Raw genomic sequence first — 144,179 nt, forward strand, 5'->3', positions numbered from 1 at the left:
TTCCTGAAACTAACTGAAACTAGTCATGTGTTGTCACTTTAATGCTAGAATCCCATGTCTTTATCATCTCCCTAACAAATGCAGAATGCAAGCCATAAACTACGACAGCTAGCTTAATTTCTTTTCGATCATTTATTTCTATTGGCATCCATCTACCTTCTTTGATCCTTTTCGACCTTTAGAATTTGATGCTTTGTAAGAGTAGATTACAGGGTAGGAAGCTAAAACTCTAGGTAAGTAATTTATGACAGTAACTGGCAATGTTGAATGTACATTCTTTGTACATTTGTACATTGAATGTCCTGTCCTTGTACCTTCTTTCCCTGCTCATTAGCTCCAATAATTTCCTCAATTGTTTTGAATATTTTTACCATTGTCTTTTGTATAGTCTGAATATTTTGGCTTGTATATATATTTCTAGTGATTTCATTGAGGCACATAACTTCTGGTCCTCAATTCTGCACATGTGATGCCAAGGTCTGAAGTTTTTCCTTTAAAGATAACATCTCATCCTTGGTCGTTATTTGGATAGCATGCAATTGCCTTCCTTCTATCTCCTAACCTATCATAACTTTTTAACAGATTTTGATCATCAAATTCAACAGTATGAATTCTTTCAGTTAATTTCTCAGCACCCTTACAGATGGATTCAATTTTGTCTGTCAAATTAATGTTACCATTTTCAATAGTATTATTTTTGGAAACTTTTGATTTTTCAATGGTATTAAACCTGTCAGCTAACTGTTCATTATTAGTCTGAAAAGACTGTATCATTTTTAAAAGTGCCTCATTCTTGGCTCTGTTATTGAACCATTTTCTTAAGGATATAATATGAAGAAAAACTGAGTCCCAATATCCAATAAATGGATGTATCACAATAATCATATAAGCCTTGCAGAATACAATCCATAGTATTAGCAAAAAAGTTACTAAACACTTCTATAGTAATGTTGTCTGCCATTATATAACTTTCAAGTTTATTGATTTATTAATTACCAGTTATAAAATTGTCCAGCAGGTGTCGTGACTGCAGAGTCACAACTAGCAGCAATGCAACCAGTGGCGACATGAACAGTTCTGAGCCGCTTTGGTTTCCTGCTTTGGTACTGGTTAAATACTGAGAAATATGCTTTGCTTGATAAATTAAAAGCAATTAAATCAATTCCATACATGGAGCAAGAATCCTAGAACTCTCCGGCAGGGAGCACAAACTGAAGCTGCACAAGTCGCCATGTGGCAAGGATGGCAGCAGTGGGGGAGGGGATGTTCACGAGCTTGGGAAATTTCCAAGTCACCGAATGCAGTTATCTCTGATGTGGAGGGAGTTTTACAAAAAGTGCTTAGGTAAAAGCAAGCCAAGTAGGCAGGGTTGGGATACTTTCTGGACTGTGCACCTTTAAGCTGGTCTACCTGGTAGAGGTGGAGTCTGCATCCACATGGGTGCCAGATGAAGAAGGACACTTAAATCTCACACTAGCTCATAACTGAGTATAATAAAGGGTTATTTATTTAGGTGTACACTCACAGATCATAGTCTTCTGCTGAGATGAGGAATAGCAACCAAATCATGCAGCTGGAAAAGAGGCCAGAGGTGTGCTTTACCTTGGTATATATAGTATAAGAGGCCACGCCCAAGTGGGCAGGTAACTTACAGGCTACTGGTGGTAGGAATTCCAAAGCACTTTAGAGTCTGTACTGAAACTAGCTCTTATACACCTGGCTCCAAAATCACAGAGATCCACCTGCCTCTGCCTCCTGAGTGCTGGGATTAAAAGCATGTGATTCCACTGTCCTGCTAAATGACTTTCTCAATTTAGTGTGATTTAAAATTTTCTGGGTATGGTAGTCTCTACTGACATTTATTATCTACTAAAGTTTGCATAATATCTATCTAGATATTTAAATCTTCTGACTTTAAGAGTATGTTGAAAAATCATCTGCCATTATTGTATCTGCCTTTATATGTTACTTGGTCTTTTTCCCTTGCAGCCTTTCATATTCTTTCTTCGTTCTGTTTGCTTAATGTTTTGATTACTATGTGGTGTGAGGAATTTCTTTTCTGGCACAGTCTATTTGATTTCTGTATGATTCTTGTACGTTTATAAGGATCTCCTTTTTTGATTAGAGAATTCTTCTATGATTCTTTTGAATATGTTTTTTGTGGCTTTGGCCTGGATTTCTTTTCCTTACTCTATTCCTATGCTTAGACTTGGTCTCTTCATGTATTATCATAATGAGTTGCAAAATATAAGTATTAAGAAAAACAAGAAAATAGATGATAAAATTCAACATTTCTTCATGGAAGTTATTAAAGCAACATGTCTCAAACTAATTAAGTCAAGAAAAAGAAACAAATATCTGATATTATACTGGATTGTGAAAAATAGAAGCAGCATATTTCAAGATGTGTACCTGAAGTGGAATACAACTTCTCTAAGCTTTCTTTATATCATACATTATAAATGTATGCCAGACACATGCCATAATCTTCAAAAATAGTTATATCTGTCAATAAAAGTTCTAGTTGCCACAAACTGGACAAAATCCAGTTTTCCTCAAACTGATGAGTAGATAATGGAATATTGCTTACTGATCTATTATTATGAAATTCACAGATAAATGAATAGAGTTAGAAACAATCATTCTGTTGGCCACATTCAGAGAGACGGGTTTGGTCGCATGATCCATCAGTCCCATTCCAACTGGAGTTGGTGATCTCCCATTAGTTCTGTCCCACCGTCTCCATGAGTGAACGCACCCCTCTCGTTCCTGACTTTCTCCCTCATGTTCTCGCTCCTTCTGCTCCTCATCAGGACCTTGGGAGCTCAGTCCAGTGCTCCAATGTGGGGCTCAGTCACCTTCCCCATCTGTCGCCAGCTGGAGGTTCCCTCACGGTCCTGACTTTCTTTCTCAGCGGGGGCTGACTGAGAAGCAAAGGACAATGGCTCTGGGCTCTGATTGTTCTTCATGGATGGGCTCTGTGGGAGCCTTCTCAGCTTGGTCGATCACCTTCCTGGACCTGGGGGGAGTTGGGAGGACCTTGGTCTTAGCATAGAGTGGGGAACCCTGATGGCTCCTTGGCCTTGAGAGGGAGGGAGGGGAGGTATGGGTGGAGGGGAGGGGAGGGAAGGGGGAGAAGGTGGGGAGGGAAGGGGGAGGAGGAGGGAAGGGAGGGGGGAGGAGGAGGGAAGGAGATGGAAATTTTTAAATATAAAAAAAATAAAGAAAAAAAAAAGAAACAATCATTCTCAGTAAAATAACTCAGACCTAGAAACATAAAATATTGTGGATATTACTTTTATATTTCTAGGTGTCTTGCTTCATTCAGAATACCAGCCAATAAATGAACATGGGAAGAAGCATTGAAAGTATCTGAGATAGACTGCACTGAAAAGGGTTTAAGGGGAATTAAGGAATGGAAAATACGAAATTGGGATGAACATGGCAGAATGTTAGAAGAGGGAAGCTGAAAGGAATAAATAACAGTAATTTCCAAAACAAAAAGAAATATGGATACCTACTACTATGTAAACTTTCTAAAATATGTGTTTTTAGCATCCATGCGCATGTCAGAAAATCAAATTAAATTCAGTGAGTCAAGCCAGGCAGTGATGCACGCCTTTAATCCAAATACTTGGGAGACAGAGGCAGGCAGATCTCTGTGGGTTTGAGGCCAGCCTGGTCTGTAAGAACTAATTCCAGGACTGGCAACAAAGCAACACAGAGAAACCATGTCTCTAAGAAAAACTTCAGTGAGTCTCTCTCTCTCTCTCTCTCTCTCTCTCTCTCTCTCTCTCTCTCTCTCTCTCTCTCTCTCACACACACACACACACACACACACACACACACACACACAATAGTAAAGAATAATAAAAAGTAAAGAAAAAAGACATGAAAGTAGGAAAAGTATTAATAAGGGTGAGATTTTTCAGGAGAAGGAAAGAGATAAGAGAGATTAATACAATGAATATGATAAAAAATAAGCTTTATTTGTATAAATCTACAGTCATATTTTTCAGTTTTGAACCTTCAGTGAAAGTAGCCAAGTTAAACTTCTGTACTTATGCAATCATGTCATCTACGCTATAAGGATAATCAACTATTTTCTCATCTGTGGCCTAAGGAAGCTCATACTCAGTACTGTGGACTGGTCAAAGCCCAAGATATATTGTGGTCACAGGTGCTAAGAGTGTGTGTGTGTGTGTGTGTGTGTGTGTGTGTGTATCTTTTGTTTTGTAAAATATATATTCTATAATAATGCCTCTTAAATATTGTACCATTAGACTATCATTACTTTCAGAATTGTTCAAGGAACTTTCCACTTATACAATTTGAGAACTAATGTTAAGATGCATAGTTGATCAAAATGATAAGAATAATTGTGTACATCTTTAAGTATTAAACAAGTATTACCCATCTAGGGCTCAGGAATCATTACAGAAAAGGAGGCAGAAGGACATAATAGCCTGATAACTATTCAGATAGCAGTGAAATGCTGTTTTATGGACATAACATGGACATTATACACATAATAATTGTCTGTATAGGGCTTCCACAAGACCAGTCTAGAAACCTAACATATCATGAAGGGCTCATAGAACTTGTCCCATACATCAAAGCTAATATCAGTCTAATGTAGGGAAAGTCATTGTCTGCAGTAATAAAAGCACTGTGAGACACTTGCAGTTCAGTAGATGACTTCATCTCATGTATATGCATGTAGACTAAGTTAACCCATTTGATCACAGAAAAAATCCAGAAAGATAAGAAAGTGGAATGTGAACTTGGTAGAAGGAGGAAGAGTTTGTTGGGTTAGGAGAAGTATAAGAGATAATGGAGAGATGATTATTTTGGACCAGAATATATCATATATACTTATGAAATTTTCAAAGAATAAATGAAAAGAAATGAATTAAATTGTGATGAATTCAATTATCATGAGAATGCTTACTGAAGACTATAAATATCGAGCAGTAATTAGCTCTAGAATTAAGTAAAATGTGCATTAGATCAATTTTAAATCCTCTAATATGACTTTTGAATTACATATTAATAATATTGTTGAATAGAAATTTTAAACCCAGTTGTACATAACACACACATACATTACACACACATGCATGTGTTCATGCACACACACACACATAAACACATGGGAACAGTCAAAATACCAGTCATATTTAGAAATTATTCACATTCTTAAACTAAAATTTTTGCGACAATTTGTTGAAATTCTTGACATTCAACATTCATCCCAACCACAATGACCATATATTTTTTTTGTTTTCAGCACAGGGTTTGTATGTGTAACAGCCCTGACTGTTCTGGAACTAGCTCTTGTAGACTATGCAGGCCTCAAACTCACAGAGATCCACCTGTCCCTGCCTCCATTTGCTAGGATTAAAGGTGCACATGAACACCACCCAGCAATGTGATACTATTTTTAAAAGAAAAATTAAAAACAACCAAACAACAACAATAAAACATGATGCAGAGTTTAACTCATGGACTTCAAAAACATTGTGATCAACAAATTTTATTCTATATTTCTAGTCATTGTTCTAAATGGAAGCCATGGGTTATGAGATTAGAAAACTCTACTGTGTAATCTCTTCAAGGCATTACTGAAATCTCTATTCCTGAGGCTATAGATGAAGGGGTTGAGCATAGGGCTTACTGCAGTATATATCAGTGAGGCCACTGCATTCTTTCGAGGAGAATGTGACACAGCTGAGCCAAGGTACACACCAATCCCAGTTCCATAAAATAAACAAACTACAGACAGGTGAGAACCACAAGTGGAGAAGGCTTTATATTTCCCACTTGAGGAGGGGATTTTCAGAATAGAGAAAAAAATTTTGCAGTATGACAAAATGATCCCTAGAACAGGAAAAATACCAAGTATGACACCAATAAAATATATTACTATGTTACTGATGTGTGTGTCAGTACAGGCAAGATTAAGGAGTTGAGAAGGGTGACAAAAGAAATTTTCAATTTCCACATCCTTGAAGCAAGTAACTTGTAAGGCAATCAAATTGTGCAGCTGTGAATCAAAAATACTCACTGAAAATGACAACAAAATTAAGATAACACAGACATGAGGATTCATATTTACTGTATAATAAAGGGGATGACAAATGGCAACAAAACGATCATAAGCCATCACAGTTAGAATCATGTCATCCATACATACAAAAAACAGGAAAAAAGACATTTGTGTCAAACAGCCTGCATAGGAAATTACTCTGCTGTGCATGTGGATGCCCACAATCATTTTTGGGATCGTAGTAGATATGAAAAAGATATCAACCAAAGACAAGTTGGACAGAAAGAAGTACATAGGTGTGTGGAGATGTGGGTCAAGCGTAATGACCAGGATGATGAGCAGGTTCCCAAGCATCGTGACCAGGTACATGGCTAAGAATAATCCAAAAAGGAGAAGCTGCAGTTCTGGATCCTCTGAGAGTCCCATGAGATGGAATTCCAAGACACCTGTTCGATTCTCTATCTCTTCATTAAACACAACCCTTTAGAAAAAGAAAATTTATTTAAATAATGAGACAAGTTAAAGATCACCCAAAATTCACATATTTCTCATGCAGATCCTCAGGAATAAAAGTCTAACACTTGAGGTTCATAAGCCCATTAACACTTTCCAGTTTTAACAAATACAATATGTCTAGAATTCTTTCCTAAATGTTTTCTTTTGGGTCTGGGTTACCTCACTCAGAATAGTGTTTTCTATTTCCATCCATTTGTATGCAAAATTCAAGATGTCATTGTTTTTTACCGCTAAGTAGTTCTCTAATATGTATATATTCCACAGTTTCTTCATCCATTCTTCCACTGAAGGGCATCTAGGTTGTTTCCAGGTTCTGGCTATTACAAATAATGCTGCTATGAACATAGTTGAACAAATGCTTTTGTAGTATGATTGGGCATCTCTTGGGTAAATTCCCAATAGTGGAATTGCTGGGTCCTGGGGTAGGTTGATCCCGAATTTCTTGAGAAACCGCCACACTGCTTTCCAAAGTGGTTGCACAAGTGTGCATTCCCACCAGCAATGGATGAGTGTATCCCTTACCCCACAACCTCTCCAGCAAAGGCTATCATTGGTGTTTTGGATTTTAGCCAATCTGACAGGTGTAAGATGTAACTCAAAGTTGTTTTGATTTGCATTTCCCTGATCACTAAGGAGGTTGAGCATGACCTTAAGTGTCTTTTGGTCATTTGAACTTCTTCTGTTGAGAATTCTCTGTTCAGTTCAGAGCCCTATTTTTAATGGGTTAATTTTCTTTGACAATTACATCCTCATAAGCATGTCCATATTCAAGGAATTTAATTAGATCTTCTTAGGAGAATAGAAGAACTATAAATATTAAACTTGTTTTGATAGTCAAGTAATATCCACTTTTAAGAGAAAAAAATAACAGCTGTTTCTTTAAGCAAATATTAAAACTAAAGTAAATTAAAAGTAAAAAATACACAGGCATTATTTTAAGAATATTATACAATTGGTTTTGATTTGAGAATTTATACACATGCTATACAAATATAAACTTCTTTATAACATTAAATTAAAGTTTATATCTGTTTTTTTACATCTACGGTGTTTTCTTTTATCAATTATTTTATTTTCTTATATTCTACTTTCATAGGTATACTTCTTCACACAAATAGTATTTCAATTTCAAAATAATAGAAATAATAATTGAATAATAATATCCTCCTTAGTTTTGACTAAACCCAAAATTTTTGATGTTTGGTAAAGGCCTGTCATCATCTGATATCACTGGGTCTGTGGATTGGGAAAGAGGGAAATTCCTTCATTGCACAAGCTTTCTCCTCTTTACCTGTTTAATGCAGGACTAAACATATAAAGCTTGTCTTCATCCTTTAGTTAACACAAGAGAAACAGAAACTGTCTCACAGACATACGCAAGTAAGTGTTTTATTAATAATTTTATTTTATTACCATTGAAATGAGCTTGGAACTAACTCCAATATTAATATCTTCATCATTGTATACTTCATAGCAGTAAAAAATAGCTTAGCCATTTTTCTGATCTCTCTCTTGCGTATATCTGTGTAGCTTTTTCCTTTTTATTTTGTTCAATTAATATTTTCATTTATTTTACATACAGGCCACAGTTTTTCCTCCCTCCTCTCCTGCAGTCCCCTATCCATCCACTCCCCTTCCCATTCATTCCTCCTTCCTCTCTATTCAGAAAGGGGCAGGCCTCCCTTGGTCTTAAGCAAAGTTTATCACATCAAGTTGAGGTAGGACTGATCTCCTACCCACACATCAAGGCTGGCCAATGTAATCCAGCATGGGAAATAGGTTCTCAAAAGTCATTTAAGTGCCTGGGACTGATCCTGATCAAACTGCTAGGAGCCTTACAAACAGAACAAACTATACAACTGTCACACACATGCAAGGGGTCTGGGTTCCCTAACTGTTGGCCCAGAGTTCAGGTCAGCTGTCTCTGTGGGTTCCCTTTTTCCACAAACATGCAGGCAGCAATCTGGATTCATCCTCAGATCATGTCAGTCCCTGTCCCTGCAAGTCCCTGCCCCTATTGATTTCACACATCTTTTTTGGGACCTTAACCTGGAGAAGGTCTCTGGCATTTCATAATTTTTTTAATCATTGTACTTTTTAATTTTTTTATTTTAATAGAATACACCATCCCCTCTTCCTTTTACTCCCTCCAGTCTTAAGCATCTACACCCCTTGCTCCCTCACAAATGAATCACAGTTAGACTTAAAACATACAAAATATTATCCATATAAAAATAATTAGCTTATGAATAGTTTCATATGACGTTGGAATTGGGTAATAGAAACCTCCATAATGTGTTTCAGTCTGAAGTACATCTGCCTGTGCCTGCCAATGTATCCTTCCTTCTCAATGAAGAAGTTCTCTATCAACATTTTGATATCTGTGTGAAAAAAAATAATTATAAAGACACAAATGAAAACTATTTTGTCTCTAGTAAACTAATGTGCAGACAGGATAGAATCTGTTACTTTGAAGTTACATCAATTCTGAACAATTGAAAGCCATGGAAATGTTCATTCAGTAGTTATAAAGGTTTCCATGTTCATGCTTCCTGTATCTTAAAAAGTATGGGCCTCAGAGAATTAGAAATCAAAGAATTTATGTTAATCTGAATACTTACAGTTAAGTTATATATTACTTGAATGGCATGTATATTTGCCTAACTATTGCAAGTAACACTGTCTTAATTTTTCTGTCAATTTTATGCAATATACAATATTAATGTATATATATTACATGTAACACACACACACACACACACACATATATATATATATATAAACATATAAACATATATGGAGAACCTATTGTGTTTAGGTCCTAGAAATCAACTTTAATAATAACTTCCCACACATAGAAGCAATTGGAGCCAAAATACTAAAAATAAGATATCAGAGTGTATATAGTGGCACAGATCTATAACTTCAGTAATCAGGAAGCTGGTATAGGAGAATTGTGAGTACCAGGGTAGCCTTGATTTAACAAGACTATCTCAAAACACAGCACGACAATTGACCTGTCATAGTATGCATGGGATTCACTAATTTCTTTCAATCAGAGGAATTTTGAAGCAGGTGCTCAGAGACATTTATCACAATTATGCTGCAGGTACTTTTTTCCTGACTCCTGTTTTCCTCAGTAGGAATTAAAAAATATGTGTAATGCTCATTACATTAGTAAAGTGTAATGTGTTGTTTGAGTTCACTGAGAAATTAGATCTGATATTGGAGTTGTCTCCAGCATATTTCATACCCAAACAGGTGTGTGTCAAAGTGTCTTCAAACCTCTGGTGGTCTTTCTGATAAAAAGGGAAGAGAAGAATAAAACAGACTAAGATTGAATTATTTTGCCCTTGAAAATAGCTAGAAAGTAAACTATATCCAACAAATGTAACTATTGTTTACGACATGGTGTAAGGGCATGTATTGGAAAGAGAATCTGGAAGTTCAGTCACAGGAAGTTCACACGTGGGGAGCTCATGCATGGAGAAACAGTTCAAGTAGAACTAGCTGACCACCTCAATTTCACCAGTTGATTTCTTTTGGATGTCGTGAGATCCCAATTTGATGCTGCCAGCCCTATCTGTTATTTATTTGTTCTTTTACCTGGAATCCTTATACAAACAATCACTTATTCTGTTATGTCACAGACTTATGCTATGGGGAGCTCCAGTTGACAACTTTAAAGAGTTCCAAGTAGATTTGTGTTGCTTGTTCTGAGTGTCTGATTTGGTAATGTTTTGTTATGTAACTACTAATAATTTTCTATTCTTTTGTTTTTGCTTGGTACATTGTAGATCATTCTCTGGACAGTACAGAATGCAAGGTCTGACACTATCTCTTCTTTTGAAAATGTGTGGCCCAATGTGAGAATGAAGAAAACAATAGAAGCCTACAAGTATATCATATAGTGACTCCAGAGACATATCTGTTCTGATGTATGTATGATATGTGCACTTTGTTTTCCCTCTATATCTCTTTCCTCCAGATAATACAGCCTGGGTATCTGATAATTTCACTTGGAATCACATGGATAATTTCACATGCATCTCCAAAAGAAGACAGGGAGATGAGGTATCTTCCTGCAGTAACAGGAAGTAATATGATTGGTTATTAATAGAAAAACAGTACTCAGTTTTATGTTTAATAGCCTAGTCCAACTTTCCTTCACCATGTACATCATAGACATGTGGGAATTTGCAGGAAATAGTTTAAAGGTATCCATTTTATGTGAGGTAAATATATGGAAAATCAGAGTCAATGAAAAGCAAATTGTGAGTGAGGTATCTAGTATACACAATACAAAAGAACATATATTTTATATTCCAAGAAACTGAAATAGTTTGTCACTATTCTCCCATATTTATACAAGGGTTGTCAAGTTCATCTACACCAATGTGCAAAGAATCTTTCCAATATTCCTTCACATATCTGCATTCTCGGCACCTACCAGTTTAAGCTACTGTTCTGCTCTGTCATGATCAAGAAGTACAGATACATTCACTTATCAGACCAGATCCTGAGGGGTGTTCAGTCTCTGTACCACAGAAGATATAAGCAGTGACATTTAACAGTTTTCTGCTGTAGTTCTCCATGCAAAGAGAAAGATACACGTGCCAAGTTCACTGTAACGTGAAAGTGAAGAACTGGAAGCACAGTATAATTATTGACTCTACTAGGTCTGGGAGACTGAATGCACAGAGGTCATCATTATCCAGATTGATCCAGTTTGTCTCAGTCTCTAAGGACTTCATAAATTAATTTGGAAGAATAAGAAAAGAAAATGGATGTCAACAAAAACATTTTTAGATTTTTTTCTTTACTCCAGAAAAGGTCTTAAGTACTATTTTTTCTTTTATTACTGCATGTAAAAGTCACAATTATGTGGCCTGAGGACAAAATAGAACATGCCATTTTGTGCACTTTTAAGATTCATTTGTCTCTTTAGTTATATTTTTAATAAACATATGCATTCATATTTACCAATTTAAATATAATTAAAATAAGTTTGTCACTCTAATTGCATTCCCTATATCTTACAACAATCAAAATTCTATATTATTAGAAACTTTTAATCTTTCAGATTGAAAATCAATCATCACTTTACAACTTTATCATACAAAACACAATAATTGAAACAATGATCCCACTTTGCAAATTCATGAGAAATTAAAATGATGACATTGCAAAATTAATATTGCAACACTTATAAATCTACATGTTAAAATCTATTGTTTTTCAAATTGCATTACAGTGTATGACATAGGTCTTCAGGTCATGCTCTTCTGTTTCAGAATACAAATGACATATTTTAGATTTTCCATTTTTAAATTGGTAAATTTCTTAATTACACCTTTACTCAATTTACATAATCCATTTAGATTTATTGCTCATTTTGCTCTTCTTTTCCTTTCTCACTGTTCTCTTTTCTATTCCAAAACAGCCTGTTCTCTATAAATGTGAGGTATATGTGTGTACATGCGTGTGTGTGTGTGTGTGTGTGTGTGTGTGTGTATGTGTGTGTAAAATATAGCTTCCATATGCAGGAAACATTCACTAATTTGTCTTTCTGATTCTGGCTTATATCGGATATGAAGAATAAAAACATGGTAATAGCAGTAAAATGTAAAAATGTATAGAATTCTTGATAATTTGGTTATATGAATTATGAGAGAATCATAGGTATGCAATATATTTGCTTATCTATTTATATATTAATCAACAGGTAAGTTAATTCCATATCTCAGTTGTTTATTGGCTTTTAAGATGAATTCATCTAATGATTGTTAAGATTACCACCTTAATAATCAGGTGGATGTGCAGGGGTCTCTATACTGTAGAGACATACCTTCCATTGTATTTATTAGCAGAGTTGTTGTGGGTGCATCAATTGCCAGTTATTTTCAGTTTTAGAAGCCTCCATATTAAATTCCATAGTGGTTCCACTAAATAAAATTGTATCCAACATTGTATGTAAGTTCCTTTGTCCCACATCCTCACCAGCTTTTGATTTCTTTGTATGTCCATTTATTTAAAGATCCATTCATCTAGGGATGACTTAGAATCTTAATGTATCTTGAATTATATTTTCCTTGTGGCAAATCATGGTGAGACCTAGTCCATTTACTTATTAGTTACATATACCTCTACCTTTGAAAGGTGCCATTTCGATTCATTGGTACGTTAAGTCATCAGATCATTCAGTTATAAAGTGTTTACATTTTTAGAATTCAGAGATTCTAAATTATTAGTACATTACCAGGTATATAGCTATGAATGATTTTGGAATGTTTTGCTGACAGCATTTTCACTCTGCCAAGTGTTCATTTCTCAAAAGTGCTTAAATTTCATTCAGTTCTATGCACTGATTACTGCTCTTATTTTCTAACCTATTGGAGTCTTTTTCAATGTCTTTGTCTATGTGTGCATCTTGAAGTGTTTTGAAAATATTTTTTCTTTTGACATTTCAGTCTTAAGTTTTTGAAATTGATTATTAACAACGTTTTTGTTTGAAAATAATTGAATACATTTTGGCACTATTTTGAAGCATGGATGTAGTTTATTAAAGACATTGAATGCAGGCCTTACCCACCGAGGTTAATAAAGAGAGGGAAAAAATAACACATATCAAACCAAATGTGTGTGCTGCTCCTAGGAAAAAACCTCCTCATCATATTTACAGTGGCCATCCACATAATCAATGACTTTCACAATCATATTTTCTGTTGTGATATTTTGTTTGTGCTCTGAAAAATAAATCTTGCCTGAAGATAGAAAGTGGAGCTAGCCACCAGTTAACCGTAGAGTCTGGTAGTCTGGAAATACAGAGACAGGAAGAGAAAACATGGGGTAGAGACAGGAAGTAATAATGCAGGGTATAGACAAGATGTTTGTCCTTTGGGCAGCTGATTCACAGGGGTAAAAGGTGACTGTGGCTGTTCCTTCACTTCTCTAATCTTTAAGCTTTTACCCTGATATCTCACTCTGGGTTTTTACTGATAAGATCACTTAGGATTGTGCCTCATCTGGTGTACAATTTGGGGGGCACAAATTCATAAAATAGCTGTTTGCCTGTGACTTTGCAACCACTGGCTCAAGTGGAGTTGAACATAGCCAAGTCAGCACGCAGTTGCCTAAGTTTTCCATTTTTTTCACAAGCCCTCTGAGCAAGTCTGGAATTTTTCTGTTGCAGCCTCTCTGCAGCAAACTCCACAGACTCTTGGGCTCCAAATATTGCTGGAGTCTAGTCCCTCACCACTGGCCAGCTCTGCCTTTAGGCAGATACAGTTGGTGTGGTTTTTCCCAGGATACCCTGTGGGTAGTTTTCAGACAACAGGCTCCCTCTCCCAATGAGTTGAGGGCTTTCCCTGGACACCCTCCCTGGGTTATTGCCAAATTAGGTAGCTGCCTAGGAAACCAGCTTGGGATTCAGCTGTTCTACACAGCTACAGTCAGCCCCATCTTCACCATTATCTTTACTTTCATTGTCAACAGATTTGGTGAGATGATTGGGAATTTTCATTTTTATTTTTTTTTACATGTGATAATTGTTTTTTTTCTTTTTTCTTTTTTATTTTTTTTCATGGTTTATTTTTTATATTTAAAAATTTCCATCTCCTCCCCTCCTCCTCCCCCTTCCCTCCCGTCCTTCTTCCCCTTCCCTCCCCTCCCCTCCATCCATACCTCCCCTCCCTCCCTCTCAAGGCCAAGGAGACATCAGGGTTCCCTACTCTATGCTAAGACCAAGGTCCTCCCAACTCCCCCCAGGTCCAGGAAGGTGATCGACCAAGCTGAGAAGGCTCCCACAGAGCCCGTCCATGCAGAAGAATCAGAGCCCAGCGCCATTGTCCTTTGCTTCTCAGTCAGCTCCCACTTTTGGCCATATTCCAAGAGACGGGTTTGGTCGCATGATCCATCGGTTCCATTCCAACTGGAGTTGGTGATCTCCCATTAGTTCTGTCCCACCGTCTCCATGAGTGAACGCACCCCTCACGTTCCTGACTTTCTTTCTCATGTTCTCTCTCCTTCTGCTCCTCATCAGGACCTTGGGAGCTCAGTCCAGTGATAAGTTTTTAAAAAAACAGAGTTTTGTCCCACATTAAAAATGAGAAACATGACTACAATGGAGGGAGTTAGGTCTCTGTATGATTATGCAATGGATGGTTTAAAATAAAACAGTTAAGTGAAGTGTATAACCAATTTAACTGGGATTGACATAATGATAATTATCATTTTCATAATTCTTTTTTTCATTTTCATAATTCTTATTTTAACACTATAAAAGTTGGTTAATAGGAGTGCCAAGATAAGCCTTAGAAAAACACTGTGAGCAGCTTCTTTGTTCCACACGACCCTGATCCTGTACTGAGGAGATCCATACAGAGGGGAAAATGTGTGTCTGCCCAACCAGACCGTCCGGGAATGGAATATAGGGCTCCTCCAGCTCCTGCTGCGGAGGCTTCTTTGTTCCACACGACCCTGCCTCCCTGAAACCTACCCTATTGTCTGTGAGGTCCTTGGCCCAGGAAGAGTTCCTGACCTGCACTGAGTAGATCCATCCAGAGGAGTAAGTGTGTGCCCACCCAGCCGAACCGTCTGGGAATGAAGTAAAAGACCCCTCCAGGTCCTGCTGCAGTGGCTTATCTGTCCCACACGACCCTGCTCCTGTACTGAGGAGATCCATCCGATCCATCCCGGCTGGATGGTTCGGGAACCAAGTACAGGGCCTCTCCAGCTCCTCCTGCAGGGGCTTCTTTATTCCACATGGCACTGCCTCCTCCAAGCCTGCCCTATTGTCTGCAAGGTCCTTGGCACAGGAATGTAGTGATGGGAGCAGCGGGCTGCATTCCTGCCCTGCTCCCGAGGCACCCAAATAGCTTTGCCTGAAATAACAACACATAAATTGTATTCTTTTAAACACTGCCTGGCCCATTATTTCTAGCCTCTTATTGTCTAATTCTCATATCTCTTGCTTTAACCCATATCTAATAATCTGTGTAACACCACGAGTGGTGTCTTACCAGGAAAGATTCAGCATGTCTGTCCTGGTGGCTGGCTTCATGGCATCTCTCTTCCTGAGGAGAGGTACAGCAGTCTGCCTAATTTAGGAGAGGTGTGGCATCTAACTGAGCCATCTACCTCACTTCCTTCTTCCTGTTCTGTCTACTCCACCCACCTAAGGGCTGGCCAAGGCAGTTTCTTTATTGAAACAGAAGGCCCTCCCACATCACAGGAAGAGTTCTGGCTCCTGCACTGAGGAGATATATCCAGAGAGCACTCCTTTCCATCTTCTGGGTCCTTAGATCCACCAGCACAGCCAGCTCCAGTTTTGAGGGGTCCTAAGAGAGGGTAGACCATGAAAAACACCCAAGTACACAGTCAGTCACAGCAAAGATTGGACCAAGATACCAAGATTCTCCTGGCTGAATTTGAAGGAAGAGATGGGCAGGCGCCAATGCAAGAATTCCTCCAACAACCTGAGAAGCAACATGACAACCTCCAGAATACAGTGAACATGCAACAGGAAGATTAGAATACCCTATTCCAGAGGAAGTAGAAGAAATCAACTTTAAACATAACATTATGAAAATAATAGAGGCCCTTACACAGGATGTAAAAAACTCCCTTAAAGAAATGAATGAGAAGACAAACAAAAAGTTAGAAGAAATGAAAAAAATCTCTCAAAGATACCCAAAAAAAACCAAGATAAAGCAATCAAACAGGTAATGGAAACAATTCAAGACTTGAAGACCGAAATGGAGGTAATAAAGAAAACACAAACCAAGGGAAGGCTGGATATGGAAAACCTGGTTAAATGAACAGGAACTACAGAGACAAGTATAACCAACATACAAGAGATAGAAGAAAGAATCTCAGACACTGAAGATACTGTAGAGGAAATAAACTCATTGATCAAAGAAAACAGCAAATCCAACAAATTCTTAACACAAAACATCCAGGAAATCTGGGACACCATGAAAAGACCAAACCTAAGAATAATAGGCATAGAAGAAGGAGAAAAATCACAGCTCAAAGGCCCAGAAAATATATTCAACAAAATTATAGAAGAAAACTTTCCCAACCTAAAGAAGGATATTCCTATGAAGGTACAAGAAGCATACAGAACACCAGATAGACTGGGTCAAAAAAAATCCCCTCACCATATAATAACCAAAACACAAAACAAGCAGAATAAAGAAAATATTAAGAGCTGCAAAGGAAAAAGGTCAAGTAACATATGAAGGTAAACCTATCAGAATTACACCTGATTTTTCAATGGAAACCATGAAAGCCAGAAGGTCTTAGATAGAAGTAACTAAGAGACCATAAATGCAAGCCCAGACTACAATATCCAGAAAAGCTTGCATTCACCATCAATGAAGAAAAAAGATATTCCAGGACAAAAACAGATTTAAATAATATGTAGCCACAAACCCAGCCTTACAGAAAATGCCAGAAGGAAAACCTCAACCCTAGGAATCCAAAAACACCCACAATAGCACAGACATCTGACAACCCTCCACCAACACAACTCAAAGCAGGGAAACACACAAACACTACCACCAAAAATATAACTGGAGTCAACAACTACTAGTCATTAATATCACTTAATATCAATGGACTCAATTCACCTATAAAAAGGCACAGGTTAAGAGAATGGATTCGAAAACAGGATCCAACATTATGCTGTTTACAAGAAACACACCTCAACCTCAAAGACAGACACTACCTCAGAGTAAAGGGTTGGGAAAAGGGTTTCCAAGCAAAGGGACCAAAGAAACAAGCAGGTGTGGCTATCAGAAGAGAAGGAGAAGGACACTTTATACTCATAAGAGGAACAATTCATCAAGATAAAGTCTCAATCCTGAATATCTATGCCCCTAATATAAAAGGATCCACATATGTAAAAGAAACATTACTAGAACTCAAATCACACATCAAACCTCACACACTAATAGTAGGAGATTTCAACACTCCTCTCTCAGTGATGAACAGGTCAAACAGACAGAAACTTAACAGAGAAATAAGAGAACTAACAGAGATAATAAATCAAATGGACTTAACGGACATCTATAAAACATTCCACCCAAACAGGAAAAAAATATACCTTCTTGTCAGCACCTCATGGAACCTTCTTGAAAATTAATTACATACTTTGTAACAAACATCCACAAATACAAATAAATTTAGTAACCACCTGTAACTTATCGGATCACCATGGAGTAAAGTTAGAACTTACCAACAATTCCACTTCCAGAAAGCCTATAAAGTCATGGAAACTGAACAGTCAACTAGTGAACCACCCCTGGGTCAAGGAAGAAATAAAGAAAGAAATAGATGTCTTCCTTGAATCAATGAAAATGAAGACACAACATACCCAAACCTATGGGGCACTCTGAAAGCAGTGCTAAGAGGAAAATTCATAGCACTAAGTGCCCACATAAAGAAAATGGAGATATCTCACATTAGAGACTTAACAGCACACCTGAAAGCTCTAGAAAAAAAGAAGCAGACTCTGCCAGGAGGAGTAGAAGACTGAAAATAATCAAACTGAGGGCTGAAACCAACAAAATAGAAACACAGAAAACAATCCAAAGAATTAATGAAACAAAGATTTGGTTTTTGAGAAAATCAACAAGATTAACAAACCCCTATCCAAATTAATCAAAAGGCAGGGAGAGAACACTCAAATTAACAAAAACAGAAATGAAAAGAGGGACATAACAACAGACACTGAGGAAATTCAGAGAATCATTAGGTCTTACTACGAAAGCTTATACACCACAAAGTTGGAAAATGTAAAAGAAATGGTCATTTTTAAGATAAGTACCATATAGCAAAATTAAATCAAGACCAGGTGAAAAATTTGAATAGACCTATAAGTCACAAGAGAATAGAAGCTGTCATCAAAAACCTCCCAACCAAAAAAATCCCAGCACCAGTTGGTTTTAAGCAGAATTCTAACAGAACTTCCAAGAGGAGCTAATACCTATACTCCTTAATGTTTTCCACATAAAAAAAACAGAAGTGTCATTGCCAAACTCTTTTTATGTAGCTACAGTTACCCTGATACCAAAACCACACAAAGACTCAACCAAGATAGAATTACAGACAAATCTCACTCGTGAACATTGATGCAAAAATTATCAATAAAATACTGGCAAAACACATCCAAGAACACATCAAAAAAGTCACCCATTATGATCAAGTAGGCTTCATCCCAAAGATGCAGGGCTGCTTCAACATATGAAAATCTATTAATGTAATCCATCATATAAATAAGCTAACCATAAGATCATTTTATTAGATGCTGAAAAAGCATTTGACAAAATTCAAATTCCCTTTATGATAATCATCTTGGAGAGATTAGGGATACAAGGATCATATCTAAATATAATAAAAGCAATATACAGCAAGCCCACAGCCAACATCAAATTAAATGAAGAGAAACTCAAAGCGATCCCACTAAAATCAGGACCAAGACAAGGCTGTCCACTCTCTCCATATCTCTTCAATATAGTGCTTGAAGTTCTAGCAATAGCAATAAGACAACATAAGGGGATAGAGTGGATTTGAATCGGAAAGGAAGAAGTCAAACTTTCATCATTTGCAGATGATATGATAGTGAACATAAGCGACCCCAAAAACTCTACCAGAAAACTCCTACAGCTGATAAATACTTTCAGTGATGTGGCAGGATACAAGATCAACTAAAAAAAAAAATCAGTAACCCTCCTATACACAAAGGATTAAGAGGCTGAGAGGGAAATCAGAGAAACATCACCTTTCACAATAACCACAAATAGCATAAAGTATCTTGGGGTAACTAACCAAGAAAGTGAAAGATCCATTTGACAAGAACTTTAAGTCTTTAAAGAAAGAAATTGAAGAGGATACCAGATAATGGAAGGATCTCCCAAGCTTTTGGATTTGTAAGATCAACATAGTAAAAATTGCAACCTGCCAAAGGTAATCTATAGATTCAATGCAATCCCCATCAAAATCCCAACAAAATTCTTCACAGACCTTGAGAGAACATTAATCAACTTTATATGGAAAAACAAAAAACCCCAGATAGCCAAAACAATCCTATACAATAAAGGAACTTTTGGAGGCATTACCATCCCTGTCATCAAATTCTATTACAGAGCCACAGTAATGAAAACAGCTTGTTATTGGCATTAAAACAGAGATGTTGACCAATGGAATCGAATCAAAGACATGGATATTAATCCACAAACCTATGAATACCTGATTTTTGACAAAGGAGCTAAAATTATACAATGGAAGAAAGAAAGCATCTTTAACAAATGGTGCAGGCATAACTAGATGTCAACCTATATAAGAATGAAAGTAGATCCATATCTATCACCATGCACAAAACTCAAGTCCAAATGGATTAAAGACCTCAATATAAATTTGTCCACACTGAACCTGATAGAAGAAAAAGTAGGAAGTAGCCGCAATATATGGGCACAGGAGACCACTTCCTATGTATAACCCCAGTAGCACTGACAATAAGAGCAACAATTAATATTTGGGACCTCCTAAAACTGAGAAGCTTTTGTAAAACAAAGGACACAGTCATTAAGACAAAAAGGCAACCTACTGAATGGAAGAAGATCTTCAGCAACTCCAAATCAAACAAAGGTCTGATATCCAAAATATATAAAGAGCTCAAGAAACTAGACATTAAAATTCTAAATAATCCAATTAAAAAATGGGGTACTGAACTGAACAGAGAATTCTCAACAGAAGAAGTTCAAATGGCTAAAAGATACTTAAGGACATGTTCAACTTCATTAGCAATTAGGGGAATGCAAATCAAAACAACTTTGAGATACCATCTTACACCTGTCAGAATGGCTAAAATCAAAAATACCAATGATAGCCTTTGCTGGAGAGGATGTGGAGTAAGAGGAATACTTATCAATTGCTGGTGGGAATGCAAACATGTACAACCACTTTGGAAATAAGTGTGGAAGTTTCTCAGAAAATTGAAAGTCAACCTACCTCAGGATCCAGCAATATCGATCTTGGGAATATACCCAAGAGATGCCCAATCATACTACAAAAGCATTTGTTTAACTATGTTCATAGCAGCATTATTTGTAATAGCCAGAACCAAGAAACCAAGATGCCTCTCAATGAAAGAATGGATAAAGAAAGTGTGGTACATATACATATTAGGGTACTACTTAGCAGCAAAAAACAATGACATCTTGAATTTTGCATGCAAATGGATGGAAATAAAAAACACAATCCTGAGTAAGATAACACAGAATAGACCCAAAAATATGAATATGGTATATACTCACTCATTAGTGGATTCTAGCCATAAACAAAAAAATTGAGCCTATAGTTCACGATCGTAGAGAAGCTAAATAATAAGGTGAACCCAAAGGAAAACACATATAGATCCTTCTGAAAATTAGAAGCAGACAAGATTGCCAGGCAAAAGTTTGGAGCATGGGGGTGGGGTGGGGTGCGGAAAAGGGAGATGGGAGAGAGAAGGGACAAGGGGAGGATTGGGGAGAGTTTGGGGAGTGGGATGGTTGAGATGGAGGAAGGACGGATATGGGAGCAGGGAAGAAAATATCTTAATTAAGGGAGCCATTTTTAGGGTTGGCAAGAGGCTGGTCCCTGAAAGGGTTCCCAGGTGTCTAAGGGGATGTCCCCAGCTAGGTCCTTGGGCATTAGAGGAGAGGTTGCCTGAACTGGCCTTGTCCCATAATCAGACTGATGACTATCTTGAATATCACCATAGAACCTTTGTCCAGCGACAGATGGAGATAGAGACCCACATTGGAGCACTGGACTGAGCACCCAAGGTCCATTTGAAGGGCAGAAGGAGGGAGAATATGAGCAAGGAAGTCAGGACCGTGAAGGATTGGTCCACCCACTGAGACAGTATGCCGATATAATGGGAACTCACCAAAGCCAGCTGGACTGGGACTGAAGGAGCATGGGATCAAACTGGACTCTCTGATTGTGACTGACAATTGGGGCTGACTGAGTAGCCAGTGATAACGGCACTTGGATTTGTCTCTACTGCATGTACTGGCTTTTGGGGATCCTAGTCTATTTGGATGCAGGCCTGGATGAAGGGGGAGGGCCTTGGACTTCCCACAGGGCAGGGTACCCTGCCCTCTCTTAAGACTGGAGGGGCAGGGGGGGAAGAGGTATAGGGCAGCAGGAGGAAAATGGGAGGAGGGGAGGAAGTGGAAGTTTTGAATGGTATTATTTATAAAGCAATAAAAAAATTATCAATAAGCCAAGATCCATACCAATGCAAAGCATTCATCTCTATATCATATCACCTTTAAATATAAACAAACATTTATAAATAATATTTAGGGAATTTGAGCCTTGTTATCTTCAAACTCCTCCCCACTTTTTATTGAGCAAAGTAATTTTAGGGGTTTAAAGAGACCTTCTAGGGAATCTTATTCCATCAAACCACATTAGTCTAGAAGGAATCCACAGGTTCTCATCCTCTGTAGAAACAAAAGCAGAACTTCTTTTCCAAAGCAAGATATTCTTAGACTCAAATTTTGAAGTCAAGATAATGTGTGTGTGTGTGTGTGTGTGTGTGTGTGTGTGTGTGTGTTTTGCTTCACAGTCACCAAAATCAAATTTCTCTCTGCAGTCAAAAAATTCAAAGAAAACACAATAATATGCATAATCCAGACTCTCTGTGTATATTCCATCTTTATTTGGCTTATTTTTCTTTATTTCTTTAGTCTATGACTGTCTGCACTCTCTCTTTAAAGACATTGTTCTATATTTTTTAAAGTGATTTACTTCTTTTTATAACTCTCTATACTCTTTTACTTCTCTCTCCCAAGCCTATGTACATTTTTAAAGCACACTGTGTCTCATTTAGAATCTGTCCTATTGTGTATCTGAAATCCTTTTCTGTCCAGCAGTGCTTCTTAAAATGTTAAGTGGCGCAGTGGCTAGGACTAAGGCTTCTTTGCCTTTTGGTCCACCCAGTTCAACATAGCGGAGGTCTGTTCAATACCAGCTCTGTGAGCCATGCTCACAGCCCCATTTCTAGGCACACAGCAGGTGTATGTTGCCATTAAGTAAGTTGTAGCACTCTGCTCACAAACCCCATTCAAGTGCTTGGCCTCCTGAAAAAGCCAGAGAACATGCTGGCAGCACGAACCAGGAAGCTGCCATTTCTTATGCTGAATTAGTAAGACTTCTTTTAAAGGAGCCATGATGCTCCTGCTTACCATCAGCAAACAGAGCCCATTCAATAAATGCCACTACGAAGAAGCTGTGCTAAACTCTATTTTTTGTGTGTCTAGAATTACTTCCCAAGCTCTCTCAGGTTTTTTGTGGATTCAGTTGCCCACATTGGTGCAAATTTGTAAGTAGAAACGGTTTGCTCATTTCTTGGCCACCCAGATCCAAAATAATCACACAGAAACTGCATTAATTAGAACATTGCTTGGCCAATTAGCTCATGCATATTTCTACCTAACTCTTACATCTTGAATTAACTCATTTCTATTAATCTATGTATTACCATGAGGCTCGTGGTTTACCATCATCTGTCTTCATTGGCACCTACATAGCATCTATTGACTCCACCTACTTTCTCCTCCTCTATCTGCTTGGAATTCCCACCTTTCACTATACTGTGATATAATAGGTCTAAAGCAGATTCTTTATTAACCAATGGTATTCACAGCATACAGAGGGGAATCCCACATCAAAATTCTACCACAAAACTTCTAGGAATGATAAAACTTCAGTAAAGTAGCAGGATACAAAATCAACTTGCCAAATAAACAGCTTCCCTATACACTACCAACAAACATAGAGAGAGATAGTGGACACAGTCCCGTTCACAATAGACTAAGAGAAAATAAAATGTCTAGTAATAAGTCTAACCAAGGAAATGATGGACCTCTACAATGAAAATTTTAAGCCTCTGTAGAAAGAGATAAAGACACTATAAGATGCAAATACAGAGTCCAGAGTGCTAATCATTACACCAGGACACCAGAAGAGCATGGGCCACAAAATCAACTCAGCAAGACTCATAGGGGCTCACGGAGACTGTAAAGGAGCAGAACAGACTCCATTTTGAAAAAGAACTCCATTTTAGACAGGACCTAACTATGGGGGTGAATGCAAGAAATTGTGCCTGCCTTGGTCAAAGTGACCCAACAGGATACCCAAACAACATCTGTTTACATCTGCTTGCTTCAAGCATCCGTGTAGGTATCTGATTAACTGCTGTTTTGACTGTTTTTAAATTCCCCTATACCCCAACCAACAAATTCAAAAGTTGTATACTTTTACCCAATCCCAAAATGCAAAAGCTTGTGCCACTCTGCCTTGTAGTTTTTCCTTTAAAATCCCCTTATCCTGAAGCCTCAGGGCTGTTTTCCTCCACCTGCTGTGGCAATGTGTTGGATTACAGTCTGAGTTAGCTAACTTGTAATCAATAAAACCCAGTCTGTTTGGATCAGACTCTGTGGTGGTATTGTTTGGGAGTCCCATGATAAGGGTATAACAACTGAAGCAGCAGTCATGGAGTCAGCATGCATCTGTGGTCATATTTTCTTTGTTATATAACAAATAAAGCTTGCCCGAGGATCAGAGTGTGGAGTGAGCCACTAGTTAGCCATAGAAGCCAGGCAGTGGTGACACACACCTTTAATCCCAGTGCTTTGGAGCCACATGCCTTTAATCATAGCACTAGCAAGATGGAGACAGGAAGGGATTTGGCTGGATAAATCAAGGAATATACACAGGAGGAGACAGGAGTGCATTGCATTTAGTCTGAGGATTTATAGAGACAAGATCTTAGCCTCTTTGATCTGAGGATTTCTTAAAGGTAAGAACAAGTGGCTGGCTGCTCTGCTTCTCTGATCTTTCACCTTTCATGCCTCTAATGTGTGACTGTTTTTTTTTAATTATTAAGGCCAATTAGAATAATGCTAGATCCTCAGCAAGTATGTTGTGGTTCTCTAGCTTGGGGTTTTGGTGGGACTCCTAACAGTGGGAATCTGGTGACACTAACCTTTTTGCCTGCTCTTGGGATCCTTTCTGACCTATTGGGTTAGCTCATCTAGTCTTAATATAAGTGGTTGTGCCTACTCTTATAACAGCTTGTTATGCTGTGTTCAGTTGATATCCCTAAGAGGTCTGCTCTTTTCTGAAAGGAAACAGAGAAGCAGTGAATCTAAGGGAGAGGGGAGGTGGTGAGAGGGGAGCATGTGATCAGGATGTATTGTATGAGAAAAGAATAAATAAAAAGAAAATGGAAATATATTTGATGCTCATGCATTGGTAGAATTAACATTTTAAGCTAGGTAACAAGGAGGACCCTAAGAGAGACATACATGGATACCACTAGGAATGAGAAATAGGCAAGATCTCCTGAGTAAATTGGGAGCATGAATGGAGAGAATGGAGGGGATAAGGGAAGGTAGGAAAGGATAAAGGGAAGGGAGAGGAGAACATGAGAGAATGGGATAGTCGAGTTGTGGGAAGGACAGAGGGAAAACAAGGAAAGAGATACCTTTATATAGGGAGCCATTATGGGGTTGGCAAGAAACCTGGCACTAGGGAAATTCCCAGAAAACCACAAGGATGACTCCAGCTAAGACTGTAAAGGTTAGTGGAGAGTGTACCTGAACTGGCCTTCCCCTGTAATCAGATTGATGACTATCTTAATTACCATCACAGAGCTTTCAGCCAGTAACTGATGGAAACAGATGCACAGATCCACAGCTAAGCACTGGGCTGAGCTTCTGGAGACCAGTCCAAGAGAAGGAGGAGAGATAATATGAGCAAAGGGGTAAAGATCATGATGGGGATAATACAAAAGAAACAGCTGACCTGAGCTAGTGGGAGCTCACTGACTCCATACTGACAGACGGGAAACCTCCATAGACCCAAATTAGGCCCTCTGAATGTGGATGACAGTTGTGTCGTTCAAGCAGTTTGTGGGGCCTCCAACAGTGAGATCAAGATCTAGGGTATGAAATGGTATTTTGGAGCTCATTCCCTATGGAGGGATACCTTGCTCAGCCTAGACATGGGGGGTGGGGTTCTTGGTCCTGTCTCAAGTTGACATGATAGACTTTGTTGACTCCTCATGGGAGGTCTTACCCTCTCTGAGAAGTGGATGGGGGTGAGGAGAAGGTGGTGGTAGCAGGAGGAGGGAAAGTAGTGGGAACTGGGATTGGTATGTGAAATTTAAAACATGTTTAAAAATAAAAAATTAAAATAAAAAAAAGAGATACATAAACACCAAACAAGCCATAACCCCTTTGATAAACAGTGGTGTCCTACCTGCAACATGTGTTAGGGAATTGTAGCAAAAACTTGTAGGAATAACCAACCAAAATCTGATTTTACTTACAGCCCACTCCACAAAATGAAACCCATGCCACACACTGCTTGAGTGATCAAGAACCTGAGAGTAAATAGCACAGGGACCTAGGTAAAACCAAAGACTGCTGGCCACAGAAACATAGTGATAAAATGCTCCTTAATTATATTCTGCTATACTTATAGATCATTGCTTTATTCCGCCATTATCAGAGAAGGTTCCTTTTGCAGCAGATAGGAAAAAACACAGAGACCAACACAAGACATAACACAAAGAAAGAGAAAGATTTTGGTATCACCCAGCTTTAAATGAGATGACTCTATCAAATCCCTCCCTTCACAGTCTATAGAATCCACCCAGGAAAATAAGAATGAGTGTAAGAACCAGAGAGAATGAAGGACTCCAAGAATACAAGGCCCTCTAAACATAAGGAAAGCTGATATTAACTCAGACTGAATCAGCATGTACAGGGCTTACAAAGGTCTACACCATGCCCTCTGCCTATATATGACTTCTAGTTTAGTGTTTTTATAGGATTTCTGAATTGGCGAATAAGTGGGCCTCTGATACTTTTGCCTTCTCTAGGGCTCTTTTTCTTCTTTTGGTTTGCCTTTTCCAACTTCAATGTGATAGTTTTTGTTTTATATTACTATATTTTATTTTCTTATAATACATTATCTCTTAGAAACCAGATGACAGGGGAGTGGGGAGCAATTGTGAGGAGTAGAGGGAGGATAAGCCATAATTGGGATATATTATATGAGAAAAATTTATTTTCAATAAAAGTAAGATATATGATAGAGATGTAGATAGATAGATGATAGATAGATAGATAGATAGATAGATAGATAGATAGATAGATAGATGATAGATAGTTTGATAGATAGATAGATAGATAGATAGATAGTTTGATAGATAGATGATAGATAGATAGATTAGCTAGATGCTACGTCGCTCGATGCTGCTACTCGATGCTCGCTCGCTCGACTCGCTCGCTGCTCCTCGCTACGTTGCTCGCTCGATCGCTAGCTGCTCCGCTCGCTCGATCGATCCTGCTCGCTCGCTCGCTGACTCGCTTCGCTCGATCCCGATCGCTCGCTCCCGCTCGTCTCTCTCGCGCTCGCTCGCTCGCTCGCTCGCTCCTCGCTTGCTCGCTGCTGCTCGCTCGCTGCTCGCTCGCTCCCCTCGCTCGCTCGCTCGCCTCGCTCGCTCGCTAGCTCGCTCGCTCGCTCGCTGCTCGCTCGCTCTCGCTGCTCGCTCGCTGCTGCTCGCTCGCTCGCTCGCTCGCTCGCTCGCTCGCTCGCTCGCTCGCTCGCTCGCTCGCTCGGCTCCCCCATCTTTCCGCTTTTCTTACCCCTGGTTTCTTTTCTCCTACCCTCTCATCTGCACCCCGTTTTCCTTCCCTCTACTCCTTCCAGTACCTCCCCAACTTCCTTTACCATCTGGATTCACTCCCGTTCTGTCTCTCATTAGAAAAGAAAAGGCTTCTAGGAGGTAACAATAAAACATTAAAAAACCTAAAATATAGGGAAAAATGAAAATGATCCTATTGAAATAGGACAAGATGAGCAAACAGAAAAATAAAAGAGCTCCGGAGAGAATGTACAAGAATCAGTGACCCTCTCCTTTATACATTCAGGATTCCCATAAAAGTAGTAAACTTAAAGCTATAGTAAATATGCAGGAAAAAATATGCAGGGGACCTTGTGAAAATACATGGTGGCCCTATACATGTTGCTTCAGTCTCTGTGAGTTCATATGAGTTTTGGTCATTGGTTTTAGAGGGCCTTGTTCTCCTGGTATCTTCCATCCCCTCTGTCTCTGCTTCCTCTTCTGAGGGGTTACCTGGCCTCTTTGGAGGAGGATTTAATAAAGACATATTTAGAGTTGTAGGCCCAAGGTCTCTCTCTCTCTCTCTCTCTCTCTCTCTCTCTCTCTCTCTCTCTCTCTCTCTCTCCTCTCTCTCTCTCTGTCTCTCTCTCTCTGTCTCTCTCTCTGTCTCTCTCTCTCTCTCCTTCTCTCTATCTATCTATCGTATAATGTCTGACTGTGGGTCTCTGTATTTGTTCCCATCTGCTGCAGGAGTAAGCTTCTTAGATAATGACTGAATAAGGTACCAACTATGAAAGTAATGGAATAACATTAGGAGTTATTTTATTGTTACTCTTTTTAGACCAGTAGTATTTGGTTTTACCCTAGCTTTCTTGGTTATCTACTCTGGTTCTTGGTCACCCAAGTGATGTCTGTTATGTGTTTCATCTCTGGGAATGGGCCTGATGTCATTTGGTTTTTTACTCCAACAAGGTTTGTGCTGTAGCATATTTTGCAGGCAGGACAGATTGTAGATCAAAGGATTTGACGTTACATTAGGTGTTTACATTTCTCTTTTGGTAGCCTGTAGAGTACCAACATGTCACAGACACTAGAACATGTGTCAAAGGTTCTATGTTGACATCTGCTGGGCCATCTCCATGTTCAATGAGTTGTGTAGGTATTGTCTTCAGCAATGGGGCCTTGTCAATTTGTGGTGAGCAACCTATTGTCTTGGCAACATCCTGGGTTATTTGGGAATTTCCATGGAATCCCACTAGCCAACAACTCAATTTGATAAAATTCAGTTCCAGCATGGGAAGCTTCATTTGGTGACTAGAGATGGCCAGTAGGTTTCCATCTCCCTCGTTATTTGGAGACTTCATCATGATTGCCTTCATATATTACAGGAAGTTTCCACTGCACTAGTTTTCCATACCACTACTAAAACATTCTTCAGTTCTAGTTGTCTCTCCCCTCATTATCCCCCTCAATCCCAACTCTCCTCTCCTTTCCCACCTGATCCTCCTATTCTGTTCCCTCCCACCCATCTTCCTTGCTCCAGTCTACCCATAAAATCTATTCTACTTCCCATTCCCAGGAAGATCTATGTGTCCTTCTAACGACTTCCACTATACCTAATATCTCTAGGTCGATGGATAATATCTTGGTTATCATCTATTTAATGGCTAATGTAGATATATAAGCAAATATATAACATATTTAAATTTCTAGGTCTGGATTACCTTACCCACCGTGATTTTTTTCTAGTTCCATCCATTTGCCTGTAAATTTAATAGTGTCATATTTTTAGGAGCTGAGTAATATTCTAGTGTATAAATGCACCAAATTTTCTTTAACTATGTTCTGTTGAGGGACATTTAGTTTACTTCCAATTTTGGGCTCTTATGAATAGAGCAGAAGTGAACATGTTTGAATAATTGTCTCTGTGGTAGAATGAAATGTCCTTTGGGTAAATGCCCAAGATTGGTATAGCCAGATCTTAAGGTAGATCAATTCCCATCTGATTTCCATACTGATTTCTATAGTGGTTATACAAGTTTGAATTCCCACCAATAAAAGATGACTGTTCCCCCTTGCTCCACATCCTTGCTAGCATGAGTGTCACTTGTATTATTGACCTAAGCCATTCCAGAAGTTATAAAGTGGGATCATAAAGTAGTTTTGATTTGCATTTTCCTGATGTCTAATGATGTTAAACATTTATTTATGTGTTTCTCAGTCATTTGATTTTCCACTATTTGTAATTCTCATTAGAACTGTACCCAATTTTTAAATTGAGTTATTTAGTCTTTTTATATCAAATTTCTTGCATTCTTTATATCTACTGGGTGTGGACTTGGTTAAAGTCTGTTAACTCTCTGTAGGCTGACACTGTGTCCAAAACACATTCTTTGCTGTGCAGAAGTTTTTTAGTTTCATGAGGTTCAATTTATTAATTGTTGATATTGGTGCCAGCATTCATGGTGTTGTGTTCAGAAAGCATTCCCTTGCTGGGCAGTGGTGGTGCACGCCTTTAATCCCAGCACTCGGGAGGCAGAGGCAGGCGGATCTCTGAGTTCGAGGCCAGCCTGGTCTACAAGAGCTAGTTCCAGGACAGGCTCTAGAAACTACAGGGAAACCTTGTCTCGAAAAAACAAAAAAGAAAAAACAAAAAACAAAAAAAAAAGAAAGCATTCCCTTGTGCCAATGGGACTGAGGCTATTCTCCAATTTCTCTTCTATTAGATTCATTGTACCTTGTTTTATGCTGAACTTTTTGATCAACTTGTACTTGAGTTTTGTGCAGGATGATAAGTATGGATCTATTTACACTCTTCTATACGTATCCATCCACTTAGACCAGCACCATTTGTTTAAGATGCTTTCTTTTTCCTGTGTGTATTTCTGGATTCTTTATCAAAAATCAAGTGTGTCTATAGATGTGCTGGTTTATGTATGGGTCTTCAGTTTGGTCTATTGATCAACTTGTCTGTTTTTATGACAATACAATCCTGTTTTTATTACTACTGTAGCTCTGTAATATAGTTTGGAATCAGGGATGATTACTTTCATAAGTTCTTTTATTATTCAGGATTATTTTAGATATCCTGAATTATAAAACACTTTTTCTTTTGGGCTACTACCTCCTAAATTTTGACACAGAGACTTATTATTAATTATGAATGTTCAGCCTTAGCTTAGGCTTGTTTCTTACTAGCCCTTAAAACTTAATCTGTTTCTCTTCCTCTACATTTTGTCTCAAGACTTTTTTCCTTCCTACCTACCTTTCTTTCTTTCTCTCTTTTTTTCTCTCTTTCTTTATTTCTGTGTGGCTTACTTTCTTGCTGTCCCCAAGGCTGGTGACTGCCTGGCTTCTGCCCCCAGGTATGTCTCTCTCTTTCTCCCTTGTTCTCTCTTCCTTCTTGTCTTTCAAACCTAGATTTCTTCTCCTACATATTCTCTCTGCCCTCCAACCCTGCCTAACCATCTCTTGCCTAGTTAGTGATCTTTCAGCTTTTTATTAAACCAATTAAGTGCCTTAGGTAGGCAAGGCAAAACAAATGCAACACATATTTTCATAATTAAGCAAATACAGTACAAACAAATGTAACACATCTTTGAATTTTTAAGAAATACAGCAAAAACAAATAAAACAAAACTTCACATAATAAAAGTAACTTCACAGTATAAAGAAATGTAACACATCTTTGCCTAGTTGAAATAATATCCCATAGCACTGAGTTTTTATGTTTCCATAACAGGTTGATAATTGTCCTTTTGTCTGTGAAGAGTTAGATTGGAATTTTGATAGAGATTGTATTGTATCTGTAGATTGCTTTCCATAGGATGACCATTTTTACAATATTAATTCTACTAATCCATGAGCATGGAATATCTTGTCATCTTCTGATATTTTTTCTCTTTCTTTTTTCAAAGACTTGAATTTTTATCATATAAATCTTTCATTTGTTTGTATACATATACCCCAAAGATATATTGTATTTTTTGAAGATTTTGCAAAATATGTTGTTTATCTGACTTCTTTCTCGGGATGTTTGTAATTTGTTTATAGAAGAGCTACTGATTTTTGAGAGTTAATTTTGTAGCCAACAACTCTGCTGAAGGTGTTTATCAGTGATAAGAGTTCCCCAGTTGAACTTTTGGGTCACTTATGTATACTATCATATCATCCATAAATAATGATACATTGACATATTCTTTCTAATTTGATATCAAAGTTTTACTTTCTCTATATTTTATCATTTTCTCTGTATATTTTATACTAATCACAAACAGGCTATTCATCACTTAACCATTGCTCAATGTATTTGTACCAGCTGGAAATCACCTTAGATAACAATACTAAGTTTTAGCCATTATAACAAACTGTTGTGCATTATAGGTAAAATGTGGAGAACAGACAGATTACAAAATTATCACTATTTCATCCAATACATTAAATTTTTCTATATTTCCAACTTCCAGAATATTTTTGAAGCTATGTAGATGGCTTAGTGAATAAAATATTTACAATGAAAATATGACAATTTGAGTTCATATTAAAAGCTGAGCAGATGTTGAGACCACCTACACCCCCACCACTCAGTGATATAGAGGAAGCTGCCTACCTCAATGATGGGTAAGCTCTGTTTTCAACCGAGAGACTCTGCCTCAGAAAATCAAGTATAAAGCAATGAAGAAAGAATCACAATGTCAACTTGTGCCTTCCATAAGCATGCATATACATGTAAAAGACTTGCTAACACACATGGATATGCATACACATATACAACACACTCATACACATAAAAATAAAACACATTTTTGCTGGGCTGTGGATCACACTTAGGGTCTAATATATGCTAACTAAGCACTCCTCTACTAAACCACACACCAAACCTCTATCAAAATGTTTTAGAAACCCCAAGGCCTTAAAAACTAAAACAGAGACAGAACATTTTAAACTCTCTGTGTCTTAAAAGGAATAAAATTAAATTTTTATTTCAAGCCTTCTCTTGAGACTAACTGAAGATTAGAAGGGAAAATGTAGACAGATGTATTTACTTATGCTGAGTTATCATGTGTCATCTGTGAACTTAGCCTATGGCCTATACCTATCTATCCTATAGCTGATACAGCAGGCACCACCCACTGATGTCTGAAGTGTAGATTCCCACTTAAGAAGAGCATGGTTAGCAAGCTAAATCTTCCTGGAACGTCAAGTAACTGAAATGGCTGGTTTGTCAGGAAAACTGTCTGTGGGGTGGGGGGACTAGTAAAGATTGCAACCAAGTGTGACAACGTAAGTTCAAGTCATGGAATGCACATGACTAAAGGAGAATACTGACTCCCTCAAGTTGTCCTCTGAATTCCACATACACACTGTGGGATGTATGTCACTCACACACACACAGTAAATAAAGAAACAAACTGCCAGAACCCTCTTTGCAAGGTATTCTGTATTCTGACATCCCTGTGCTGTTGTTATTCCTGTTGTTGTGGTTGAGTGGTTTAGTTTGGGATTGGTTTGGTTTTGCTTTTTTTTTTTTTTTGAGATACAGTAGACTGCTCTTGACTGACCTAGCACTCACAAAGATTTGCTGGCTTCTGCCTCTAAGTGTTGAGGTTAAAAGTCTGCACAACCACACTAGGCTTGTAGTTTGATATGGTTTCATTCGTTCCTACTGAAACACCTAGAGTAGGGTACAATTAAAAATTAAGTGTAAAATAACAAAAAATTGAGTACTATAACTTAGACTGTACATGTAAATAATTCATATCATACAGAACATATGACTGGAGTATAGAGAGCCTTTTATCTACAATTCTTTCAGGTTTGGAGTTTAACTCAGTGTCAGAGTGCTTACCCAGATTCAGTCTCCAGAGCTAAAACCAAAATAATAAATCTTTCATGATGTTGTGATTACAAGCATTCCCTTTATCATTACTGCAATAATCCTTTGAAGTTCTGAGGAGAACTTTAAAGGGACACATCTTTCTGCTGGGAGGTGGAGAGGACCTGTGGTAAGTAGAACTAGTGTGAGAGGGTTGGATAAAAATTCCAGAATTCCCATCTCAGCAAAGAACATAATTATGCTCTTCCTAAACTGAAGTTTTGCAAGTCAACTTTTTTCCATCTAGCTATACAAATGATCATATTTGTTTTGTTGATAATAAAACATGTTTTCCTGGAAGTCCCTCTTCTACCATGAGTTGAAGGGCCTCTGTGCTGAATCATGACCAAGGATGTTCAATGTTATTTACTTACCAGGATCTCATGCTCCATCATTAGGAGTGGTACAGCCTCAGAAATGTTCAGACAACAGTGGGAGGAAGAGAAATGCGCTGCCCATGGGTTGGAACTAGTATGCTTAGGAGCTGGAAGGAAAGGCTTATGTTGGCATCTGTATGACCTTGGAAGATCAACCTTGCAATTACTCAGTTCAATCCATGTTTTCTCAATGTCTAGTGATTTTCTAGTCATAATGGAAGAAGAAAAATAGAAAATCAATATTTATGAAAATTTAGGTCTCCTCTCACCTTATGAGCAACTTGTGTAGTATTCATTTCTTTCACAGTTTTTCTGATGCCCAGGTGGTTTTTGACATTGTTTGTAATGGCAAACAGAAAAATAAGCATTTTAAGTACTTTTGTGTTTACTTCATTGGTAATAGTTTCTTTCACATTGTTATGTAGCCATCACTATCATGTGTCTACAGTACACTTTTGTCTTCACTAATCCAAAAATTATATGCACTTTAAACTTTCCTTCCTCTCGCTCCACAACTTTGCCAACTACTATTCTATTATTAAAATCATCAAAATCTAAAATTAGTGAAGCTGCAGAATCAGGATGCATGGTCTAGAAGTTTTGCTCTGCTGCTCTTACCAACCCACACTCCAGATGGGTGCCACAGGCCCTGAAATCACAGTGTTCTGCTGCGGAGTCTCCTCACTGCTCTTTTCATGTCCTTGTTCCTCAGGCTGTAGATGAAGGGATTCAGCATAGGTGTGACCACAGTGTACATCAGTGAGGCCACCGCAGTATTGCCAGAAGAATGTGATACAGCTGATCCAAGGTATACTCCAATGGCTGTTCCATAAAATAAACAAACAGCTACCAGGTGAGAGCCACAGGTGGAGAAGGCTTTCCACCTCCCACCTGGTGATGGGATTCTCAGAATGGAGAAGATGATTTTGTAGTAAGAGAAGCAAATTCCAGAGAAAGGAAGTGAACCAGAGATGGCACCAACAAAATACATGACTATGTTATTAATAAATGTGTCAGAGCAGGCAAGATTAAGGAGTTGTGCAGGGTCACAGAAGAAATTGGAAATTGCTACATCTTTGAAGTGGATGATTTGTAAGACAATGAAGTTGTGTGCCTGAGAATCCATAAGACTAACCAAAAAAGACAGGAAAACTAAAAGGCCACAGAGGCGAGGATTCATGATGAGTGAGTAATGCAGAGGGTGACAGACAGCCACAAACCTATCATAGGCCATCACAGTCAGAAGCATGCCATCCATACATCCAAAAAGGATCAAAAATGACATCTGTGTAAGGCAACCCACAAAGACGATTTCTTTGCTGTGAGTTTGGATGTCCACAATCATCTTTGGAACTGTGGTAGAGATAAAACAGATGTCAGCCAAGGACAGGTTGCAGAGGAAGAAGTACATGGGGGTGTGGAGGTGGGAGTCAGAGCTGACAGCCAGGATGATGAGCAGGTTCCCAAGCACCGTGACCAAGTACATGGAGAGGAACAGTCCAAAGAGGATGGGCTGCAGTCCTGGATCATCAGAGAATCTCATAAGATGGAATTCTGAGACACGTGTTAGGTTTTGTCGTTCTATATTGTTTGGACAGCTTTTAAAAATGAAAAGATACTTAGAAAAAGTGATAGGAGCTTATCATCAGTCAACACTGTGTCTGTATCTTGGACTAAAGTACCTGATTCTGTCTTGCAAAATTATCAGGTGACTGTACGTTTTTGGCAATATTTCTGATTTGCTACAATCTCACTATTCTTTTTAAACTTATTTTTGTTGACAATTTCATACATCTATGAAGTATATTATGATTATATTATCCCGTTATCTCATCAATCCATTTCTCACCCATGATGACATCTTTTGATCAACTAGTCCCCTCCTACTTTTATTCCTTTTTAGGTAGGCCTTGTGCGGGTGGTGCAGTTGCTATGTGTTCATGCCTGCAATGACCACACCATATCCAGAAGACAGCATTTCACAGCACCCCTCCCCACCCTCCAGTTTTTATATTCTTTCTGCCTACTCTTATATGATGCTCTCTGGGTCACGGAGAATATGATATAGATGTCGTGCTTGGAACTCAGCACTCAACACTCGTCTCAGCACTTAACACAGTTGTGAGTCTGAATTAACTGTCACTCAGAAAAAAATAAGCTCCTCTGACCAAGGCTGCAAGTGGCACTAGCACAAAGGCACAAATACAACTTATTTCCCACTGGCTTGTGTTACTTACTCATCCTTTCTACACTCATTTACATTAGAGATATTCTTAGGAAGAGATTACAAGACCAAAATCATTAAATATACCATCTCTAATCACAATATATTACAAACTATAAAAAATACAAAATAATAAAAATATAATTTAAAAAATCCTTCCCATGCTGAGAAAATACAATCCTAACTAAAGGAAATCAAGATACTACCAAAAAATATCTATGTTATACTAAGATGATGTATGAATTGTCTTGATATGCTGGTCTGTAAGACTAAAGATTTTGATATGGACTATTTACAAAATTTCTGTAAGGCTAAAGGTCACATTTTTGAGATTCAAAATATCATTGAAAATTCATAATCCCAGAGAATTTTTTATGTTCCATTTAACTCATGGAGTTGCTTAATTCTTTGATTTTTCTCTTTCATTAATCCATGAAAATAAGGGCCTATTTAAATTCATAGGTTGTTTTCAAACAGCTTTCCTCCCTGACTTTGACTGTGCCAAACTTCCACTTTGACAAAGGTGCATATAACTCTAACGTGCCCTGACCACACATAATGCATTAGTGACCAACACACCTGAAATAATTAAATAATGATGAACTTTTAAGAAGTATTTCTGAAATATTTTATTTTCTAGAATTTTGTATTAACCCCATACAGTCCTATGAAAATATCCTTTCTATAAGATTACCTTTGCTATTTTTTCTATATAGTATTCACTCCTCTATAAATTCTACATACACAAATGAGAAATATACAGTCTTAAGCCTCCCAGGAAGAGTTTTTTCATCTAGTTGAAAGAACTCTATGCTAATTCTCCTGCCCAAATAAGACCCCTTGCCTAGTAATGTGTGGGAGATGCTAACAGGACTGAGATCAATGTGGGAGAAGAGCAGACTCCAAGAGTTCCTGGAACCCAACCAGTCCTAAAAGTCAGCTCAGTCCTCAGAGCAAAATATTTGCATGCTGTTTTCCACCCCTCAATCCCAAAAGCCACATATCTTCATAACAAAGACATTGTTCCTGACAGTGCCTCTACCCTTCTAGCATCTCAGTGCACACTTACTGCACTGGGATGGGTCTCTGCAAGGGCATCACCAACTGCTTCATTCCTGCATAGTATTCACCAAATCCACAGGCTGTATGCTCAGGACTTGGAAACAAGACAGGCTCAAGTTGAAGAAGGTGTCCAAAAGATGTAAGAGACATTGACTGAAGCTGGCAAATTACAAGCCTAAAGGTACTATCTAATTACTTCAGTTGTGTGACCTTGGGGGTTCAGTGCACACAGCTCCTAATTAACCTGTTAGTACACATTATTCCCTGCTCTGGGGATTTATTACTATTAACAATAAAGAGAAAAGAGAAATGTGCTAGGAAATTTCAGGAAAGGCTTTTCCATAGACCTTCCAACTTTTGCTAATAGAACATGTGTGTAAAACAAGGACTATTATTTTTTCAGTTTACTTTTCAAGATAGTATTTCACCATGTAGCCTTGTTGACCTGGAACTCTGTATGTAGACCAAGCTGACCTCAAACTCACAGAGATCTGCCCCCCAAGCAGTGGTATTAGATGTGGACACCACTATGCCCCACAAGACTATTATTTTTCAATTCAGCTTGGGGTTTTGGCATCTGACAATGCAATGCATTGCTCAGGAAATCAGAGTAGAAGCAAATCATCAATAATAATCACAACATACTATTTCCATTTCTCGGTTTTTGTCTCTAAGGAAAAAGTCTTATTTTCATTTCCTTTCCCCTTATTCATGTTAGTAATTTTTCCAACATAAAATTTTCATAGGTTATTTGGGGACTTCACAACATGCACCCCAATCACAATCACTTCCCAGTCCTCCTAATTCCACCCTTCCACCCTTTTGACCTTCCCCCTCCAAAAAGAAGAAGAAGAAGAAGAAGAAGAAGAAGAAGAAGAAGAAGAGGAGGAGGAGGAGGAGGAGGAGGAGGAGGAGGAGGAGGAGGAGGAGGAGGAAGAGGAGGAAGAGGAGGAGGAGGAGGAGGAGTATGATAAAGAGGAAGAAGAATAACGTCCAATTTGTGTTGCCCATATACTCACTGGAGCATGGGGAGCTGATTAAAGAAAACTGAGACCTTCCCAACTGCACCATGGTCAGAAACCATCAACTGTGGAGAGCTACACCTCAGCATCCTTATCGTAATGTTTAAGAGTTCTCTTTGACAGCTTTCTGTCCACACTGTTACATTTTGGGGGTGAGCAGTTGCCACAGAAGCTTTCTATGTTCCTTTTTCTCAACTGTAAGTCTGCAGTCATAGACACCACTGCAAGTCATTTTTCTTTTTTCAGATGAATCAAAATAGTTAAACACATGGCATACTATGTGTTTTTATATCATTATACACATATATTCAAATCGAGATGCGTATGTTTATCTGTTCAATTTGATCATTCAAAATCCATTTTTCTAGCTTCAAATAAACACACATCCTTATATACACACACATTTGAATGAACATTTCTAACATCTTCCTCTTGTCTACTTTTCAAGGCCTCTTTAATCATAACTTCTATGAATCACCTTCTTACTCCATGCATGAATTATATCATAGTATAAATGTCAGTTGGTTTGGTTTCTCGTACTTCCAGTTCCATACGTTCTCTCTTAAGTAGCAGAATGGTGATAAACAACCCATCCTGAGTTTGTCCTAGATTTCCCATTTCCCATTGCATGTTCTTTCCCATTCATCAACAGGCACATAGGCTGTTTCCATTTCCTAGCTCCTCTAAACAGTTTTACAATAAAAGTGAGGAAGTCACCAAAGGGCTGGTGAGAAACGTGGCACTAGGGAAATTCCCAAGAATCCAGAAGGATGACCTCAGCTAAGAGTCTAAAGCAACAGTGGAGAGGATGCCTAAACTGGCCTTCCCCTGTGATCAGATTGATGACTACCTTAATTGTCATCATAGAACCTTCATTCAGCAACTGATGGAAGCAGATACAGAAATATAGAGAAAAGCACTAGGCCAAGCTACTGGAAACCAGAGTCCAAGAGAAGGAGGAGTGATAATATGAGCAAAGAGGTCAAGACCATGATAGTGATACCCACAGAAGCAGCTGACCTGAGCTAATGAGAGCTCATTGACTCTGGAATGATAGTGGGGGAGCCTGCATAGGACCAAACTAGGCCCATTGAATGTGGGGGACAGTTGTGAAGCTTGAGCAGTCTATTGGGACACTGGCAGTGGGACCAGGATTTATCCCTAGTGCTTGAACGGGTATCTTGGAGCACATTCTCATTGGAGGGATACCTTGCTCAGCCTAGATATAAGGGAGAGGGCTTTGGTCTGGCTTCAAAGTGAAGTGTCAGACCTTGCTGACTCCCCATCCCATGGGAAGCCTTACCCTTTCTGAGAAGTAGATGAGGGGTGGAGGGAAAGGGTGGGATGGGAGGAGGAGAGGGACTAAGAATGGGGATAGCTATGTATAATGAGAAAAAATTGTAGTAAAACACCTTTTTAATTTATATTTTTAAAAACTATCTTTTCTCACTTTACATGCCAAATCCATTTCCCACTTTCTCCCCTCCTACTGCTCCCTCCACCTTCCCCCCACAACCCATCCCACTCCCCATCCACTCTTCAAAGAGGGTAAGGCTTCCCATGGGGAGTCAACAAAGTCTAGCACATTGCTTTGAGGCAGGATCAAGGCCCTCCCCACTATATCTAGGCTGAGCAACATATCCCTCCAAAGAGAAGGGTTCCAAAAAGTCAGAACAAACAGTCAGGATAAATCCTGGTCTCTCTGCCAGTGGCCCTACAGTCTGCTCCATCTATACAACTGTCACCCACATTCAGAGGGCTTAGTTTGGTCCTATGCTGGTTCCCTCATTGTCAGGCTGGAGTTGGAAGGCTTTCATTAGTTCAGGAAAGTAGTTTCTGTGGGTATCCCCATCATGGTCTTGACCTCTTTGCTCATATTCTCACTTCTCCCTCTCTTCAACTGGACTTTGGGAGCTCAGTCCAGTGCTTCACTGTGGTTCTCTCTATCTGCTTCCATCGGCTGTTGGATATAGGTTCTATGATAACATTTAAGGTAGCCAACAATCTGACTACAGAGCAAGGCCACTTCAGGCACCCTCTCCACCATTGCTTAGGGTCTTAGTTGGGGGTCATCCTTGTGAATTCCTGGGAATTTCTCTAGAGCTAAAACATTATTTTCCAGTCTTCTAGTTAGTTTTATTCTATTTCCAGGAATGGTTTCCCCTTACTTCTTTAACCAATCATGATTGGAAATGACTCACTAGGTTCTATTCACAGTAAATGAGAGGCGTGAACATAAGGTAGGTGTCTTCAGAGGATCTCCACTGCTGTCCACTTAATCTTCTATGAGAAGTGTGGGGTCCAAACACATTACTATCCAGCTCTCAAAACACGTTTTTCCATTACAATTCTCAGTTCAGTACCGCGTCAACCAAAGTTCCTGAAAACAAACTGGAAACTGGATATGATTTTCACGATGCTGGTTCTTTCTACAGACACCCAAACAGCTTCTCAGAGCATTGCTCCTGGATTACAGCTGTGTAAGTGCCCTGGTTTCTCTTCTACTAGAAGAGCTTGCACTGACACTTTGATAAACCACAGCCAACCCATAATCAAATTTCCTCAGTGTCTCCTGTGATTCTGGTCTCTCTTCAGGAGTAGGAATCACCTTCTTCTAGAATATATTTGATTTAAGTTCTTCTCATTCTGAACTCTTGGGCACTTTCAAAAATTATGTTTGCTACTTATTAGGTTATTTCTCATGGATAAGTTACAGTATATGTAAATAGTAACATGTTACTATTATTACAGATACATACAGTCTGTCACACAGTCTGTCTTGAGTATCATAAAATTGTGATTGCTTTTCTTGATACAAAGTTAGTTGGTACACACAAATGGATATGGTAGAAGATGTTCTTGGTCACTATACATGGAAAAAGAAGGTGTTTGAGGGGTAGAGAGATGGCTCAACAGTTAAATGCACTTACTTACTGTTCTTCCTGATGATCTGTCGTCACTTCCCAGCACCCATACTGTGGCTCACCACTTTCTATAACTCCAGTTCCAGGGAAACTAATGCTCTCTGGCCTCCATGGTCACCGTACACATGTGGTATACAAACGTTCGTGCAAACACACATACAAATACATGAATGCATACAATAACAATTAATGAAAAAAGAGGCCATGAAATTGAAGATGATCAAGGAGGGATATGTGGGAAGGTTTGAAGAGAGGAAAGGGAAGGGATAAATGTTACGATTATATTATAATCTCCTAAATAAAATTTTTAAGAATTGTGCCAGACATAGTGACACACGCCTTTAATCCCAAAACTCAAGAGGCAGAGCCAAGTGGATCTCTCTTATCTACAAAACAGGTTTCTGGACAGCCAGAGTTTTTAAACAGAGAAACTGTCTAGAAAAAAAAGTAAAAATTAAAACTAAAAAAAAAGATTTCTTGCTGACAATCATTTGAGACCCCCCCCCCATAACCAATTTAATAACTTCATTGATTCCTTTGGTGAAACTTTACATTTTGGAACAATTTAGTATGCCTAGTCCAATAAACATGTTGGTTGTGAAACAGTGCTTCTCATGGTACATGCAGCACATGATGAGCTCCATGACATTCCTGTAGTCATTTTCTTTGGTAATGGGGGCTAACGAAGGAAAGAGGCTCCCTTGCACCTTCATGTTCAGAGAGCAGTGAAACCTGAGGTCCTAGGGTCAGGAACAAAGTTAGGTACGCAGCTCCTGGTTAGACACCTCTAGGGGGAGGAGATAAACATTTGGAAAGACTTAAGACATGGGACGAAGTTTACTTTTGTATCACCTAAAGAACTTTGAGTGATCATGAGTACCCATGAACCGTAAGTGCCTCAGGAGTATCATTATAAGCCTTTCTTGCCTACCACATTATACAACCCATAAAACCACCATGTTCTCAAGCAAGGTTTACCTAAAGACTTTCATGTGTGCAGCACATATATTTCAACAGATCTCTCCATGCAGGTCTTGTCCCTTTACTCATAAATTTTAAAAATACCTTGGTTTTTCTCCCAGCAGCAAAATGTCACAATGTGCAAAAAAAAAAAAAATCCATGTCAACGCTCAACCGATGTTCCCAATATGTTCTTAATTTTCTTACCGAATTTTCCCTCCACAATGTGTTTTCTTTAGAATTTGTATGAGTGTTTTAAGCTAATTAACTCTGTTTAATGAATCAAACTTTTGCCCATAGTAATAGTGCCAAAATGACAGAAAGCTCTAAACTTCAGTCCTCCTCAGAGACACAAATTTCCATGTGGAAACTCCATGAAGTGGTTTAAAAACATCAACATTTCAGGAAAGTGCAAACCCAATAGCAGTGTCACAGTAAATAAGAAAGTTTGTTACATTTGCCCACCAGTAAAGCTTCCATTCCCAAAACCAGATGACAAAATTGGGAGAAAGTTTCTAACTCCTAGGTTCTGTCTTTGGAATAAATAATTAAGGCAAAATACTTGTCTAAATTGTCTTTATCCTTTCATTGTGTCCCTAAAGAGCTAGTTGATATGTTGCATGACTTGAAGAACTAAAAGTAATGACAGTATACTTAAAATAACAGTACCAGGCCCACAGACAAAACTTCTAAGGCATTTTATAAAGCATCAGAGAGAATGCAGTACCTGGGACAGAAAATGGGTAAAACAAAAGACAATGGGCTCTTGAGAAGAGAGGGAAGCCTCCTTGATTAGAAAAGGACATATACACATCCTTAGGAAAGATAAATTTTAAAATCTTCCCCTATATAAAGCCAACATGTAAAACTTGTGAGAATTAGCATTTTTAACCTCAACAACAACATGCAAGATATACAAAGGAACAAGGAAATATGGTCCAAACAAAGAAATAAATTAAATAATAGGAAAGTAACTCTTCAAATCTCCTTTTAAAAAGTGATATATGATTTATTCAACAACAGATTTAAACAGACAAAGGCAGTTAATAAATGAGGCTGCTACACAGACAAAAGTTATAAAAGTGATATATGAATAAAATGGTACAATCCCATATAAATTATTAAAATACAACAATCTTAAAGTTGAGGAACACAATAATCCAGTTGAAATTGTCAATATGGTGCTCATGATAGATTTTACTAAGCAAAAAGGATAATAAATGACCTTAAGCACAGATTCTTGAAAACCATTTAATCAATGAAGCAAATGAAAAAGAATGAAGAAAAACAAAGATAAATTAATGGGCTTATGTGGTACAAGAAAGCCAAAACGTTTACATTAGGGGAATTCCAGAAGAAGCATAAAGACAAACATGTTTTAAAACCAGAATGCATTACTTCCTAATTAAAAAAAGTAATGCATTCTGGTTTTAAAACATGTACAATTAGTGTCAGTGTCACGGAGAATCCTAAAACCAGCAAGAAAATTTTCATTTCATGCAAGGAAGTTCCTATAAATGCTTCAGAATATCTTTCAGGAAAAACCTTAGGTGTCTTTTAAAGTCTGTGTTCAGCCTCACACCTCCCATTCATGTTCTGCCACACACCTTCAGAAATCAAAAGCTCTGAATAGAAAACACAGGCACTGGTACTTTTAAAGGTCTTTGTTTATTTATCTTTATTTTATGCATATATGTTGCCTCCATGTACATATGTGCTCCAAAGGCATGTAGTACTTACAAAGGCCAGAAGACTACACAGGATCTGCTAGAATTGGAGTTACAGTAAGCCACAGTATAGGTGCTATGAATCAGGTCTTCACATGATCCCCATAGGCATTAGTAATTTTTATAAATGCCTGGGGCAATTTCATAAATACAGGCTTGACTGCCAAAGACCTACATCTTCACAGACAATATGTATAAATCTATTGAATAAAGTCAAGCCGGTTGTGGTGGCGCACGCCGGTAGGATTTGCTGAAGGAGGCAGAGGCAGGAGGATCACGAGTTCGAGGCCAGCCTGGGCTACACATTTTAAAGCCGGGCGGTGGTGGCGCACGCCTTTAATCCCAGCACTCGGGAGGCAGAGGCAGGCAGATCTCTGTGAGTTCGAGACCAGCCTGGTCTACAAGAGCTAGTTCCAGGACAGGCTCCAAAGCCACAGAGAAACCCTGTCTCGAAAAACCAAAAAAAAAAAAAGTCAAATCCTTAATATATAATGTTTTTATTTTGTTCTTTAAGAATTTTATAACTGCATATAGTATATTTTAATCACATAAACCCCATATGCCTCATTCAACTCCTCCTAGATCAACCCCCACTCTCTCCCAATGTTTTGTTCTCTGTTTTAATACCCTGAAACCAATAGCACTGTCTATATATGTCTGGAAGTGAAGTCATCCACTGCAACACAGTCAACTTTACAGGGACCACACACAAAAGAAAGAAAAGCAAACACATGTAGAGAATTTCTGAAGAGACACATAGAGAAGGGTAGAAAGTAACGTTCTTGTTTCTATAAGAAAAATGTATATTACACATATTTCACCCAGCTTTTAATAAGCATGTGTTTCCTAGTGCTCAATACCTCTAACCACTAAGCATGACAGGAGCTTCTTAGAACATTTTTGTATAATATGGAAGGGTGAAAAAATTTACTGACTTCCTCATTTCTGAATATATATAAAAGAGAGTTGATTTCAATTGTGTGGTTATTAAAGCAATATGAAACAGATGAAGATTCCATGGGTATTGTAAGAATTAGAAATTTTGTGAATCAGATTGATAAAATATCCAGAATGAATGCTACAGGTCCTGAGATTAGACTGTTTTTCTGAGGAGCAGCCACATGGCCCTCTTGATGTCCCTGTTTCTTAAGCTGTAGATAAAAGGATTGAGCATGGGGGTCACCACAGTGTATAGTACTGATGCCACTGCACCCTTCCTGGGAGATGATGAGACAGCTGAACTGAGGTACACCCCAAGGCCAGTCCCATAAAATAAGCAAACAACTGACAGATGAGAACCACAGGTAGAGAAGGCTTTATACTTCCCACTAGAAGATGGCATTTTAAGAACAGAGGAAAAAATTCTATAGTAAGAGAAGAAAATCCCAGAAATAGGAAGAAAACCAGAGATGGCACCAACAAAATACATGACTATGTTATTGGTAAAAGTATCAGAACATGCAAGGCTGAGAATCTGAGAAGGATCACAGAAGAAATGAGAAATGTCCACACTCTTGAAGTAGGTAAGTTGTAATACTATTGAATTATGTAGCTGAGAGACCAAAAGGCTAATGAGAACAGACACAAAAACCAACAAGCCACAACGACAAGGGTCCATGATGAGCTGGTAATGCAAAGGGTGACAGATAGCCACAAACCTATCGTAAGCCATCACTGTTAGAAGAAGACTATCCAAACATCCAAAAAGCATAAAAAAGGACATCTGAGTCAGGCATCCTGAATAGGAGATGGCTCTGCTGTGAGTCTGGATATCCACTATCATCTTTGGTAGTGTGGTAGAGGTGAAACTGATGTCAGCCAAGGATAAGTTGGAGAGAAAGAAATACATCGGACTGTGGAGGTGTGAATCAGAGCTGACTGTCAGGATGATGAGTAGGTTTCCAAGCATTGTGACCAAATACATGAACAGGAACAGTCCAAAGAGTATAGGCTGCAGCTGCAGATCATCTGAGAGTCCCATGAGATGGAATTCTGAGATATATGTTAAATTTTTCTCTTCAATATTATTTGGACACCTTTTGAAAACAAATGAGAGAATTGGAGAAAATGAATAATAAAACCAGCATTCCACAATGCCTCTAAATTTTCAATGGAAACAGTATACTGATAAATTCCACACAATTTCAGGGTCATAAATAGCTCTCAGTATTTCTCAGTTTCTACATATTTAATATTAGAATAATTTCATCACTGATCGTTTTGTTATTTGCATATATATATATATATATATATATATGAGAAACCCAAATGAACTATGTTTGAATACCAAAATCATTACCTACAAAATGATAACCACAGGAAATATTCTTTTAAGATAAGATATGCAATAAGAAATATCCTTTCCTGATAAAAGTAATATTATCTATATTGAAAGTAATTAAAGTTGAGTTTAGGCTTACAGGACTTTAATTCCAGCAACTGGGAGGCAGAAGCATGTAGATCTGTATGTAACACATAAGTAAGTTTTAGGACATCCAAGGCAATAGTAACATCCTGTCTCAAAACAAAAAAAAAAGGAAGAGGCAGCCCTGTTTTATGCACATGTGTGCAAGAATTTCCCAGATAGGAGAGAATAAGAAGATGAGAGGGGAGTAAAATAAAACTCATTGAGCAAATGGATGGCACTACCAAACAGTTTTAAATTTTTAAAGAAATGATTTTAAGGCAAAATTAAAGTTTTAGTTAGACATTATCAAAATAATGTCAAATTCATCAAGGTATGAAAGATGAAAGTTTCATGAAGTTGCGTTGAAGTTAAGCAGGACCAATAAGATAGCAAAAGCTACATTGCCCATAAGACTTCATTCTCTAACTGTGAATAAAAGTAATATTTGCAAAGCATATGATATTCTTTAACAAGAATTTATTTAAGAACTAAAATGGGTGCTGACTCAGTCCATGTTCTTTATGATATATGGTATGTTTATAGTTTTAATATTAAAATAATATATACACATGCACATTTTAGGATATGGGAACTTTAAATACAAACCTTGACACATTATTCATTTTGAGTCCAAGAGTGGAATATAATAGGAAAGAGCCTGGATGTCACAAAGAAAGTTAGATGCCAGAGTTTTTTCCATATAACAAATTCTATTCATCTACCTTTGTCCAAATTTGCAGCAATTCAAGCTTTATGAAATAAGTTCATTCTCTCAACTCATATAATGTGTCTGATATCAATATAAATGTGAAAATAAAATTGATAACTATCAGCACTGAGATAATGTTTATATTTTATTTTTTCTGTAGGTGTTTCCACATACATTATCTACTTCAGCACCACATCTATAAGCAAACAAGAATTAGTTTTGAAAAGAATTGCCTCCAACATAGACTGCCAAATGGTATAATTGTTTAACTATATGATGTAGATTCTAAATTAAAGTCAAAAGTTCATAATCAGAAAACATTTTATATATTATCAGTTATCTCCATAGAGTTTTATCATTTTTGTGTCTTGTCTCTGATCCTTAATGGAAAAACATTCTCTAAATGTGTAGCCATCTTGTTGCTGAAGATACCATGCAATTTGGTCTCAAGGCATGGGGAAATCAGGGTGGCACTACTCAAGATTGCTCCCTACCGGCTATCTTGTATAATCCAGGATGGAGTTATGCAGGCTGCTGTGGGAGGGGAATGTCATCAACAGTCTTACTCAGCTGTGAATCCTATAAGCTACAGTAATGCTGTGGGGCAAATGTTAAGGAAGTAAATCAATGAGTTTCTGCTTAGATTTAAGGTCTGCTCCAAAAGAAAAAAAATATGTCTGACACTAGAAACCTGGCCACGACCCCATTGTTGCAGAGCTCACAGACCCCAGAAGTGAACCTATTAGCAGTATTTTGTAAAATGGACATGGTATCAAATTATCCTCTAAATTTGTATCTCAATGACCATAGATTAGTGAAGCTCTCAGACCTTCATCAAAGAACTTTTTGTGCAGAGGATGGTAGTTAAGACAAAAATTTACAAGTGATCAAAGTGCAGAGAATAAGTTTCTGCAGCATTCTCAGCTACAAATGAGACATCTGCATCACATCACTTCCCCAAAGGTCAAGGACCATAACAGAAGAGGAAGCACAGACTCTGAAAGCAACAATCAATAAATGGGACCTCCAAAAACTGAGAAAGTTCTACAGGGCAAAGGATAAATTCAACAGGATGAAATGGCAGCCTATGGAATGGAAAAAGATCCTCACCAACCCCACCACTGACAGAAGGCTGATCTCCAACATATATAAAAAATAAAGAAATAGACACCAAAATACCAAATAATCCAATTAAAAATGGGGTACAGATTTAAACAGAATTCTTGACAGAAGAAAAACTTAAATGACCAAAAGATATTTATGGAATTTCTCAAAATCCTTAGCCATCAGGGAAATGCAAATCAAAATGATTCTAAGATACCATCTTATACCTATCAGAATGACTAAGATGAAAAAACACTGATGACAGCTTACGCTGGAGAGGATGTAGAGTAAGGGGAACACTCCCCCATTGCTGGTGGGAGTGCAAATTTGTACAGCCCCTTTGGAAATCAGTATGGAGGTTTCTCAAAAAATTAGGTATCAGTACACCTCAAGACCCAGCAATACTATTCTTGGGTGTATATACAAAAGATGCTCATATATCACAGGAATATGTGCTCATCTATGTTCATAGTGGCATTATCTGTAATAACCATAACCTGGAAACAACCTAGAAGACCATCAACCAAAAAATGGATAAAGAAAATGTGATACATTTACACAATGGAGTATTACTCAGCTGAAAAAACAATGACATCTTGAAATTTGCAGGCAAATGGACAGAATTAGAAAAAACCATCTTGACTGAGGTAACCCAGACACAGAAAGACAAATATAATATGTATTCACTCATAAGTGGTTATTAGATGTAAAGAAAAGGATAAACAAGCTACAATACACAATCCCAGAAAAGCTAGATAAAAAGGAGAATTCTAAGAGGGACTTCTTGGAAGTCCCCAAGAAGGAAAATAGTTAAGATCTCCTGGATAAATTAGAGTGGGATAAAAGGGAGGGGTTGGGGAATGGGAACATGAGGAATTGAGAAGATCGAGTTGGGGAAGGAATGGAGGAGGAGAGCAACAAGAGAGATATCTTGATGGAGCCATTATGGGTTTAGGGAGGAACATGATGTTAGAGAAATTCTCAGGAATCCACAGGATGACAGCAGCTAAGACTCCTAGCAACAGTGGAGAGGGTGTCTAAAAGGACCTTCCCCTTTAATCAGATTAATGGTTATTCTAATTGTCATCATAAAACCTTCATCTAGTAAATGATGGAAGCCAGGGCAGTGACCCATTGCCAAACACAAGGCTGAGCTCCTGGAGTTCAGTTGAAGACAGGGAGGACCAGATGAACAAAGGGGGGGTCAAGAACATGATGGGGAAAACCACAGAGACAACTGACCCTAGCTAGTGGGAGTCATGAACAATAAACTGATGGCTAGGGAACCTGTATGGGACCGAACTAGGCCCTCTGAATGTGGGTGACAGTTATGTGGCTTGATTTATTGTGTAGGCAGTGGTAGGGAGGAAGGCAAAAATAGTAGTTGAAATAATTAGCATCAATATACAGTTAGATATGAGCAATAAGTTGAAACGGTCTACATATAGTTAAGGCAGCCAGTCATCTGCAAATAGTTATTATAGACTTTATAATGAACTAGAAGAAAGGAGCTTGAAATTTCCCAACACACACAAAAATGGTGTTTAGGGAGACTGATAGGCTAATAAATCTTGATTTGTTCTTTACACATGAATATATGTATGAAATTATTAAATTGAACATGTGAATATGAAGAAATGTATTTAATGTAATTAAATGTATTTAATTAAAATCATTGTTCTCTGAGTTAAAAGTTTGCGTTTGGTACATCCTTTCATCTAGTTATTCTAGCTACCTGTAATTATTTTAGTTTAGATTTGGTTTGGTTTGCCTTGGTTTGCTTTTGTTATTTATTTATTTATTTATTACTAATTACTGGAAGTCAAGCACAGAAGACAACGCTGTTAAGTCGATTCTCCACTTCTGAATATATGTGGGTTCTTGAAATTGAATTCAGATTATCAGACTTGATAACAAGTTCTGACAAATGGAGCCATCTCACAGTCCCTGGTTTAGTTTTTTGAAATAAATTCTTACTACATAGCCCAAGCTTTCCTCAAATTTTCAATTCTCCAGCTTCCCAAGTGTTGAGACTACAAGTAGGTACCATCAAGTTGCAAACTTTTTGCTTTGATGATGAAGCAACAATGTCCCCTAATCTCTGATCCATCCAGTTTCTCCCAAGGTTCTTACCAGACTGTGTCATCTCTATGCTCAGGCATGATGAAGGCATGACGATCCATCATTTCTTCCATGGTTAGCAAGTGGTGGAGAGTAAGATTCTGTCATCAGAACTGTGAAGAAGATAGACATGGACATGAAGTCATGAAGGAAATATTGTCAGAGAGAGAGAGAGAGAGAGAGAGAGAGAGAGAGAGAGAGAGAGAGAGAGGAGACAGCTCCAAGTGGACTAGGACTAAAAACTGAAAAGCTGGAGGGACACTGGCTTTTTATTTACAATTACATAGGCTCGAGAGTTCAATGCACAGAGCTTATAATTAGCCAAATGGTTTTATGTTGATTCAATCTCTGAAGACTTGTTAATACTAATTGAAAAGGGACATAGAAAACATTAGTTCCCTTTGTGGGGTCTCAAACTTTCACTTCTCAGAAGGAAACTTATCTGCACTCCTTTTTTCTGACTTTCAATGTGTGAGGGCATATGTCACAAACAATCCCACACCAGTTTGGAATTATGATTAATAGAATGGTTATTTATTTGAAGGGGAAAAACTTACAGATCACCGTCCCAAACAACAGCCCTCTGCACAATCAGGAAGGGAGCCTAGTTGCCGAAAGCGGAGCCGGAAGTCAGAGAGCAAATGGAGGGAAGTGGTCGCTTTTTTAAAGAGAGAGACCACGCCCCATTGGGCTGGTATCTCAGCAGCTATTGGCTGAAGGAGTGGAAGGAGCTCCCGCAACAAATGTGCAAAAAGTTTAATGTAAAATTCAGACTTACAATGGGCACGTGTTCATAACATCAATTTGTCTTATCACATCTCATTCATAAGTAACTGATGAGAAACAGTTCTGTATGAATGCTATAACGATTGTGAAACATTGGCAGTATGTAGACTGTGATGTCAGCATATGTGTAAAATAAATTCACATAGAATACGAGTCTCTTTCAATGAATGTAAATCTCAGTCACCTTCATGATAGGAGTAGAATAATGTAATCAGTGTGCCTCCAGCTGACTCTTTAGTCACTCTTGAAATTGGTACAATTTAGATATTGTATTAGTCGATTTTTATTGATAATAACTCAACACAATACACTGAGCTATAAAAAAAGTAGTTTGGCATGGCACTACTGCCTATAATCTCAGCACATAGGAGGAGGGTGCAGAAGGATCAAGAGGTCAAAGCCAGTTTGGGCTACATAATGAACCTCTTTCTCAAAAGAATAAAATAAATAAGGGCAGAAGATGGATCAGTGAATACAAGTATCTGTTACTGAGTCTAATAACCTGAGTTCAATCCCTAAGTCTCACATGGTAAATGGAAAGAACCAACTCCTGAAGGTTATGACCAGCACATGCTTACCATGGTATGTTCATACACACACACACACACACACACACACACACACATACACACACAAAAAATAAATAAATGTAAATTTTAGTATATGCATATGTACATTTTACCTATATGTATGTCTATCTACCACTTACATACCTAATGCAATCAGAAATCAGAGAAACCCTAGAACTAGAGTAATAAACAGTTGTGAGCCCCCATATGCTGGGAATTAAATCTATAGTGGCATTTCAATTGTATTTTATTAAAGAAAGATTGCCTGAAGATCTGAGAGTAAAACAATCCCATTGTTCAGCCTTATAGACCAGGTTATGGTAACACACTTCTTTAATCCCAATAACCACTGTAGTGAGGAGCTGTGGGCTGTGTTCCTGCCACCCAGCTCCCGACCACCTGGCTAGCTCAGTTGGTAGAGCATGAGACTCTTAATCTCAGGGTCGTGGGTTCGAGCCCCACATTGGGCGCCATTCTGTAGTGAGGAGCTGTGGGCTGTGTTCCTGCCTCCCAGATCCCGGCTGCCTGGCTAGCTTATGACCCAAAATAACAACACACAAACTGTATTCATTTAAACACTACCTGGCCCATTAGTTTCAGCCTCTTATTATCTAATTCTCACATCTTGCTTAACCCATTTCTAATAATCTGTGTAGCACCATAAGTGGTGTCCTACCGGGAAAGATTCAGCATGTCTGACCTGATGGCTGACTCCATCACATCTGACCCAGAGAGGAGAGGCATGGCGATTGCCCGAGGCATCTGCCTCACTCCCAGCATCCTGTTCTGTCTACTCCACCCACCTAAATCCTGCCCTATCAAAAAGCCAAGGCAGTTTCTTTATTAACCAATGAGAGTCCTCCATCAAACCACAATGACATGCACCTTTAATCTCAGTAGCCACACTAGTTGCCATAGAAATTGAGTGGTGCATGCCTTTAATTCCAGTGGTGCATGCCTTTAATTCCAGTGGTGCATGCCTTTAATCCCAGTCCCAGGGAGAATTATAAAACGGGCAGAAACAGCTCTCAACACACAGTCTCATTCTGGGATTCCAGGAAGCAGGATTGCCATTTCAAACTAAGGTCGGGGTAAGAGCCAGTGACTGGCTGCTTTGCTTTTCAGACCTTCAGGTTGAACCTCAATTTCTCTCTCTGAGTTTTTATTAATTGTGCTTCTGCTATCTGAAAAAAACAGTCGGTATTCTTAACCACTAAACCATCTCTCCAATACCTAAATGTAATTTTCTTGCTGCTGTTTATATCTGAGATTATATAAAGTAATTTATTTTTAATGAGATTATATTTTTAATTAATTTATTTTTAAATTTCATTTTACATTCCAACCAAAGTTCCTCCTCACCCTACCTCCTACTCCCTTTGCCTTCCTCCAGCCCATCCCCCCATCTATTCCTCTCAACGGGTAAGGGCTCCCATGGGGAGTTGATACAATCTGCCACCTTAAGTTGGGGCAGGACCAAGTCCCTCCACTCTGCATTAAGTCTGAGCATGGCATCCTAACATAGAGAATAGAGGCTAACCAGCTAGCTGATGCACAGATCCTGGTTCTACTGCCATGGGCCCCTCAGATAGTCCAAAGTTCACAACTGTCTCCCACATATGGAGGACCTAGTTTGGTCCCATGGAGGCTCTATAGCTGTCTATTCAGAGTTCGTGAGTTTTCACAGGCTTGGTTCAGCTGTTCATGTAGATTTCTTCATCATCTTGATCTCCATTGTTCATGTATTCCCTCCTCCCTTTCTTTGACTGGATTCCCAGAGTTCAGCCTGGTGCTTGGTTGTGGATCTCTGCATTATGTTCCATCAATTACTGGAAGAAGGCTCTCACTTCTCTGAAGCTGTGGATTATAGTATGGCTATTCTTTGCTTTATATCTAACATCTACTTACAAATGAGTACATATCATGTTTGTGTTTCTGAGTCTGAGTTACCACACTCAGAATTCTTTTTTCTAGTTCAATCCAGTTGCATGCAAATTTCATCATGTCATTATTTTTCACAACTGAGTAAGACTCCATAGTGTTTTCCATATCCATTCTTCAGCTGAGGGGCAGCTAGGTTCTTTCCAGGTTCTGGTATTACAAATAATACTACTATAAATATTGTTGAGCAAGTGTCCTTGTGATATGATTGGGTATCCATTGGTATGTGCCCAAGAGTGATAACACTGAATCTTGAGGTAGATTGATTTCCAAATTTCTGAAAAACCGCCATACTGATTGCCAGAATGACTGTAAATGTTGGCACTCCCACCAGCAGTGGAGGAATGTTCCCCTTACTCCACATCCTTTCCAAATTAGGCTGTCATCAGTGGTTTTGATCTTAGCTATTGTGATAGGTATAAGATGATATCTTAAAGTTGTTTGGATTTGCATTTCCCTTTTGGCTAAGTATGTTGAGCAATTCTTTAAATGTCTTTTGGCCATTTATGTTTTTTGTGTTGAGAATTCTCTGCCTAGCTCTCCACCCCATTTTTTAATTGGATTATTTGGTATTTTGCTGTCTAGGTTCTTGTGTTCTTTACGTATTTTGGAGATCAGCCCTTTGTCAGATGTATGGTTGGTGAAGAACTTTTCTCATTCTGTATGCTGTTATTTTGTATTCTTCACCATGTCCTTTGCCTTACAGAGATTATTAGTTTCAGGAGGTCCCATTTATTGTCAATCTCAGTGTCTGTGCTACTGGTGTTTTATTTAGGAAGTGGCCTCCTGTGCATTCAATTCCAACTTTCTTTTCTATCAGGTTCAATGTAACTGGCTTTATGTTGAGTTTTTTTTTGATGGTGCATGCCTTTACTTTTTATTTAACTTTTTTATTTTTATTGAGCTCTACATTTTTCTCTGCTCCCCTCCCTTTGTCTCCCCTCCCCTTCAACCCTCTCTTAAGGTCCCCATGCTCTCGATTTACTCAGGAGATCTTGTCTTTTTCAAAATATATGTAAAGATTCTTGATCAACTTGGACTTGAATTTTGTACAAGGTGATGAATCTGTAATCTTATACATGTTGACATTCAATTATGCCAGCACCATTTGTTAAAGATGTTTTCCTTTCTCCATTGTATCTTTTTGACTTCATTGTAAAAAATTACATATGCATGGATTAATGTCAGGGGCTTCAATTTAATTCCATTGATACATGTGTCTGTTTTTATGAAAATAGGAAGCTGTCTTTATTACTATAGCTCTATAGTAGAGCTCGAGGTGGAGAAAGGAGATGACTCCAGAAGTTCCTTTATTATACAGAATTATTTCAGCTAACCTGGATTTTTTTATTTTTCCATATGAAGTTGAGTAATGTTTTTTCAAAGATTGTGAAAAACCATGTTGAGATTTTGATGTGGATTGCATTGAATCTGTAGGTTGCTTTTGGTAAGATTGTTATTTTTATTATGTTAATCCTATATATCCAAGACCATGGGAATCTTTCCATTTTCTGATGTCTTCATCAATTTCTTTTTTCAGAAACTTAAAATTCTTGTCATACAGGTCTTTCACTTGTTTGGTTAGAGTTATCCCAAGATATCTTATATTTGTGGCTATTGTAAAGGGTTATTGTTCTCTGATTTCTTTCTCTGCTCATTTTTCATTTGTGTATAGGAGGGCCACTGATTTTTTGAGTAAAACTTGTATTCCACCATATTATTGAAGATGTTTATCAGCTGTAGGAGTTCCTAGGTAGAGATTTTGGGGTCATTTATGTATGCTATCATGTCATCTACAAAAAGTGATAGTTTGACATCTTCCTTTCTAATTTGTATCCCTTTAATTTCTTTTCATTGTCTTATTCCTCTTGCTAGAACTTTGAGTACGATACAGAATAGATATGGAGAGAGTCAACAACATTGTCTTTTTTTTCTCAAAGCTTCCCTCCATTTAATTTGATGCTGGATGTTGGCTTGCTGCAAATTGCTTTTGTTATGTTTACATATGTTTCTTGTATCCTCGATCTCTTCAAAATCTTTATCATGAAGGAGTGTTGGATTTTGTCAAATGTTTTTTCAATATCTAATGAAATGATCATGTGGTTTTTTTTTTTCCTTTTTGGCTTGTTTATATGGTAGATTACATTGATAAATTTCCATATGTTGAACCAATCCTGCATCTCTGATGCTCTTGGATTTGGTTTGCCAGTAATATATTGAGTATTTTTGCTTCTATATTCATAAAGAAGATTGGTCTGTAGTTCTCTATCTTTGCTGCATTTTTGTGTGGTTTGAGAATCAGGGTAACTATAGCCTCATAAAAGGAGTTTTGTTAATGTTTCTTCTGTTTCTATTGTGTGGAACAATTTGAGGAGTATTGGAAACAGCTCTTTTTGACGTCATAGTATAATTCTATGCTGAAGCCATCTGGTCCTGAGCTAATTTTTGGTTGGGAGGCTTTTAATGACTACCTCTATTTCCTTAGGAGTTATAGGTCTATTTAACTTGTTTATCTGTTCTTGATTTGATTTTGGTATGTGGTACCTACCTATTCAAAAAATTGTCCATTTACTTTAAATTTTTTAATTTTGTGAAATATAGGTTTTCAAAGTATGACCTGATGATTCTCTGGATTTCCTCAGTGTTTGTCATTATATCTCCTTTTTCATTTCTGATTTTGTTCATTCATATATTGTCTTTCTGCCTTTTGGTGAGTTTGGATAAGGGTTTGACTATCTTGTTGATTTTCTAAAAGAACTAATTCTTTGGTCATTGACTCTTTGTATTGTTCTCTTTGTTTCTATTTTATTGATTTCAGCACTCAATTTGACTATTTCCTGGCATCTACTCCTGCTGGGTGAGTTTGCTTCTTTTCTTCTAGATCTTTTAGGTGCTCTGTTAATTGAAGATGGAAGTTTCTGTCCCACACAGTCTTATAGCCATTCATCCCAAAGAAAAACAAAGAGGCTTATACTAATTATAAAATGTTTGACATGTTAGCTCAGGCTTATTATTAATTAGCTCTTAGAACTAAAATTAAACCATATTTCTTATCTAGGGTTAGCTACATGCCTTATAATCTTTTACTCAATAAGGCATTCTCATCTTGCTTCCTCTGCCTTTGTCTGGTGACTGCATCTCTACCTTTTCTCTTCCCAGAATTCTTCTAATCTAGTTTCCCCACCTATACTTCCTCCCTGGGCACTGGAAAATTGGTGTTTTATTAATACAATACAAGGGACAAATCTTTTTTTCTCTCATTTTTTATTAAAAATTTCCATCTCCTCCGCTCCTCCTCCCCCTTCCCTCCCCTCCCTTCCACCCATACCCCCACTCCCTCCCTCTCCAGGCCAAAGAGCCATCAGGGTTCCCTTCACTATGTTAAGTCCAAGGTCCTCCCAACTCCCCCTAAGTCCAGGAAGGTGAGCAACCAAACTGACAAGGCTCACAGTGAGCCTGTCCATGCTGTAGAGTTCAAGCTCATCGCTGTTGTCCTTGGTTTCTCAGTCCTCCTCCACCATCAGCCACATTTAGAGAGTCTGGTTTGGTCGCCTGTTCCATCAGTCCCATTCCAACTGGACTTGGTGGTCTTCCGTTAGATCTGTTCCACCGTCTCAATGGGTGAATGCACCCCTCACGGTCCTGACTTCCTTGCTCATGATCTCCCTCCTTTTGCTCCTCATCAGGACCTTGGGAGCTCAGTCCGGTGCTCCCATGTGGGGCTCTGTCATTTTCTCCATCCAATGCCAGGTGAAGGTTCTATGGTGATATGCAAGATATTCATGAGTATGGCAATAGGATCTGGACATTTCTGGCACCCACTCCTCAGCTGCCCAAGGAACTAGTTGGGGGTGTCTTCCTGGACACCTGGGAACCCCTCTAGAGTCAAGTCTCTGCCAACCCTCGAATGGCTCCAAGGGACAAATCTTTACAGTGTACAAGAGCATGATACCACAGCATTTCTCCTTTTTTTCTTTTCAATACAAAAACCCTGAATCTAATTTACTTTGTTTAGCTTTTCTCTGATCATTATCCATAACAACTTGTAACCAACATGCTAAACAAAGAAAAACATCCATAATCCAATTTTGGCGAATGTGGGAATAGTTTTCTAGGCTACTTTCTGCTGATTGGGGCACTGATACTCTTACGGGGACCCAAAGAAAATTTAGGATTATGGTCAAGTCCTGACTGGAGTGTTTGTGAAGCTTGATCACCTCAGCCAACAACCTTGACACTGTGCTGGATGCAGAGAACTCAGAAGAAGCTGCAACAGGGGTGTTCTGAAACATTGGATCATCTGGGCCTTCCATTCCTATTGAAGATTTTTCAGGGAGTCTTCCTTATCAAACTTTATCTTTCTTAGCAAAGAATGAATCCACAGGTGCTCATTTCCTATGGAAACAAAAGCAAAACCTCTTCTCTAAAGTAACTATGCTAGGGCATTTCCCAGCGGTACGTGGTTACCTTGCTTGTCCCTTGTTGATCTGCATTCAATAGTCCAATGCCAGCCTTTGCCACACCCTCTGCATACTCTGAAAGACTGAGACCTTCTGTTTGAATTCTCTCTAGGAAAAAAAAACATTGTTTCTAGGAATGCCTTTTCTATAATCCCTTTTCAAATAACCTTGATTATCACAATTAAAACATCTAACATTCTGATCTTTTTAAACTTTTAGAAATTACATTTATCAGAGTAACATCATAAATACAAGAGCCAATATTATTTATATTTCTAATCCATTCATCTATTGGTACTAATCTTGTCTTTAAATGCCTAATCATCCTTCTGTATTTTGAATTGGTATTTTTAAAAGCCAAAAATTTGTTTAATATTTGTCTGACTTCTGGATCAGATGCTATTCTATTTACAGCTGAATTCAAGTCTTGCAAAAAATCAGTGAAGTCTTCTTTGGGGCCTTGTATAATTTTAGTGAATGACTCAGACCTCTTTCTTGATTCTTCAACCTTTTCAAAGCATGCTTTAAAGCTGCTAAACAACATAGTAGCAAAGTGTGAAAATCAAATTCAATCTGCCTTTGTAATTCAGTATATTGACCTTTATCTATGAACTGATTTGTGGAAACATTAATACCTCTAGCACTATTTCATTGTTCTATAGCCCTAGCTTCCTCTTTCCACTATGTTCACCATTGTAACTGAGGACCAGCCTCCAATATTGCTGTTGCCAGACCATTCCAGTCTTGGAGGATAGTTCTGTTCTGAGATGTCCATAAATTTAATACCTACTTCACAAAGAGTAAATGCATACCACAGGAAATGATTGCTTCTTTAAATCTTCTCAAATCTTGTATTTCAATAGGATTCCATTTAATGTCTTGGGAACATTATGGTTGTCTATCATCACCTGGTAGTTCTTGTATAGTTACTGGACAAACTAAGGTTGGTTTTTAACAACCTTGGGCCATTCTCTTCAGTTTTATCATGCAGTGGCAAGGTAGGCTCTTGTCTAAATTCCTATGTTTGTGTCTGGTATTCTTATTTTCATTTATAAGTCTTTCTAAGGCTTGTTTCTTTTTTATTATTTTATTACTTTAAAAAATACCAATCCAAATTCCTACTCCCTTCCCTCCTCCCACTCCCTCCACACATCCTCCCACGCATCCCCCCTCCAATGCTAAGAGAGGACAAGGCACCCTGCCCTATGGAAAGTCCAAGGCCCTCTCTACTACATCTAAGTTGAACAAGGTATACATCTACATGTAGTAGAGACAAATCTCAGTGCCACTGTAGGTGGACCCTTTGTGTGCCCCAACTGACAACCACATTCAGAGAAATTAGTTTGATACCATGCTCATTCAATCCCAATACAGTTGGAGTTGATGAGCTCCCATTAGCTCAGGCAAACTGTCTCAGTGGGTGAAGCCCTCATGGTCTTGACCTCCTTGCTCATATTCTCACTCCTTCCACTCTTCAACTGGACCTTGAGAGCTCAGTCCAGCACTCCAATGTGGGTCTCTGCCTCTGTTTCCATCTATTGTTTGAAGAAGGTTCTATGGTGATATTTAAGATAATCATCAGTCAGACTACAGGGCAAGGCCAGTCCGGGCACTCTCTCCTCTATTGCTTAGGGTCTTAGTTGGGGTCATCCTTGTGGATTCCTTGAAATTTTTCTAGAGCCAGGTTTCTTGGTAACCCCAAAATGGCTCCCTCAATCAAGATACCTCTTTCCTTGCTCTCATATCTGTCTTTCCTCCATCTCGACTATTCTATTCCCTCAAGTTCTCCTCAACCTTTCCCTTCTCCCCTTCTACCTACACCTGCCCCATGCTCCAAATTTTGTCAGGCAATATTGTCAGTTTCCAATTTCCAGGTGTGTCTATATATGTTTTTCTTTGGGTTTACCTTATTTCTTAGCTTCTCTAGGATCATAAACAATAAGCTCAATGTCCTTTGTTTATGGCTAGTATCCATTTATGAGTGAGTACATACTATATTCATATTTTGGGGTCTGGGTTACCTCACCAGGATAGTGTTTTCTAATTCCATTCATTTGCATGTAAAATTCAAGATGGCATTGTTTTTTACCACTGAGTAGTAATCTAATGTGTAAATGTGCCACACTTTCTTTATCCATTCTTCTGTTGAGGAGCATCTAGGTTGTTTCCAGGTTCTGGCTATTACAAATAATGCTGCTATGAACATATTAAACAGATGCTTTTGTAGTATAATTGAGCATCTTTTGCATATATTCCCAAGTGGTATTGCTGGATCCTGAGGTAGGTTGACTTCCAATTTTCTGAGAAACTGCAACACTGATTTCCAAAGTGGTTGCACAATTTTGCATTCCCACCAGCAATGGATGAGTGTTTCCCTTACTCCACATCCTCTCCAGCATAAGCTATCATTGGTGTTTTTGATCTTAGCTATTCTGATAGGTGTAATATGATATCTCAGATTTGTTTTGATTTGCATTTTCTTGATAGCTAAGAAGTTGAACATGTCCTTAAGTATCTTTTGGCCATTTGAAATTCTTCTGTTGAGAATTCTCTGATTAGTTCAGTACACCATTTTGAATTGGGTTATTTAGAATTTTAATGTCTAATTTCTTGAGTTCTTTATATATTTTGGAGAACAGTCTTTTGTCTGATGTGGGGTTTGTGAAGATCTTCTCCCATTTAGTAGGTTGCCTTTTTGTCTTATTAACTGTGTCCTTTGCTTTACAGAAGGTTCTCATTTTTAGGAGGTCTTATTTATTTATTGTTGCTCTTATTTTCTGTGCTACTGGGGTCATATCTAGGAAGTGGTCTCCTGTGCCCATGCATTGGAGGCTACATAGCACTTTCTATCAGGTTCAGTGTGGTCAGATTTATATTGAGGTCTTTAATCCATTTGGACTTGTTTTGTGCATGGCAATAGATATGGATCTATTTTCATTCTTCTACAGGTTGACATCCAGTTATGCAAGCACCATTTGTTGAAGATGCTTTCTTTTTTCCATTGTATAACTCTAGCTTTTTTGTCAAAAATCGGGTGTTTCTAGGTGTGTGGATTAATATCTGCATCTTTAATTCAATTCCATTGCTCAACATCTCTGTTTTATGCAATTCATAAGCTGTTTTCATTACTGTGGCTCTGTAATAGAGCTTGATGTCAGGGATGGTAATGCCTATGGAAGTTCCTTTATTGTATAGGATTGTTTTGTCTATATTGGGGTTTTTTTTGTCTTTCCATATAAAGTTGATTATTTTTCTTTCAAGGTCTATGAAGAATTATGTTGGTATTTTGATAGGGATTGCATTGAATCTATAGATTGCTTTTGGTGGGATTGCCATTTTTACCATGTTGATCCTTCTTATCCAAGAGCTTAGGAGATCCTTCCATTTTCTGGTGTCTTCATTAATATTTTTCCTCAAAGACCCAAAGTTTTTGTCAAATAGGTCTTTCACTTCCTTGGTTAGTGTTACCCTAACATATTGTATGTTATTTGTGGCTATTATGAAAGGTGATGTTTCTCTGATTTCCCTCTCAGCTTCTTTATCTTTCATGTATAGGAGGGCTACTGATTTTTTTTAGTTGATCTTGTATCCTGCCACATCACTGAAGGTATTTATCAGCCTAAGAGTTCTCTGGCAGAGTTTTTGGGGTCACTTATGTACATGATTATATCATCTATGAAAAATGAAAGTTTGACTTCTTCCTTTCTGATTTGAATTCCCTTGATCTCCTTATGTTGTCTTATTGCTATTGCTAGAACTTCAAACACTATGTTAAAGAGATATGGAGGGAGTGGACAGCCTGTCTTGTTCCTAATTTTAGTGAAATTGCTTTCAGTTTCTCTCCATTTAATTTGATGTTAGCTGTTGGCTTGCTGCATATTGCTTTTATTATATTTAGATATGATCCTTGTATCCCCAATCTCTGTAAGACTTTTATCATGAAGGGGTGTTGGGTTTTGTCAATTACTTTTTTAGCATCTAATAAAATGATCATATGGTTTTTTCTTTCAGTTTATTTATATGATGAATTACATTGATAGATTTTCATATGTATCCTGCCCTGTATCTCTGAGCTAAAGCCTACTTGATCATGATGGATGATTTTTGATGTGTTCTTGGTTTCAGTTGGACAGTATTTTATTGAGAATGTTTGCATCGATGTTCATGAGTGAGATTGGTGTGTAATTCTCTTTCTTGTTTGAGTCTTTGTGCTGTTTTGGTAATAGTAACTGTAGCCTTATAAAAAGAGTTTGGCAATGACCCTTCTGTTCCTATTATGTGGAGCACTTTAAGAAGTATAGGTATTAACTCTTCTTGGAAGTTCTGCTATAATTCTGCACTAAAACGATCCAGCCCCGGAGTTTATTTTGGTTGGGAGGTTTTTGATGACAGCTTCAATTTCCTTACAGCTTATATGTCTATTTAAATTGCTCACCTAGTCTTCATTTAACTTTGGTATGTGGTATCTACCTAAAAAATTGTCCACTTCTTTTACATTTTCCAGTTTTGTGGAGTATAGATTCTCGTAGTAAGACCTAATGATTCTCTGAATTTTCTTACTGTCTGTTGTTGCCCTTTTCATTTCAGATTTTGTTAATTTGGATGTTCTCACTCTGCCTTTTGATAAGTTTGGATAAGGGTTTGTCAGCCTTTTTGACTTTCTCAAAGAACCAGCTCTTTGTTTCATTGATTCTTTGGATTGTTTTCTGTGTTTTGATTTTGTTGATTTCAGTCCTCAGTTTGGTTATTTTCAGTCTTCTACTCCTCCTCGGTGAGTCTACTTCTTTTTTTTTTCTAGAGCTTTCAGGTGTGCTGTTAAATCTCTAATGTGAGCTTTCTCCGTTTTTTTTTTTAATGTGGGCACTTAATGCTATGAACTTTCCTCTTGTCACTGTTTTCATAGAGGCCCATAGGTTTGGATATGTTGTGCCTTCATTTTCATTCTATTCAAGAAAGACTTTAATTTCCTTATTTATTTCCTCCTTTGCCCATGGGTGGTTCAGTAGTTGACTATTAAGTTTCCATGAGTTTGTAGGCTTTCTGGGGGTACTATTGTTGTTAAATTCTAACTTTACTCCATGGTGATCCTATAGGACACAGGGGGCTACTCCAATTTTTTTGTATCTGTGGATGTTTGCTTTGTTACTGAGTATATGATCAATTTTAGAGAAGGTTCCATAAGGTGCTGAGAAGACTGTATTTTCTTTTCTGTTTGGGTGAAGGTTCCATGAAGGGCTGAGAAGAACTAAATTCTTTTCTGTTTGGATGGAATGTTCTATAGGTGTCTGAGTCCATTTGATTCATTATGTCTGTTAGTTCTCTTATTTCTCTGTTAAGTTTCTGTCTGGTTGAACTGTCCATCAGTGAGAGAGGAGTGTTAAAATCTCCTACTATTAGTGTGTGGGGTTTGATGTGCAATTTAAGTTTTAGTAATTTTTTTTTTACATATGTGTGTGCTCTTATATTAGGGGCATAGATATTCAGGATTGAGGCTTCATCTTGATGAATTGATCCTGTTATGAGTATAAAGTGTCCTTCTCCATCTCTTCTGACTGATTTTAGATTGAAATCAATTTTGTTAGATATTAGTATAGCCACACCTGCTTGTTTCTTAGGTCCATTTGATTGGAAAACCTTTTCCCAACCCTTTACATTGAGGTAGTGTTTGTCTTTGAGGTTGAAGTGTGGTTTTTTGAGTTTTGAGGGGGGTTTTTGATTTTTCAAGACAGGCTATCTCTGTGGCTTTGGAGCCTGTCCTGAAACTAGCTCTTGTAGACCAGGCTGGCCTCAACCTCACAGAAATCCACCTGCCTCTGCCTCCTGAGTGCTGGGATTAAAGGCATGAGCCACCACTGCCCGGCTCACGTGTGTTTCCTGTAAACAGCAGAATGCTGGATCCTGTTTTCATATCCATTCTCTTAACCTGTGTCTTTTTATATGTGGATTGAGTCCATTGATATTAAGCAATATTAATGGCCTGTGGTTGTTATCTTTCATTCAAAATGGCAAAGATGTCTAACAAGTAAGTTATTTTCTGAAATTCACTTTTATTTCTGAACCGTGTTTCAAACTGTGGTCTTGCTTTTTGATTTAAAAATGTCTTCAGTTCGTTACAAAGCCAAAAAGATGTTTTTAAACTTTTCCTCTTGACAACTATCTCACTTCACTGTGAAATAGCAGAGCTTTGTAACTCTTGTGGCATGTCTTCATTGCTAATATTTACCTATGAATTATACAGTGACTTCTCATGACTTGGTGATCGTTCAGTACCAAATGTGGAAATCCAGATCCACATTTAGTATAGCTGGAGCACCATCTTGCAAACATCACAAACCTTGTCCCAAGAGAGTGTAAACCATGTCAAAGTCATCAGTTGTTCTTTCAAGAAAGAATAACTTTCTTGCAAAAAAGAAACTCATCTTTAAAGTCACTATACCTAATATACTTCACATAAACCAGCAACTGTGGACAATGTGCAACATCTGTAGACTCATCAGACTTGATACTAAATATTGAAAGTGGAGCAAATTTAATTTCCTGGATTACCTAACCAAGAATATAAGCAGATATGTCATTTATTCTTCTGTGGACAGTGTTATTAGTTAAGGAAATTGCACTCAGTTGCATAACAAATTCATCTCTGATCATAACTCAATGTTTTTGGTCACTGGCAAAGTAAATCTTCAGCATTGATGTGAAGGTTCATAGATCTGGGGACATTGAGTGCCACCAAATATGAAGTTTCAACAGCTGCTACTATTTTGCTTGTGGTACTTGCCACTGGTATCAAGTTTGGCTTTCTTGACCCTATCAGCTTTCCTTCTAAAATAGTTGGTATCCTTACTGGCAAAGCTCAGATACTTGCTATCAAAGTGGTATTTTAGTGTATTTGGTTTCATAGATTCAGCTGATAGAACTTCACAACAAATAACACGTTGTAGTTTCTGCTATAACTACTGATGTAAAACCATACTGAAAAAAATCACCACAATTTTTTCTTTTCTAAATTTTCTTCTCTATATGATCCATTGTCATGGATAGTTTTTCTAATGAAAATAATGTAGAGCAATAGCTTTAATAATAAAAAAGATGATGCATGGCAGAGTTTGGTCAATACAGATCATTAAAGTTTCTATGATTTATGACTGTCTCTCTTTTACATACCTGCTACCATCACAAGGGAGCAGGATTCACACCAGTCATGGCTGAGTGTAAGAAGAATGATCAGCATCCAGATTAGGTGCCCATGGTTCAGATTTTCTTTTCTCACTAGTTGATGGCTTTACAGTACATGATTTTGCATTTATTTGGTAATTATAACTCATGAAGTAGAGCAAGATTAATAAAAACCCAGAGGCAGAAATTGGGGTTCAGCCTGAAGGTCAGAAAAGCAAAACAGCCAGCCAGTGACTCTTACCTCTACCTCAATCTGAAATGGCAATCCTGCTCCCAAGTAATCTCAGAATGAGACTGTGTATGAGAGATGTCTCCTCCAGCTATTCTTCTCCAGTGCTGGAATTAAAGGAATTCATCACTACTGCCTGGTGTGGAAGAATTGTCTGTATTCTGTCAGTCATGTTTTAAATAAACGCTGATTGGCCAGGCAGGAGGTATAGGCAGGAAAACCAGACAGGAAGGAGAAAATGATGTAATGAGAACAGGAGAACTCTGGGAAGGAGGAAGTTGATTCCTCCCACTCCTGCCCAGATCACCGAAGCAGCAGGATGTGATCTGCACCACTGAAAAAAGGTACTGAGCCACATGGCTAACATAGATCAGAAAAATGGGTTGATCAAGATGTGAGAGTTAGCCAGTGAGAGGCTAGAGCTAATGGGCCAATCAGCTTTGTAACTTATAGAGATCTCTGTGTTGTTTCTTTGGGGAATGCCAGCTGTGGGGTACAGGGCAGGACAGAAACCCCAACAAGCAGGCCTGGCTTCCATTCATTGTTACAACTGCCCAGTTTCTATGACAAAATAGTTTGACTACTGGGATTGAACTGTGTCATCACTGCCTGGTCTGTAAGACTGATCAGTACAGCTGCTTTACTCTCTGAACTTCAGGTAAGCTTTATTTACTAAAATACAAATGAACTATCTCTACAATGAAGTGACAGTTTGCCTCTAGTATTGCTGCTTTCAACACAGTAGCTGTTCTCTACACATGTGTGACTGGTCCTCATAAACACATTATGGCACCAGTCATGTCACATAAGCCTGTATTTGTTCTGGACATATGTGATGGGGTTGGCTCAGTGTGGCATCATGCCCAATACTCAATTATGGGCATATTTGCATGTGGGTGCACCACCTGGAGACTAATAGAGGAGCAGCATCTCATTTCCTAAGACCATCAGAAATATATGTTTTCCAGTATTCTTAGAGGACTCCTATGAAAAAGGGTCATTTGAACCCCAAAGGGATCAAGACCCATGGGCTCTAGATTATGACAAGTTGATATAAAATGACTAGTACTAGGTAACTTTCACCTTCTTCTGTGTTCACATGTACCCAAACTCATGTGCATATTCATACACATGCACACATAATTTTTTATCTTTTTTAAAATAAGTCATCAGATGTCTCAATATGCCTAACATCTGCACAAGATAACATAGGCTTGATGTTCAAGAAAGCTAAAGTGTCTAAACAGCTGATACATAGATTATTATATCGTTGCAATAATGTACTTATCTATCCTTTTAATCTAATGCCATTTGTGCTCACAATAAATTTGTAGAAAACTATAACAAGTCTTCTTCTGTCCCACCAGCCAGCTCCCAAATAATGATATGGAGCCTTATTAATTTCAAAAGCTCAGCTTATAGCTTAGCCTTGTCTCATCAAGCTCTTATAACTTAAATTAACCCATTTATATTAACCCACATTCTGCCATATGGCATTCCCTTTCTTCCATCTTGAACCTTCTGTTTTCTCTCTGTGTCTCCTGATGTCTCCTTTTCACCTAGATTCCTCCTCTTCCTCTCTCTTCCAGAAATCCTGTCTATACCCCTGCCCAGATATTGGCCATTTAGCTTTTTATTACACCAATAACAGAAATACACTTTCACACAGGGTACAAACACCTGCACTTCCCCCTTTTGTCTAAATTATAAAAAAGGTTTTAACTCTTTTTTTTCTTTTTTTTTTTCTTGAGACAGGGTTTCTCTGTAGTTTCTAGAGCCTGTCCTGGAACTAGCTCTTGTAGACCAGGTTGGCCTCGAACTCAGAGATCTACCTGTCTCTGCCTCCCGAGTGCTGGGATTAAAGGCGTGCGCCACCACCGCCCGGCTAAAAAGGTTTTAACTCTAACATAGTAAAACTATATACAAGAAGGACAATATCAAGTAAGAATTACATTCACAATGTTCAGTCCACATATTTGTACATCTTATGACATATAACATCTTATGACATATATATATATATATATATTTCATAGTTTCATTTTGTGCCACCAGGGAAGAAGAGGAATATGTGTACATTTAGTTCATTTCTGCACTGCTGCAGTTCCTAATGCCACTCATCTTGTGGACAAGTAGATACCTCCAGTGCATACACCTGAATAACCACTTCTGGTTCCAACCACTGTCCAGTACAGAACATGATTCTTCTAATGGTGTTCTGGCTGGTTTTATGACAAATTGATACAAACCAGAGTCATTTTAGAAGAGATAACCTTAGTTGAGAAAATTTCATCAAATTGGCCTGTAGGCAAGCTCCTGATGCATTTCTTGATTGGTGATTGGTGTGGGAGGGCCCAGCTCTCTGTGACTAGTGTCAACCGGAGCTAGTAGTTCTTGATACTGAAAGACCTAATTTCTAGGATTCAGGGAAGGATCCCCCAGACTCAATAAGCCACACTAATGGATGCAAACAGCAAGAGGATTCTTTAATGTCGAAGGCACCAACAGGGGACTCACTCCTCCAGTGAGACTGAGCCCCTTGGTATTTCTCCAGCAAGTATTTATAGGGTCTCAGGGTTACATAACAGGGAAACACAGCAACAGCATATCATTAGTCAACTCAAATTAACATATAGGGGTCAACATTAGGACGAAAATAAGTCTAACAGGATAAAAACAAATCAGGGCAAAAAGCAAGTCTAACAGGATAAACACAAGTCTAACAAAACAAATCAGGACAAAAACAAGTCTAAATTAAACCAGTTTTCAGCCAGCCAGTTTTTGCCTCCCTGAGCTTTGATACACAAAGGACTGGGTGTTTTTCTCAAGGCTGCTCCTGCTGCCCACAGATATCCTGTTTTTGGCCCCTTGGCAGGTGTAGCCAGTCTCAAGACTACTTTTGCTGCCCATAGGTATCCTGTTTTTACCTGACCTAGTTGATCACAAAAACATCTTAAGATGGAGACTAGGGTTGGGGTCTTTCAATACTAAAAGAAATCAGGTAAACATATCAGTGCTCTCCCACAATGAAATGCTCACCTACTCAAATCAGTACTCAAACAGTTTCTAGATCTATTAAACATTTGTGTTTTTAAAAAAAACAGAAGAGCATTGCAGAAAAGCTAAAATTTGCTATGAAACAGGGATTAAGGGATTGCAGGGAGATCAGTCCCAAAGGATAGATCTATAACACAATTCCAGGACATAAGTCCCAAAGGAAAAAGAACAGAATGTAAAAAGACAGTGAGAGCCAGGGGATACATCTATAACACAATTCCAGGACATAAGTCCCAAAGGAACAAGAACAGAAGGTAAAAAGACAGTGAGACCCTGGAGACCAGGAAATCTGCTATGAGATGGTGACTCCTAGGAATGACAGAAAAGCTACATGGTTGATACCCTAGTCATTTGACTGCTTACACAATACATGACCAGTAACAACACATATGCTAACACACATGAGAGAAATATCACAAAGCTCTAGCTCTAGACAAAAAAACTAAAAGCAAAAGGCCCATAGTTTTAGCTATCCCTCCCTGTATTTGCTCCCTTACTCACCTCTTGGCTTCCTCTTCCCATTTGATCCTCTTTTTTCAGTACCTTCTATCCATTCATAGCTATCTTTTTCCCCATTCTAAGGAGATCAATCCCTCCTCTATACTTTCTTACTCTAAACCTGCCCTCTGTGGCTGTATGCATTGTAGATTATTAATGTTTTAACTAATGACAAGAAGAAAGAGACCATTGTCAAGTTATTATATTGGAATTGCCATAAACTCAAATTGAGAAGACATGAGTTAGCTAGCCAGGATCTTATTCTCAGTGAGAACGTTGTACAAAGTATGACATCCCCATGGATATTTTTTCTAATGTAAAAATAAAGGAGTAGTAAAATTGAGAAAAGATACCATTGGAAAATGTTTCTTTCCAATAATAATGTTTATAAAAATGAAGAACATGGTGAACAATCCAATAGAAGTCTTCTGTAGGTAATAGAAGATTTAAGTCAAATCTGCAAATCAAACCAAATCGCGATTCCCATTTTGACACAACATGAGTAGAAAGACAATAAGACTTACTTTTAAAAACTGAGCAGACGACAGTGTTCCGTAAGTTCTTCAAGCAGTCACATAGCAAAGATTCCATGTTGATTATCATGTCTTGGTGAGTTTCACCAAGTTATCATGTCTTGGTGAGCTCTTACGTTATCATCAGATAATACATGACTAATTGTATAGGAGTATACAGTGAACATATCTTGGTTTTATGACAGTTCATCTCTCATGTGATTAATAACCTTTTGTTAGTCTCATCTCACACTATGAACTCCTATGTTGTTTATTGATGGGATACACTTCAAACTTCTCCCAATATCCTGCAATTTTGTCTTCTTAAAGTATTCCTGTAGCTACTGTATAAATTTGGTGCGGTGATTGTCATAGATAACACATTGGCTTAACTGGACATTTGACACAGGAAACAATGCTATAAAAATGCTTTCTGAGAAATGCTGAAGACTGCATTAACATTTATGTGAAATTTGTATAGGTACTTTGTCTATAATATTTTAATATGCAATCTTCATGCTTTTCAGGAATTCAGAAACTGAAAGAAATGGAATTATATAGAAAGACTAAGAAATTCTTCCTAGTGACTCTAAAATGACTTTACAGAATCATGGGTTCATTTATCTTTATCAAATTATCCTTGTTAGTTATACAATACTGAGTGCCTAATAAACTAAAATTAACCACCAAAAATCAAATCTAAAGGCAACTAATAAGTACTGAGAGGGGGACTGGGACTCTCCTAGGAATTATCCCCCTCTAATTAGTTATCCAATACAAAGTGATCAAAACTGAAATCATATGCAGACAAACCACACCAAACTAACTGAGAGCAGGCTGAACTCTGTGTGTGTGTGTGTGTGTGTGTGTGTGTGTGTGTGTGTGTGTGTGTGTAGCAATAACAATCAAAGAAAAAGAAGACAAGAATTTGAAAGGGATTCGGGGAGTGCATGGAACAGCTTGGTGATAAAGGATATGGGAGGGATTGGAGGGAGGAGAGTGATGTAATTAGTTTTAAAATTTGTAATACAAATCAATAAATACATAACAAAAAGGAAATCAGGCTGAGCCAGCTATAAGGAGAAAGCAAGTAAGCAGCACCCGTTCATGACTCTTAGAGTTAGTTCCTTCCTCCAGCTTTCTACTCTGATTTATCGGGCTGAAGGACTGTGAACTATAACCCTAAGAAAGATGGGCTTAAATTTTCATGGTAATTTCCCAGAGTCATTCTTCAAAACATAATCTTAATAGGGCAGTTTTATATTTCTTTTTAACCTAACCATATGGCCATAATATGGGCAACTCCCTTGCATTGGTAAAAATTCAAACAAATTGGGAAATAGAATGCACTTTATCTCACTGAAGTGATTGTTTTTATCTTCTTCAATAAGAACAGAACCCTTCTATCCATTCATGGTAGTATTGTCATCCAAAAGCAAAGCAGTTCTTTACAGGTGAGCTGAGAATCATCCACAAAATATTATACAAGCAGTAGCAATGGAATTAAACCGATGCTTGGGTACTTCTAAGTAGTCACATGCACATCTGCAGTAATATCTTGTGTAAATCATTTCCATTTTATTATAGAGATTTTCTAAGTGCTACCCTCCCTGATAAGGTATATCTCTGACACTGCCTTGAAAAATTGTAGACATTTCCAATTTTAAGATTATTTTATACCCTTTAGTTATAGGGGATAATATATTCATAAAGTTATAGCAAATCTCTTAGATTAAATACTTCATATGCAATAAAAATTCATTCCTCACAATTCTGAAGATTGGAAAATTTAAAATTAAGAAATGATAGATTTGGTGTCAATTGAGGGCCAATTTTCTGGCTCATAAATGGTACCTTCTTATTATGTTCTTTTGTAGAGAAGAGGCAAGATAGCTCCCTAGGACCTTTTGTTTCTATAAGAAGCTTTATTTCTGTGGGTACCATCAGGAATAAATCTAATTGCTTTCAAATTCCTCCCTTTTAATAAAATCACTTTGGTTATATTGTTTTAACGTACAAGTCAGGGGTACAAAAATGCTCAGATCATAGATCATTTCACTATGTAATAGCAAGGTTGGAAATTTTCAGGTCTAAAATCTCAGCAGTGATTTCTGAGTGGTGCCTACAATCTTTCATGGTAATTTTCAGCCTGTACAGAGAGATACTGTCTACTATTAACATACATTCTAGCATGTGCCTAATTAATGAAGCATTTATAGACACAAATATTGAATACTATACATGGACTTAAGTTCTATAAATGAGCTATTTCATAACTTTTGTCAAACAATTCACGAGTAGGTATTTTAAAGGTTGTTTTGACTTCCAAAAATGTAAACATTATACTGAAATGAAGAAATGTGTCACAAAAAAGAAGGGAGAAGGATAAAACTGAAGGTAACAAAGGAGGCATCACATAAGTTTCAGATAGAGTACTCACAGTATAATTTTATCAAAATAGAGGAACAAACTGAATAGAAATTCTACATGATTAATAAGCAGAATTTCTTTAGCCTACTGCTTTACTTCTATCAGCTCAGAAACCTAAAACCAGTGACCTTATCACATAACAAAAAGGATTCTCCCAAGTGTTTGTAAGGCCTTCTTAATGTCTTTGTTTCTCAAGCTGTAGATGAAAGGGTTCAGCATGGGTGTGACCACTGTATACATTACTGAGGCCACCATGCCCTTCCAAGAAAAGGAAGTTTCATCAGAACTAAGGTACACACCAAGACCTGTCCCGTAGAATAATGAAACCACTGAGAGATGAGAACCACAAGTGGAAAATGCCTTATATTTTCCTTCTGATGATGGAATTTGAAAAATGGAGGAAACAATTTGAGAGTAGGAATAAAGGATCCCTGAAAAAGGAACAAAGCCAAGAATACATGTCACAATATAAAGAAGGATATGGTTGAGAAGTGTGTCTGAACAGGCTACAGTGAGGGCCTGAGCAAGTTCACAGTAAAAGTGTTTAATTATCTGATTCGTGCAGAAGGATAATCGCAGCATCAACAGACTCTGGATCAGAGAGTATAGGCAGCTGATGAACCAGGACACAAGAACCAGCAGGCCACACAGTTGGGGGTTCATGATTACTGGGTAGTGAAGAGGGTGGCAGATGGCCACAAATCTGTCATAAGCCATCAGAGTGAGAAGAAATGTGTCCATGCCTCCAAAGACCATGAAAAAATACATTTGGGTGATGCATCCTGCATAGGTGATGGACTTGCTCTGTGTTTGAATGTTCACCAACATCTTTGGGATGGTTGTAGAGATGAAACAAATGTCAGAAAAGGACAGGTTGGAGAGGAAGAAGTACATGGGGGTATGCAGGTGGGAGTCAGAGCTGACCGCCAGAATGATGAGCAGGTTCCCAAGCACAGCAACCACAAACATGAGTAGAAACAGTCCAAATAGCAAGGGTTGATACTCTGCATCTTCGGAAAACCCCAACAGTAAAAATTCTAAAATACGTGTTTGGTTTTCTGTATTCATGTTGTTGACGTATGGGAGAAAAAGAATGGGAAACATATACCACACAGTCTCTAAATTCTGTCTTTTTATTTACTGGGATGTAAGACAGAATAAATCTACAAAGTTAAACCAGATGAAGACCAGAGAACCTTCAGATTTTTCAAGCCACAATAGTGGATCCACTCTGACCTCCAATCTCATTTTCAACACTTTTCAGTGATTACATTAAATTCTGATCATTCAGAAAGGCTTCCATTTGTGAGCATGATCATACTCGCTCCTGGACGCATTCCTTTTGAAATTTCACTGTTCTCTTTAAAAATTTTATCTTCTTAATGCCTACCTGTTTTCATATATGTGATATAGTTTATGGCTGTTCAGATGACTCCCAATTCCATCCGGTCTCAATACCAGCTGATTCTTTGACAGAGGAAGATTTCATACAGTTTTGGCACATGAATTAATAAATCAGTGAACATATGAAAAAATAACTTTCCACTTTGATAGCATTTCACTGTAATCTAGGTATCTGTTCCTCAAAAATCATCAACACTAGCTCTAAAGAAGACTACTATAGAGAGACAAGGTAAGTAAGAGCAGAGAAAAGGTATAGAAAAAACTTTTTCTACTTTTTGCCCAGGTAATTCAATCAAATCTAAGCAGTATATTCATTCCCCAGCACTAACACCTACATGTCTCAACAAGATATCTTATTTTCCTTTGCATCAATACCTTTAAGTAATCTCACCAGGTATCTTCCCCCTAAAGTAGCATCAACAATAGATGTTTCCTGAGTCATTAACACATGGCCCTGAGGTCCTTCCATAAATCTCTTGCAATTAAAACAAAGGTAATTGGAAGGATAAATATGGAAATTGAATGTTAGAAGATATTTACAAAGAATCAACAGTGATGTTATTATTAGAAGGATTTGGTGGTGCTTAGGAGCTACATGGACTGGGGTTATAACTCAGTGGTAGAATGCTTGCATGGTATCTGCAGGACCCTACATTTCATCCAAGTACCACAAAAAATTGTTGTCCATTTCAATGTTTGCCTATGTTGTGAAATCCTACCTATAGTAAAAGCAACAACCAAATTATTACTTAAAAGAACTGTAACATTATAAATAACATCTTCTTAAGTTGCTCATGTAGAAGAAATCATCTACCTGTTCATTTCCTAGTATGTGGTATTGTTGGGAATTTTTTTAGTTGTATCAGTAAGTACCAAAGACTTAAGTTAGACTATCTAGGATATTGAGCAATCTGGGATGATAGAGTCAGGCAAGAAGTTCAGGAGGAGGGATAGTTAACAAAGGAATTATCTAGCTGGAGGTATGAGAATAGAAATTTTTAACAGAGAAAAGGAAAAGTCCAAAAGCAAAAATCAACCAAGGAAGCAAGTGTTCTTAACAAAATCCTGTTGTTTAAGTGCACAGCGATAAATGGAATGGTGAAGAATGATGTCGCAGAAATGGTCCAGGACTGCAACTCCCAGAACACAAAGAGATACACGCATAGAAGTAGAATGCATAGATGATATATAAAGCTGTGGAATGACTGCCACTGAAGAAATAACATGTTGTGAATTATGATTTTCCTTGTAATTTAGAGCCAAAGATGGGTTTAAGACAGCAGCACTGCAATATAGAGTTAAAACAAAATCACAGCAACATGGAATCATTAGAAATGAAGGTACAAGCTCAAGTTATCCTTAACAGAAAAACAAATAAGAAATAAAGGCTTGGACAAGTAGAAATTGTCAATGTCTTGTTAACTGACTATGTTTGAGAATGAGACACACTCAAGTCAATAAAGGAAATTAATGAGGAGCAATGATTCTCTAATATTTCCAAATCTAAATAGTAAGAGATAAGAAGACTGAATATTGGACTTGCCTCCATTTTCCTTCTTTTACCCACATAATTTCAGTGCTTATGTACTAAAACACTTTGTACTCTCTCTCTTCAAACATCTATACATCCATTTTTCTGAAAAGAGTAATAAAATGCAAGTGGGCATAGGCCTCTGCACCTGCATAAAGGATTCTCAGCAAACAGAGAAGAAAAAGTTGGTGTAAGAACAAAATGCCGCCGCATTCTCAGCTCCCCAGTCCAGTTCTGGGCATCACCTTATACCTAACAATCATCTGTTTGGGCATATGTGCAAAGATGCTGATGCAAATTCTATCTTCTACAAATATTTACTGCACATCATGAGAGATAGTACTTGAAAGTATTTTGTGAATTCTGCTTATTTGAGAAATGTTTAATAAAAAATAATAAGCCCCATCCCCTTACCTGGCAGGGGGTATACCATGATAAAAAGAAAGTGATTTCTCAGGAAAAAGGATAACCATTGGATAATCATTGTATTACAGATTGCTGATGCCTGAGATTTCTCCAAATGTAAAATACTCAGCTGCACTCTTTGTGATAGTGGGGTACTGCATGCATTCAGCTGTACCAAAATAAAAAATTATATAAAGCATTTTGGTCTCTGAATCCATTCTTAGCCTCACAGTGTATACTTTTGATAGAGATATGTTGTGTACAGATATATTCAGGTTTTAGAAACTAATTCCTTTGGTAAAAGTAAGTAGACTCTTTTTTCTTGAAGAGAGAGTCTAGTAAACACCATGTACAAAAGTAAACTAGAGGGTAGAAGGGAGGCTAGTCTATCATAAGACTGAGATAGTCCCAAGCATATGAGAGTAAAATGTAGGTCAAAATGCTTAATCTAGGCTATTGAGGTGATAAGATGAAAGAAATAAAGGAGAGCAACTTCCCTGTAAATTATGTACAGTTCTGTCGGTGGCCAGGAGCTACCACAGACAATTCATAGTGGTAACTAAGTCACCAAACTGTTTTGTCCAGGGGAGAATTCTGGTATCTAACTGGCATGGGATACCTACAAAAAAAACCCTACATTTTCTCCTCGCCTATCTACCAACAATAATGGATATTCAAGTAAATGGTCACTGTGAAATGCAACTTAATGAGTCTTCTTTCCAAAAAATTACTCATAAGAGTGACCTCTGTGAGAAATAACAGGGTTTCCCCTTACCTATGCTTAAGAATTAATACTCTTCCTACCAAACACTTCATTTTCCTTTTCCTTAAGATCTGCTGTAATATATAGGCAGTGCATGCTCACCATGGATCAACTCCTTTGAATCTTACTTATTCAAAAAACATTGCTTATGAAAGGTAGAAGATTTTCCCAAAAGAAAAGAGAAAAGAACCGGATGTGTAGGAAAGAACCTGAATAATATTCTGTAGAAAGACATGTGTGATCAATCTTGCTAACTATAAGAGTTACAGGTGTGCCCTGGGAGTTGTATCCCTCTGAAGCTTATTATACAAATTGAATAATAGTATGTTCATTCCCTGATTGGTTTGGCTCCTTGAGGGCAGAGACTAACACTGGAAAGAGGCTCCAACATCCCAATTTCTTATCCCTGGAAGTATATTAGTGGGTATACCTATGATTACTCCCTCCTTTGTTCATTCTGTGAAGAGTCAACATAATTTCCTAAGATCACCTACTGGCAATAATTGTCAGCATTTTCTGATCTATAGTTTCCTACTTTCACTAGCTTTGGAATTTTTGGGAATTAACTTAATGTTGAGGTCATTAGGCATATGTGAAGGAGTACTGTAGATGGGTCATTCAGTAGATTTTTTTGAACATTCTTCATGCTAGAGCATTTCTAGAGTGACTGTATCAAACTTGCATTCTCTCTAACAATGAATAAAGATTCCTCTTTTCCCACTCCTCTCCAGCATTTGCTGTCAGTTTCTTTGTTGATCTTAGCCATTCTGAGTGGAATGAGATGGAATCTAAAAAACTTTTTTATTTCCATTTTCCTAATTACTAAGGATGATCAAAGTGGTTTGAGATATTCCTTGGTCATTCTGATTTCTTATGTTGAGAACACTCTGCTTAGAGCACTAGCCCGTTTTTAGTTGGGTTCTTTGTTTCCTTGGCTTTGTTTTATTAATTCCTTAATCTGGATATTAATCCTCTGTCAGGTGTATAGCTGGCAAAGATTTGCTCCCATTCTGAGGGGTTCTTCTTTACTATATTGAGTGCTTTCCTTCACTTCACAGAGGCTTTTTAGCTCTACTAAACCCTACTTGCCAACTGTTGCCCTTAATTCCTGAGCAAATAGAGTCCTATTCAGAAAGTCCTGTACCTATATTGTATAAGGTATTGCCTATATTTTCTTCTAGCAGCTTTAGCATTTCTGGTTTCAAATTGAAGTCTTTGATTTACTTGCAGCTGACTTTTGTGCAGGGTGATAGATATGAGTCTAATTTCATTCTTCTGAAAATGAACATCAGTTTGTCTAGCACCATTTGTTGAAGATGCTATCCTTGTTCCAATGTACATATTTAGACTCTCAGATGTCAGATCACTGGGATTTTTGCATACTCATGATTTGGTCTTTTACTTTATTTCAATTGTCTACATGTCTGTTTTTATACTCATATCATATTGTTTTTATTACTATAGCTCTACAATATATCTTGAAGTCTGGAATGACAATCCCTCCAGTATTATTCTTATTGCTCAGGATCTTTTATGATCTTTCCTATCAGGGTCTTTCTGGTTCCATCTGAATTTCAAAAATGTTTTTCTATTTATGTAGAAAATGTAAGCATTTTGATTTGGATTGCATTGACCTGTAAATGTTTTATGTAGGATGGTTGTCTTCACAATGTTAATTCTGCCGATCCATAAACATGAAATATCTTTCAATTTTCTAGCATCTTTCCCAATCTCTTCTAAGACTTGATGTTTTCTTTGTTTTTCCCTTTCCAAACAGTTTATTGTTTTCATTTTTAATTCAGCACACAAATAAAAAGTTAAAAGCGCACCTTGCTAACTTCAAAGAACGCAAAATCATATAAGTATAAGACTTGCCCCCAATTCTTTCCAACTTTTCAAATGATGCAATATTGACTTTCTTGTCTTTTCAAAGGTGAGAACATTTGTGTGAACAGCGCTCTTAAAACTTTTCATTTGTTCATTTGTTTTTGTTTTTCCTCAGTTTATAAATATGGCAAACATTCCTTCATGTTGTTAACTATCAATTTTCAGACATAGCTTTAGATTGTCTTCAAATTTTTCTAACGAGGCTAATTTTTTAATGAAGGTTCTTCTGCACATATCCATGAACTATTTTTATGAGATTACTTTTGTAGGCCATCCTAAGAAGTACAAATTCTGACCCAAAGGATTTCAGTGTTCTAACTAACCATTATCTTTTAGACGGGTAAATCTGAGTTATTTTTAGTGTTTAACTGAAAAAAAATAATGTAATAATAGCCTTTGGCTACAACTTTTGAATTTTTAGCATTTATTTTTTCTCATTAGTGATTTGAGAATTTCATACAGTATATTTTCATCATATTCCCCTCATACTCCTACTTCTCCCAGATCCATCTTCTAATTGTATCCTCTTTCTTCAGCTTTTATTAAATAGTTTTAAAATTAAAACATAATTGCACCACCTACCCCTTCCCTGTCCTCCCTCCAACCTCTCCCACTTTCCCTACTGACTTCCAGCCCTTCCTACATCTCCTCCTTCCAACTTCATATACACTCCTCCCTCCCTCCCTCCCTTTCAAATTGGTGACTTTTTGATTTTTTTTTACTTTTATTGAGCTCTACATTTTTCTCTGCTCCCCTCCCTGGCTCTCCCCTCCCCTCTTCAATCCTCCCCCAAGGTCCCCATGCTCCCAATTTACTCAGGAGATCTTGTCTTTTTCTATTTTCTACTTCCCATGTAGATTAGATCTATGTAAGTCTCTCTTAGTGTCCTCATCATTGTCTAAGTTCTCTGGGATTGTGGTTTGTAGGTTAGTTTTCTTTGTTTTACATTTAAAAAACACCTATGAGTGAGTACATGTGATAACTGTCTCTGTGTGTCTAGGTTACCTCACTCAAAATAATGTTTTCTAGCTCCATCCATTTTCCAGCAAAATTCAAGATGTCATTATTTTTTATGCTGTGTAGTACTCCATTGTGTAAATGTACCACATTTTTCTTATCCGTTCTTTGATCGAGAGGCATTTAGGTTGTTTCCAGGTTCTGGCTATGACAAACAATGCTGCTATGAACATAGCTGAGCACATGTCCTTGTGGCATGATTGAGCATCCTTTGGATATATACCCAAAAGTGGTATTACTGGGTCTTGAGGAAGGTTGTTTCCTAATTTTCTGAGGAATCACCACACTGACATCCAAAGGGGTTGTACCAGCTTGCATTCCCACCAGCAATGCAGAAGTGTTTACTTTTCCCAACAACCTCTCCAGCATAAGTTGTCATCGGTGTTTTTTATCTTGGCCATTCTTCCAAGTGTAAGATGGAATCTCAGAGTTGTTTTGATTTGCATTTCTCTGATGACTAAGGATGTTGAACACTTCCTTAAGTGTCTTTCAGCCATTTTAGATTCCTCTGTTGAGAGTTCTCTGTTTAGGTCTATACTCCATTTTATTAAATTATGTGTTCTTTTGGTGACCAATTTCTTGAGTTCTTTGTATATTTTGGAAATCAGACCTGTCTGATGTGGGGTTAGTGAAGATCTTTTCCCATTCTGTAGGCTGTAGTTTTGTCTTATTGACTGTGTCCTTTGTTTTACAGAAGCATTTCATTTTCAGGTGGTCCCATTTATTAATTGTTTCTCTCAGTGTCTGTGCTACTGGGTTATATTTAGGAAGTACTCTCCTGTGCCAATGTGTTCAAGTGTATTTTCCACTTTCTCTTCTATAAGATTCAGTATGGCTGGCTTTATGTTGAGGTCTTTAATTGATTTGGACTTGAGTTGTGTGCATGGTGATAGATATGGGTCTATTGTCATTCTTCTACATGTTGATATCCAGTAATGCCAGCACCACTTATTAAAATTGCTTTCTTTTTCCATTTGATTTTTTTTTTGTTTCTTTGAAAAAATCAGGTGTTCGAAGATGTGTGGATTGATATCAGGTTCTTCTATTCGGTTCTATTGGTCCTCCTGTCTGTTCTTATGCCAATACCAAGCTGTTTTCAGTACTGTAGCTCTGTAGTAAAGTTTAAAGTCAGGGATTGTGATGCCTCCAGAAGTTCTTTTATTGTACAGGATTGTTTTGGCTATCCTGGGTTTTTTGTTTTTCCAAATGAAGTGGAGTATTGTTCTTTTGAGGTCTCTGAAGAATTTTGCTGGGATTTTGATGGGCATTGCATTGAATCTGTAGATTGCTTTTGGTAAGATTGCCATTTTTACTATGTTAATTCTGCCTACCCAAGAGCATGGGAGATTTTCCATTTTCTGGTGTCTCCTTCAATTTCTTTCTTCAAAGATTTAAAGTCCTTGTCATACAAGTCTTCCACTTGTTTGGTTAGAATTACTCCGAGATATTTATGCTACTTGTGGCTATTGTGAAGGGTGTTGATTCTCTGATTTCTTCGCCAGATCTTTTATCATTTGTGTACAGGAGGGCTACTTATTTTTTGAGTTAATCTTGTATCCTGCTACATTACTGAAAGTGTTTAGGAGTTGTAGAAGTTTCTTGGTTGGATTTATGGGATTGCTTATGTAAACTATCATATCATTAGCAAACAGTGAGAGTTTGACTTCTTTTCCAATCTATATTAAATAGGTATGATGAGAGTGGACAACCTTGTCTTGTTCCTGATTTCAGTGGAATCACTGGAAGTTTCTCTCCACTTTGTTGTTTTAGGTTGGCTCTTGGCTTGCTGCATATTGCCTTTGTTATGTTGAGGAATGCTACTTGTATCCATGCTCTCTCCAAGACTTTTATCAAGAAGGGATATTGTCTTTTATCACAAGCTTTTTCAGCATCTAATGAGATGATCATGTGGTTTTTATTTTTCAATGGTGGATTACATTGACAAATTTTCCTATGTTGAACCATCCCTGCATCTCTGGGGTGACGCTGACTTGATCATGGTGGATGATAGTTCTCATGTGTTCTTGGATTCAATTTGCCAGTATTTTATTTAGTATTTTTGCATCAATGTTCATGAGTGAGATTGGTCTGTAATTCTCTTTCTTAGTAATGTCTTTCTATGGTTTGAGTATCAGGGAAAATGTAGTCTTATAAAAAAGAGATTAACAATGTTCCTTTTATTTCTATTGTGTGGAATGATTTGAGGAGTATTGGTATTAGTTCTTCTTTGAAAGTCTTATAGAATTCTGAGCTGACCTGCCATCTGGTCCTGAGCTTTTTTTGGTTGGTAGACTTTTGATGACTGTTTCTATTTCTTCAGCAGTTACAGGTCTGTTTAATTTGCTTATCTGGTCTTGATTTAATTTTGGGAACTGATATTTATCCAGAAAGTTGTTCATTTCCTTTAAGTTTTCCAATTTTGTGGAGTACAGGTTTTCAAAATAAGACCTGATGATTCTCTGTATTTCCTCTGTGTCTGTTGTTATGTTCCCCTTTTTATTTCTGATTTTGTTAATTTGGATATTCTCTCTCTGCCTTTTGGTTAGTTTGGATAAAGATTTGTCTATTTTGTTGATTTTCTCAAATCACCAACTCTTTGTCTCATGGATTCTTTGTATTGTTTCCTTTGTTTCTATTTTGCTGATTTCAGCTCTCAGTTTGATTATTTCCTGCCATCTAGTTCTCTTGGGTGAGTTTGTTTCTTTTTGTTCTAAAGTTTTCAAATGTTCTGATAATTCACTAGTGTGGGATTTTTCCAGCTTCTTGATGTAGGCATTTAGTGTTATAAACTTTCCTCTTAACACTGCTTTTATTGTGTTCCATAAATTTGGATATGTTTTGTGGTCATTTTCATTGAATTTTAGGAAGTCTTTAATTTCTCCCTTTATTTCTTCCTTGACCCATTGATGATTCAGGTGAGCACTATTTAATTTCCATGTGTTTGTGGGTTTTCTGGAATTAGTATTGCTCTTGACTTCTAGTTTTAAAGCATGGTAATATGATAAGGTACATTGGGTTATTTGTATTTGTTGAGGTTTGTTTTGTTACTGAGAATGTGGTCAATTTTTGAGAAGGTTCCATGAGGTGCTTGAGAAGAAGGTATATTCTTTTCTGTTTGGATGGAATATTCTATAGATGTCTTTTAAGTTCATTTGAGTCATAACAGCTGTTAGTTCTCTTATTTGTTCATTTTTTGTCTGGTTGACTTGTCCAGTGGTGAGAGGGTAGTGTTGAAGTCTCCCACTATTAGTGTGTTGGGTTTAATGTATGATTTAAGCTTTAGAAGTGTTTCTTTCACATATGAGGGTGCCCTTGTATTTTGGGCATAGATGTTCAGTATTGAAATTTCCTTTTGATGGATTTTTCCTATGACTAATATGAAATGACCTTCTTTGTCTCTTTTGATTGATTTTAGCTTGAAGTCTATTTCGTTAATATTAGGATAGCTACACCTGCTTGTTTCTTAGGTCCATTTGATTAGTATATTTGTTCCCAACCCTTTAGTCTGAGATGATGTCTGTCTTTGAGGATGAGATGTTTCTTGTATGCAGAAGAAGGATGGATTCTGTTTTCATATCCAATCTGTTAGCCTGTGCCTTTTATAGGTGAGTTGAGTCCATTTGCATTAAGAAATATTAATGACCAGTGATTGCTATCTCCTGTTAATTTAGCTTTCATTGTTGGTGATGTTAATTTGTGCATTTTTTTCCTTCTTTGGGATTTGCTGGTATGAGACGATCAATTGTCTCTGTTTTTGTTGGTGTAGCCAACTTCCTTGGGTTGGAGTTTTCCTTCTAGTAATTTGTTTAGGGCTGGTTTTGTGGCTAGGTATTGGTGAAATCTAGATTTGTCATGGAGTATCTTGTTTTGTCCTTCTATGGTGATTGAAAGTTTTGCTGGGTATAGTAGTCTGGGCTGGCATCTGGTCTCTTAATGTCTTCATAACACTTGACAATGACTTTTTGGCTTTCATTGTCTCCAATGAGAAGTCAGGTATAATTCTGATAAATCTACCTTTATATGTTACTTGCTCTTTTTCCTTTTCAGTTCTTAATATTCTTTCTTTACTCTGTATGTTTAGGTTCTGATTATTATGTGGTGATAGGACTTTTTATTTGGATCTAGTCTATTTAATGTTCTGTAAGCTTCTTGTATCTTCATAGGCATATTTTTCTTTAGGTTGGGAAAGTATTCTTCTATGATTTTGTAAAATATATTTTCTGTGCTTTTGAGTTGAACTTCTTCTCCTTCTTCTATACCTATTATTATTAGGTTTGGCCTTTTCATAGTGTCCCATATTTCCTGGATATTTTGAGTTAAGCTTTTGTTAGATTTAATGTTTTCTTTTACTGATGAGCCTGTTTCCTCTATTGTATCTTCAGCACTTGAAATTTTCTCTTCCATCTATTGTATTATGCTGTTCATGTTTGTATTTGTGGTTCCTGATCATTTTCTCATGATTTCTCTTTCTATAATTCCCTCAGCTTGTGTTTTTGTTATTGTCTCTATTTCAGTTTTCAAGTTTTGATTGGTTTCTTTCATATGTTAGATTGCTTCTTGTTGTTTTCTTTAAGGGATTTGGTGATGTCTTCCAATTTTTTGTTTGTCTTTTCTTCCATTTCTTTGAGGGAATTTCTCACATCTTTAAGAGTTTCAAACATTCTCTTGAAGTTATTTTGGGTCATTTTCTTCTGCTTCACCTATATTTGGTTGTTCAAGTCTTGCTGTTGTAGGGTCCTTATGTTTTACTGGTGTTGTGTTGCTCTTTGGGGTGTTGCATGTGTTCTCACCTTTTCTTCTCATATTTTCCTCTAAAAGGTATGGTTTGGGCTGTCTGAGATTCTGTTGATTAATCTTCTAGGTCCCAGTGAATCCAAGGCTCAGATGGTTGTTCCTCATGGTACAGTCAGTGCCACGGTTCTAGTGACATCATTGGTCACTCCATGTTACTGGAGATTGTTCAGTGCTCCTGGGCTTTGTTCTGCTTCTTTTGGAGTTTGCTATCTCAGGCCTACTTTGGCCTAGGTTACTGGCTTTGACATGTTTCTGTAAATCCTGGTCAGGATCCTCTTCTGCAGAGGTCCCTGGCTTGTAGTTGGTCCTGCAAAGGTCCCTGACTCTGGTCTACTCCCTCAGAGTTCCCAGGCTCGAGTGTTGCCAAACCCACAGGGGACTTGGCTCAGGCTTACTCCCTCAGAGGTCCCAGACTCATGCTCAGACCCGGGGAGGTTTCTGGTTCCTGTTTATTCCCTATGATGTCCAGGCTAATGCCCAGATCCATAAAGATCTGGCTCAGGCCTACACCCTTTGGAGCCCCAAACTATTGTCTGGACCTGCAGAGTTCTGTTGTTCCTGGTTACTCCCTCAGAGGTCCCAGATTCACACCCAGACTGGCAGAGGTCCTGGCTCAGGCACTGATCCTTGGAGGTTCTAGACTCACGCCAAGACCCACAGGGGTCCTGGCTTAGGTCTACTCCCTTGAAGGTCCCAGATTCATGTCCAGACCCTCAGCTATCTGACTCTGGCTCACTCACTCAGCAGTTATTCCCCTGCATCTGTTCCTGTGAAATTCACTGTCTCAGGTCTGCTCTGGACCAGGTCGCTGGCTCAGTCATCTTGACTACACTTCTTAAGTGTAACTAGTTAAGCTAGAAGTTTATAACTGATAATTTTAGAAAATGTAACAGCACTATTACACTTTCTGAGCATGTCCAAAGGGGATTGCATTGAATCTATAGATTTCCTTTGGTAGAAATACAACTTTTACTATATTGATCCTACCAATGCAAGAGCATGGGAGATCCTTCCATTTTCTGGTATCCTCTTCACTTTCTTTCATCAAAGACTTAAAGATTTTGGTCAAATAGATCTTTCACTTCCTTGGTTAGTGTTACCACAAGATATTTGTGGCTATTGTGAAAAGTGATGTTTCTTTGATTTCCCTCTCCACTTCTTTATCCTTTGTATATAGGAGGGCAACTGATTTTTTGTGTTGGCCTTGTATCCTGCCACATCACTAAAGGGAGTTATCAGTTATAGGAGTTCTTTGGAAGAGTTTTTGGGGTTGCTTACGTACACTATCATATCATCTGCAAATAACGGAAGTTTGATTTCTTTCTTTCCTATTCAAATCCCCTTGAACTCCTTATGTTGTCTTATTGTTATTGCTAGAACTTCAAGCACTATGTTGAAGAGATGGAGAGAGTGGACAGTCTTGTCTTGTTCCTGATTTTAGTGGAATGGCTTTGAGTTTCTCTCTGTTTAATTTGATGTTAGCTGTCAGCTTGCTGTATATTGCTATTATTATATTTAGATATGATCTTTGTATCCCTACTCTCTCCAAAACTTTTATATAAAGGGGTGTTGAATTTTGTCAAATGCTTTTTCAGCATCTAATGAAATGATAATATGCTTTTTTCTTTCAGTTTATTTATATGATGGTTTATATTGATAGATTTTCATATGTTGAACCAGCCCTGCATCTCTGGGATGAAGCCTACTTGATCATAATGGATAATTTTTTATGTGTTCTTGGATTCGGTTTGCCAGTATTTTATTGAGAATTTTTGAATCAATGTTCATGAGTGATACTGGTCTATAATTCTCTTTCTTGGATGAATCTTTGTGTGGCTTTGGTATCAGGGTAACTGTAGCTTCATAAAAAGAGTTTGACAATGACGCTTCTGTTTCCATTATGTGGAACACATTAAGGAGTATACAAATTAGCTCTTTTTGGAAGTTCTGGTAGAATTCTGCACAAAAACCATCTGGTCCTGGGCTTTTTTGAGGGGGTTGGAAGGTTTTTGATGACAGCTTCTATTTCCTCATGACTTATAGATCTATTTAAATTGTTTACCTGGAGGCTTGCCTTTGTTTCTCACGTCCCTGCCTCTCCCAAGCCTTCCCTAGTGTTTTCAGGTGTCCTGCTCCTGTAGTAAGGCCATCCACCCAAAGGGGTCAGACTCTGGCTTCCAGGCAGGTCTGAGGATTCCTGCAAGGGAGTGCGGACTCCTTCAGATTGTGCTGCCAGGTTCCCTGTGTGATATTCCATCCCGCCCTGCCCCCACCTTGGCCCTTTTGTCTGGGCAGCATCCCTGGGCTGCCTGGAATCCCTAATCCTGTGCCCTGGAGTTCCATCTGGACTTGTGAGTGAGTGCAGACCCTGGGGCAACCTGCCCTGGTAGAGAGCACAGACCCCCTCCCCCAGCTCCCTCTGCAGGCTTGTCTTTATTTCTCACGACCCTGCCTCTCCCAAGCCTTCCCTAGTGTTTTCAGGTGTCCTGCTCCTGTACTAAGGCCATCCGCCCAAAGGGGTAAGACTCTGGCCCCCAGGCAGGTCTGAGGATTCCTGCAAGGGAGTGTAGGCTTCTTCAGATTGTGACGCAAGGAATAGGTTCTCCTCTGGCACTGGGGAGATTCAACCAGATTCAGTTACAGCAAAGATTGGTCTAGGACACCAAGCGCCTCCTGGCTCCATTTGAAGGAAGAGATGGGCAGGTGCTAATGCAAGAACTCCTCCAACAACATGAAAGGCAACATGACATCACCACAATCCAGACATCCCAAAACAACAAGAATTGAACACCCTACCCCAGAAGATATAGAAGAAACCGAACTTAAACAGTAATTTATGAAAATAATAGAGGACCTTAAACAGGAGGTAAAAAACTGCCATAAAGAAATGGAGATGACAAACAAAAAGGTAGACGAAATAAATAAATCTGTCAAAGATACCCAAGAAAAACAAGAAAAAGCAATCAAAAAGGTAAGGGAAACAGTATAAGACCTGATAAATGAAATGGAGGTAATGAAGAAAACACAATCTGAGGGAAGACTGGAAATGGAAACTCTGAGTAAACGAACAGAAACTTCAGAGACAAGTATTTCCAACCGAATACAAGAGATGGAAGAAAGAATCCTGGACTCTAAAGATACTATAGAGGAAATAAATTCACAGATTAAAGAACTAAACAAATCTAACAAGTTCTTAACACAAAACATCCAGGAAATCTGGGACACCATGAAAAGACCAAACCTAAGAATAATTGGGGTAGAAGAAGGAGAAGAATTACAACTCAAAGGCCCAGAAAACATATTCAACAAAATTATAGAAGAAAACTTCCCCAACCTAAAGAAGGATGTTCCTATGAAGGTACAAGAAGCCTACAGAACACCAAATAGACTGGATCAAAAGAAAGCATCCCCACGCCATATAATAATCAAAACACAAAACATACAGAATGAAGAACAGATATTAAGAGCTGCAAAGGAAAAAGGTCAAGTAACACATAAAGGGAAACCTATCAGAATTACACCTGATTTCTCAATGGAAACCATGAAAGCCAGAAGAGCTTGGATAGATGTGCTACAGACACTAAGGGAACATGGATGCAAGCCTAGACTATTATACCCAGCAAAGCTTGCATTCACCATTGATGGAGAAAACAAGATATTCCAGAACAAAAACAGATTTAAACAATACGTAGCCATAAATCCAGCCTTGGAGAAAGTAATAGAAGGAAAATCACAAACCAAGGAGTCCAACAATGCCCACAATAACTCAGGCATCTAGCAACACTTCACCAGCTCAACTAGAAGAAGGGAAACACACAAACTCTACTACAAAAAAATGACCAGAGTTAACAACCACTGATCATTAATATCACTTAATATCAATGGACTCAATTCACCTATAAAAAGGCACAGGCTAAGAGATTGGATACGAAAACAGGATCCAACATTCTGCTGTTTACAAGAAACACACCTCAACCACAAAGACAGACACCTACTCAGAGTAAAGGGTTGGGAAAAGGTTTATCAAGCAAATGGACCTAAGAAACAAGCCGGTGTGGCCATAATAATTTCTAACAAAGTTGACTTCAAACTAGAATCAATTAGAAGAGATGGAAAGGGACACTTTATACTCATAACAGGAAAAATCATTCAGAATGAAGTCTCAATCCTGAATATCTATGCCCCTAATATAAAAGCTCCCACTTATGTAAAAGAAACACTTCTAGAACTCAAGGCAGCCATCAAACCACACACGCTAATAGTTGGAGACTTCAACACTCCTCTCTCACCAATGGACAGGTCAAGCAGACAGAAACCTAACAGAGAATTGAAAGACTTAATGGAGGTAATGAAACAAATGGACTTAACAGACATCTATAGAACATTCCACCCAAATAGGAAAGAATATACCTTCTTCTCTGCGGCTCATGAAACCTTTTCCAAAATTGACCATATACTTGGTAACAAAGCAAACTTCCACAGTTACAAAAAAATATTAGTAACCACCTGTGTCTTATCGGATCACCATGGATTAAAATTAGAAATCAACAACAACGCTACCCCCAGAAAGCCTACAAAATCATGGAAACTGAACAGTCAACTACTGAACCACACCTGGGTCAAGGAAGAAATAAAGAAATTAAAGTCTTCCTTGAATTTAATGAAAACAAAGACACAACATACTCAAACCTATGGGACACAATGAAAGCAGTGCTAACAGGAAAATTCATAGCACTAAGTGCCCACTTAAAGAAAACGGAGAAAGCACTCATTGGTGACTTAACAGCATACCTGAAAGCTCTGGAAAAAAAAGAAGCAGACTCACCTAGGAGAAGTAGAAGACTGGAAATAATCAAACCGCGGGCAGAAATCAACAAAATAGAAACACAGAAAACAATCCAAAGAATCAATGAAACAAAAAGCTGTTTCTTGGAGAAAATCAACAAGATTGACAAACCCTTAGCCAAACTAATCAAACGGCAGAGGGAGAACACACAAATTAATAAGATCAGAAATGAAAAGGGGGACATAACCACAGACACAGAGGAAATTCAGAGAATCATTAGATCTTACTACAAAAGCCTGTATGCCACAAAATTGGAAAATGTAAAAGAAATGGATAGTTTTTTTAGATAAATACCATATACCAAAGTTAAACCAGGACCAGGTAAATGCTCTAAATCATCCTGTTAGTCGTGAAGAATTAGAAACTGTTATTAGAAACCTCCCTACCAAAAAGAGCCCAGGACCAGATGGTTTCAATGCGGAATTCTACCAGAACTTCCAAGAAGACCTAATACCTATACTCCTTAAGGTATTTCATAATATAGAAACACAAGAGTCACTGCCAAATTCCTTCTGTGAAGCTACAGTTACCCTGATACCTAAACCACACAAAGACTCAACCAAGAAAGAGAATTGAAGGCCAATCTCACTCATGAACATTGACGCAAAAATTCTCAATAAAATACTGGCAAACAGAATCCAAGAACACATTAGAAAAATTATACACTATGATCAAGTAGGCTTCATCCCAGAGATGCAGGGCTGGTTCAACATACAAAAATCTATCAATGTAATCCATCATATAAATTTTTTTATATCTTTTTTTATATCTTTATATCAATTTTTTATATCTGTGGATGTTTGCTTTGTTACGGAGTATGTGATCAATTTTGAGAAGGTTCCATGAGATGCTGAGAAGAAGGTATATTCTTTTCTGTTTGGGTGGAATGTTCTATAGATGTCTGCTAAGTCCATTTGATTCATTACATCTGTTAGTTCTTTTATTTCTCTGTTAAGTGTCTGTCTGGTTGATCTGTCCATTAGTGAGAGAGGAGTGTTGAAATCTCCTATTAGTGTGTGGGGTTTGATGTGTGATTTGAGTTCTAGTAAAGTTTGTTTTACATATGTGGGTGCTTTTCTATTAGGGTCATAGATATTCAGGATTGATAATTCATCTTGATGAATTGTTCCTGTTATGAGTATAAAGTGTCTTCTCCATCTCTTCTGATTTTAGTTTGAAATCAATTTTGTTAGATATTAGAATAGCCACACCTGATTGTTTCTTAGGTCCGTTTGCTTGGAAAACCTTTTCCCAACCCTTTACTCTGAGTAGATGTCTGTCTTTGAGGTTGAGGTGTGTTTCTTGTAAACAGCAGAATATTTGGTCCTGTTTCCATATTCATTCTCTTAACCTGTGCCTTTTTATAGATGAATTGAGTCCATTGATATTAAGTGATATTAATGACCAGTGGTTATTTTTTTGGTGGTAGTGTTTGTGTGTTTCCCTTCCTCTAGTTGTGCTTGTGGAGGGTTGTCAGATGTCTATGCTATTGTGGGTGTTGTTGACTTATTTGGGTTGAGGTTTTTCTTCTAGTACTTTCTGTAAGGCTGGGTATATAGATTCATATTATTTAAATCTGTTTTGTCATGGAATATCTTGTTTTCTCCACTGATGGTGAAAAAAAGCTTTGCTGGGTATAGTAGTCTGGGCTTGCATCCGTGGTCTCTTAGTGTCTGCAGTACATCTATCCAAGACCTTCTGGCTTTCATGGTCTCCATAGAGAAGTCAAGTGTAATTCTTATAGGTTTACCTTTATATGTTACCTGACCTTTTTCTTTTGCAGCTCCCAATATTCTTTCTTTATTCTGTATGTTTTGTGTTTTGATTATTATATGGTGAGGGGATTTTTTTTATCCTGTCTATTTGGTGTTTTGTAAGCTTCTTTTACCTTCATAGGAATATCCTTCTTTAGGTTGGGAAAGTTTTCTTCTATAATTTTGCTGAATATATTTTCTGGGACTTTGAGCTGGAATCTTCTCCTTCTTCTACCCCTATTATTCTTAGGTTTAGTCTTTTATGGTGTCCCAGATTTTCTGGATGTTTTGTGTTAAGAATTTGTTGGATTTGCTGTTTCCTTTGATTAATGAGTCTATGTCCTCTATTGTATCCTCAGTGCCTAAGATTCTTTCTTCTATCTCTTATATTCTGTTAGTTATACTTGTCTCTGTAGTTCCTCTTCATTTACCCAGATTTTCCATATCCAGCCATCTCTCTGTTTGTGTTTTCTTCATTACCTCCATTTCAATTTTCAACTCTTGAACTGCTTCCTTTACCTGTTTGACTGCTTTCTTGGTTTTCTTATATATTTTTGAGGGATTTATTAATTTCTTCTAACTTTTTGTTTGTCTTCTCTTCCATTTCTTTAAGGGAGTTTTTCACTTCCTGTTTAAGGGTCTTGATCATTTTCATAAGGTTACATTTAAAGTCATTTTTTTCTACTTCTTCGGGGTTAGGGTGTTCAAGTCTTCCTGTTGCATGTTTGCTGGATTCTGGTGTTATCATGTTGCTTTTCAGGTTATTGGAGGAATTCTTGCATTGGCGCCTGCCCGTCTTTTCCTTCAAATGCGGCCAGAAGAGTCTTGGTATCTTGGCCCAATCTTTGCTGTGGCTTACTGTGTACTTAGGGGTTTTTCTTGGTCTGCCCTCTCTAGGTCCCCTCAGGTCTGGAGCTGGCTCTCAGCTCTCCTCTGCCCTGAAGCAGGCTGTGCTGGTGGATCTAAGGACACCACAGATGAAAGAGTGCTTGGGGGCAAGATGCGATGGGGTAAATAAAGGAAGCCAGTAGCCAGGGAGACACCCGCTGGGGCTGGATGGCCAGAAACATTTAGGGAATTGGAGAGGGCCAGCACTCTGTTCCCGGGACCAGCCAGCCAGGCGACAACACACTCACCATTCCAGATGGATCTCCTCAGTACAGAAGCAGAGCCTCTTGCTGGGCCAAGGACCTTGTAGACAAAAGGGCGGGCTTGGGGGTTCGGGGTGGTGTGGAACAAAGAAGCCCCTGGATCAGGAGCACTCACCAATGGGTCCCCAGACCCTCATCCCTGAAGCAGACTGAGTTGGGGGATCCAAGGACTATGCAGATGGAAAGGAGTGCTTGGGGGCAAGATGGGATGGGGTAAATAAAGGAAGCCAGAAGCCAGGGAGACGCCATGCTGGATGGCCAGAAACATTTAGGGAATTAGAAAGGGCCTGTACCCCGCTTCCGGGACCAGCCAGCCAGGCAGCCACACACTCACCACTCTGGATGGATCTTCTCAGTCGAGATGTGTTTCTTTTTTTTTTTTTTTTTTTTTTTTGTTTGTTTGTTTGTTTGTTTATCGAAACAGGGTTTCCCTGTAGCTTCTAGAGCCTGTCCTGGAGCTAGCTCTTGTTTCTTGTATGCAGCAAGGATGTATGGAAGAAGGATGGATTCTGTTTTCTTTTTTATTATTTTTCCATTCAAAAATTTACACTTTCTCCCCTCCTCCCATTCCTCCCTCGCTCCCCCACTCACTTTTCTCCCTCCCCCTCTCTGCTTGAGAGATGGCAGGGAACCCTGCCCTATGGGAAGTCCAAGGCCCTCCCCACTACATCCAGGCCTAGGAAGCTGTGCATACAAATAGACTAGGGTCCCAAAAAGCCAAAACATGCAGTAAAAACAAGTCCCAGTGCCTTTATCAATGGCTTCTCAGTCAGCCCCCATTGTCAGCCACAATCAGAGAGTCTGGTTTGATCACATGCTCATTCAGTCCCTGTCCAGCTGGACTTGGTGAGCTCCCATTAGATCAGGCACACTGCTTCAGTGGGTGGAACAACCCCTCACCCGCGGTCCTGACTTCCTTGATCGTCTCTCCCTCCTTCTGTCCTTCAACTGTACCTTGGGAGCTCAGTTCACAAGCCTAGAGAAGCCAAATAACAAGGTGAACCCAAAGAAAAACATATATAGATCCTCCTGGAAATTGAAAGCAAACAAAATTGCCAGGCAAAAGTTGGGAGCATGGGGGTGAGGGTGAGGGAAGGGAAGAGGGGGAGAGGGACGGGAGAAGGAAAAGACTGGGGAGAGCTTGTGGGAATGTGGTGCGGGAGAATTGTCTGTATTCTGTCAATCATGTTTTAGATGAATGCTGATTGGCCAGGCAGAAAGTATAGGTGGTAAAACCAGACAGGAAGTAGAGGTGGAAAAAGAGAACAGGAGAATTCTAGGAAAGAGGAAACCCATTCCTCCCATTCCACCCCAGACCACCGAGAAGCAAGATGTAACCTGCCCAACTAAAAGGTACCGAGAGAAAGGTACCGTGTGGCTAACATAGATAATAATTGGTTAGTATAAGCTACAAGAGCTAATAAGAAGACTGAGCTAATGGGCCAATCAGTTTTATAACTTATGGAGATCTCTGTGTGATTTTCTTTGGGGTTTTCCAGCTGTGGGGTACTGGGTAGGACAGAAACCCCAACAGGCCAGCCCTCATGTTACAGGAATGGGAGGGTGGAGATGGAGGATGGACGGATATAAGAGCAGGGAAGAAGATATCTATATTAAGGGAGCCATTTTAGGGTTGGCAAGACACTTGGCTCTAGAGGGGATCCCAGGTGTCCATGGGATGTCCCCAACTAGGTCCTTGGGCAACAGAGGAGAGGGTGCCTGAACTGTACTAGCCCCACTATCACACCGATGATTATCTTGAATATCACCATAGAATCTTCATCCAGCAACAGATGGAGATACAGAGACCCTCATCAGAGCAATGAACTAGATTCTGTTTTCATATCCATTCTATTAGGCTGTCTGTTTACTGGTGAATTGAATCCATTGATATTTATGAGATGTTATTGACGAATGATTGTTAATTCCTATTAATTTTTTTTTTTTTTTTTTGGTTTTAGTAGTGGTGATATATTTCTCTTCTTTGGGTTTTGCTGTGGTGAGAATATCTATTATCTGTGTTTTCATGTATGTAACTTGGGTTTGGGTTTTCCATCTAGTTCTTTCTGTAGTACTGGATTTACGAATAGGTATTATTTAAATTTGGTTTTGTCATGAAATATCTTGTTTTCAATGTCTGTGTTGCTGGGTATAGTAGTCTGGGTTGGTATCCATGGTCACTTGGTGTCTGTAAGACACCTGTCTAGGATCTTCTGGTTTTTAGAGTCTCCATTGAGAAGTCAGGTACAATTCTGATAAGTCTGATTTGTTACTTGACCTTTTTCCTTTGCAGCTCTTAAAATTACTTATTCTGTGTTTTATTATGTGGCAAGACTTTTTCTTTGGTCCAACCTATTTGCTGTTCTGTAAGCTTCTTGTATCTTTATAGGCATGTCCTTCTTTAGGTTGAAAAAGTTTTCTTCTATTTTGTTGATTGAATATGTTGAACTTCTTTGTTGAATATGGTTTTGTGCCTTTGAGCTGGGATTCTTTCCCTTCTATCCCTATTATTCTTAAGTTTTGTCTTTTCATGGTGTCCCACATTTGCTGGATGTTTTGTGTTAGGAATTTATTGGATTTAACATTTTCTTTTGACTAATGAATCTACTTTCTCTATCCTATCCTCAATACCTAAGATTCTCTCTTCCATTTCTTCCTGTGTTCTATCGATGATGCTTCTATCTGTAGTTCCTGTACACTTTCCCAGATTTTCCATTTCCAGAATTCCCTCAATTTGCATTTTATTGTTTCTACTTCAGTTTTCAAGTCTTGAACTGTTTTCCTTCACCTGTTTTTTTCTAGGCTTTCTTTGCTTTAAGAAATTTATTCTTTCATTTTTGCTTTTTTTTCTCAACTTCAAGGGATTTTTTTCGTTTCCTCTTTAAGAGCTTCTATCATCTTCATAAAATAATTTTTAAGTTTGTTTTCTTGTGTTTCAGCTGCATCAGAATGTTCAGGTTTTGCTGTTATAGGATCATGGGTTCTGGTAATATCATATTGCTTGCTCCTTTGGTTGTTGGATGTACCCTCTTTTTATTTAGATTAAAAAAAATACCAATCCAAATTCCCATTCCCTCTTCTCCTCCCCTTCCCTCCACACACCATCCCACCGGACCCCCATCTAATCCCAAGAGCAGGTAATGCACATTGCTTTGGGGAAAATTCAAGGCCCTCCCTACTACATCTAGGCTGAGCAAGGTATACATCCAAAGAGAATAGGATCCCCAAAAGCCAGTACATGCTGAAGAGATAAATCCTGGTGCCACTGCCAGTAGCCTCTCAGTCTGCCCCAGCCATACAACTGGGTTGAATGCATTCTTACACCGGTGTTTACACATCTTTTTTTCCAATTGATGTGGGTTTTGCCTGTGCTGGTTCTTCCAACTGTTGTGGTTTGCACCTGTGTCTATGTTGTCTGCTGTTTTACCAACTGGTGTGGTTTGCACCTGTGTCTGTGTAGTCTGCTGGGTTGTGGGGAAGGGTTGGCAACAGGGAGCATGCTCAGGTTCTTGGGGTTGGGCATCAGAGTAAATCTTGGTGAGACAACCTCTGGTGGGTAGCAGTGGTGGGGGTGGACTGAAGGCAGGTATCTCACCTGCTTGCAGGTTTGCGGGGGCTTATGCCTTTTATTTTTACATTTATTTATTTTGTGTATTTGTATGCTCATGTGTCACAAATGGAGAAGACAGAGGATAACCTGCAGGAGTCAGTTCTTTCTTTCTATTCTGTGTTTTATGGGAAGCAAACTCAAATTGTCAGGCTTGATGCTAAGTGCCTTTCATAAGTTATCTTTCAGTCCATGTCTGTCTTTTGACAGATGAATTTAATCGTTCCATTTAAAGCACCTATATACAAGGATCATGCACTGTGGTTTTGATTCATACCTATAATGCAACATTTTTATATTATATGCAATAATCAAGTGTCACACATAACAGAATAAGTAAATCACCATAGAAAAAGTTACAAAATAAACAGCACTTAAAAAGTCAATACTCTTTCATGATAGTCTCAACAAATTTAATATACAGATGACATACAGAAATTTATCAGTGACTATATATGTATGAAAAGTCAGTGGCAATCAACACACTCAGTGAAAACTCCAGAGCTTTTCCTTTCAAATCAAGAATAGTATCCCTGCTTGGAACTTATATCCATCACAATGCTGCAGGTTGAGCCAATTAAGTAAGAAAGAGAAATAAAATGCATCTAATAAGAAATATAAAAATGTTTACATATATTATCATTTTTAATAGAATAAAAACTGGTAGAGCTATCTGGAAAACAGTATTGAAGCTCCTCATAAAAATATATATATGCCAACTAAATAATCCAACAAACTAATTATGGGCATACACTCAAGGAATGCTTACAGAGATATTTGCATCTATGTTCAATGTAGCAGTTCAATTTGTTTCCAACAATAGAGTATGGAAATGACCTAAATGTTCCTTTGTGTAAAGAAACTTTCATAGGGGCTGGGGAGATGAGAAACTGACTCTGTCTTAAGGTGGAAGTCAAGCATGGAATCCAAAGTTTTCCTGACCTCTACATTCACATTTAGAGCCTACATTCATAAACAGAGATGCATGCAAACACACATCACATATATACATACATACATACATACAAAAATTCTGAGTGTGCATAAAAAGTAGACTGTCTACCCTCTTTTTAAAACATTCTTTCATGCAAGACAACAGGGATAAAACTAAAGACATTTTGTTATAAAAAATAAACCAGACACAAACACTAAAAATACATTATCATATTCAAATATGGAGTGTAGCTGGGCAAAGTGGTGTATGCATTTAAACCTAGCACTTGGGAGGCAGATGATCTCTGTGAGTTCAAGGCAAGGCTGGTTTACATAGTGAGTTCCAGGACAGTCAGAACTACATAGTGAGACCCTGTCTTTAAAAGAGGGGAATATAGTCAAACAGAAGAAAAATGTAGTTGTAGTTATCAAGAGCTAAGAGTTAATGCTTATGAGTTATTGTTAAAGGTTATATATTTTCAGTTACAAGAAAGGTAACTTAAGAGTGCAGTTGATGAATTTTCTAAGGCAGTAAAAAGTGCTTCATAATACCAAAATTACTATATCACATTTTAATTATTCTGATAAGTGCTTCATATACATATATTCCACAGAATTTCGTACATCTTGAATCAATTTTAAGACTGGAAAGTCATTAAGTGAAAATATTAAAATATCTCAAGTATTGAAAATGCAAAAAATAGTCAAAATAAATTTATAAAACTATCAAGAAAGCCAAGTTTCTGCTAGTATACAAGGTCTTAAGACACAGAAACAATTTCCATATTCTATACACACATTTACCCAAATGTGAATCACTTCATGCTTACTGAATGTTGATAACTAATGTAAATAATTACTCTCTAACATTTCTTACTTTCCCAAAGTCCTCCACTGTAGTACTGTAGGTAATCAAAGCATTGAGGAGAAATACAATTTTCTACATTGTATCAAGAGTTTCTCTCCCATACTTATAAAAAAAAAAAATCCACGAAACAGTGAAGGCTTTCCATGTTTCTGACATTGTATAGCTTCAAAGTGAGTTCATGTGAACTGGATTTTGAGCATTCTGATGACTTCCCACTCTTTTCAGTTCATGAGGCATCTATGCAACTTCAATTGTTTCACATCTTTGAAGTCAAATACTATATAATCACTTTACAAATGGCTTATACTGATAAACTTTCTTTCCACTGTGAATCTGAATGCACTCCTAAAGTAACAGAACTTTCTAAAGCAGTCTCTCCATTCCTTATATCAAAGAATTTATCTCAAGGGTTTTTATGTGTTCTGTAAGATGAGAACTACTGAAAGCTATTCTGTAACTTTTACATTTATAGGCCTTCTCTCCACTGTGAATTCTTACATGTTTACTGAGATGTGAGTAAACAGCAAAAGCTTTCCCACACTCCTTACATCCATAGGGCTTCTCTCCAGTGTGCGTTCGCATATGAATATGAAGGTAGGAGGAACATGTAAACGCTTTCCCACACACGGTACACTCAAAGGGCTTCTCTCCAGTGTGAATTCTCAGGTGTGCAATAAGATAGGAGGAAGAAGCAAAGGCCTTTCCACACTGGTCACATTCATACGGTTTCTCTCCTGTGTGACTTCTTATATGTTCAAGGAGGCCTGAAGATGTAGTAAAGGCTTTCCCACATTCTTTACAATTATAGGGCTTCTCCCCAGTGTGAGTTCGTATATGTTTTGTGAGACCAGAACGCACAGTGAATGCTTTCCCACATTCCTCACACTTATGGGGTTTCTCTCCTGTGTGGATTCTTACATGTTTACTTAGATGTGAAGAAACAGCGAAGGCTTTCCCACATTCCTTACACATATAAGGTTTCTCTCCAGTATGAGTTCGCATGTGATTATGAAGGTAGGAAGAACATGCAAATGCTTTTCCACACACATTGCACTCAAAGGGATTTTCTCCAGTGTGTGTTCGTAAATGTTTGGTAAGGCTTGTGCGCTCAGTGAAGGCTCTGCCACATTCTTTACATACATAGGGCTTCTCTCCAGTGTGAGTCCGCATGTGAATGCGAAGATAAGAAGAACATGTAAATGCTTTCCCACAAACTTTACACTCAAAGGGCTTCTCTCCAGTGTGTGTTCTCAAATGTGTAATAAGGGTTGAGGAAGAAGCAAAAGCTTTGCCGCAGTGGTCACACTCAAAGGGTCTCTCCCCCATGTGACTTTTCATATGTTTAATAAGGCCTGAGGTTGAAGTGAAGGCTTTCCCACATTCCTTACATTCATAAGGCTTCTCTCCAGTGTGTGTTGGTAAATGTTTACTAAGGCCAGAGCGCCCTGTGAAGGCTTTGCCACAATCCTTACATTTATAGGGCTTTATTCCAGTGTGAACCCGAAAGTGATCATTAAGGCTTGAGGCATTTCTAAAGCATTTTCCACAAACCTTACATTCAAAGGGTTTCTCTTCAGTGTGAGTTTTTAAGTGCTGAGTTAGTGGGTAACACCTAGAAAAGGCTTTTCCACATTCCTTACATTCATAAGGTTTTTCACCGGTGTGGGTACGCATATGAATATTAAGGTTGGCAGAATATTTAAAACTTTTCCCACATTCCTTACATTCATGGGGTTTTTTTCCAGTGCATGTTTGACTATTCCCAGAATGGCTCATAGGTGGGTTAAAAGCATCACCACACTGTACCCATTTAAAGAGTCTGTCTTCACATGCCTTAAGGGCTTGTTGAAATTCACTAGATTTGAGGGTTTTGGCTGGTTCGCATGTTGTCTGGTAAGGAGCACTTGCAGCCAGACTTGTGTCTTTTGCACACTGGCTTAACTCAGGACCTTTGTCTACAGAAGAGGTTTCCTCAGGGTGCACAGGAAAGGCTTGTCCATACTGAACACAATCATAAATGTTTCCTCTGTTTTCAATACCTATGTGTGTCGGACTACATGAAGGCTCTTTGATGATTTCTCCAGGTGGCTTAAAGTCACAGAGCTCCTTTCCATCATAGCTATTTGACTGTTGATTAAAAATAAGATATTAAAACTTTTTCAAATTTATTAGTATATCTTACTCATCTAAGATAAAAACATGATGATGATATTTCCCATAATTACATATACGTGACTTGATGTAAATGAAAAGATCCTACTGCAAGGATCTTATGCCATCTACTCTAATTCTGAAAGGCTTCCTGTGTTTTCATTAAATTGTTTTAAAAGCCCAATATCTATAAGCAAGAATATGTGTCTATAGGAACTCAAGTTTCAAATTAGGATTAGAACATCTTTCTAGACTCTATGAATACAGGCTATTTCTCTCTAATACTTCTTTCTTTTGAAGGAGTTTGATGAAATTTACATGAAATACCAAGTATATTTCAATGAAGAAAATATGAAATATCTCTTGTGGCTCTTACCAGTTGTATCTCATTTGACATTTTTAACTGAAACATTGTCCCTCTGGTGTTAAGTCGCATAGCCCATTCTGAAATTAAACAACAACAAAAAATATGTAAATGCATCCACAGTGAAATAGAAACATTAACAATTATACAACTCATTTCAATTTTCTTTTTATATTAAGCAAGTTAAAAACAAAGTTATGTTAAATGTTAGCAATTTGGCTATGTCTAAAGTTTTACAGGCTGGATTCAGGTCCATGTCAGAATAGAAGGAGTCCTAAAGGCCAGAGAGATGGCTCAGAGGCTATGAACACTTGCTGTTCTTATTCAAAGATAAAGAAATAAATAAAACACCCAGATTCAGTCCCCAGCAACCATATCAATTCACAACTACTTGTGACTCTATTCCAGGAGGCCCAACACCCTCTTCTGGCCACCACGGGCATATGTATGCATACGGCACACATGAACTCGCACAGGCCCATAATCATACACAGAAAAATTAAAACAACAGCTGGGCAGTGGTGGCACACGCTTTTAATCCCAGCACTTGGGAAGCAGAGGTAGGTGGTTCTCTGTGAGTTCAAGCTCAGTATGGTCTACAGAGTGAGCTCCAGGACAGGCTCCAAAGCTTATCTCAAAAACAAAAACAAAAAAAAAAAAATTAAAATAACAATAATATTTTTAAAAGAGGCCCTGGATCCAGTAGTCAATAATAATGATGATAGTGATATAATATAAATGTAAAATACAAAGAAAATAGGCAGTCGAAATTTAAAAATGAATAATTTACTTACTCTGAAATTTAAATGCACTGGTAAGCAGGGACAGCATTTTTAGGGAGAAAAGAAAGAAGATCTGGACTACTGAGATTGTAAAAAAGTCTACATAGCTGGAAGTAATGGAGTTTAGAGATACGAAAATCTGCTAAAACTCTCAAGCCCAATAGCCTCAGCCTCCTGATTGAAGCTTTGACTTCTTGGTAGAGCACTTGCTTAGCTTACCATGCCATCCACAGAATTGGGGTGGAGTGGGGGTGTTGCTACTATATTCCAAGTAGACTGAACTCCCATTTACCTTGGTGAACTCCTCTCTCGACTACTCTAAACTCTTCTGTCTCCAAACAAGAGTTTGAGCTAGGTTTGATGAGCTGACATCCTATACAAGAAGAAAGACACATTCATGAAAGCAGATCAAGCAACAAAGGATATACCTTTCCATGACTTAGAAACAACGGTTCCAACGACAACAATGGAATACTGCTGAAGACCCCACTGTGTACACACCCCTTTATGACTTCTTTCCCTTAAAGCCTAAAGTGATGGCTACAAGGACAAATCAAAAACACTAATACTGAACCAGTGGGACAGTCCACCAGGTAAAAATGTTTGACACTAAGTATGACTACCTGATCTACTTGTCTAGGACATGGTAGAAGGAAAGAACTGACTCCCACAAATTGTCTACTGACTTTTAGATGTGCACTGTGACAAAGAATAAATGTAGATATTTTTAAGCACTAATATTAATTAAATTGAAAAGAAAGTGAAAGAAAAAATTGAGACAGGTTTCTTCACTGTGTCGCTCTAATTGGCCTAAAACTTTGTAGACCAGATTGGCTGTGAACTTATAGAAATATTCCTGTCTCAACTTCCTGGAGTACTAGGATAAAAGGCATGTGCCACCAAATCCACAATATCCTTGTTATTATAGAGAAAAAGATTACACTAGTAGTTAAAAATTTCAATGTATCAAAATCACATGGAGAGACCATTGAAACAGAGATGATCAGGATACCAAACTAAGTATTTTTGATTCAGTTGTCAAAGATAGTCTGAAAAGGTCCTTTTAGTAGAGCAGAACAATACTGGCGATTTTAGGACTGTCTTTAAAACCACCACAATTGCCGGACGATGGTGGCGCACGCCTTTAATCCCAGCACTCGGGAGGCAGAGGCAGGCGGATCTCTGTGAGTTCGAGACCAGCCTGGTCTACAAGAGCTAGTTCCAGGACAGGCTCTAAAGCCACAGAGAAACCCTGTCTCGGAAAAAAAAAAAAAAAAAAAAAAAAAAAAAACCACCACAATTGATTAAAATATAGTAGGGCAGAGTTAGAGGCCTGTTTCTCATCCCCCCCACCCTTGCTCTCCTATCTTTTGCTTTGTTTTGTTTTCTTTTTCAGATAGAGTCTATGTAGTCCTGGCTGTTCTGGAGTTCAATATCTAGACCAGGCTGAACTCAAATACACAGAGAACCTCTTGCCTCTGCCTCCCTAGTACTGGGACTGAAGGTGTTATATTCTATCCCTGTTATTTTTAACTGTCCTTAGAGCTGCATAACCTATTCTAAAAAGTAGAAAATTCATAGTGTAGATGGCGCGGCGGGGCTGCGTCCCACCACCCAGCTAGCTTTACACCCGAAATAATTACACGGAAACTATATTCTTTTAAACACTGCCTGGCCCATTAGTTTCAGCCTGTTATGGCCTAATTCTTACATCTTGCTTTAACCCATATTTAGTAATCTGTGTAGCACCACGAGGTGGTCGCTTACCAGGAGAGATCTTAACCTGCATCTGTCTTGGAGAGGAGAAGTATGGCGACTGACTATGGCGACTGCCTGAAGCTTCTGCCTTCTCTCTCCCAGAATTCTGTTCTGTCTACTCTGCCTACCTAATTTTCTGTCCTATTAAAGGGCCAAGGCAGTTTCTTTATTAACCAATGAAAGTAACACATAGACAGATGACCATCCTCCATCATCACAGGTATGATAGTTCAGCAGGTTAAGGTGCTTGGTGCCAAGTCTGACAACCTAAGTTCTATCCTTAGAACTCACATGACAGGAGATGACTCCCAAAAGTTGTCCTCTGAACTCCACTTGTGGACTATGATACATACACACACACACACACACACACACACACACACACACACCTCATAAAATAACAAAATGTAATTAGAAAAATACACATATTTTTGTTCTAAAAGAGTCTACAAGGAATGAAGGGAACCTCACCTAATGTGGCCAGGTTCTGATAGTTCTCCAGCATCACCTCTCTGTAAAGGTTCCTTTGTTTTGTATCCAATAAAGTCCACTCTTCCTGGGTGAAGTCTATAGTCACATCCTCAAAGGTCACTGACTCCTACAATCACACACACTTGGATTTTAGCCCACTAACATCTCCATCCAAGTTCACAGGAAATTGAAGACGGAAACTCAATTACAAAGAGTTGGGAGTTCTCCAGCAGTCTATGCAAGAGTTTAGTGAATAGCCCTAGGCACTCTTTATATCTGTCGCACTACTATTAATTTTCACTTTTACATCTTAATTTTAAAGACAAGGTTGGCCAGATTGACTGACCCTAAACTCTCTATTTTCCCACCTTTACCTCCCCAGTGCTAGGGTTAAAGACATACACCATTGTGCCTAGACTCCATCCTTATGTCTTTATTGACACATCCCATTATCTCACCCACAACTAGACCAGATATTCTTTCTCATTTACTTCCTTCTATTTAAATGTGTTAAATACACTGCATACACTTCACAAATGATGATAGGTGAATAACATCTTTCAGAAAGGGAAACATTCATCCCCTTTATCAACTGTCAGAACACAGTAAAATCAAAAATACATAAGCAGTGTCATGGGTAAAGATTAATCACAAATTACTAAAATACTGGAATGATATTCACAGTAATCCTAAACCAATATAAAAGCTTAGTTTTCTCACTGACATGATAAAATATATGACAAGAAGCAACTTCAGGAAGAAAGGATCCATTCTGGCTTACAATCTGAGAGGATATAGTCATGAAGAAATACAACTAATCACTCAGTCCCTGAATAAGGTTTTATTTCCTTCCAGAAAGTCTAGTCTCTGCCTACATGGAAATATGTCAGCCTTATGGGTCTAATGGCAGGATATGCTTTAGTCACACCTGGTAACTACTTGTCAGGCAGTCGAACACCATCCTGTCCATCTCTGTCTTTTCATGATGAAAGTAGCTTGGGTCCCTAGAAAATAAAACTAATAGGAAAAAAAGAAACCAGAGTTATCCATAATTCTCACATTTACAAATATGGATGTCATCCTATCCTTGTTCAAAATTCCCAAATATTCCGACACAGGAAATCAATCTCTCAAGCTCTCTCTCTTTCTCTTTCTCCCTCTTTCTCTTTCTCTCTCCCTCCCTCCCTCCCTCCCTCCCTCTCTCTCTCTCTCTGTCTCTCTCTCTCTGTCTCTCTCTCTCTCTCTCTCACACACACACACACATACACACACACACACACACACACACACACGCAGACACACACAACTCATCTCATCTTATCGCATCTCATTTCATAGACACACGGGGCTGCCACACAGTACCAGAGTAGTCATCCTCAGAAAAAAAAAAAGGAATGGTAAGCCACACTGCCCATAGGGACAAGTATATCGGTCTTATTTTACAGGTAAAGAACAGTAAGTCCTAGAAACAGGACCTATTAACTGCACATGGGTGAAGGGACTCATGAATAAAATCAAGTGGCACTCATTATCAGCAAACTGGCTTATAAAACAGGCTTCAGCAACCCTTGCCAACTTCAGTCATCTGTATTAATTACTTTTCTTGTTGCTATGATAAAAAATACCCAACAAGAAACAATTCTGGGGGCTGAAAAGATGGTTGTTATCAAGAGCACTTGTTGCTCTTGCAGAGGACCTATGTTCAGTTCCAGCACCTACACAGTGATTCACAACTATCCATAACTCCAGTTTCAGAAGACCTAATGCCCTTTTATGACGTCCACAGGCACCAAGCACAAATGTGGTCCACAGGCACACATGGAGGCAAAACACAGGTAAAAAATAAAAGGAAAAAAATCTTTTAAAAAATAAAAAAGAAGCAACTTAAGGACGAGTTTATTTTGGCTTATGGTTGAAGAGGATATAACCCTTATAATATATTGGAACACTTATCTTCCAGAAACTGAAAGACACATCTAGGCAGTTCACTTGAGTGGCCAATATGATCTCTCTCTGCAGAAGGCACGGCAGCAGGAGTGGGAGGCTGGCTGGTTACATTGCATCAGCAGTCAGGAAACAGAGAAGGAACAGGAAATAGGGCTGGGCTGAAAAACCTCAACACCCACCCAATACTGAGCCACTCTTTCCTGCAAAGCTTCACCTCCTGAAAGTTCTACGACGTTTTCAAACAAAACTACAGGCAGCACCCATATGTCATTGGGGTAATTTAGTATTCAAACCACAGATGCTTCTCTGACCTGGCAGTAATCAGAGCACCAACACCTATTCCATCTGTACAAAGAGTACACAATGCATGAGCTAGACTTACCGTGGGACAAACTGATGGCTTCCATCATGAAAGGATGATGGTGAAATACACTGGAATACTCTCTTCCAGAATTTGTCACGTCTAGGCAATTTATACATATAAGGGGCCAGTGGTGATCTTTTCTCTTTTTACATGGTGCCTTGCATTCCTGAAGACATGGATCATTCATCAGAAAAATCTTATCTATCAATAATCAAGCATCATAATTAGCTCTTTCCCTTTCTGATGGTGATATGCGCAAAAGCTGGAAAGGCGGCTGAGCAGTTAAAAGCACTTTCTGATCTTCCAAAGGATCTGAGTTCAGTTTTCAGCACCCATGTTGCACTGATCACAACCACCTGTAACTCCAGCTCCAGGTGATCAGTCACCCTCTTCTTCCTCTGTGGGTACCTTCGTACACATGGAATACACTCACACAGACACACAGACAAACGCACTCATAGACATAAATAAAAACTTAAAAATTAATTATCCTAAGGCATCAAGGGCTCCTATCATTAGTAGCATTTATGTTTAAAAATCTAGATTCAAGGGGGCTGGGGAGATGGTTCAGTGGATAGAGTTCTTGTAACTCTTGCAGAGGACCTAGGTTCAGTTCCCAGCTTATACATGGTGGTTCATAACCATCCATAACTCTGGTTATCTTCTTCGGACCTCCACAGGCACCAGACACACAGATAGTACACATACATGCAGGCAAAACACTCATACACAAAAACAAACTAATTTTTTTGATGAACAAAAACATCTAGATTCAGAACCAGCAAAATAACTCAGCAGGTAAAAGTGCTTACTGCTAGGCATGCTGAGTGCAGTCTCTGGGACCCATATGGTAGAAGGAGAAAATTAACTCTTGAAAGTTGTCCTCTGACCTCCACTCATGTTGTCTGTACCCAATCCAGTAACACAAACTCAATAAATAAATGTATAAATGTGTCATAAAACAAACAAACAAGACTCAGAAAGAAAAAAGAACATGCAATTGTTCCAATCTTCTACTTAGAGATGAACTAAAGCTTTAAGCACTTTGACCCTCAATTCTCATCATAGCACTTCTCAATGGGAGGAAAGACATTCCTTGGAAAAGGACTTGTTTTCAAAACTAGGACAAATAGAGGAGATGCTATTTCAGGAAAAGGGGAAAGGTTAGGAAACTCTAACAGAAAATAAAGCAGTACAGAAATAGTCTAAAAACACTAGAAAAACGATACAGGGCTACTTCCAAACTCAGAGATGAGAAAGTTAGGTAAGGTCTGTGTAGAGTGGGAAGGTATGTTGGCCATTTAGATATCTGTCTTATCAGTTAAATACCAAGGAGAAAAGAAAGAACTGTTAGTCTCTAGAGATACAAGTCATTTGACTTATTTTTTTGCTATTTATAACAGATATATGATGCAGGATTCCCCTCTCTCTGCTGTGAAAACCATTGGTTAATAAAGAATCTGTCTTGGGTCTGGCAGGGAAGAATAGAGGTAGGCAGGGAAAACTAAACTGAATGCTGGGGGAAAGAAGACAAAGTCAAGGAGAAGCCAGGTAGCCACCACCAGGAACAGATGAGCCAGAACCTTGCCAGTAAGCCACAGCCACGTGGTGATACACAGATTAATAGAAATAGGTTAAATTAAGATGTAAGAGCTAGCCAATAAGAAGCTACAGCTAATAGGCCAAGCAGTGATTTAATTAATTCAGTTTCTGTGTGATTATTTCAAGTATGAGCAACTGGGAACAAACAAGTGGCCTCCTAGAAAAGATATAACTGATTTTATTTACTAGTGTTTTCCTTGATATATAAGAATTGTGTGTTTTGGTGTATGATGTAATATTTTAGTACCATGTGTAAAGTATGTAATGACCAGATGAGGCTAATTCAGAAATCAGACAAGAACATTAAAAATGTGATGAAAATCCAGCAAGGATGTTGGGTGTGATAGTGAATGCCTTTATCCCCTGTACTTGGAAGGCAGATGGAGGCAGATATCTGAGGTTGAGGCTAGTCTGCTCTACAGAGAAAACAAAGAAACCTTTTTCAAAAAAATTCAAAAAGGAACATATTCCCAAAACAAGCCAAGAAGAACTAAAAAATGGATTTCCCTGTCATTAGGAATGTGCCAAAGGCTAGAGAGATAGTAAAGTGCTTTCTTAACTTGTACAGGGACCTAAGTGTTATCTTCAGGACCTATGTAAAAATGCCAGGTGTAGTGGTATGCAGTTATAATCATGAACAGAGAGACAGGAGGATCCCTGGGGATCCTTGGACACAGTCTAGTCTAATCAGTAAGCTCCAGGCAAATGAAAGGCCCTGTTTCAGGAAATGGATGGCATCCCTGAAAATGACACGAGATCATTCTCTGGCCTCTACATACATGCACACACACATGGATCCAAACACAAATATGTACATATACACATGTGCACTTAAAATGCCAAATCAATGTTCATACAGGATGTCATTAATGTCATGTCATACCTGTGGTCCTAGAAAATGGTCGACACAGTAAGAATGTCTTCTGCAAAGACTGATGGCAACATTGTTGTGGTACTTCAGGTATCATTTGGAAACACCAACTATGCCCCTTGAGAAACAGACATAACAAGGTTACAAAACCACTGAAACAGGCAATGAGCAGTGTGTTGGCCAATATGTAAAGAAAGAATATCTTTAGCTGTTGACTAAATACAAGACAACCAGATGTGTTACTATACTAAAGAGCCTTCATGGACAGAACCGCATTAAGGCTAAAGTCAAATACTATGACTTTATTTACTTTCAGATTTAATAATAGGCAGTAATGGCCTGTCATACAGAAAAGCCATGGAAAAATCACTCAGACTTTATTTTCTGTGATTTTTGTGTGTATGTGCTTTGTTTCATTGTTGTTGTTTTTGGTTTTTTGAGACAGGGTTTCTCGTGTAACAGCCCTGACTGCCCTAACACTCATTTTGTAGACTAAGCTAGCCTGCCTCTGCCTCCTAAGTGCTGGGATTAAAGGCATGTTCCACCATGTCTTTTTAACTTTAAACATTTCTATTTATTTTGTGGAGGCAGGGCATGCACACCAAGTGCTCATGTGGAGTCAGAAGACAAGTCAGTTCTCTCCTTCCACTAGATGAGTCCATCAGATTGAATCACTAGGTCATTGATCCTAGAGGTGTCCTGATCTGCTGAGTCATCTTTCCACCCCTATTTTTAAGTGTTATAACAAGATGTAACTTTTAGTTTGAATAGGTTCTACTTAAATTTTCTTTGGCCAAAGTACTTTTTTTTTTTTTTTTTTTTGGACAGGAGATGGTCTTATTATGAAGCCCAAGATGACCTCAAATTTGCTATTCTTCTGCCTTAGTTCTCAAATGCTGAAGTAACAAGCTATTGTATACCACCAAGTCCAGCTCCCACTATATAATTAGGGTACACATATCAAGGTGTCTTAGTTAGGGTTACTATTCCTGTGATGAATCACAAGGCATTTGTTTGTTGAATTTTTAAGACTTACTATTTTTATATGTGTGGGTATTTTTCCTGCATGCATGTCTGTGGGTTACATGCATACAGTGCCTACAAAAGCATCAGATTCCCTGGAACTAGAGTTATAGATAGTCAAGTGATGTTGAATAAACTTGAAGTAAAAATATAGATGTTATAAAAGATTTACTAATAGATTTTGCTTAGCTGACATTAAGTCACACAAAATAGAATTTACCTAAGGGAGCCCTGCCTCCAAAATACCCCAAAGATAAGTACTATGTTAATGAGGCCTATTAGAGATAAGAAAATGTAAGATGCTAAAACTTAAACATTTGTTTACCAGGAAACCACCCATTAGGTTTCCTTCCCATAACAAAGGAGACAGCTGAGGGACAACACACCCTTAGGCCCAGTCTTTCCCAGAGAAGGAGTTACTCAAGGGTCAGTGCAGGGTGAGACAGCCATCCTTAAATCCTACCTGTCATAAACCCTGTGCTTTTTCTTAAGAACAGCATAATTCTGCCAGGTGGGCAAGATGGAGGAGCCTGAGCCTGAGCCTGAGCCACAACTATGTGAGAAGAACAACACTGGTGCACTTAAAATAATTCTGACTATGTGGACTATCTTCACTGTTAATCTTAAAATAATTCTGACTATATGGACTATCTTCACTGTTAATCTTAAAATAATTCTGACTATGTGGACTATCTTCACTGTTAATCTTAAAATAATTCTGACTATGTGGACTATCTTCACTGTTAATCTTCCATCTACCTGGATGGCCTGACTTGCAGTCTCCTATCTCGGTTACACTGCTCAACATGTAACCTGGGGCTGAGATCTGAAAGAGATTTAAGGATGACAGCATATGTGGAATGCATAGCCTAACATGTATATAAGTTAGAAAGATTGTCTATTCATAGCCAGCTTCTCTTTGGACATTAGCCAGAGCAAACTCTCACTATCATTCAAGAGCTTTCTCATTTTTTCTTTGTGTGAAGTGAATTCTCAAGGTGAGCTGGGGGTGGAGTGGGGGTGTTCCTGATACATAGAGTGGCAATAGGAATCAAACCCAGGTCCTCTGGAAGAGCAGCAGTAAATACTTAACCACTGAGTCATCTCTCTAGCACCTACACATCAAGTCGATTTGTAAATGACAAAAAATGACTTTACAACCCTAGAAGCTGAGGCAGGAGAGGACAGTACCAGCATAGGCAAGAAAGAAAGAAAGAAAGAAAGAAAGAAAGAAAGAAAGAAAGAAAGGAAGGAAGGAAGGAAGGAAGGAAGGAAGGAAGGAAGGAAGGAAGGAAGGAAGGAAGGAAGGAAGGAAAGAAAGAAAGAAAAAAAAGAATCAATTTTATTCATACCCTATTTCTTATTATGCTGAGCATGTATTTGGGTTATTTTAGAGTAATAGGTACTGTGACTATTAAAGAGACACATGTTTTAATTTGATAGGATGAGCCAGGCATGATGGCATGTGTCTTTAATCCCAGCTCCTGGGAGGCAGAAGCAAGTGGATTTCTGTGAGGGAGAGGGATTTCAGTACTATGTTGCCCAAGCTGGAAGAAGTGATCCCTTGCCTCAGCCTCCTGAATTCCTTTTATTACACACAAATTTAATATGCAACTTTTCTATTTAGAATGAGATTCTATTATGGAACTTTTATTTTTATATGTATATTTAATCATATATATAACTTATTTATAACAAAATATTCTTATATACACTATATTCAATTACTCTGTATTTTCAACTCTAATACCTCAGGACCCAATATTAAAGTTACTAGGAATAGTTTAGAGTACTGCTCAGAGTTGGGACACTAACCCAGCATATTCAAAGACGTGGGTTTTGTCCCCAGCATTGAAAAGGAAGGAAGGGAGCAAGGGAGAATAGAAGGGAGGGAGGAATGGATTTAAAACTCTCATTATTATCACTCAATCCGTTACATGCACTGTAAAGCCAGCAGGGGTCTGGTCTCTTCTCTCACTGTTGTTTTGTTTTGTTCTGTTCTCTTTAGGCTTTTAGCCACACTAAGTGTCCAGTATCTTTCTCCGGCAGATAAGACAAAATAAGGAAGGAGATAGGCCTGGCATCCCAGAGGAATCTCTCCCTAGGATGGCCCATACTCTGAGGATAATAAGACTTGCACTTTATTCCTTTTCTTATTTTCACAGGAATATCTTTTTTAAAAGAACTGCTACAAGGGTATAGTTGAATAGGAAGAATAAAACCTAATGTTCTGCAACACTGCAGAGAAACTGACAACCATTACTCAAAGATTCCAAAACAACTAACAGGGGCTGGAGAAATGACTCGACACTTCAAAGTCCTTGCTGTTCTTGCAGAGAGAAGACTGAGGTATAGTTGCATAGTATTTGTGTTTTAATAAATAAAGCTTACCTGAAGATCAGAATGCAAAGCAGTCACACTAGTCAGTCATACAGGCCAGGCAGTGGTGGCACACACCTTTAGTCCCAGTAGCCACACTAGTTTGTCATACAGGCCGGGCAGTGGTAGAACACACCTTTAATTTCAACACTAGAGAAGAAATATAAGATGGGAGGAGACAGATCTCATGCTCAGTCTCAGTATGAAGATCTGTGAAGTCAGGATCACCCATTTTGGACTGAGGTAGAGGTAAAAGCCAGTGGCTAGCTGTCTTGCTTTTCTGATCTTCAGGCTGAACACCAGTATGTCTCTGTTTTTTTTATTATTTGTGCTTCATCTGGCACTAACATTTAGGGTGCAAATTCATGAAAAGGCCATGTCCCACTACACATGGCCAGAATCACCACCATACCAGCTAGGTTTTGTTTCTTCTCTCCTGACAGACTCTCCCTGAACCCCCTTCTCAGTCTGCTGCCAAACTAGATAGTTGGCTTAAAATCCCAGTCATGCTTTCACTGTTCTATACAGCAACAATAAGCGTCACATCTCCATAATCATTGTCAGCACATTTAGTAAGACAATTGGAAATTCTTAGAGGGAAGAATTAGTTAAAAGATTTTCTCACGTTAAAAAATGAAAAACACTATTACAATGGAGGGATTTGGGTCATAGTATGATAATACACTGGACAGCAATAAAATGGAACAATTAAATGAGATTAGATGGAATTCATTTAATGTCAGTTATAAACATCTCATTTTATCACTAGAAAGTTGATTAATCTGAGTGCTAAAATACAAGTTTTAGAAAAACTTAATAAAACAGATCATAGATATTCAAATCTAGACAGAGGATTTAATGGAGAATCAATTTCAGCATTGCATTATAAGGTTAGACGGGAACAGCCTAAGGTTTCAAACAACCAACTTTAATATATCCAGTAACCTTACAGGAACTGCCAAATGACAGAGGCTCTGTAAGCACTGAATGGACTCCTGTGCCAATGTTAGATTTCAGGAGATTCAAGGAAGCAATAGTCTCATATGGCATGCATTTACCTTTTGTGAAGCAAATGATGACTCATGGTCAGTTTGTAATAGAATTATCCCAAAAGACTAGATAGACTTGGTTAATACTGTTTTAGAGCCTGGTCCACAATTACAAGGGAGGACATGGTTGAGAGAAGATGCTAACACTATTGAAAAAGTAAAGTAAAGCTAAAGGTATGGAAATATAGCAAGATCAACTTCTTGGAGGAGGGGATTATGTTACTATAGAAAGGTAATCCTATATGATGGTCACATCCTAGCTTTAAGCCGTAAAGTAGCTTTGAATGCTTGGGACAGAATTGGAGAAGTAGGAAAGAAGATTGAATCATTTGCTAAAGTCAACAAGACCCAAAAGAAATCTTCACAGATTTCTTGCAAAACTTGACATCAGCAGTAAAAGGAATGATATTAAATTCAGGAGCTAGTCAAATAATAATTGAATCTCTGGCTTTTGAAAATGCTAATTCTCAATTCAAAAAAATAATTAGGCCATTAAAAGCAAGATCAGCACCACTGGAGGATTGGATTCGATATACAGTCAATATTGAATCTCATGATGTCCATGATGATACTTAGATAAGAGAGATGATTTCCAGAGGTTTGAAGAAAAATCAAAATGTCAAGTGTTTCAATTATGGCTGATAAGGTCACCTTAAAGGGAACTGTAAACAGGATATTCCTGGAAACAATACTAAGCATAATCCAAACAGAAGGCCCCTCCCTTCTGGATTATACAGAAGGTGTAACAAAGGCAGGCAATGGACTAAAGAATGAAGGTCAACAAGAGATATTTAAGGTAATCCTAGAAGCCTCTCACAGGCCCCTATGCTAAATCTGGTTCAGTTGCTTCCTGCCATCATAGATGAAACTCCTTTCCACAGCAATTAAAGAACCTAATGCCTGTCATAAGAAACCACACTGCTCTAGAAAACAGAAGAGCTAAAGAGAGAACAAAAAATTCAGGAGAAACCATAAAGCAAGTATTTTGGCAAACTACTATAAATGAACAAAGACCAAAATTAAAAATGTGAATAAAAGATGTTTTCATTGAAGGTCTGGTAGACACAGGTGTAGATAGAACAATAATTTCACAAGAATTTGACATCAAAATTGGCCTCTTCAGCAGGCAAATGTTAAGCTTTCAGGGACTGGAAATTTATCTTGAGCACAAGGTGGGTCAAACATACAGGGCCAGAAGGACAGACAGGAAAATTAAAGCGATATGTGGCGAACATTGCAATGAATTTGTGGGGACGTGATTTGTTATATCAATGGAATACCCCACATTAACATTCCCTCAATCTTACAAACAAACCATAAATTAATGTATATGTCTGGGGAAAATATTACAAGATATGCTAAAGAATACACTGCCCATTCAGGTTGTACAAGAACAGGGCACAACAGCTGCTGATCTTTCAAAGGCACCAACAACCCTACCTTTAAAATGGTTGACAGACAAACCTGTATGGGTTGTACAAGGCCTTTAACAGCAGAGAAACTACAGGCTTTAGAACAGCTGATACAGGAGCAGCTAAATGCTCAGCATACTGAAGAATCAACCAGTCCCTGGAATTCTCCTATACTTGTTAAAAAGAAATCTGGAAAATGGAGAATGGCAGCAAAATGGAGAATGGCAGCAGATCAGAGTTCTTAAGAAGGTGATTCAGACCATGGGTTCTCTATAGTCTGGAATTCCTTTGTTTTCTCTATTACCTAAAAGTAATAATCATTGATTTTATCTTTTAGTTACTGATTTTAAGACTGTTTCTTCACTATACCTTTACAAGAAAAAGACAGAGAAAAAATTGCCTTCACAAGTGCCTACTTATAATAATTCTCAGTCGGCTAAGGGAGATCAATGGAAGATTCTCCCACAGGGAATATTAAATATCCCCACCCTGTGCGAATATTTTGTATAATAGCCTTGGGTGGAGTTTTCCTTCTAGTACTTTCTGTAAGGCTGGATTTGTGGATAGGTATTGTTTAAATCTTGTTTTGTCATGAAATATCTTGTTTTCTCTGACTATGCTGATTGAAAGCTTTGTTGGGTATAGTAGTCTGGGCTGGCATCCATGGTATCTTAGTGTTTGCATATCATCTGTCCAGGACCTTCTAGCTTTCAGAGTTTCCATTGAGAAGTTGGATATAATTTTGAAATGTCTGTCATTATAGTACTTGGCCTTTTTACTTTGTGGTTCTTAATATTCTTTATACTGCATATTTAGTGTTTTGATTATTATATGGCAAATGGCCTTTTTTTTCAGTCCAGTCTATTTGGTGTTTTGTAAGCTTCTTGTACATTTATAGGAATATCCTTCTTTAGGTTGGGAAAGTTTTCTTCTATGACTTTGTTGAATATATTTTCTGTGCCTTTGATATGGGATTCCTCTTCTATCACTATTTTTCAAGGTGGGACAGTCCTTCAAAAATCCTGGTTCATAGAAAAGTCTGCCTAATATTCGAGGCCGTTAGACTGAGAATAGATACCACAACATTACAGAAGAACTCTGGATGACTGTCCAGGCAACCAGTTGTTTCTGTCATTTCTCACATTTTTTTGGAAGTTGGTTGCTTGTACTTCCTGCTTACTCAGTTAATATCATTTCCTTCCCAGGTCTCTGAGGTAGTTGAAGACTAGATAGTTATAGTGAAAGTTTTCCATGTTTACCAGATGCAGAAAAGAAACTCGCTAAAGAGGTGTAAAGTGTGTAAGGTTGAGAGATATAAAAAGACAGTTTTAGATGGTTACACAAGTTATTATAGAAAGCAAATTAATTACAAGATTTTAGACTCAGCAAAATAGGATAGATATGGAGTATTTTCTCTAAATTTGTCAAATGCAAATGGACTAAACATTGTTGATATATTTATTGCCTGTATATTATATGTATGTATATATGTTGATTGTACTTATTGTATGTAATTTTTCCCATATTAACTATAGCTTTCTTTTTATTTTAGAGAAAAAAGGGAATATATAGTGGCATAGTATTTGTTTTTTATTAAATAAAGCTTGCCTGGAGATCAGAATGCAAAGAAGCCACACTAGTTAGCCATACAGGCTGGGCAGTGGTGGAGCATGCCTTTAATCCCAGAACTAGAGAGGAATATGAAACAGGAGGAGACAGATCTCATGCTCAGTCTCAGTTTGAAGATTCATGGAGACAGGAACATCCATTTCGGACTGAGGTAGAGGTTAAGAGCCAGTGGCTAATTCTTTTGCTTTTCTGATCTTCAGGCTGAACCCCAATATCTGTCTCTGGGTTTTTTATTATTCATTCTATACTAAGGTTTAGGTCTCAAATTCACATGTGGGCTCACAACTACTCTTCTGACTTGAGCACCTGCATATAAATGGTACACATACAGATATGCAGGCAAAACACTCACATAAAAAAATAAAAATAAGCCGGGCGGTGGTGGCGCACGCCTTTAATCCCAGCACTCGGGAGGCAGAGGCAGACGGATCTCTGTGAGTTCGAGGCCAGCCTGGTCTACAAGAGCTAGTTCCAGGACAGGCTCTAAAAAGCTGCAGAGAAACCCTGTCTCGAAAAAACCAAAAAAAGAAAAAAGAAAAAAAATAACAAATAAATAAAAATAAATAAAATACTTCCAAAAGAAGAAAGCTAATATGGAAAGGATTTTCAATGTTCCTAACACAAAAATGTTTGAGGTTGTACGCAAGCTAATTACCCTCATCTGGTCATTATATATAGGACAAAATGGTCCTAAAATACTACATCATACACCAAAATGCATAATTCCTATGTATAAAGAAAAAACTAGCAAATAAAATCAGTTACTAAGTAATAAATAAATAATAAAATAAATAAAATTACTTGTATCTCTAGATCTTTAGGTACCAACAATTCTTTCTTTTCTCCTTGGTATTTACCTAAACACCTAAATGGCCTACATAAGCCTCCTATCTAGAAAGACACAATCAACACCAAGAAGAACAACACTGTTCTCAATTTCAAGTTCTTCATTTGATAATAATTTAAAGCTAGTGAGTTTTAGCATGGTACTTTTATGTGTCAGGTCTTATACATTACCACTTGATTCAGGTTACTTTGTGGTTTTAAACTATGGGAACAGGGATATGTTTAAATTTTAACTCTTGTTAAAATACACCACTTAACAAAAAAATGTATGAGTTCAGTCAATCTTGTTTTCAGATTATAGCATGCCTGGGGAGTCCACTAAAATTAAATATACCCCAAAAGTCTCAAGCAAATAAATAAATACAGACAAAAACAACAGATATGTTTTACTTGGACTCCATCCTTGCTTAGATTTCCCACAGTCATAGCCTTCATTATAGAAAAACATTCCATATTGGAGTTAAATAAAATCAAAGATGTTCCCACTTCCTGGCTTGGAAAAATGGTAGCACAGATCCCTAGTTAAAACATATAACGGAAAATATGCTAAAATAGGGATTACAGGGTTAAATTTTATACGAGAAACCATTCTAGAAGAGTGATTATCTCTATTATTTCTCCATCTTTGGCCAGCTTTTTTTTTTTGCTAAAATCCAAACATAAAGGGAATCTATTAATGGCTTCCTAGAACTTTAATTTGGTGGTACCACCACCTAGCCCTCCAGAAACAATACTCTTGAAGAAATTACTGATTCCATCCATTCAACACCTAGCAATTACTGGACTCCAATCAATTGTGCAGTGCTCTCCCAACATGTTCTATGCTTATTTCAACAGCCTCTCAGCTGGAGTTTGCTTCCACCTCCAAAGGGAAATAATACATACACATTTTCCAAGCTACCTAACAGGTCTGTCATCAAGCATTATCACTGAGCTCAGTGAGACCCACCTTCTTCAGGAACACAGAATAATACACTAAGAGTTAATGACCTAAAGTAAAGGGTCTCAGGGGGCTGAAAAACTGAACTCTGCATACTAATAAAACCTGTCTGAAGACAGCCAACAGTGATAAGAACATCTGCAGAGAAACATGACAACATATAAAAAAATCTGCAGGCATGTCTTGGCTCTGAGACTACAAAGAACAACATACAGATAAAATGTCCATCTTTTTCTGCCCTCCAAAACCCCCAAGTCCCCTGAACCTGGACATACAGTCTTCATTTCTGCAGTAAAGGACAATAGCAATGTGCTTCTATTGAAGTTGGTCTCCTCTTTCTTTTATTTTCATGTTCCCTCCACCAATCCTGGTCTAACAATAACAACCTTCTCCAAGGAGACACAGATGACACTAAAATAGACAGCCCCAATACCTACTAATATTTTGGGAGTATGGTGGGATCACTGTCTTCCACTCCCTTTCCTCTCAGTATGACTAACTCCAACATCTAGTATTTTGGATTAAATCATCATTCTTTTATTCATTTGGCCTATTTGCATATAAAGACAGTAAAAACATTGCCCCTTACGAGTCCTCATCAATTTGCAGTTACATATTTATTCCCTTGGTTAATATTAAGCTTCTCCAATTGTTCTCTAAGAACAGCTATAGGCTGGATTGTGTCGCTTTGCCATAACCAACTACTCATGTATACAATAAATGAACAAAACATTTAAATGTGTAAAGAGGGTTGTACATCGGTGGTATAGGAGTTGCCTCACATGTGCAAGGCTATGAATTCAAACCCTTGCACTACAAAATAAAGAAACATAATATCACAATGCACAACTATCCGAAAGAATGAGGAACTGTTTCAAAACAATACAACAGAATAACTATAACCACTGCTCTAAACACAGAGAGCCTTAAGGACATAAACACTTTCAATACTATAAACCTTCAAAGGGAACGAGAGAGATGGCTCTTTCAAAGGAGCAGGCTTACAGCTGTCACTCCAGTTCCAGGGGATCCCTCTTCTAGCTTCTTCGGGTACCCACACTCACTTGCACATATAAGCACACAGATAAAAGCATATAAATAAATAACAAAATAAATCTTAAGGGGACAAAACTACCTTTGATGGTGTCTTAGAACCAAGAACAACCAAAAGCATATTTTTGAAAAAATATGGAGAATCTTTTTTCCACAAAGCCCATACATGAATGACATTTTAATATCTTTATTATTTTTTAGATTCATGTGTTTTATGTGATTTGGTTGCATGTATGTCTGTGTACTATGAATGTGCCTGGTGCCCAAGAGCTCAGAAGAGGGGATTTGATGACCTATGACTGGAGTTATTGATGGTTGTGAGCTTCCATATGGGTGCTGGCAATAGAACCCGAGTCCTCTGTAAGAGCAGCAAGGGCCTTTAACCACTGACCCATCTCCCCAGTCCCTAATTTCCTTATTTTATGATGCATTACCAGACACTTAAAGTTCAATTACCAAGCCTGCAATTTTCAAACTATTTCCTTTGAAACAGATGAAATCTGAAGTTTAAAAAAGGCCACACTTATATCAAAGATTCTATAAGGCTGATTAGAACTCAATGAGTGCTGCAGATCTAGAGCAAAAGTTATCTGGGACTAAGTTTAGTCTCCTTAAAATCCATCTAATGTTACCTCTGGATCTGTCGTAACATCATTTCAAATGTCAGGTACAACCCTTGGTCTGTATTCTTAGCAGAACACTAGCTTCCACCAGTCCAAAGGGTAACAACCTATTATAGCCTGGCTATAACCCATCTTTTAGCTGGTGTTCCCACCATGGTTTTCACATTTCCTTGACTTATGACTTTTGGTCTAGAACTACAAAAAGTTCACATTGCCAGGGTACAGTCGCCTATGCTTTTAAGCCTAGTACTCAGAAGACAGGCCAAACTCTATTCCGGGCCAACCTGATCTACTTTGGGATTACAGTGTTCCTCTTGCTGTGCAGCCTGACTGGCAGAAAAAAATTTATGAAAAGAAAAACAAATCATGGAGCCACTTCTACATTAGAACATGTTGTTTGGGGCAACAAATGTTCTCGGGACATGGTCATTATTTGGTTTAGAATCAACTCTTACTACCTTTGAGGTGAGAGGATTTTGTTGTTGTTGTTGTTGTTGTTGTTGTTGTTGTTTTGCATCAACACAGCTGGCTCACTGACACACACATTTTTTTTTCTCAGAAACAAACCAAATCCCAGTACTTCAGCAGTTCTCTCCACCCTTTGACTCCTGTGGGCAAGGGCCTAAGAAGTTCAGATGGACAGAATGACCTGAATACTGTTTTGCTGCTTTCAGTACACACAGACAACTAAGAAAGCGGCTTCTTACCCCAAATGTAACTTGAGCGTTGGAGATAATGGACGTGGCGAAGAGGACGCCCGTATTTCTGAAGCAACATTTGTCTGTAAATATATACGGTGGCAACGCTCTCGTCAGCTTTCACCCTCCCGCCAACTCACCGGATCAGCCAATTCCTTGAGGGCGCAGGACGGAACCAGCCGAGCGGCGGAGAGTATGCGGGTCGGCGGCTCGCGGGTTCGCAGAGGCCGGAGGAAGCGCCGCCCGCCGAGGACCAAGCCCGCCTCTCCCCTGGCCGTCTACCGGGCTCCCACCTTTGCCGTAGCAAACGGAACTCAACACTCTCACAAGGCTCGCGCCGGAAGAGATGGAAGGGCAACACCGACAGCGCTTCCGCTTCCGGCTCCAGGCCAGAGGGGAGATTCCGGCTCCTGCTCAGGCTGGTTTGGAAGACGTCTTTTTTTTTTTCCTTGACATCACCAAGGTCTCACCCAGGTTGACGCCACTGAGACGGAAAAAAGAACTCCGCGATCCAGACCTGGGTGGTAAGAGACCGCGGAGGGCCGGCTAATGTCACTTCCGCTTTCGACCCCAATCTCAGCCTGCTGGTTGCCTCTGTTACCCGGAGACCGAGTTTACGCCCCTGCGGGCAGGGAGATCAGTCTTTAGAGTCTCACTAGCCTTGTTTAGGCGACAGGCAGACCAAGAGAGGATGCCTGGACACAGGACCTGTCAGAGCGCTCAGGCCGCCAGGAGTTGCTCGTCTTAGAGGCTGAGTTTTCAGTCCCAGTGTACTCATTTAAGTATCCAGGTACTTGTGTCTCCAGTCACAGCACTAGACGAGGAACACGTGATTAGAAGTAAAGACCATTTATACAGAAACGCAAAGGGAGAAGACATAGCTCAGAGGGTAAAGATGTTTGCCTTCAAGCCTGACGACCTGAGTTTGTTAAGCCCAAATCCGCGAAGTCCCTGGAAAGCCAACCAAGAGGAAACCGAGTCAGTATGTTTTATGCAAGTTTTGCAAACTTGTGTCTCTCCGCGCGTCCAACGTATTGAATAAACGGAGAGCCCCGACACCTCAGTTAGAATAGGGTTTTATAGTAGTAAAGGCGGGGATGAGGGATTTCTGAGGTCAGGACCCCTGATTGGCTGACATTTGTCTAGGGGTGTCCTGGTGAGTGTGTGCTGGCAGGTGTCCTATCTACAGCAGTTGAAATGTAGGCATTTCCTTTGGTTGGCTTGTTTTTAGAGTGTGCTCAGGTAATCTCAGCTTGTGGTTCTGTCAGCAACCAGGTAAACTACTGAGACTCAGGCCTCCTATTAAATTTATCGATGGCTGAGTCCTACTCTGGCAGGTGAGGAGAATGGTTGGAAGTAAAGAACTTCCTCTGGGTGATCTGTTCATATTTAGCTTATCATAGCTGGCCCCCTACAAGCTCAACCGCTAGAGAACTGACTCCCCGCAAGTTGTTATCTGCCCTTCACATGTGCACCCACACTCTCACACACTCATACAAAATAATAACTAAAAGGCAAATTGCGGCACAAACATAGTAGCCCACCCCTTTAATTTCCAGCGTGGTCTGGTCTATATAGAGAATTCAAACTAGCTAAGACTACACAGTGAAACCCTCTCTCAAAAAGAAAGAGGAGGGAGCGAGAGAGAGGTTAAGGGGGCGTTGGGCGAGGAATCTGTTCCAACACACTTGGCTAAGTGACCCTTAATATGACACCTATATTTGTACCTGTCTCCTGTATGTGAGGTCTTCTTTTGAGCATGCTCTATTTGTTATGTAAAACCCCAGTAAGGAAGTTGTTCTTCTGCCACTGGTTTCTTTTATATGTTAATTACTGGTGTAGCTTTTTCCAGTCTCTCCTGTCACACTGCTCTTCTCGTGACTGCCTGTGTTCCTAGAGCCCTAGTCTAGGCAGACAGAAAGCTGAAATGACAGGACAGGGACATGAGAGGAAGGCCTGAAAAGGAGGTCTGCCTTGTTTGTCCTCTTTTCAGACTGAGAAAAATTAAGACACCCTATAGCTCTAGGGGTTCCTACTATTAGATTTGCTAAATAGCCCTGTTGTTAATTTGTCTTGTGTGGTGGTTTGAATAAAAATGACCCCCAAAGGTTCATAGGAAGTGGCACTATTAGGGGGCGGAGAGCCTTGTTGGAGTGGGGTGTGGCCTTGTAGGAAGTACTTCACTAGAGGGTGGGCTCTGAGGTTTCAGAAAAGTCAAGCCAGTCCAGTGAAGCCGTTTTTTTTCAAGCTGCCCTGGAGATCAAGATGCAGACCCTCTAGCTACTCCAGCACCATGTCTGGCATGGATTGAATCTCCGAACTGTAAGCCAGCCCCAATTAAATGTTTTACTTTATAATAATTGCTATAGTGATGTGTCTCCTTCACAGCAATAGAACCCTAACTAAGTCACCTTCTAAATCTTATACCCATATAATTGATGCTTCTCTCAGCCTTGCCAGAGAAGCTTCCTGTTGCAGTGGGCAGTGGTTAATGAAGAGACTTAAACTGGTCAAAGTGCTGAGAACAAATTACTATTCAAGGCTCTCAGCCTTAAAGAGGAATTCAGTATCATTCTTACTGAGGCCAGGAAGCATACAGGAAGAGAGGGTCAAAAGAACCTAAGCCCAAGGATGTAGAGGAGCGCTGTGTGAAGACTATGATCTTGACAGGGCATGGCCAATACGTTCACGAGCTCCTAGGAGCAGTGGCTGGACCCAGCAATATCCCATCATGGATGAAAGAGACCAGTTCTATGTGATGGTTTCCTCCCAGATCAAAACCTTCTAATCTTTGAGGAAAGCTGGTAGGACACTGGATGTCCTAAATGGAGACATTCTTAAAGACACCAGGATGTTTACTAGGAGGTGGAAACCTTCCATCCTGTAGAGGAACTCCTTAAGCTCAAGAAGTAAACAAGCTAAGGCAGAATATACATAAAGAGAAACCAGTTAAGTTAAAAGAGCTAGCCCAAAACATGCCTAAGCTAGGCTGAGCATTAATAATAAATCTCTGTGTCATGATTTGAAAGCTGGTTTGTGGCTCCAAAGAAAAATCTGGTACAAAGAAGTTCCTGAATACACCAGATTCACTAGAACCCTCCTTTCCCAAGCATATATTAGCAATAAGGCTGCTGAGAGACACTCTCAAACAAACTGAGCTGTCTGGAAGAGGCTCAGGCCAGCTGAGAGCAGCTTAGAAAAAACAGATTAGCTGTGCTTCCTAGAAGAGATCAGACTACCCTACCTAGAAAGAACGCTCCAATCTATTGTGCTTACTGCAGGATGTGCACTGTGCTCTAGTGCCTAGCTTTTGTGAGCTGTCACCCATGCTGAGGTGGACTTGGTCATACAGCTATCTTGGAGTTTTTTCTACTCCTATAAGTAACCCCTCACCCATATTCTTGTAAAGGATCCAATAAAACTTATTTGTTTCACCAAGCTTGTACATTGGTGGTATCCATGCTTTGGTATGCCATCAGTTTCCCTATCTGGTATAAATATATATTTGTCATGTCTCCTGAGGAATGGTGACACACAACAAGGACTCATGAGACCCCATACCTTTCCCTGAGGAGCTATGAGCTAGCTATAGGTTGTAAAAGGTTGCTAGAGAAGAAAGAGTCATACTGTGTAAGTGATATTAATCACTGGTATTTATGCCCAAGTAAACAGCATGAATGAAAGGTTTCTGGTACAAGGGTATCTTGGCAACTGGAAGCCAAGGAATACACACAAGTCACACCATGCAACAAAACACACCAAGAGATTTACTGGGGAGAAACCCAGAATGGTTATTCCCTCTCACCAGGACAGAGACCTCAGTAGGGCTGGGTGGAGGGATAAGCTTTTAGGGGGTCTTGGAGCATGCGCAGTAAGCTTGTAGAAAGAACAACATGGACTGAAAGTATTGCTTGGCTATAATCCTGAGTCATGGGGGTGGAGATGTCCAAACCCTGGGTTCAAGACAAGCCAGGAGCAGGGTGATTTTTTCCACTGGCCCATTACTCTACATTCCTCCCATTTTTGTATAATATTAATAAGTAATCAGGGGTTAGGAAAGAAGGCCATGTTATCATTAGACTACTTACTGACATATGGGGATGTAGGATCCTTGGAGCAAGTTTGATCTTCGAAATTAGGGTATAATTGAGAGTCATAGGCATCTGATTCCATAGGTAGGGCTGATAACCAGTAATAAACAACTGATTAAAGGTCTAGTTAGAAATCTTTTTAATTTGTTTTTGAAGAAATTGTCGACAAGAAGTTTATAATACAGGGATCTATTAGTAGCATTAGGAAAGGAGAAGGGACATTAAGAAAGGCAGTATATCCCATTCTATGTTAGACTATCAGTGATCCACTGAGCCCATGGGATCAAGCTGTTTTCTTATACCTTTGGAATCTATCTGGAGTTGTTGGATTTATCTCTTACTAATCTCTGATTGGTTGATATAGAAACACAACATTCCTGTCATAGAATATTAGTTAAAGATGTAAACTAAGCAGTGGTGGTACATGCTTTTAATCCCAGCACTTGGGAGGCAGCGGCAGGCGGGGATTCTGAGTTCAAGGCCCACCTGGTTATAAGAGCTAGTTCCAGGACAGCTACACAGAGAAACTGTCTCAGAGAGAGAGAGAGAAGGAGAGACGAGAGAGAGAGACGAGAGAGAGGAGAGAGGAGAGAGAGAGAGAGAGAGAGAGAACATTATGTTAGTTAAAGATAAAGATGTATTCTTTTATGCTGTGGAATGTGTGTTTAATGATGCAAAGATGTGTTGCATTCTTTTATGTTACATTTGTTTATGCTGTGAAGCTGTGTTACTTTGTGTCTAAAACACCTGATTGGTCTAATAAAGAGCTTGAACAGCCAATCACAAAGCAGGCAGAAAGAATAAATAGGAGGAGAAGGTGAGAGCAAGAAAAGAAGGAGAGAAGCTGTGGGAGGCCAGTCACCCAGCCACATAGTGAGACACAGAAAGATATACAGAAATAGGAAAAGGTAAATACTCAGAGGCAAAGACAGGATAATTTAAGTTAAGAAAAGCTGGCTAGAAATAATCCAAACAAAGACCAGACATTCATAAGAAAGAATATGTTACTCTGGTGAGATACCTTTCTCCAGGCTGCTCCTCCATCCCTGGCACCTACTGGACACTGTCTCATCAAGACCCATTCTGCCAGCCAACCCCAAGCATCTGAACACCTTCCCCATGGCCAGCCTGATGGCATAAATCACAAACAATCCCACACCAGTTTGGAGTTGTGATTAATAGAATGGTTATTTATTTAAAGGGGAAAAAACTTACAGATCACCGTCCCAGACAACAGCCCTCTGCGCAATCAGGAAGGGAGCCTAGTCGTCCGAAGCGGAGCCAGAAGCCAGAGAGCGAGCAGAGGGAAGTGGCCGCATTTTTAAAAAAAGAGACCATGCCCCAATGGGCTGGTATCTCAGCGGCTATTGGCTGAAGGAGCAGAAGGAGCTCCCGCAACACCTCCCCCTTTTGTTTAAGTAAGAGAGTTCTAAACCTACTATGAAATTATATACAATAAGCACAAATATCCTATTCCAACTAGCTTAAATCTTGTATAATAAATAACTTGGCCAAGTCATGAGAGGAAAGTAACTACATTTATATAGTCTTCAACCCCATCGAAGATCTGAGAAGGAAAATAATGTTACCTGAGTAATTAGGAAGTGCATTCAAACAACTTCTAAAGCATGCAACAAATCACAGAGACAACTAGCTACCTGGACAATCACCCAAAGTCACGTTTGCAGCGTTGAAGCAACCAACTTTGGCTAAGGCATAACGTAACTGACATACCATTTTCAAAGGCAAGAAACTTTTCAGAACTATCTTACCCTGTCTTGGCAGGATATGACAGTCCTGTTTTATCCATTTATGGATGCTCTGTATCTGTCAGTAGTTGAGGTATGGGCATTTCTTTGCCCAAAGGCCAGTTCTGCCAAGAAGAAAGACTCCACATGGAGTGTCTTTGGTGCTCAACATTCTCTCGGGAATAGATTGGTGTTGCCAGGAGCAATTGTGTCTCACTACCAAATTATTTGTCTACCATGGAACTCTGAGTTAAATTAAAGGCCATTTTCTACAGCTCTTTGAAGAGGTTAAAGATTATCTATCTATTCTGAGTATAATCTCTATTTATCTAACGAACCTGATTAGTCTAATTATAAATGACAAACATAGATGACTACTGATCTATATAATTCTCAATACCTATCTAACTTAAAGACTAAGACAATAAACAAACTGTGCAATAAATGAGGACAATATGACCTCCAAATATAAACAATGTACAAATATACAATGCAATATGGTAAATACATACTATATATATATATATATATCAATACAATATATATCAATACATAAATGTTTTAAACAGAGGTAGAAACATGCATGCATACAGTAGTCAATATAATTTAACTTTGTATCAATATACAAGAATTGATACCAAATTATTTGTCTAAAAACAGTAACTCACAATTACAAATCTATTATCCCATCATCCAATTATCCCTCTTTCTTTTTCAAAAAGATCCCTGAACTTATAAAATTCCTCCCCCAGCCCCCAAACCCTCAACCATATACTAATTATAATCAACCCTTAAATAATGTCCCTAAACCCAAGGACAAACTTTACGGGGAGAGGGGACGTCGTCCTCTAGAATTACTTCCAGCTGTCATGGGGGCGACCGTCTTTCTGGGGGATCCTGTGAAAGTAAAATGATAGGTAAATTCCAAGATCAATATCTTTTAAATTGCAAATAGTCTCTTGAGTATTTTGTGTAGGTCTGGCCAGAATGTTGTACAAGATGTGCACCATTTCAGATAACCAAGTTGGAACTGTCTTGTGCAGCTGGTACTCAAAACAGGTCTTGTAGTCTTGTAGTAGCGCCATCAGTATCATGACGTCATATCAACCAGGTGGAGTTGTTGTTTATGGGGCCCCCATCTTCTTCCTGGAAACTTCAATGTCACTGCAGGAAAAACTCATTGTTCATTGTGAAAAGCTCAAACATTAATCATATAGACATATACAGACATACATATATTCAATGAAAGACATAATATGTTCAATGAAAAGTATGAGAGGTATGAAGAAAAGCAAAGATGTTTTCTAAACTCATATTTCTTTCTGTCCCATATCATGGCTCTTGACATGAGACAGAAACTCCAGAAACTCTGGGTTTTTCTCTTAAACAACAGGCTTGGAATTAGAGAGGGACTGAGCCAGAGTCCAACTCCAAAACCAGCTCTATAAATTTAGAAATATGATTTAGTATATTCTACTTATAGAATCCATTCAGTTTTCTTGATAATCCCTATTGGGCAGTTATTTTCCCATCTGTCAGTATTCAAACATCCAGGGTCCCTTGAATTTTTCAAAGATGAATGTTTACCTGTGGAGATAAGAACAGAACCCTGCCCCCATTCTATATGTTTTTCTTACCACCTGTATGAATATCATCATTGTGGATGAGCTGTCATTTCACCTTTCCAAGAGGTTTCTCCTCTTCAAATCGAACCTTTATTAATTTTGAGGGTATCCACAATTTTTCTTCTCCTGTGGAAACAAGAGCAAAACCCCTTCCCCAGCGTAGCACATCTCCTGGCTTCCATTGAGAGGTAAGCACATCTTTGAAATAAATTGGTTGATTTAGTTCAGCAGACTTTTCCATTATCCAATGTCTTTCTGCCGCTGTTGTTCCTTTCTCATTAGCGTTAAGAAAATTCAAGGTTAATAAAGCATTATACAATCTATTTCTGGGGTTATTTTCCGTCCCTTTTTGTTTGTTCAGCATATCCTTTATAGTATGATTTGATCTTTCTATAACTGCCTGACCTGTAGGATTATTTGGTATACCTGTAATGTGTTTTATATTATAATAATCAAAAAAGCGTTTCATTTTCTTAGATACATATGCTGGACCATTGTCTGTCTTTATTTGTGCAGGTATACCCATGATGGCCATAACTTCTAATAAATGTGTGATTACTAAATCGGCCTTTTCTGAGCTCAGGGCAGTAGCCCATTGAAAACCTGAATATGTGTCTATGGTGTGATGTACATATTTTAATTTACCAAATTCCATAAAGTGAAACACATCCATCTGCCAGATTTCATTCCTTTGAGTACCCTTTGGGTTACTCCCTGCAGGCAACGGTGTTTGATTATAGAAAGAACAAATAGGACATCTCTTTATAATGTCCTTAGCTTGTTGCCATGTAATGGAAAATTCTTTCTTTAGGCCTTTACTATTGACATGATGCTTTTTATGAAATTCTGAGGCCTTCAACACACTTCCAATCAATAATTGATCAATCTCAGCATTACCTTGTGCTAGAGGACCAGGCAGACCCGTATGGGACCGGATGTGTGTCATGTACATTGGACAAAGCCTATTCCTAATTATATCTTGTACCTGGATAAACAATGAAGTCAACTCTGTGTCATCTGGAATAAATTCAGCAGTTTCAATATGCAAGATAACTCTTTCTGCATATTGTGAATCTGTAACTATATTAAGAGGTTCTTTAAAGTCCCTTAGCACCATAAGAATGTCATATAATTCTGCCTTTTGGACAGAATTATAAGGGCTTTGTTCCACCTTACTCAATTCATCTGACTTGTAACCAGCTTTCCCTGATTTATTTGCATCAGTATAAAACGTATGGGCTCCAGTTATTGGAGCATCACGTACAATTCTAGAAAGAATCCAAGAAGTTCTCTTTATGAGGTTAAGTCTATCACTTTTGGGATAGTTGCTATTAATTTCTCCCAAAAAATTAGCACAAGTTCTTTGCCATGGTTCATTGTCTTCCTATAACTTTTTTATTTCCTCAGTAGTAAAAGGCACTATAATTTCTGCTGGGTCTATACCTGCTAGTTGACGAAGTCTCAGCTTACCTTTTATATTTAATTCAGAGACTTTTTCCACATAAGTTTTTAATTTTTTACTTGGTTTATTAGGCATAAATATCCACTCTAAAATAGTATCTTCCCTCTGCATTAAAATCCCTGTAGGAGAAATTCTGGAAGGCAATATGACTAGGATGCAGCTAAGATTTGGGTTCACCCTATCCACATGTGCCTCCTGTAATTTTTCCTCAATCATTGTCAGTTCCTTTTCTGCTTCAGCTGTCAGTTTTCTGGGACTATTCAAATCTTTATCACCATCTAAGGTTTTGTTTAAATGAACTATTAGATCAGGTGTTATCCCAACAGCTGGTCGTAGACTGGAAATGTCTCCTAACAATCTTTGGAAGTCATTAAGAGTCTGTAACCTGTCTCTCCTAATTTGTGCCTTTTGTGTTTTAATTTTCTCTAACCCTATTCTGTAACCTAGGTAATTAATAGAATTTCCTCTTTGAATTTTTTCAGGGGCAATTTGTAATCCCCATTTAGGCAAGACTTTCTTTACTTCTTCAAACATCCTTTCTAAAGTATCTTTATTTGAATCAGATAGCAAAATGTCATCCATATAATGATAAATTATTGACTTGGAAAATCATTTACGAATTATTTCCAATGGCTTACTTATAAAATATTGGCACAATGTGGGACTATTGAGCATCCCCTGTGGGAGGACAGTCCATTGATATCTCTTAGTAGGCTGAGAATTATTATAAGTAGGCACTGTGAAGAAGGCAAATTTTTCTCTATCCTTTTCTTGTAAAGGTATAGTGAAAAAACAATCTTTCAAATCAATAACTATAAGAGGCCATCCTTTTGGTAATAGAGAAGGCAAAGGAATTCCAGATTGTAGTGGGCGCATAGGTTGAATTACCTTGTTGACAGCTCTTAGATCTGTCACCATTCTCCATTTACCAGATTTCTTTTTTACAACAAACACAGGAGAATTCCAAGGGCTGGTTGATTCCTCAATATGTTGAGCATCTAGTTGCTCTTGTACCAGCTGTTCCAATGCCTGTAATTTATCTTCAGCTAAAGGCCATTGTTTAACCCATATTGGCTTCTCAGTTAGCCATTTTAAAGGTAGGGCTATTGGTACCTCTAAAGGTTTGTTAGTTGCTTTATGTTCTTGTACAGCCTGAATGGCTGGTGACCTTTGTGCATGGTATTTTATTACATCCTTCCCAGAATTATGAGTTCCTGAGACTGCAGGAATGTTAATCTGGGTATTCCATTGTTGTAGCAGGTCACGGCCCCATAAATTTATTGCAATATTGGCTATATATGGCCTTAGTCTTCCTATTTGCCCTTCAGGCCCTATGCATTCGACCCATCTTGTGCTTTGTTTTACACGAGACAGGGTTCTAATTCCCAGGAACTGAACATCTACCTCTTGAAGAGGCCAATTCAGATGCCAAGATTCTGGAGTAATGATACTTACATCCGCACCTGTGTCTAATAAGCCTTCAATAAAAATGCCATTTATGCAGACTCTTAGCTTTGGTCTTTGATCATTAATAGAAGTCTGTCAAAATATATGTTTACTCTGTCCTACTGGATTTTTTGACTCGTCCTCCACATGTAATTCATCATTTAGACCAGTATTACTTTTTACAGCAGAAATTGGAGCTTTTAGTTTTCTTGGTGAGGCACGTTCTCCACTGTGACTGGGAATGACTGGGCCACTTTTGGCTTGGGGGCCTGCGAGAGGCCCCTCAAGGGGTTTCCCGATGGTATCGGGTTTCCTTGTCTGTCTGTTGTTGACCTGCATTCGTTGGACCAATGTCGGCCTTTACCGCATCTCCTACATATACCTGAAGGCCAAGGTCTCCTATTTTTGTCATTCCCAGAGGAGATATTATTCCTAGAAGTTCTTTGTCTGCAATCCCTTTGCAGATGCCCTAATTTACCACAATTAAAACACCTGGCAGTTTGATGTCTCCTCATTGCTTTGGAAATTGCTTCTCCTACCCAAGATTCATCATTATAGCTAAACGTCTCAACATTCATCGTATGCTGAATCCATTCATCCATAGGTGCTGATATAGACTTTAAAGGCCCAATTATCTTTTTGCAATCTACATTTGCATTTTCAAAAGCTAGAGATTCAAGAAGTATTCATCTAGCTTCTGGGTCTGTTACCCATATGTCCAGAGCCTTAATTAATCTTTGCAAAAAGTCAATAAAGTGTTTCTCTCTGTCCCTGCCTAATCCTGGTATATGATTCGACCCTTTTCGCTGGATCTTGTATCCTATTCCAAGCATTTAAGGCTGCTTGGTGGCATAGACATAATACTTCTTCATCGTAAAGAGCTTGGACCTGTGGATCAGCATATGCTCCTACACCAAGAATTTGATCTTGGGAAACCTCCACACCTTTTGCTCTTCCTTGCTGTTCCATATGTTTGAATTCTTCTCTGAAATAAATTCCAAACATCAAGGAAGGTCCATCATCTAAAACTGCAGACACTAACTGAGAGAAATCATGGGGGGTAGCTCTGACATTAGAGGCCCAAGTCTTTATCATTTCCTTAACAAATGCAGAGTGCAAGCCATAATTAACAACAGCCTGCTTAATTTCTTTTAGATCATTCAGTTCTATTGGCTTCCATCTAGCATCTTTGACTCCCTTTGAGCCTTTGGAAGTTGATGCTTTGTCAGAATTAATTACAGGGTATGTCGCTAAAACCCTGGGTAAGCCAGTTCTAATAGCTGGTGGTGGCATTATATCCTGTCCTTGTGCCTCTTACTCTGTTCACAAGCTCCAATAAGTTCTTCAATCTTTTCAAATCTTTTTTATCATCATCTCTCTTAAATCCTGAATCTCCTGACCTGTATGTGTTTCTAGTGATTTCACTAAGGTATCAAATTTTTGGTCTCTATTCTGTACTTGTGTTTCCAAAGTTTTAATTTTTTCCTTCAAAGATAATATGTCCTCTTTAAACTTTCCTTGTATATCATGTAGATTCCCATCTTGGAGGTACATTCTGTCTGTTACCTTATCAAAACTTTGTGATAACGTCTGAACATCAAATTCAACAGCCTGAACCCTTTCAGGTAACTTCCTAGTACCCTTGTATATGGAGTCAATTTTGTCTATCATAGTATCCACTTGTTCAGATAACCTCTGATTTTCAATAATTTTAATCCTTTCTACTAGTTGTTCATTATTAGTCCTTAGAGATTGTATCGTTCTTACGAGTGCCTTATTCTTCCTTAATGATAGAATATGGAAAATAAAACTGAAACCTAGTAACAAGCAAATTAAGGTATCCCCATAATCATATAAACCTTGCATGATATAGTCCAATGTATTAATAAACAAAACAGTAAAATTTGCGTTGGAAACGAAAACTGCCATATTACCTATTATCCAGCCGGTGGTGCTGTTGCAGAGTCGCGACTAGAACCGCTGCAAAGTTGACTAAAACGGGGTCCTGTTTCAGTGTCCGCCTTAGTATTTGTTAAAAACTGGGAAATGCGAGTTGCTCAACAAAGAAAATGTAATTAAATCAATTCCATACACAGAACTAGAAACCCAGAATCCAAGGGAAAAGAAGAGCAACCTGGAAGCTGCAGCTGTGTATGGCCTCCACGTGACAGAGTCGCCCTGAGGGGTTGCAGTTTTTCGGCATCCGCCTGCATGCTGGTTTGTGCCACACAAGCGCTGTGCTTGCAAGGGAGATTTAAAAGCGTCTCAGAAAAGAGTAAGCCAGGCAGGCAGAGACTGTGCGGGCCTGTGGAGTTTAAATCCACGTGGGGAGGCAAACGATAGGGTGCGTGGGGACTTGGAGTCAACCTGAGGCGTGTAAAGAGAAAATATAAAGAATTTCAGCAAGAAAAGCCACCGTGTGTAATTTACATTAAACGCTGTCTCCATGCACAAGGCACAGGCCGCCGCTGAGGGAGGGAGGGCTTGCACCAAGCCACGCTGGTGGCAGGCAGCCGAGCGGTGAAAGGAGGGGTCCTAAAACCAAACATTGGGCGCCAGATGATGGCGTAAATCACAATCCCACACCAGTTTGGAGTTAAGATTAATAGAATGGTTATTTATTTAAAGGGGAAAAAACTTACAGATCACCGTCCCAGACAACAGCCCTCTGCGCAATCAGGAAGGGAGCCTAGTCGTCAGAAGCGGAGCCAGAAGCCAGAGAGCGAGCAGAGGGAAGTGGCCGCATTTTTAAAAAGAGAGACCATGCCCCAATGGGCTGGTATCTCAGCGGCTATTGGCTGAAGGAGCAGAAGGAGCTCCCGCAACACCAGCCCTTCCCTGAAATCTCAGCTGACTACATAGACAAAGGCACAAAACATACCAATTGGAAAACCAGGTGAGTGATTGGCCTCTCAGCTGGACTGTCCAAAAACCCAGACCCTAACTAAACCCCAGGACACATCTTTTGCCCTCCCCCTCCCATCCCAGCACCAACAAGGCATCCCCACCTCTGGTGGAACTCCACTGCTCTGCTCTAGTCTCCACCAGTCTGGAAGCAGGTGAGATACCTACCTGCAGGCTGTGCCCCTCCCACACAACTAACTGGACAGTGTCCCAACAAGACCCATTCTACCACCCAATCCCAAGCAACTGAAAAAGCTTCCCATGGCCAACTCTCCCCTGAAACCTTAGCAGACTACATAGACATAGGCACAAACAACACCATTTGAAAAAACAGCAGACTACATAGACACAGGTGCAGACCACATCACCTGGAAGAAAAGATGAGTAAGACGGGAGTAAAAATACATTCAACAACCAAAGGAGCAATATGACACCACCAGAATCCAATGATCTTACCACAGCAAAACCTGAACATTTCAATGCAGCTGAAACACAAGAAAATGAACTTAAGATGTACTTTATAAAGATGATAGAGGCTCTTAAACAGGTAATGAGAAATTTGCTTAAAGAACTTGTAGAAAAGACAAAGAATTGGAAGAAGTCAATAAAATCCTAGAAGAAATACAAGAAAAAACAATAAAGCAGGTCCCTTCTTCCTCCCCTCTTCAGGTTCATAACATCTCCAGCTTAGCCCTATCAGGGCATTGGGACTGCGTAGGGAGTGCAACCTGCGGGCAGGAGTTTCTTTGTTTCAATAGCCAGCCTGCAGCAAGGTAGGCCCTCTCCGGAACTCCCTGGCCAGCAAAGACACTGGATATTACGACCAGAAGACACATCTGGGAGGTGAGTGACTTCCTGACCACTCGGCAGCAGCCTGGGAGACGGAGCACAGCCACTCCCTGACCCACGACACTTTCTAGTCTTCTGGCTGGGGCTAGTCTCCCTAGCTACTGCCTCCATATTCCGACCCCACCCAGCTTGCACCCAGAAAAACTGTCCCCTCCCTTCTTCCTCCCCTCTTCAGGTTCATAACATCTCCAGCTCAGCCCGATCAGGGTGCTGGGACTGTGTAGGGGGTGCAACCTGCGGGTGGGGGTTTCTTTGTTTCAGTAGCCTGCCTGCAGCAAGGTAGGCCCTCTCCAGAACTCCCTGGCCAGCAAAGACACTGGATATTACGACCAGAAGACACATCTGGGAGCAAAGACACTGGATATTAGGACCAGAAGACACATCTGGGAACAAAGACACCAGATATTAGGACCAGAAGACACATCTGGGAACAAAGACACCAGATATTAGGACCAGAAGACACATCTGGGAGCAAAGACACCAGATCTCAATACCAGAAGACACATCTGGGAGGCGTCCCTCAGCTACCAGGAATCCCTGATTCAGTGCTGTGGAATCCTATCTGGACGGCTTTCCCTAGTGTATTCAACTGTCCTGACACTGAACCAAGGCCACCTACCCAGAGAGGTGAGAGGCTATCCTCCAGGCAGGTCTGTGAAGACCAGCAAGAGAGTGTGGGCTCCGTCAGATTGTGCTGCAAGATTTAGCTCCTGCTCCAGCATTGAGTAGATCCACCCAGACTCAGTCACAGCAAAGATTGGACCAGGACACCAAGTTTCTACTAGCTCCATTTGAAGGAAGAGATGGGCAGGCGCCAATGCAAGAAATCCTCCAACAATCCGAAAGGCAACATGATATCACCAGAATCCAGGCATCCCGAAACAACAAGAATTGAACACCCTACTCCAGAAGAAATAGAAGAAATTGACCTTAAACAGTACTTTATGAAAATAATAGAGGACCTTAAACAGGAGGTAAAAAACTGCCATAAAGAAATGGAGATGACAAACAAAAAGGTAGATGAAATAAATAAATCTCTCAAAGATACCCATGAAAAACAAGAAAAAGCAATCAAGCAGGTAAGGTAAACAGTACAAGACCTGAAAAATGAAATGAGGTAATGAAGAAAACACAATCCAAGGGAAGACTGGAAATGGAAATTCTCAGTAAAGGAACAGAAACTACAGAGACAAGTATTACCAACAGAATACAAGAGATGGAAGAAAGAATCTCAGAGTCTGAAGATGCTATGGAGGAAATAAACTCACAGATTAAAGAACAAAACAAATCCAACAAATTCTTAACACAAAGCATCCAGGAAATCTGGGACACCATGAAAAGACCAAACCTAGAGAATAATTGGGGTAGAAGAAGTAGAAAAATTACAACTCAAAGGCCCAGAAAATATATTCAACAAAATTATAGAAGAAAATTTCCCCAACCTAAAGAAGGATATTCCTATGAAGGTACAAGAAGCCTACAGAACACCAGATAGACTGGATCAAAAGAAAGCATCCCCATGCCATATAATAATCAAAACACAAAACATACGGAATAAAGAACAGATATTAAGAGCTGCAAAGCTAAAAGGTCAAGTAACATATAAAGGGAAACCTAGCAGAATTACACCTGACTTCTCAATGAAAACCATGAAAGCCAGAAGACCTTGGATAGATGTGCTACAGACACTAAGGAAACATGGATGCAAGCCCAGACTACTATACCCAGCAAAGCTTGCATTCACCATTGATGGAGAAAACAAGATATTCCAGGACAAAAACAGATTTAAACAATACGTAGCCACAAATCCAGCCTTGCAGAAAGTAATAGAAGGAAAATCACTAACTAAGGAGTCCAACAACGCCCACAATAACTCAGACATCTAGCGACCTTTCACCAGCACAACTCAAAGAAGGATAACACACAAACTCTACTACCATAAAAAAAAAAGACAGGAGTTAACAACCACTGGTCATTAATATCACTGAATATCAATGGACTCAATTCACCTATAATAAGGCACAGGCTAAGAGATTGGATACGAAAACAGGATCCAACATTCTGCTGTTTACAAGAAACACACCTCAACCACAAAGACAGACACCTACTCAGAGTAAAGGGTTGGGAAAAGGTTTATCAAGCAAATGGACCTAAGAAACAAGCCGGTGTGGCCATAGTAATTTCTAACAAAGTTGACTTCAAACTAAAATCAATCAGAAGAGATGGAAAGGGACACTTTATACTCATAACAGGAAAAATTCCTCAGAATGAAGTCTCAATCCTGAATATCTATGCCCCTAATATAAAAGCACCCACTTACGTAAAAGAAACACTTCTAGAACTCAAGGCAGCCATCAAACCACACACAATAATAGTAGGATACTTCAACACTCCTCTCTCACCAATGGACAGGACAATCAGACAGAAACCTAACAGAGAATTGAAAGACTTAATGGAGGTAATGAACCAAATGGACTTAACAGACATCTATAGAACATTCCACCCAAATAGAAAAGAATATACCTTCTTCTCTGCGGCTCATGGAACCTTTTCGAAACTTGACCATATACTTGGTAACAAAGCAAACTTCCACAGTTACAAAAAAAATAGTAACCAGGAAACAACCTAGATGCCCTTCAGTGGAAGAATGGATGAAGAAACTGTGGAATATATAAATGTTAGAATACTACTCAGCGGTAAAAACAATGACATCTTGAATTTTGCATGCAAATAGATGAAAATAGAAAACACTATTCTGAGTGAGGTAACCCAGAACCAAAAGATGAACTTGGGATGTACTCACTCATAATTGGTTTCTAGCCATAATTAAAGGACATCGAGCCTATAATTCGGGATCCTTGAGAAGATAATAAGGAGGTGAACCCCCCAAAAAAGCATATAGTAATCGTCCTGGATATTGGAAGTAGACACGATCGCTGGGCAAAAATTGGGAACTTGAGGGTGGGGCGAGACGGGGCCAAGGGAAGATAGGGAGAGAAAAGCTTGAAGGGGAGAATGGGGGGAGCTCAGAAGAATGGGATGCTTGGGATACAGGAAGGGTGGATATGGGAGCAGGGAAGCATATATCTTAATTAAGGGAGCCATCTGAGGGTTGTCAAAAGACTTGACTCTAGAGGGGTTCCCAGGTTTCCAGGTAGACGCCCCCAGCTAGTTCCTTGGGCAGCTGAGGAGAGGGAGCCTGAAAAGGCCAGTTCCTATAGCCATACTGATGAATTTCTTGCATATCACCATAGAACCTCCACCTGGCGATAGATGAAGAAAATGACTGAGCCCCACATTGAAGCACCGGACTGAGCTCCCAAGGTCCTGATGAGGAGCAGAAGGAGGGAGAACATGAGAAAGAAAGTCAGGACCGTGAGGGGTGTGTGAAAGTCATGACCGTGAGGGGTACGTTCACCCATGGAGACGGTGGGACAGAACTAACGGGAGATCACCAACTCCAGTTGGAATGGGACCAATGGAACATGAGACCAAACCGGACTCTCTGAATGTGGCCGACGGTGGAGGCTGACTGAGAAGCCAAGGACAATGGTGCTGGGCTTTGATTCTTCTCCATGGACAGGCTCTGTAGGAGCATTCTCAGCTTGGTTGATCACCTTCCTGGATCTGGGGGGAGTTGGGAGGACCTTGGTCTTAACATAGAGTAGGGAACCCCAATGGCTCCTTGTCCTGGAGAGGGAGGGAGGGGGGTATGGGTGGAGGGGAGGGGAGGGGTAAGGGAGGAGGAGGGGAGAAGATGGAAATTTTTAAATATAAAAAAATAAACCATAAAAAATAAAAAAAAAATACCAAGAAAAAAAATTAGTAACCACCTGTGTCTTATCGGATCACCATGGATTAAAATTAGAATTCAACAACAATGTTACCCCCAGAAAGCCCACAAACTCATGGAAACTGAACAGTCAACTACTGAACCACACCTGGGTCAAGGAAGAAATAAAGAAAGAAATTAAAGTCTTTCTTGAATTTAATGAAAACAAAGACACAACATACTCAAACCTATGGGACACAATGAAAGCAGTGCTAAGAGGAAAGTTCATAGCACTAAGTGCCCACTTAAAGGAAACAGAGAAAGCACTCATTGGAGACTTAACAGCACACCTTAAAGCTCTGGAAAAAAAAAAGAAGCAGACTCACCTAGGAGGAGTAGAAGACTGGAAATAATCAAACTGAGTGCTAAAATCAACAAAATAGAAACACAGAAAACAATCCAAAGAATCAATGAAACAAAAAGCTGGTTCTTGGAGAAAATCAACAAGATTGACATACCCCTAGCCAAACTAATCAAACGGCAGAGAGAGAACAAACAAATTAATAAGATCAGAAATGAAAAGGGGGACAGAACCACAGACACAGAGGAAATTCAAAGAATCATTAGATTTTACTACAAAAGCCTGTATGCCACAAAATTGGAAAATGTAAAGGAAATGGACAGTTTTTTTAGATAAGTACATATACCAAAGTTAAACCAGGACCAGGTTTAACTAAATAGTCCTGTTAGTCGTGAAGAATTAGAAACTGTTATCAGAAACCTCCCTACCAAAATCTGGTCCCTACCAGGACCAGATGGTTTCAATGCGAAATTCTACCAGAATTTCCAAGAAGAATAATACCTATACTCTTTAAGGTATTTCATAATATTGAAACAGAAGAGGCATTGCCAAATTCCTTTTATGAAGCTACAGTTACCCTGATACCTAAACCACACAAAGACTCAACCAAGAAAGAGAATTACAGGCCAATCTCACTCATGAACATTGACGCAAAAATTCTCAATAAAATACTGGCAAACCGAAACCAAGAACACATTAGAAAAATTATCCACTACGATCAAGTAGGCTTCATCCCAGAGATGCAGGGCTGTTTCAAAATACAAAAATCTATCAATGTAATCCATCATATAAATAAACTGAAGGAAAAAAAAACATATGATCATCTCATTAGATGCTGAAAAAGCATTTGACAAAATTCAACACCCCTTTATGATAAAGGTCTTGGAGAGATTAGGGATACAAGGGTCATTCCTAAATATAATAAAGGCTATGTACAGCAAGCCAACAGCTAACATCAAACTAAATGGAGAGAAACTCAAGGCCATCCCACTAAATTCAGGAACACGACAAGGCTGTCCACTCTCTCCTTATCTCTTCAATATAGTGCTTGAGGTCCTAGTAATAGCAATAAGACAACATAAGGGGATCAAAGGGATTCAAATTGGAAAGGAAGAAGTTAAACTTTCGTTATTTGCAGATGATATGATAGTGTACATAAGCGACCCCAAAAACTCCACCAAAGAACTCCTACAGCTGATAAACTTTAGTAACGTGGCAGGCTACAAGATCAACTCCAAAAAATGAGTTGCCCTCCTATACACAAATGATAAGAAAGCAGAGAGGGAAATCAGAGAAATATCACCTTTCACTATAGCCACAAATAGCATAAAATATCTTGGGGTAACTCTAACCAAGGAAGTGAAGGATCTATTTGACAAGAACTTTAATTCTCTGAAGAAAGAAATTGTGGAGGTTACCAGAAAATGGAAGGATCTCCCTTGCTCGTGGATTGGGAGGATCAACATAGTAAAAATGGCAATTCTACCAAAAGCAATCTATAGATTCAATGCAATCCCCATCAAGATCCCATCAAAATTCTTCACAGATATTGAGAGGACAATAATCAACTTTATATGGAAAAACAAGAAACCCAGGATAGCCAAAACAATCTTATACAATAAAGGTACTTCTAGAGGCATTACCATCCCTGACTTCAAAGTCTATTACAGAGCTACAGTATTGAAAACAGCTTGGTATTGGCATAAAAACAGAGAAGTCGACCAATGGAATCGAATAGAAGACCCAGATCTTAACCCACAAACCTATGAACACCTGATTTTTGATAAAGGAGCCAAATGTACACAATGGAAGAAAGATGGCATCTTCAACAAATGGTGCTGGCATAACTGGATGTCAACCTGTATAAGAATGAAAGTAGATCCATATCTATCACCATGCACAAAACTCAAGTCCAAATGGATTAAAGACCTCAATATTAATCTGAACACACTGAGCCTGATAGAGGAGAAAGTGGGAAGTACTCTACAACAAATGGGCACAGGAGACTGTTTCCTACATATAACCCCAGCAGCACAGATATTAAGGGCAAAATTGAATAAATGGGACCTCCTGAAGCTGAGCAGCTTCTGTACAGCAAAGGACACTGTCACTAAGACACAAAGGCAGCCTACTGATTGGGAAAAGATCTTCACCAACCCTGCAACTGACAAAGGTCTGATCTCTAAAATATATAAGGAACTCAAGAAACTAGACTTTAAAATGCTAATCAACCCATTTAAAAAATGGGGCTCTGATCTGAATAGAGAATTCTCAACAGAAGAAGTTCAAAATGGCCAAAAGACACTTAAGGTCATGCTCAACCTCCTTAGCTATCAGGGAAATGCAAATCAAAACAACTTTGAGATACCATCTAACACCTATCAGATTGGCTAAAATCAAAAACACCAATGATAGCCTTTGCTGGAGAGGTTGTGGGGTAAGGGGTGCACTCATCCATTGCTGGTGGGAATGCACACTTGTGCAACCACTTTGGAAAGCAGTGTGGCAGTTTCTCAGGAAATTCGGGATCAACCTACCCCAGGATCCAGCAATTCCACTCTTGGGAATTTACCCAAGAGATGCTCAATCATACTACAAAAGCATTTGTTCAACTATGTTCATAGCAGCATTATTTGTAATAGCCAGATTCTGGAAACAACCTAGATGCCCTTCAGTGAAAGAATGGATGAAGAAACTGTGGAATATATACATGTTAGAATACTACTCAGTGGTAAAAAAAACAATGACATCTTGAATTTTGCATGCAAATGGATGGAAATAGAAAACACTATTTTGAGTGAGGTAACCCAGAACCAAAAAGATGAACATGGGATGTACTCACTCATAATCGGTTTCTAGCCATAATTAAAGGACATCAAGCCTTAATTCTGGATCCTTGAGAAGATAATAAGAAGGTGAACCCAAATTAAAACATATAGTTATCCTCCTGGATATTGGAATTAGACAAGATTGCCGGGCAATAATTGGAACTTGGGGGTGGGGTGGGATGGGGGCAAGGGGAGATGGGGAGAGCTTGGGGGAATGGGATGCTTGGGATATAGGAAGGGTGGATATGGGAGCAGGGAAGCATATATCCTAATTTAGGGAGCCATTTTAGCGTTGTCAAGAGACTTGACTCTAGAGGGGTTCCCGGGTTTCCAGGTAGACGCCCCCAGCTAGTTCCTTGGGCAGCTGAGGAGAGGGAGCCGGAAAAGGCCAGATCCTATTGCCATACTGATGAATATCTTGCATATCACCATAGAACCTTCACCTGGCGATGGATGGAGATAGAGACAGAGCCCCACATTGGAGCACCGGACTTAACTCCCAAGGTCCTGATGAGGAGCAGAAGGAGGGAGAACATGAGAAAAAAAAGTCAGTACTGTGAGGGGTGCGATCACCCACTGAGACGGTGGGACAGAACTAACGGGAGATCACCAAGACTAGGTGGAATGGGACTGATGGAACATGTGACCAAACAGGACTTTCTTAATGTGGCTGACGGTGGAGGCTGACTGAGAAGCCAAGGACCGTGGCCATGGGCTTGGATTCTATGGCATGGATGGGCTCTGTGTGAGCCTTGACAGTTTGGTGCTCACCTTCCTAGACCTGGGGGGAGTTGGGAGGACCTTGGACTTAACATAGTGTAGAGAACCCTGATGGCTCTTCGGCCTGGAAAAGGAGGGAGGGGAGGTATGGCTGGAGGGGAGGGAAGGGAACGGGGAGGAGGAGGGTTGGAGATGGAAATTTTTAATAAAAAAAATGAGAAAAAATAGTTTGGAGCAACTCTAATCAAGTAAGTGAAAGACTTGTATGATAAAAACTTTAATTTCTTGAAGACATAAATTCAAAAAGATACCAAAATATGAAATGATCTCACATGCTTGTGGACAAAAGGATTAATGCAGAAAAAAGGTCATTCTACCCAAAACAATCTACAGATTCAATGCAATTCTCATCAAAATACCAACACAGTTCTTCTCAGATATTGGAAGAACAATTTCCAGCTTCATATGGAAACAAACACACACACACAAAGACAGGAGAGCTAAAACACTCATTTATGATAAAAAAGAATTGTAAGTGGTAGCCCCTCCTCAATCTCAATGATGACCTGTCTACAAGGTACACTAGCGCCTATTGTGACACAAAGCTTGTGGGGGTGACAAACCGACATCTGACTGGATTAAGCGATTACTGGATGTTACCCATATCTAACAGACTCAGGCCAAGAACCTGAGTCTAGATATGTCTAGGACCTAGGAGAAACCAAATACTTGTTCTGGGAAAGGAACGTAGAAATGGAAGTTTCCCTGTGACATTCTGCTATACTCATACATAGACCAATGCCTTCCTCAGCCGTCACCAGAGAAGCTTCCCCCTGCAGCCAATGGGAACAAATACAGACACCCACAACTAAACAAAATGAAGCTGAAATCCTGCATGAATCTGCACTGTTGACACTGGCGCCAACATGTGTCTCACACACGGAATATGAATACCTTCCTCTGGCTGGAGTACAGATATTGACAAGTAGGTGCAGAAAAGTACTGGCTGCAGCTTCTTCAGCCAGCATTTGCAGCCCTGAGACTGCTCCAGTACAGAGAACCCCTCCTGAGATCAGCCAACCCACTTCCTAGTTCATGCTGTATAGGATTACAACTACAGTTCAGGTTCAGAGCCCTAATACTATTTACTTTGGGTTGTCTTTAGCCCTCTTTAATAGCTATTCCTTGTCTTATTTCTCTGTCTGACCCAGTCCTTGTAACTAATAACAAAACCTTATGTAATGCACTGACTTAAGTGGCCAAAACCATCCACCAGTCAAAAGGCCAGTGTTAGATCAGATGGCCACTGGGGCTTGGAATAGAGATAGTCCAGCTTTGCTTCAACACACCTCCCTGATGTTTCCACCAATGTATTTGGGAAGTGCCTTATTTAAGGATTCCTTGTTCTATTACTATAAAAACTGCACCAAATGGTTTTCTTGTTGGAATATGGAATTTGGTGTAACCTGAAACTATTTCTCAGTATTGATCACTAACGTTTGGCTTCAAAGTGAACTCTATTTTATCCCCGTTGAAGGAAATCTTGTAATTTTATGTTGAAAGCAATAACCTTTTTCATATGTGTAATCTAACCATAGAAACTGATCTCATGGCCAGTGAAAACTGGAATAATGGTTACCAGAGTTTGGAGTAAAAGATCAGAGACTGGTGGCAATGGGTAAAAACTAACAGTTAGAAGGAATAGATGCTTGTGTTTGTTTCTATAGTGAGGTGATGGTGGCCAACAACAACACACTCCATGTGCCAAAACAGCTACAAGAGAAGATTCTGGAATTTCTCACTGCAAAGACAGACTCAGCTCATGAATGATGCATCTGATGGATATGCTGATGGCCTGAGTTTGATCATTTTCATAATGCATATGCCAATGAAGATGTCACATTGTACCCACCCCACTTACTCTATTCTGAAGTGGCATTTAAGAAGTGACAAAACTTCTACAATTCCTCCAGACTGCAGGGACCCATGGGCATATAAAAATCACAAGGGGGAAAATAGTCCAAAGAACTTATGAAACATGCCAGACTGGGGAAGGTAACTTCTTCATTTGGATGCTCTCTGTAGGCCTGATCTCTACACTATCAGCCCCATTCCTACTGCTTATGCGGATTCATTTTCTTAGCAGCACAGACTCTACTTGAATTCTCTCAGCCCACTTCTTTATACATGTTTTAACTTTATCGTCATCATCAGTATTATATATTCTGTGTATGTATTGTTCAAGTGAATCCCTGGTACCTTCAGAAGTCAGAATACAGCATCAAATAACCTGGGATGGTGATACAGACAATTGTGAGCTACCATGTGGGTGCTGGGAATTAAACCCAGTCCTTTGCAAAAGCAGTCAGGACTCTTACCCTGGAGCCATCTATCCAGACAACCAGCCCATTTCTGAAACCTCTTGAACTCTGCTGTAAATTCTAGCTTATATTTCTTCTGGAAATGTCATATATGAATATGTAGACAATCATCCCGTGAGCTATACAATACGAGAGATATCACGTTAATAATAAAGATCAAAATAAAATAATCTAAATCTGACTTGGCCTCATTACGAAAGTAGCCAAAATGCTGCCATTAAAACTGATGAATCTTGTGAGTTATTCCAGTCTAGCAATTATGATCATGTTCATCTGTGCTTGTGGCATAGTGAGCTCACAACAGCAGACCACGTGAAAGAAGCACAGAACACTCAACACACCAGAAAGTTGTTTCCTTTTTCTAAATTGGAAGTTGGGGTGGGTGATCCCACAGGAAATCTCTTGATGGATCTAACTCTCAGATAGGTAAGCACCAGTCTTTCTGCTTCTATCAATGGTGTTAGCATGCCCCAGAGCAAATGAAATGTGTAAGGTGGTGCACAACGCACTGCCAGGCTGTGTGGGAATAGACCTGCTTGCTCAGAATGTTGCTAGCATTAAAGGTAATTTACAAAAAAGTTAAAATGTTGGGCAGATCACTAGAGGGACCATTTACAAACCTCTCTGATGCACAATATACACAATATACATTGTATTCTCTATGCTCATTACTGGTTCTCACTTTCTAGATGGACCCTGGAAGAGTAAATTTCTAGCTTTAATATTCAGTTAATTATAAAGTGATTACATTTCTAGATTTAAATGTTGCTTCTAACACTGCTTCAGTAGTTAGAGTTCTTCCCAACAGGCAAAGCATCCTGGGAAATGCATGGCAGAGCATGTTGCAGCTTCCTAAAACCCCAGCAGCTCTTACACCATCCTGAGAAAGCAGAGTTCTCAGGGGACCCATAGCCCCACAGAGCTGGTTCTCCACGCACATCTCACTGCTTCCCTTGCTCACTCTCGTTCTCTCTCATCATGCACTGCTAACTCTCCTCACTTTCTTGAAAACTCAAGGAAAGCTCCAACCTTGGTCTCTTCTGACAATATTCCCTCTGCCTACAAAGTTCATAGACACTGAGACGTGTTTGAGGCGTGCAGTGTGAAAATAACAAGAAGATTCAGAGTATATATTCTAGGCTAGCTAAATCATTTCCATATGTCAGTTTTCCCAAAAGGTTTTCTTGATCAAATGTGCCTTACTTTTGTCTCTGCTGCTGTACTAGGTAGGAGTTTTTATGTGATAAAGTAATGGCCAGTTGCTAAGGTGGGAAAGGCATGAAGAGTTCTTAAGGAAACCCTAGCAGTGAGGTGTATGTAGTCATAGTGTGACTGTCTGGAGAGGCAGCACTGTGGTGGACTGAATTTCCTGGTGGGCTTTGAAGTGCCTACTTTCCTTCTTTGCTTTTCTCCCTCATAGGCTCCAACATACCATCTCATTCTGGAAGAAATTCTAATACTTTGGATAATCGGACTGGTTTTCTCTAAAACCTACAAGTTGCAGGAGCATTCTGAGCTTACAGTCAAGGTAGGAAATGAAGCTTGTCTTCTTGAAGGTGTGTGTCAGTTACATCACCTTTCTCCTGCAGAATGAAACTTGACTCTGCAGTGTATGTTAAAATGTTGAATAAAAAGAGAGCAGG

The 144,179-nt window shown here is 38.8% G+C and overlaps 4 protein-coding genes, 1 non-coding gene and 1 pseudogene across 10 annotated transcripts; 2 read left to right on the plus strand and 4 right to left on the minus strand.

Annotated features, from left to right (window-relative positions):
• Positions 1 to 5,587: 5,587 nt before the first annotated feature.
• On the minus strand, positions 5,588 to 100,025 carry LOC119808763 (olfactory receptor 18). 3 transcript variants are annotated; one of them, XM_038321181.1, is made up of 4 exons: positions 99,977 to 99,986; positions 98,915 to 98,982; positions 49,782 to 49,882; positions 5,588 to 6,530 (listed from the first exon to the last, which is right to left on the minus strand). In XM_038321181.1, exons 3-4 carry the CDS (start codon positions 49,841 to 49,843, stop codon positions 5,588 to 5,590), a joined length of 1,005 nt encoding a protein of 334 aa, XP_038177109.1. In that variant the 5' UTR covers positions 49,844 to 49,882; positions 98,915 to 98,982; positions 99,977 to 99,986. The 3 variants fall into 3 exon arrangements, with proteins under 3 accessions (XP_038177109.1, XP_038177110.1, XP_038177108.1); XM_038321180.1 differs by lacking the exon at positions 5,588 to 6,530 and adding an exon at positions 44,522 to 45,464; XM_038321182.1 differs by lacking the exon at positions 49,782 to 49,882 and having other exon boundaries at positions 99,977 to 100,025.
• Positions 34,165 to 35,118, minus strand: LOC119808766 (putative gustatory receptor clone PTE01). The gene has a single exon (XM_038321184.1). The coding sequence runs from the start codon at positions 35,050 to 35,052 to the stop codon at positions 34,165 to 34,167; it is 888 nt and encodes a 295-aa protein (XP_038177112.1). The 5' UTR covers positions 35,053 to 35,118.
• On the plus strand, positions 51,522 to 51,594 carry Trnak-cuu. Its single transcript has one exon. It is a non-coding gene; the product is annotated as a tRNA-Lys (tRNA).
• LOC119808764 (olfactory receptor 7D4-like) lies at positions 71,560 to 72,495 on the minus strand. The gene has a single exon (XM_038321183.2). The coding sequence runs from the start codon at positions 72,493 to 72,495 to the stop codon at positions 71,560 to 71,562; it is 936 nt and encodes a 311-aa protein (XP_038177111.2).
• On the plus strand, positions 74,769 to 74,946 carry LOC119810973 (annotated as a pseudogene).
• On the minus strand, positions 94,978 to 118,539 carry LOC119808762 (zinc finger protein 883-like). Of its 4 annotated transcripts, none has more exons than XM_038321177.2 (8): positions 118,490 to 118,539; positions 106,710 to 106,815; positions 104,243 to 104,390; positions 102,842 to 102,930; positions 101,914 to 102,040; positions 99,977 to 100,057; positions 98,915 to 98,982; positions 94,978 to 98,514 (listed from the first exon to the last, which is right to left on the minus strand). In XM_038321177.2, the coding sequence occupies exons 3-8, from the start codon at positions 104,268 to 104,270 to the stop codon at positions 96,772 to 96,774; spliced, it is 2,136 nt and encodes a 711-aa protein (XP_038177105.1). In that variant the 5' UTR covers positions 104,271 to 104,390; positions 106,710 to 106,815; positions 118,490 to 118,539; the 3' UTR covers positions 94,978 to 96,771. The 4 variants fall into 4 exon arrangements, with proteins under 4 accessions (XP_038177105.1, XP_038177104.1, XP_038177106.1 ...); XM_038321176.2 differs by lacking the exon at positions 118,490 to 118,539 and adding an exon at positions 118,110 to 118,281; XM_038321178.2 differs by lacking the exon at positions 118,490 to 118,539 and adding an exon at positions 110,112 to 110,157.
• Positions 118,540 to 144,179: the final 25,640 nt, after the last annotated feature.

The sequence above is a fragment of the Arvicola amphibius genome, chromosome 3 (assembly GCF_903992535.2).
Source record: "Arvicola amphibius chromosome 3, mArvAmp1.2, whole genome shotgun sequence".
Classification (NCBI taxonomy): Eukaryota; Metazoa; Chordata; class Mammalia; order Rodentia; family Cricetidae; genus Arvicola; species Arvicola amphibius.

Excerpts from the sequence above, each read along its gene's own strand:
- LOC119808766 (XM_038321184.1), bottom strand. The coding sequence starts at position 35,052 with ATGAGATTCTCTGATGATCCAGGACTGCAGCCCATCCTCTTTGGACTG.
- LOC119808763 (XM_038321181.1), bottom strand. The coding sequence starts at position 49,843 with ATGGAAGAAATGATGGATCGTCATGCCTTCATCATGCCTGAGCATAGA. Across the intron at positions 6,531-49,781 it reads CATAGAGATGACACAGTCTG|GGTTGTGTTTAATGAAGAGA; the intron begins GTAAGAACCTTG and ends CTTTTTCTAAAG.
- LOC119808764 (XM_038321183.2), bottom strand. The coding sequence starts at position 72,495 with ATGAATACAGAAAACCAAACACGTATTTTAGAATTTTTACTGTTGGGG.
- LOC119808762 (XM_038321177.2), bottom strand. The coding sequence starts at position 104,270 with ATGATGGAAGCCATCAGTTTGTCCCACG. Across the intron at positions 100,058-101,913 it reads TCAGAACCTGGCCACATTAG|GATGTCAGCTCATCAAACCT; the intron begins GTGAGGTTCCCT and ends CTTCTTGTATAG. Across the intron at positions 98,515-98,914 it reads TGTCAAATGAGATACAACTG|TCAAATAGCTATGATGGAAA; the intron begins GTAAGAGCCACA and ends TTTAATCAACAG.